We start from the raw sequence: 136,753 nt of genomic DNA, 5'->3' as shown, positions 1-136,753 counted from the left end.
GATCGGTATATATCATATCAGAGCCTTTCTGATATGCCCCTACAGGGGAACAGGGGGTGTTGTCGGTGAGTGGTTCACGGTGTAGACCGTCTCCTCTGAATTAGATTAAAAAATATATATATCTCCATGCATTGATATTTTGAACCTGGCTCGCACCCCACTAAAGCCTTGGCCCTTAGGTGTGAGCAAGAAAAACTGAACCAAAACCAAACAAAAATTTCAGTTAATTGAACCGGTTAGTTTATTTTTGGTTAACCAATATAGAAAACTGGTGGTTAATCGAACCAACCGGTATACATATATTTTTATATATTTTATATATATTTATATATATATATATATATTTTTTTTTTCTATATATTATAAATTAATAAATATATATTATATACATAATACATTATTTATTATTTAAAATATAATATTCTATATATATATTTCTAGTTTTTTATTATATATTTATATATTTTTATAATATATATTGTAAATTAAAAAAAAAAACCTAAAAAATGACAAGCCGAACCAATCAACTGGTTAACCGATTGGCTTCGATTACCAGTTTTCCAAGAATTAGACATACTAGTCCGGTTTCAAAATTAGGCCCGCAGTTTAATTAACCAAACCATAAGCACCCCTATTGGCCCTTGGGAGTGTGTTTGGGGTGAGAGACGCATGATCACCTTGGGAAATCATGAGTAAAAGTAGGGTTCAAATCTTTTACCCATAATTTATTCCCACATCCCTACCCACGAGTAATTACAACTGTACATTGAGAATATCTCTCTTATCATTCATGGGAGATATTTGGTAGTGTTTCATGGATATGGATGTGGGAATAATTTGTGGATAGCGTAAAGAGTGATATATCTGGTGTCCATGTGAATACAAGTTACATTCAGAGTGACTTCCTAGAAGGTGGTCTAAGGGTTTCGTAGTAGTGCCCCGGACATGTTTCCATGGAGGAGAAATCAATTGGATTTGTCTACCAAGTATTTGTTAATATGAAGAAGATTCTAGAATATATATATATATATATATATATATATATATAAGCATCTTAGTTCCCCGGTTCTATTATAAATAGGAACCAGCGCCCTAAAGAAGGGATTTCTCCCCTTTTTAGTTATTCTTGATCCTTATCCAGTTTATGTATTCTTGAATTTCTAGTTTAATAATATATTGTCATTTGATTATTTAATATCATATTTCATAAATCATATATTTTTTACACTTCAAAGTTTATTTTTTCTTTATAAACCATTATTTTGATGGTTTTAAACATAGATATTATTTTTTGAAATAAAACCAACTTATTTTTGTCTTTCAAAACAAAATTAGAGTTCAAAAACGTATTTTTATTTTTCTTGATAGAATGATTTCAAAAAAGATGAAAACAAAAAATTCATGTTGTAGAATGCCTCCTTAGATTTTTCTTTTTCTCGAGGGTAAATTGTAGATTAGTACTACTTTGGGTCTAGTCTTACTTTAATATCCAAACTTCAAAACATGCCACTGTAGTTCTTGCACTCTCAAAAACTGTCAATTTATTACTTGCCATTAGTAGCCCATTAGTTATTTGTATCACATGATGATATGTGTGACTTAAATGTTTTAAAAAATATGTCAAAACTAACTTTTTAATAATTTTGAAACCATTTTACCTTGATTGTCTTCTTCGGTGACGGTAAGAATTACTCATCTCCTCTGATAATGATGGTGGTTCAAATCCTTCTTCCCCGGCAACGGTTTTTTGTGCAGCTTATCTGGTGGGAATCACTAGTTCTTTGAAAAATAGGTTAGGGCATAAAATGATGTCCTAACAATGTCCGAGAGTTCAAATATTATAGTGGCACATTTTGAAATATCGGATACTAAAATGATGCTAGCTCCAAAGTACAGGGCACTAAGAGACAGTTTACCCTTTTCTAAATCTTATTTCTCAAGAATTTCTCTTAACTTTTATTTCACAGAAAAAAAAAGAAAAGAAAAAAACATTGACTTTTGGATTTCAGCACTCTGTCCCTGCCGTAATTAAAAAATGTTTCTTTAAATATTTCTAAAACCACCGTGGTTTAATGAGACCATTTTGCGTTTTTAACAAAGCCTTACTCTCAAATATCTCTTTTAACTTTCCTTTAACAGAAGTTCATCTTAAGAAGGCCTTTAAAATGATCGGTTGATCAATGCTTAAAGGAGAGTTTGTTATTTAGAATGGTCATTTTCATCGTTGATAATTCAACGATTAAGGTATTGAATATACTCCTGATACAGGGCGTATCCTGTCCATATTCATGATTATGGATACAAAATACGCTACGACTGGATACGTATCTTGCAAGTCATGTGTATCAGTATGATACGCCTCCGTATTGGGTCACATCCACCGATATGAAGGTGTATCTGTCTAGTTTGATAAAAGTATACATTGAGTACTTTTGGATTGTTTTTCATTTTTAATACAAGTTGAAAAAAGTATAACAAAAACTAAAATAAATAATTTAAGATTTAATTTTCTCAAAAAATTTAATAAAAATTATAAATTATAAAAATAATATAATTCATCTACCTTAGATGATTTATATATTTTATTTTACACAAAATTATATGTTAAAATTGAAAACGTAGTTATTATTTGAAAAAATAGAGTTATTATATAAAAATACTAAATAAATAAATTTTCCCAACAAAGTTAATGGAAAACAGAAAATTATAATTATAAAAACTGAAACAAATAATTTAAGATTTAATTTTCTCAAAAAATTTAATAAAAACTGAAAACTAAATATAATTTATTTTATCTACCTTAAATGATTTAATTGTTTTATTTTACAATTATGTGTAAAATAAAAACATTATATGCTAAAAATGAAAATATATTTATTATTTAAAAAATTATTGTTATTGAAATAAAATATTAAATTAATAAATATTCCCAAAATTAATAAAAATTGAAAATTATAATTATAAAATTGAAAGAGTGATAATTATTGTACAATGTTTGAATGTTCTAGAGCCCTAGTATTGTTTATTGTAATATTTCTTTTCATAGATAATTCAGCTTTTGATTTAGTATGATTAATGTATTTATGTGATTTGCATGCATTTCACTAGCTTCTCCCAAGGTTCAAAGTTTGATACGTATCGTTCTGAGATCTCCCTGATACTCCCCTACAGAGGGTGTATCAAGGTTCTGACCGATTCAGGGGGTGGAAGAGCCTTAAACTGGTCCCCGTGAACCGGTTTTGAAAAAATATTAAAAAAAATAGTAAGAAAACAAAAAAAATATATATCGATATCACTCAATATTTTAAATCTTAACTTATCCAAATATTTCTATATCTTTCATTTGTATTCATGTATTTCCAAAACATATTCATATTGAATCTTGAATGGATAATTTTAATAATTTGAGGTCACAGTCAAACCCGTTTGGGGGACCAGGGGCAAAATGCAAGAACATAGAAGTTCTGAGTCTTTATGGTAAAATAAAGTTCGGGGGGCTAAGTGTTGCCATCCCGATCCCATGTACAAAATTTACCTTAAAAAATCGGGTCCTCATCCTCCATATAGTATTTCAGACTTTCAGTACGGCCACGTAACCACATATGAAACTTTGTGGTTATAGTGTTTTGAAAAACGCGATTCTTGCTAGAGAGAGAGAGAGAGAGAGGCAACTCCCAGCTTACAATTCCCAGAACACGAGCAACTGATAGAAACTCCAACACATGAACAGTGAAAGCCGCATAAATAATTAAATATGTAGCAAAGAAACATGTATGCAGTACAAATGAAGCGGAAAGAGTAAAAGGGAAACCGTGGAAGCCCAGATGAACAAAATTGAAATCCCAAAGATGGAAAGAAGAGACACAAATGAACACTCTGAACCAGATGTGGCCCATAACAAAAATCCATGCAATGGTCGCATGGATTCAGCATAGCCTCACTTCGTTTTCCAGAACCAGTTGGCAGCCAGGGCCATGACTGGGAGAAGAAGTGAAAGAGAGCTTCACCGGAAGACATTCACCAGATGAATTGTTGCCTTTATGCTTCTGAGCTCACTTGGCCTGTAAGGAGTGTATCTGATTTCTCTGCACGCCGTGTTTTAAGTCAGAACTACATGATCACACATGAACAATTTCGTTCATTTTCACCTTCTAATTCTTCATCTGATGCCACATCACTGCCATCAAATAAAGATTTCATTTCAGCAACAAGATGCACCAAAGAATCACAAACACATTCACTAGAATTTAACAAGGACGCATTATGGCAGCAGAATGAACATGCCCTGACTCAAAACTTGATTAAAATTCGTAAGTGAAGTAAGCGATCTTTGTCCTTGAATATTTCACCTTTGGGTTTTCTCATCTTTTCTTTCAAGCATGTGCTCCCCAAGGGAAGGGAAAATAGAGGCCATAATCAAAAAAAAATGAAAACACGAACAATAAAAAAAATCACAACAAGAACCCACTCCAGAGGAAAAGGAACAGTGCCCCAACAAAACTTGTTCCTAGTCCTACTCACTTCTCCCCTAAGAAGGCCATCTGTAAAGAATTAGCAGGCATTCGGAATCATCTGAACAAGATACACAAGAAGCCAAGGCTCTAGTAGCTTATAATGTAGTATCCAAGAGTCCAAGGCCCAACTGTAACATCTTGCAACTTGAACCCATCCAATAAACATCTGGGAAAGCATTTCCACCTTGACTCGTTCAAACCCCAGAGAGTATACCAAACCTATGGCCCAATCCCAAATTAGAGACGCAGGATATCTAGCTGAAAGCCAAGGACCTCCCATTTCTCCATTCAATCATCCAATGGTTGTTCGGTAATCCCCTTCTAGAACTAGATTCTTGAGTCCAAATGTCCTTGCCAGCCAATAAAATGATTTTGTCACCTATTGTCATATTTTCATTTTATTTGTTTTGAGTTGCTGATGTAGGTCAAGAAGATTAAGAAAAAGAAACTAAGGGGAGAAACAAAGATAACAGAATTTGCTATGGGAGGAAAAGGAGTGGTTGATTCGCCAACCTATGCCCCAACCCCAAATTAGAGACGCAAGATATCTAGCTGAAAGCCAAGGCCCTCCCATTTCTCCATTCAATCATCCAATGGTTGTTCGGGAATTCCCTTCTAGAAGCAGATTCTTGAGTCCAATTCCCAAATGTCCTTGCCATCCAATAAAATTATTGTCATATTACCAGCACATGTCTAGCAACAGGGACATGATATCCATTTAGGAGAGTCTACAAAATACTGGTGAAGTGACGATCAACTGTGGACACAGGGATCTCATGAGTAAACCTCCAAAATAGGAAAAAATTCCTACTTTGGTAACAAACTGATGGAGGATAGTTTAAGAAGCCACCCTGAATTCTAAGCCAGAGACCACAAAAAGAAAATAATAAGATAAAGAAAGATAAAAAGATTATATATATTGAATTACAACTAGAGCAGAATGAGAAAAACGAGAGGTACATCTGGAGTTTTGTGTGATAGGAAAATACCACATAATTAAAAGGAAATTTCTATAAAACAGTTGTAAGGCCAGCTATGTCATATGGAGCTGAATGTTGGGCAATCAAGAAATAGCATACCCAAAAAATGAATGTGAAAGAATATATATATATATATATATATATATATATATATATATGAGATGGATGAATGGTAAAATTAAAAAGGGTAGGATCAGAAATGAAGTCATTTTGTAGGAACTTAGGGTCCGTTTGGTTCACGGGTATAGGGATCAGGAATTGGAATCAGAATGTCCTAGGGATGTCAATGGGTCGGGTTAGGGTCAAGTATATTCGGTTTAGGGTTTGATTCTTCAACCCGAGTCGGGTTCAGGTTTTGGTGGACCCATCACAGAGTATTCTTGTAATTTTTTGACTTCTAACTCTATAGCCTTAAAGCTTAAGATTTATTTACATATTGACTTTGGTTTTCTTCTTGTTTTAAATGGGAAAAATGACACCTTAAAATCTATAAAACAATTTCCTAACTTAAATTAATGGGTTTTATGTCTTCAAAACATACAATTGAAATGTTACTAGTTTGGTCGGGTTAGTGTCGGGTAAGAGCCTATAGGGCCGGGTCGGGTTTGGGAATCACACATTTTAAAGTCGGGCCAGGTCAAGTTTGGGATGAGGCACTGGAGGGTTGAGGCAAACCCGTGCCGAACCCGACCCATTGACATCCCTACTGATTCCAGCTGTTTGGTTGGAAGGAATTGGAATCCCATTCCCATTCCTAGTGGAATGGCATTCGCCATTTGAGGGAATGGCCATTCCCTCCCCCTCCCTTGGGAATGAGAATCCATTCCAGTTGATTTTGATTCCTGTCTGAACCAAATGGACAAGAGGAATAGACCATTCCGATTCCAATTCCAATTGCAAACCAAATAGACCCTCAGGAGTAACTCTGAGAATCCCCTATTTGCTAATGTTGTTCATTCATTCACCTTAATAAAGGGTTCAACGATGATATGGAAAAGATATGATATCCGAAAAACATCCGACTAATTAACAGGAATCATAAACGTGGTAGCGAATCATGTGTTATTAAAAAAATTCATGGGTGGGTTTTGATTGGTCAAAACTCTTTCCATACCATATCTTTCCTACATCATAGATTTTCCCCTTAATAAAATATCTTCTTAAAAGGCAATTAAAAACATAAAATCATTATTTTTTTTGTGAGAATTAAGAATTCAAGACCCTAACAAGGACTTGTTTGGGCTTGCCTCGAGGGGCATGGCACAAAGGCGACTCATAGAATCAGGAATGTAATATGTTTTACATCACATTAGCTACTTGAAGTAATGCAATTGAGGAAAAAAAGAGATTGCGGACTTTACATGTTTGAAAATGTTTTATAAGTTTGATTTTATTTTTAAATTTTCACTTAAATATGATTTACATGTTATGTTTATGTACTTTAATTTTAGGTAATAGGTTTTTAAACCATTAATTTTAAAATTTAAGTTAATATTTCTTATTAATATTATGTTTAATATTTGTTTTTGCATTTTGGCTTTTTTTTAATCTTCTGACTTTTTTTATTTTAGCAATTTTTCTGTATTTTTGCACCTTGCTTCAAAAAGGCACGTGCCTTGCCTTGCGCCTCAGGCGCAAATTGCCCCTTGCGCTTTTAAAACATTGCCTTTGTCCAACACTTATGGGAGTTTTTTCTATGATCTTTTTGGTTTAGATGGATCCCTCCCCAAGAGGTAGCAAACATTTTTGGGCCCAATTTCCCAAGGCAGCCAAAGAAAAGAGGAAGATTGATGTGGAAAGTTACTAAGGCTGCAACTATTTTGGTGGTTTGGGAGGAGAAAAACTGTGAAGGAGGTAATAGAGACAATAAAAGTGAAGGTAGCACTCTGGATTAAAACTTTAGATTGCTTTCAAGATTTCATAGCGACTGAGATTCAAAGGGCTTGGAAGGAGATAGTGTTTTCCTCTAGAGTCAAAGACCAAATAAAAATGGAATTGAAACCTCCACAAGGACCAATTGGTGTGGCCAACTCTATAAAAGCTGATTTGTTAGCTTTACTACAAGGTCTCAATCTAGCTAAGCAATTGGGCTTCAATCAATTGAAGGTGGAAGGGGATTCAGAAGTAATCGTTTCTTGGGCAAGATCTAATAGAAAGGTGCCTAGTGCTTTCGTCAATGCACCTCGCCCAAACACCACCTTTTAGCAACTAGGCACCCACCTAGGCAACTAAGCACCCACCTAAGCGACAAAAATGACAAGGCAGGTGCCTTTTATAATATCATTTATATTGTTGTATCTTATTAATGCATGTGTTAATACATTTTACTATATGCTATATATATATCAATTATACTTTGTTCTAATGCTTTACTATTGAACTTTAAAAGATCAAAGGGTTTTGAGGAGAACAAAAGAAAGAGAGAAATAAAAGAGGAAAGAAAGAATAGAATTATAAAGAGGTTCTTTTTTTCTATTCTTTTTTTTTTGATAAATGAGAGTAATTTTATTGAAAGAGAATCAGAAATACACGCAGCCTAGGACGAGGCAGAGATGTTACCTCCCCCAAGGACTGAATCATAAGCACTAAAACATGCTCAAACCTGAGAAACAAATTACAAATTAGCCCAAAACAGATCACCCCTTGCTTGGCCAGAGAATCAGCCATTACATTTGCTGGTCTACTAACCCACTGGAACCCAACAGTCATATTTCTTGTCATCCATTTAACTTTCTTTACCAGATCCCTGTAGCCCCAACAAACTGTGTCTGGGCTATTCAGCCAGCCCACTACTACCTTGGAGTCTCCTTCTATAACAAATTGCTCACTCCTAATTGACTAGCCATCTGTATACCTTGTACCGCTGCTAGTAGCTCTGCCCTTACAGAATCACCTTCACCCACTGGTCCTGAGAAAAGAGACAACATATTGCTGTCTTTGTCTCTTAGAATCCCTCCAATTCCGGATGGCCCTGGGTTACCTTGGCAGCTACCATCGACGTTCAATTTTACCACTCCATTTGGTGGGGGTTTCCATTCAACTTGTAATCTGTTCTTGGTGGAGACTGTAGAAGCCACTGCTTCCCAATTTCTCCTTAAGTCATCAAAGGAGAAATCTGCCAACAATTGTGAAGATTTCAGCCATGAAATTGTCTTTGTCAATATACATTCCTTGACCTCAGCAAGACTTCTTTCCTTTTCTTGAAATATTCTAGCATTTCTCTCCTCCCATAAGATCCACAAGGTGGCAGCTCTGATACATTTCCTCATTATCTTCCCCCTTTTTGTCAATCTCCCAGGAGCATCTGGAGTGAACAGCAGCTTTACTTCAGAGGGCAAGTTCCACCTGCACCCAAATAAAGAAACAACCCAATTCCAAATATTGGCAGCAAAGGAGCACGATATCAGCAAATGGTTACAGTCCTCACCCTTCACTTTACACATAAAGCACCAATTTGGGGACAGACACAAAAGAAAGGTTTATTCTTTTGCAAGTTTTCCACAGTATTGATCTTACCATAATAGGCTTCCCAACAGAACACTGCTACTTTGGGGGGTATTGGCCTTGACCAAACCTCTTTAACAGGGAAGATTTAAGAGGAAGGGTTAAAGCAAAGGGCTTTAAAGAAAGATGCGCAAGTGAAAGAGCCAAACGGGTTTAGAGCCCAGACTCTTTTGTCCGGGTTGGTGGGGTCCAGGCACACCAAATCTAGAAGCAACTAGAAGCAACAACAGCTCTGAGACACAATGAAACTCTTCATCCCTTAACCCTCTCCCGAACCCAAAATCCCAATTTAAAGCCGGGGGCGGGAAGGAACCAAGAAATGGGTTTCTTTTTAAAGAGGGAGATGGAATAGAGAGAAGGGAAACAGTCTTTTAGGGGTTGAGTGCTCACCCAAGTATCTCCCCAAAAAAGAATAGAGTTTCCAAAACAAGCATCGTACCTTACAAACCTGAGGAATTTAGGGAGAATGCCAGAGATAGCCTTCCAAGGTGTTGTGAGCAAAGCCCTTCGTGATACCCCCGCATCCCAACCTGATTTAGAACAGCCATGAATACTTTTCACAACTTCATGCCACAACCTCTCCCCCTCCAAGGGCCACCTCCAAAGCCACTTACCTAAAAGAGCCTCATTCTTACTCACCACATTCCCTAAGCCTAGTCCTTTTTTGCTCCGACTCACCACCTCCCACCTAATCAAAGTGATCTTTTTTTCTCTTCACTAGGTTCCTCTTGGCAATAAATCCGATTGAAATAGGAGGAAGTAGAGAAGAGAAGGGAAGAAGAGAGAAGAGAAGAGGAAAGAGAGGAAGAAGAAAAGGTTTGGAGCAATGGAACAATGCTGGTGGCGCCAGCTTCTATTTTATTATATAGGGCGACAAAAATAAGACGGGAAAAGACTTTTGTGCCCTTGTTGTAAGTGAAGTATAATAACAGGAAAAAAAACTTTAACTAGCCAAACAGACCCTAACAAAAATAACTAAATCATTTCAACACTCCTCAAGTTGGGGCATAGATGTCAATCATGCCCAACTTGTCACACAAATCATTGTGCCACACATGATGAAGTCCTTTGGTGAAGATATTTGCAAGTTGTTCTTCTTAACTGACATATGGAGTACACACTTCTCCATTTACAAGTTTCTCTCTAATAAAATACTTGTCCACTTCAATGTGTTTCGTTCTATCATGCAGGACTGGATTAGCAGCAATATTGATGGCAACTTTATTGTCATAGTAGAGTGACATAGGGTTGCTCACTACAAAATCCGGTTCACCTAACAGATTTCTTATCCACATGATTTCAGCAATCCCATGAAACCGCTCTATATTCTGCTTCAACACTAGATCTAGCCACCACACTTTGTTTTTTTACTTCTCCATGTGACCAGGTTTCCTCCTACAAAGGCACAATACCCATTGGTAGACTTTCGGTCATCAACTGCCCCTGCCCCATTCAACATCAGTATATACTTCCACCTTTAAGTGTCCATGTTTCTAGAACAACAAGCCAGCTCCAGGAAATTTCTTGAGGATCTAAGGATCCTCTCTGCAACTTCAAAGTGAGCTGTCCTAGGATTGTGCATGAACTGGCTAAGGACACCCACTGCATAAGCAATACCAGGTCTGGTCATAGACAAATACAAGAGTCTCCCTACAAGTCTCTAGAACTTCTTCACATCTTTCAAAAACTCTCCCTAACTATCTCCCAGCTGATAATTAGATTCAATTGGTGAGTCAATTGGTTTTACCCCCAATTTGCTTGTATCTTCTAGTAGATCTAGTACATATTTCCGTTGGGAAATAAAGATGTCCTTGTGAGAGTGGGAAACTTTAATTCCAAGGAAATAACGTAAGGGGCCTAGATCTTTCACCTCAAATTGAGTGGCTAAGAATTTTTTTAGTCTCTGTACTTCAGCCTCCCAATCTCCTGTGATCACCATGTCATTCACATACACAATTAGAGCTGCAATTTTTCCTTCACCTTTTTTCACAAATAGAGTGTGATCTGACTGGCATTGTTTGAACCCCATCTGCTGAATTGCTAAGTGGAACTTACTAAACCAAGCCCAAGGTGATTGTTTCAACCCATATAAAGATTTTTTTAACTTGCACACTTTTTGTTCACTGCCTTTAGCACAAAAACCTGGAGGTTGGTTCATATACACTCCCTCTTCCAATTCACCATTCAAGAAAGCATTTTTTATGTCTAATTGGTGAAGTTCCCAGTCAAGATTTGTTGCCAATGAAAGAAGAATCCTGATAGAGTTCATCTTGGCTACTGGAGCAAACGTCTCTGCATAGTCCACTCCATATACCTGTGTAAAACCTCTTGCTACCAATCTAGCCTTATACTTTTCAACAGTTCCATCAGCCTTGTGTTTCACTGTGAACATCCACTTACAACCCACTGGTTCCTTCCCTTCAAGAAGATCCACCAACTCCCCAAGTGCCATTTTTGTATAGTGCATCAATTTCTTCCTGCATTGCATATGTCCATTCAAGTTTGGATAAAGCTTCTGCCACATTCTTAGGAATGGGGACACAATCCATAGAAGAGAGGAATGCACGGAATGAAGATGAAATGTGATCATAGGACACAAAATTAGAGATAGGATGATTAGTAGTACAAGATCTAACACCCTTTCTCTTAGCAATAGGAACATCAAGATCATTAATGACAGGGGAATCAACATTGAGAGGAACAGGCATATCAATAGGAGCAAGTGTACCTAGCTGATGAGATGGATCTACCTCTGGCGAATCCGATGATGTTGGTTGCATAGTGTCAGGTTCCATGACTCTTGAATTCTGCTGGCTTTTATGGTGGCGATGAAATAAATAGAATGGAGGAGGATCGGGTAAAGGAGGTAGTTGAGTTTGAGACACCTGTTTCTCCTCAACCCTACTCTCCCCCTGAGGAGAAACCAAGAAGGTTGATTCTTAAAGAATGATACATTGATGGAGACATAATACTTGCGAGAGGTAGGATCACAGCAACGATACCCCTTTTGAGATAAAGGGTAACTAAGAAAAACACAAGGAATAGCCCAAGGATCAAGCTTACCTTGAGTAGGGGACAAGTTATGGACAAAGCAACGACACCCAAAAACACGCATTGGAATGGTGGACAACGGAACTGTAGGAAACAAAAGCTGATGTGGGGCCTTATATTCTAGTAACCGAGATGGCATACGGTTGATGATGTATCTAACACGCAAAACTACACCTATCCAAAAACATTTTGGCACATTCATATAAATTAATAAGCCACGAGCTACTTTGAGAAGGTGACGGTTCTTTCGTTTAGCAACACTGTTTTGTTGGGGTGTCCTAGCACAAGAGCTTCGTTGAAGTGACCCACTTGAAGCAAAAAACTTCGTGAGATCACTATGGAAGTATTCCTTCGCATTGTCTGACTGGAAGATATGGATTTTAGTTTGGAACTGAATGAACACCATGCGCTGAAAATCTTTCACAATTTTTAGCACCTCATCTCTAGATCGCATAAGGTAAACCCAAGTGTATCTAGAGTAATCATCAATCAAGGTAATGAAGTACTTATATCCAGCCTCAGTAGGTAGAGTAACAGGGCCCCAAACATCAGAATAAACAATATGAAATGGAAATTCAGATCTTTTATTTCTCAAAGGAAAAGAACTTCTACAATGTTTACTCAATTGACATATCTGACACTGAAACTGACTCACTGACAAGGACTCAAACAACTTTGGGAACATAATTTTTAATGACTCAAAAGAATGGTAACCAAGACAACTGTGCCATAAATAGGCTTGACTCTCACTGAACAAACTCATGGACTCTGTAGCCACAAGACCAACTTTATTCTCCAACACGTAGAGACCATCCACCATGCTTCCTCTACCAATCGTCTTCCTCGAGGCCAAATCTTGAAACACACATGAAGACGGAAAGAAAGTGACTAAACAATTCAACGAGTGAGTAATACTACTAATGGACAGCAAAATTATAGGTAATTTCGGAACATGCAGTACATTAGAAAGGGTAAGGCTGAGTGGGAGAGGTATGGTACCTTGGTCAGCTATGGTAGAGAAAGAACCATCAACTGGTCTCACCTTATCTCTCCTAGAGAGCAGGTTATATGTCTGAAATAAATTTGACTTACCAGTCATGTGGTTTGAGGCTCCGGAGTTAATAACCCAAGGAGAATCAGTGGTATGAGATGACACATGAAAGGCAGTGACGGCATTACCTGATGTAGACACGAAAGAGATAGAGGGAGTAGGACCATAATCCATCTGGCAGAGAGTCCTAACATACAATTCCAAATGGTCACGAAAGGAGTTGATAATTTCTTCCTTAGGGTTAGAACTGGGATGCCTCTCCTAAGTTACCAATGTACTAGTTTCTTGAGATGCCATATTAGTTGAGTTATACTTTTTCTGATTCTATTGACTTGGTTTCTTGCCCTGATCAAGTGTTGACTTCTTACCCAAACCCTGTGCCCATTTAGGTTTTCCATGGAGATCCCAACATGTATCTCTGGTGTGCCTTGTCTTCTAGCAATAAGTGCACCAAAGTTTACTCTTATCATTTGTTCTCTTCTGAGAGTCACCTTTCTTAAAAGCACCTCCGACATGGGGAAATTCATATCCATTCTCCCACTCACTCCATTGTGGCTCCCTGAAATCTCTAAAGTAGCATAATTCTCAGACGACGTGGTAAAAGAGTTTTTTTTATCTAAACTCTCAACTTAGGATCCCTCCTTATATCGACAAAAGCTCCACACACAACAATTCAGTTATGGACTTAATCTGAGCACAAAAAACAGCACCAATTTCCAAAAAAGAACTTTGACGAGACTAATTTTCAGATCTGCATGAAGAACAATCCCACCTACTGGTTTTCCAGTAAGTTCCACAACATTAATCAATAAGAGAGATCCTAACACACATGAAATCAGACTAACGAGCAGAGAAAACAGGTCATCTATGACCTATAGTCACCTTTTCACAGGTACAAGATCACACGATCCAACAAATAAAAGAGGTATAACCCTCACAAAAGTCTACCGACATTTAGTGGTTTGGATTCATTTGTTCTCCACTTGTTACACGACCAAGGAAAGAAATAAAAGAAGAAAGAAACCTTTAGGGTTGTACCAGTTGCAGATCTGATTTGATCCGCCCAAATTCAATCCTCTATTCCGCCCAGATTCAGCAACTTGAAGAGAAAACTTGGTCGCCTAGATTCAACAAACTGGCTTTGTTACCATCTTAGCAATAAATACGATTGAAATATGAGGAAGTAGAGAAGAGAAGGGAAGAAGAGAGAAGACAAGAAGAAAGAAAGGAAGAAGAAAAGGTTTGGAGCAATGGAACAGTGTTGGCGGCGCCAACTTCTATTTTATTATATAGGGTGACAGAAATAAGAAGGGAAAATACTTATGTGCCTCTGCTGTAAGTGAAGTACAATAACGGGAAATAAAAAAAAAAAAAAAGCTTTAACTAGCCAATCATACCCTAACACAAAAACTAAATTATTTCAACAGTTCCCATAAGAAGTGCCTCATCAGTTTCTTCAACCTTTCTGCCTCCCTTTTAGGAATTCTAAAGACTGCCAGGAAGTATAAAGGCAAGTTGGCTAAAGTTGCTTTAATCAAAGTAACTCTACCACCCACGGAGATGTAGTTCCTCTTCCAAGCTGCCAATCTTTTTCAAAATTTTCAACCACTGGATTTCAGAACCTACTTTCCTTTGGGTTTGCACCTAGAGGAAGTCCTAGGTAGGATAGAGGCCACTGAGAGCAAGTGCGATCTAACAAGGCTTCTATAGACTCCACCTCCTCTCTATTCAAATTAACCCCCACAACACAACTCTTCTCAAAATTTACCTTCAAATTCGAGGTCCTCTCAAGGTGAATTATTAAGTCCTTCAGATTCCTTACTTTTGTCAAATCATAATGTTTGCAAAAGATTATTATGTCATCTACAAATTGGAGATGGGTTACTGACACTTTGTCTCTACCTATTCTCCACCCTCTTAGAAATCCGGCTCTATCCACTTCTAAAAGGAGTCTGTTAAAAGCATCGGCGACTAAGGTGAAAAAGAAAGGTGACATGGGATCACCTTGTCTCGGACCCTTACTAGCTAGGAAAAAATCGGTAACTACCCCGTTGACTAGGATGGAATAATGGCAACTAGAGAGGCAACCATTTATCCATTTGCACCACTTATCCCCAAAAACCCACACTTCCTTAGCACGAGTGATAAGAATCTCCAATCCACTAAGTCATAGTCATAGGCCTTTTCAAGGTCAAGTTTACAAAACATAACCTTTACGCCCCGGTCTCCTCATCTCCTCCACACATTCATTTGCTATTAGAATCTGATCTACAATTTGTCTCCCCTGAACAAAAGCTCATTGCACTTGGCTAATAAGACAAGGAAGCACCTGTTTTATCCTCAAAGATAAGACTTTTGCCACAATCTTGTAAACACTAGTCACCAAACTGATAGGTCTAAAGTCCTTTGAATGCTTGGCCTCTTTCTTTTTCGGAATTAAGGCTAGAAAAGTAGCATTAATTCCCCGACTCATCACTTGATTATTCTCAAATTCCTTGAAGACCTCAAATAAATCTTCTTTTACTATGTCCCAACAATCTTGAAAGAAAGCCATTGTAAACCCATCTGGCCCTTCAGCTTTAGATCTGTCCATGGAAAAGACAACTTTTCGAATTTCTTCCTCCTCAAAATTCCTTTCCAGCCAGCTTCTACTCTCTTCTAGAAGCCTCTGCCAGGTCACATCTTCCAACTCCACTCTAGGACTTAGGGGTCTCCTCAAGATGGATTTGAAATGGTCAACAAAAAAAGTAGCTATCCTCTCTTGGGTATCAAAGACTGTTCCATCCACTTCCAGTTTGGAAACTAGGTTTTTTATTCTCCTTCCATTGGCGAAGTCATGAAAAAATTTAGTGTTCCCATCTCCTTCCTTAATCCACTTACATCTAGACTTCTGCCTCTAAGAAATTTCTTCTCTCAAAATAATTTCATTTAACTCACTTTTCAGATTCCATCTCCAATCTCTATCCTAAGGTCTTAAGGCTCTTTGGGATTCCTTCATATCCAGCTCCTCTATTTGGGTCAACAGAGAGGATTTAAATTCTTCTATTCTTCCAAAATGCTCCCTATTCCAATCCTTCACGTATGCTCTCAATCTTTTTAGTTTTTTATGGAATCTTACCCCTTTCCACTTCACCCCCCTTAGATCTTCTCTCCACCATTACTCAACCTTCTTCACGAAGTCCGGGTGAGTCGACCACATGTTCTCTAATTAAATAAATTAGAAACTCTATCCATGTCTTTTTCTATTTTAATTTCTATTTTGAATATTTATCATATAAAGTTAATAACCATCTTTTTTTTAAGCAAGTGATGTATTGAATTGTATTAAAGTAAAAAGTAACAGCCCATGTACAATGAGAGTCTGTACAATGGGAATATACAGTGTCAACAAAAGAAAGGTCCAGCTTGCAAAAAAGAGTAAAGCTGGACACCCCCGAATGCCCTTTGTACACTTAACCAAGAACACAAAAAGCCTATAACCTTGTTTTTCACTGAAACTACATCAGAAAAAAAATGTTATAAAAAATTGAACTGTTCCTTTCCTTCAAGAGGGCCCGAATCATAGCCGAACTCCACAGCTGGGAGGAGAAGCTGCAATGAATGGTTGAAGGTTTCAGGAACTTCATTGCATAGAGGGCATAGGATGTTTGGTAGGAGCATCCCCCTTCTGAGCAGCCAACCAGCGGTAAGCCATGTACCCAAAACAGCAGTCCAAACCAGAAAGGAAACCTTAGAAGGGGCATGAGAATTCCAGATCTATTAAACACCCAAAACAGCAGTCATAACCTTCTTTATCTGTAATTAATATGAAATTGCTCTGTTGAATACTTATTATAGTAGTATTATTTTTTAAAATAACGAAATTAATAAATGTAAAAGATTTTTATCTTTTAGATGTGATGATTTGCCACATTTTTAGAGGAAATTTCATGTTCTTAATAAAGAAAATTGTTATTTTTTCAATTAATATACATGCCAGATCGTATATAAAACTAGGGAAGTAGCCAAAAGATTTTATATTATAAAATTTTTATCGCCTAGGCAACTAGCAACTAGGCGCCCCAACGTCACCCAGAATCGCCTAGATGCCTTGAAAACTGACACATCAAAAGTGAAAAGTCTTTAACCCTTCAAAAAGAGAAAAAAAAAACTGTCCAATTAATGCATGTTTGGGGCAATGGTTTATTCATGGAGTGTATAACATCTCAGCATCCAGACAGATTAGCATATCTTCCATGTACTATATGCCCTAGGCTGAACAATATTTCCAGAAAATATTTCAGGTTTGTTTCCCTTTACCCTTTTATATCAAATATCAATTACAAGGTTAAGATCCCCCTCCCCCCCCCCCCCCCCCCCGAAAAAAACCTCCCCAACACACAAACAAAAGGCTATGTATGCAATAATGCAAAATAAATGAACAAGTCAAACCATAAAATAAAGATTACAAGAAACAAATAATAAAGTCAGAAACACATAAACACATACAAGAAGAACCAAATCCAGATTCCAAAATGAACATAGAAACTCTACAGAAAAAGGAGCACAGTATTTAAAAGAAGAATAATGGCAAAAATCAACTAAGCTTCCAAGAACATGAACTGACAGTTACCAACAGAGAATAAAAAAATGCACAAGTAAAACTAGAATACATCGAAGAAATACTAAATCCTGAATGAACATGGACTAGAGTTTGGGTGGGGACATAGGTATAGCAGGTAAGGGTGGCAGTAATCAATTGAGCTCTGAAGAATGATTTGGTGTTGCTGCAGAGAAAAAAGGATTTGACCCACAACTTCTTAGATCTTGTAAGAACAAAGGAACCTGGTAATTATAAGCGTTTCTACACAAAATCTTAGTACACAAAAATTGGTATATGTAAATATTTTCAAGCCAACCTTCCAGTGAATCAAGTTACAGGCTTGGAATATTTTTAACTGAAGTGAGTAATTAATAGGAAACTTTATATACATTCTTAGACTAAAGAAAAAATAGAACTACAATAGAATCATGTAAAAATAATCATTTCAAGATCCTGAGAGGATAAGAACATGCACAGAACATGAAATAAAAGAAATAAATAGGGAAAAAACATAATAATCTAATCTTTGGGCACAATGACAAGCAAAAGCATATACCAAAATCACATAATGCATCAGACAGAAAACAGTTCTCAAAATAGTCTTGGTTCAGATTCAAAGAACCAATACCTGAGTTCAAATTCCCGGATCTCAACAAGCTCTTTGCCACATGTGTCTGTCCACTGTACTTTCCTCCTTTCAGTACAACCAGGAACTTCTTTATCAGTTTCACCTAGTGTTGCATGTTCACCACTAGGTACCATAGCACAATTGGAAGGCTTTTTCAAGCTACTCTTGAGGTAGACTTTCGTTGTGTTCTTATCTTCAACGTGATAGGTAATGCAATCCTCATCCTTACCAGAAACAGCATGCGGCACCGACAATACATCCTGTTGTTGTGCAGGACCAACTTTCAGAGGATAAGGGTTGTCAATTCCTGCGGATGGACGACGGAAGCACACAAAGGAAGCACATCCGCAGGAAACTTGGTTCTTCTGTGAAGCCAGCTGGAAGTCAGTGTCAGCTTCTTGCTCCACTAACTGGTACTGATTCCACGGTGAAACTCTCATGGGTCTTTCTTCGTTTTTTTTACCCAATAGAAGAAGGGTCAAGCCCTTGCTATATCCAGAAGCTGAAGAAGAGAAGAACCCTCCTCCCTCGACTGCTAATAACATCAGTTCTGCTCATCTGTGCACCAACAGAGATTTTCCATGCAGCTATCTCTTTCTCCTACAACCTGGGCCACCATTCCTTCACCAAACCATAATCCACGGCCAGGACCCCTGTCAGAAAGAACAGGAAAAAAGGAATTTATTTGGTGATGACATGATGTTGTTAGGTAACCAAAATTGCCATTCCTTGTATTTCTCCACGAAGTGATCCAAAATTGAGTCTCCTAAATACAAAGTATAAAACAAAATCCATATCATGAATGAACAGGCGGCCAAAACCAAATGAAGACGTGGGGGGAAGGTCCTTTCTTTAACTCTGAAACAAATTGTAATTGTTAAAAAATGAGCACAAAAAATTGCCAGAATACAACTATCATAGCAAAATAAAAGTTGAAAAACTGACATCCTAGCACAAGCAACTGCCTTAAATTTTGAAATATCGGGAAATCTTTATTGAGGATTAAGATAAAGAGAAAATACTAGGACTGGCATCTTGTATGTTAAACCACAAATTATCAAAAGACTCGCCAAGGGATATTTTTCCAGTAATTCTGTATTTATTTTTCTTTTAACGTCTATTCTGATCGATGTCTTATATATGATTCACTCAACTAAACCATGTCATGAAGCATAGAGGGGGGAATTGTTTAAAAAGCAGAATAAAAAAATTAAAAAAAAATCAGAAGATAATAATCGCATAAGGTTGTTCAAAACCGGGAAAAGATGTCTCTTGGAGCATACCCTTACAACATAACATACCAGATTAACCGTGAAGGTCGTTTCCTGCAAACCAATCGATTAATCCCGAAAGGAAAAAGAGAGAACATAAGTACAACCCACACCACAAAAAAAAAATATATAAATTGAACACAACTCCACGAGGAATACAGAGAGAGAGAGAGAGAGAGAGAGAGAGAGAGAGAGAGAGAGAGAAAGTTAAACAATTATAAAGAAAAAAAAATTAGAACACTTTTTGACTATTCGATAAACCCGTAAAATCACAGCAAGGATTAGCCTATTTCTGCAGAAACCAGCTAAAACTAATCCCCATTTTAAAAACAAACAGAAACAAAATACTATTTCTAGCGAACTCGTAACGAGAGCAATTGAAGATTCTTTACTTCTTTACCAAAATAACATATATAGATCTAAATAAGACAACTTTCAGCTGAAACAAAGCATATTTGCTAACACGCGCTACTTCCAGCAAGAACAACTACAGCAACAAAAAAAAAAAAAAAGAGTTTTAACTTTTAAGTTCTGAGGAAACCTACAGACCATTTATTCGCATTCAAGACGAACTCAAATTTGAACACCAAAAGAAGAAAAAGCCAATTAGTAAAATTCAGTGATTCACAGAGCTTCATAAACCAGGACCCGATATTCGCAAAACTTTTTAAAAGTTCGAATACAAGAACAGCTGAAAAATCTGTACCTGAGAAAGACTATCAGATCTGAGAGTGATCTCTGGCTATTTAACGGTCGATCACATGCCGAAGAACCGGCGGCTCCGGTATTTCCGATCGTCTGTTGGAGAGAGAGAGATGGACGAAAGGAGAAAGAAGAGGAAAAGGGAAAAAATAGTAAATAATAAAGAGGTAGGCTTTTATAAGAGAGTGGAAGGAGAACAGGATAAGTATATACCATATGGTATATTAATAAAGTGAAAGACAACGACTCGACGGCCACGGCCCTCTCAATTCCCTTTCAGGCCTTTCTCCAAAGAGAGAGAAAGTGAGAAAACAGGAAGAAGAGAATTCCAAAGCGGAAAGAGAAAGCTTGCTTTTGTTTGCTTGGCTTGCTTCTGCTTTTTCACTTTTCTTTGTTTCTAGGTTAAAATAATTAAAGGGTTGCCCACAGCCAAAAGGGCAAAAGGCAAAAAGTTGTGACTGCATGGGTGGCCACCCTTTGAGAATTGAGACAGATGACAACCACTGGATTAGAACAAGATAGTGGAGCCCACTGGCTGAATGCTCCAAATTGATGGTTGGTTGTTTGTTTCCCACTTTCCCTTGATAGAGAGCCTATGCTCTTCAGGGATGGTACAGTATAAACATGACACGTGGCTCACCGAGACAATGATGGGACTTGGACTACCTCCACAGCCACAGGTGGACCCCACCACCAAATTAAAAGTCTTGAGGTTGTGGGTGAGGACATGAGGGGGCCAAACCTAGCATGTTGGATGAATATGGTGAACTGATGAGGATTTACACTCAGACCGACTGACACTTAACCAGAAAATTTTTGTCTACGGATGTGGAAGGCTTTAAACCAGACCAGAGCCAGACCAGTCATTTTGACTAGAGGAGGACTATCAGGTGGACCCTTTCCACGGTTTAAAAACCACAGAAAGTGTTTGTGTTTTTTAGAAAACTATTAATTACTCATTGGTTTAAAACAAATTTACGACTGAACCAAAATATGTCTACATTCTTCTTTTCACGTACATGTATGTGTGAGCCAAAATATTATCCTTTCGTGTCTATGGCTCAGTTATAATGCAAAATATAAAGTTTTGCATTCTACATATTTGCAATTGTACTCCTTTTCAAAAGATGGAGCAACTTGCTTAAACTTGAGCCAAACAGACTTGATTCACCCGGTTGGCATAGCCACTTCCTTCGTTTAGCTTACTTATTATCATAGTTGCATCGATGAAAACTTTAGGGTTCATTTGTTTTATAGTCTAAATCAGAATGGTCCGTTCCCATAGTTTTTTGGAAAACAGAAATGGAAATGAGAATTGGAATTAACAGAAATGGGATTTTACTCCCAAGGGAAGAACATGGAAGGGCCATTCCAATAGAAATGGGAATGAGATTCTGATTTTGCTTAACCAAACAGTTGGAAGCAGAATAGCCCATTTCAACTCTGATTCCAAACCCCTATTCCCACGAACCAAACAAGGCCTTAATTCTTTGGATTTTGAATGAATGATCCATTTTTTAAGGCCAATAATATTGCTTTTGCATTCAACTTTGATTGGCTGTCATTTCTTTTTTTTTTTTTTGAAATAGCCCTTAGGCATCATATTTCATTCAATCAAGAAATTGATACAAAAAAAAATGCCAAAAAGGCCAATCATAAAAACTAGAAACAATTTATTAAGAGAACAAAATATAAAAATGGGTGAAGGAGAATATAAAGAACTTCTGCAACTGAATAAAGGTGAATAAAAATCACCAACAAAAGTAGACAAGCACATCTCCAATCCATTACAAATGGCGAACGAATTTGACAATAGAGAATTCCAAAAGACTGCCTTTGTCGAAGAAACACGAACTAACTCAATCAAAGACAACAATTGTGAAGCTACATCCACCAGTAACGATCGCCCAATAAAAAGTCCAAGGGAAGAACCCCATGTCAAAACACATATAGGAGAAAAATGGGGGAAAGGAGAACCCAGATGGGAGAAACCAGAGAACAAAGCCTCGAGAAAACTCGAGAGTAAGCCTCTTGAGAGAGAGAAAGAGAGAGAACCCAAAGGGAGCCACCCCAAAGAAAACCCTAACAATCGCCTCCTTTCGAAAACCCTACTGCTTTCAAATTGTGATTGGCTGTCATTCAGTGCATGGTTCACCTACTGTTGTAATGAACTTATTGTTTTGATTTAGGATAACAAAGCCATGCAAAATCATATGGAGAGTTAGTACTGATCTCAAAGTGTTAATTAAAGTGTAGATTGCCAGCTTGAGTGTAGATCATGCTCGATGCTAAACTCCAAATTTCTATTTATGCGCTACAAGACTTGTTGCACCTAAGGTTGCTTCTAATCAAAGACTGCAATGTTTTGTTCTTACCACAAACAATATAGCGTTGTGACTAGATTTGCCAACAAGGATTCCTTCATTTAGCTCATTCCACCATGTTTGTATAACACTTATAGTTGAGTTTCCATGAAGTTGATCTGGATTTAACCCCACCTCCCCCCTTAGCAGAAGTGCATTGAAGAAGAAGATGGAAACTATTATCCTCATAACTCCCACACATTGGACATTTGGTGTCTTGCAAAGCTTCCGTAGAACTGGATTCTATGAACCCTGATTTTTCAAATTTTACTCCAAATCTTGTCCATACACGAGCTCGATGGTAAGGCTCCTCGAAAGGTTTTATGGGCTGACTTCATTGTAAACTTACAATTTCTTGTCCTCTTCCACATCACCTTATCCCTTACCATTGTTGGATCAAGATTAATGTGATAAATTAAATTCCTCTCATCTACCTCAAAAAGAGCATGTAATGAATCTTCTTGCCATTGCCTAATAGAATCAAGGAGGTCATTAACTTTGAGCAGGTCCTTGTTAACAATTCCAATTTGCATGCCTTTTGGGGTACCACCCACCACACCATGGGTTGGGGTGTAACTTGCTAACAATTCCAATTTTACATGAGCTAGGCTTAAATTTTCGGTATTCAGGTTGGGCCTAAGCCCAAAAGTTTAGGCTTTTAAAATTTTGGGGTTGGCTTTGAGCCTAGCCCTTAGGAAGCTTAAACTCGGCCCGACCTATATGTGTGTGTGTGTGTGTGTGTGTGCGTATGTGTGTGTGCATAGATGCTACATGTATATCAATTTTTAGTGCAGACTAATTGACCAATCCAAGTACATCAAATTTTAGTTTGGATTGGACTTGGACTAATAGTTCAGGCTTGACCTTGGGCTCGGGCTTTAGGCCCAATTCTTAGGATTGGCCTGGATTAAGATAAAAGCCAGCCCAACCTGCTCAACTTGCACACCTAACCATGGGTCGTGGAAGGCTGAAACATCTCTCCCTTAATTTCAAAAGTTGCTTCCACCAAATAGAAGCAGCACCCTGTGCTTTGGCTTGCCAAATGCATTGCTTGTGATGGTATTTAGCCTTTATTACTGATGCCCAAAGGCAGTCTCTCTCATGCAGTAGTCTCCAAACCTATTTAGGAAAAGAGAGAAAGGTTTGTTTACTTAAAATTATAAATTCCTAGTCCTCCTTGATCTTTTGGTCATGTCACTTTGTCATAGGGCACTACACTAGTTGCACTCTTCTTAATTCATGCCTCTAGAAAATTTTTTTGCCACTCGCACTAGTTCCACCATCTTAGATTGAGGTAATACCATTTTCATTTGGTAGGTAGATATAGCTTGCATAACTGCTTTGACTAAAGTAAGCCTCCCTGATTGAGACGAGAGCAAAGCCCACCAACCCTCCATACATTAGGCTGAGCAAATACATACAAAATACAAGGTTTTGCACTCTAAGAATTTGTATTTGTACACCTTCTAAATTGAGCCTAATAAACAACTGCCTTAATATTTGTCACCCGAGCTCATTAACTTCATTCCTAGAGCATACCTTAAGCATCTTTGATATCTTCTACGAACATTTGTATTAAATAACATGCTAGACTTTTGGTAGTTAATCTATTGATTTGACCACTCCTCAAATGTATCCATTCTCGCAATTTTCTCAATTGATTTATATTTTCTCTACTGAAAACAAGGCAATCATCTACAAATAAGAGAAAGATCTTTTTGTTGTAATCTTCTCTTAATTGAAAATTTACCATGTTTCTAACCATTTAATAGAATTGGGTAAGATGTCGAAGAAATATATTGATAAATCATGTCACAGCAAGCAAAAAGGAAATTCATTTTCCTCATTGCAATCACCAAAAATGACCAACCCATCTAGTCAAAGGCCTTAGACATGTCTACCTTAATGGTAGTCCATCCCTTTTTACCTTTTTACTTTTTCTTCATATAATTTTTATCTCATTGGAAAGTATTATGTTATGAGTTATTTGTCGACCACACAACCAATTTGATTAGGAGGAATTAGTTTACCCATTAGAGGTCTTAGTCCACTTGCTAAGACTTTTGCAATTATTTTGTACAATACATTACACAAATTGATGGGCCTATGTTGAAATACTTTTTGAGGTTGGGGTGATTTAGGAATGAAAATGAGATTTGTTTCATTGATTCTTGCCAAGGATATATTAGATGTGAAAAATTCTCTAAAAACTACATAGACATTTGTAGGGGTGGATTTGAGCCAAGCCAAATACTTGGCTATTTGAGCTTGGCTTGTAGAAATAGTGTTAGTCTTGAGCTCGACTTGGTTCAAAAGCTCGCAAGTTCGAGCTCAGCTTGGCTCAAGCTTGATTGCAAGTCAAGCTTTTTTCTAAAAAACAAAAGTTATACATATAAAAATAATTTTTTATTTTACATACAGAAAAAATTAAAAATTATAAAAGTTATTTACTATTATACATAAAAATGTTACATATAATAAAAATTATTATATATGTATCTATGTATATAATAAGAACTATTTATTTATTACACTAGGCTCGATTAGACTCACAAGCCTCACGAGTTGAGCTTCACTCAGTTTGAGTTTAGCTCGATTAGCAAACGAGCCTATATATCAAGCTCGAACTCTGCTCGAAGCTCGATTTAAACTGAGCCGAGCCAAGCACGAATAGCTCGTGAAAAGCTCGGCTCATGGCCATCCATGGACATTTGAACTAACCACATGCTAGTATTTTTTTATAAAAGAGACTAATAAAGCCATCCTTGTGCTTCATAGGGATTCATCTAAAACATAGCTAGCTTCACCTCCTCCATTGTAGGGCATAAAAGCAAGGTTTCAACCTCATCATTATTGAGTATAGGTAGATCCACACCATTAAGATTGCAGGGACCTTCTTCATGCTTCTCATTAACTTTTAAGAATTCTTTTTCTAGTTCTTTGACAATAACATCTTCATATGTAATTTCTTGGCCTTCCTCTCACTTGAGCCATTCTATGGAATTCCTTATTCTTCAAATCTTAGTTCGATCAACTATTAAAAAATTGTGTTTTTGCCTCCTTGAAGAATCCATAACCTACGTGATTTCAGCCACCATAGTTGCTCCCTCCACAACCAATCATTATACTCATCCTCTAGTTTTTGAATTCTCGCCTTTGTTGCTTGTTCTTCTTCCTCTTGCTTTTTAGTGTATTAAGCTCTGACTCTATTTCTTGTACCCTTCTATTAATATCACCAAACAATACTTGTTTATTCCATCTACTTAACCATTTTTTTCACAGCTCGAAACTTTTGTATTATACGATTGTTTGTATGTTCAACCACATTTGATTCCCATGTATTTGACATCAGCCGGTGACATTCTTCACTTTCAGTCCAAAATGGGTGAAAATGGTATCTATTCTTCCTGTGCTTGTAGCTGGATTAGTATCCAACATAATTGGGCAATGATCAAAGATTATTGAGATGAAATGCACCGATTTTGGTTTGGTGAACATTTGCATCCATTCAAGATTTGAGATGGTTTTATCTAGTCTTTCCTTGACATTCTGTATACCTTGTTGCTTGTTAGACCATGTAAATAAATGGTGACCCTTGAAATGTTAACCAGTCTTTCCAACATCCAATAGTTCTCTATTTTGAATAAAATGTTAAGAGTTATAGACCCTTTAGACTTGAATTGTCTATGTCCTTTATAGTCTAGTTTGCTATCAAGGGCATTATAGTCCCCTATAATTAATTACCCATGGATGGTTTATGGGATTGCCATTCTTCTTGGTGGACCATATAAAAGAGTCAACTCCCATTCAAGCTTCGGTCCTCTAATGGAACAATTATTGAGTGTGGATGCTTTAATTTTATGGCCAACCTTTTAGCACTGCTTTTCATTCAATTTGGTTTCCATGAGGAACAAGAATTATGGCTTGTGCCTCTTTCATAATTGTTTTAATTCAATGAATTTTCTCTTACCCCACACCCTCTAATATTCCAAGAAAGATATCTCATGATGCAAGTGTTAGATAGGCAAAAGTAGTTGATTCAATCATATTGAGTTAATGCCTATAAGTTTCTATGGACATGCGAACTTATCATCGACCAGGAGTTCGGCATTCCATAAGCAATCTTGTAGGCCTTTTCACAAGCATGTTACATGCATAATAGTGATACAGTCTTTTTGTCCAACACTTAGTGCTCGGTATCGAACTTGGTAGAATGGTAGTTAGTTTAAATAGAAAACTTCAGGAGCCGATCGATTACAGGTTGGGTGCCAGTTACTATAAATCTTCAAGAAAACTACAGGTTGGACGTTGGATGTTGGAGAAACTATAGGATGGACGCCGGTTGTAGGAAAGCTTCGTTTGGGGAGAAGCATTAGTTTGCACTGACTGAATCCGGTTTTGAAGCGTTAATGGATCCAACCCGTTCTTACTAAAAATCCAACCCTTTTCAGTCGATTGCAGCACAACATTTGTTAGTTGTTACCTTGCACCCACTAAAGTCCTTTTATCTTCAAATTCTGCCCAACTACTTCTATAATTGCTTTTGCATATCCAATGACCTTCCTTATTTATTTATTTATTTTTTATAAGCAAAGGATCCATTAGAAACATCAAAATCAAGCATACAAAATTAGACCTCTGTTACAAAAGTATGAGTGATTTCTCTGGGGCAGAGGTCTAGAAACCAAAAGCTTAGTTCTATTTACATTTGCCCTTATGGCTATAGCATGGGCAAGGCTAACATCCTTCCTGTTTATTACATACATTAATTTTAAATCATCAAAAAAAGTAAGGAGATACTTAATGTGCCCCAGCAGAGCCTATTCGTTCCATCTAATGTTTCCAGTGGTTCCTTTGAGTTTCAACAAAACATCATTTGCATCCGATATAAGAGTAGCTTCACTGATTCCCGACAAAATGAGTCTTCCTAGGCCTTTGATGACTGCCCATATTTCAGTTTATGTGGCGCTAATGGCATGGCATCGTTGTCTTTCTGCAATGCAAACATTGTGTGTGTAAGACAATAAGTACAAACCTGTAGAAGCTGAGCAAGTATTTAAATTCCAAAATTCGTCAACTATAGCTAGCGAGTGTGAGTTGAAGGAGAACTGATGGGTACAGAGAGAGAAGAGTAATCACTAACACACTAGGTGTCAATCCACTGGTATTCCCCTGTATTGGGAACATACTTGTCCGCCAGCCTTCTGACTTCTACGGGACCTGGAGATTTGCCTTTGAAAATCACCTCATTTCTGTGATCCCAAAGTGCTCACAAAATGGCTAATATTCTAGCCATGGAAAAGCTCTTGAGATCTCTTAATCCAGGATTTCTTTCCAACCACCAACTTGAGAAGTCTATCGACCCGGATGCAATAAAAGCATCTGGGTTGAAACCAGTTTAGGCAACTAGCCAAACCGCCCTTGCTAGTGGATATTTGAAGAAAATGTGTGCTTGTGTTTCAGGTGTACTACCACAGAAGGTACAGTTCACGTTTCCTGAGCGTCACAAATTCCAAATTGATTGTTTCGTCTTTAACTTATTCAACAAAACCTTCCATCCAAAGAGTTGACACCTGAACGACGCTTTTGTTGCCCACAGTCTAGACCACCGAACATTTTCCTCTAAGGAACCTTCTACATCCTCACAAGATAATCTCCTATATGCTGAACAAGCTGTGTACAAGCCATCTTTTGATTTTTTCCACATCATTCTATCGATTTGTTGATGTGGGTTAAGAGGATTGTTGGAGACTGCCTCTGCTGAGGAGGCTTCAAAGACTTGATGTAGGAGTTGAAGATTCCAAGTTCCCCGAGCTGTGATGAAGCCCTTGACCATCCAAACTCTTCAGGTGGGCGATTGGTGTGATTGGACCTGTGGTTTGTTGGTGGGGAGCTAGGGAATCCAGGGGTCAGTTACTAGGTTAATTTTAGCCCCATCTCCAACCTTTCAACAGAGATGAAGAGATATCTGGTCTCTCATTCTTAAGATATTTCTCCACCAACAAGAATGGGATTTTTTAGCTTTGGCTTCAAAGAAGCTCTTCGATCCCAACTACTTTAGATGTAATTGTTCCTTCCAGAGCTCATCGCCCGCAATTAAGAAACTCCATAGCTGTTTTGCAAAGAGAGCTTTATTCATCGGTTCAGCCAGTCTGAGACCTAATCTACTTACTATTTTCGACCTACTAATTCTGCTCCAGCAAATATTGTGCTCCCCTTGCTTATCCTTGTTGCCTTGCCACCAGAAGTTTCTCTGAAGTTGATCTAGTTTGTTCAGGACTTTCTTTGGAAATAAATTTGTGAGCATCTGATAGGTTGGAATACTTTGAGTTATTGTCTTTAGCATGATGGTTCTGCCTACTGGAGAAAGTACCTTTGCCTTCCAAGTATCAAGTTGATTTTCAACTTTGGTAAGAATCTCCTTATATGGTTTGGTCTTGCTCCTTTCTTCATCCATCCATGAACCCAAATATTTGACATTTGGTTGCATCAACTTCATACCCATCAAATTGCAAAGAATCTTTTGATGGGATCTATGAGTGTTCTTGCTGAAAATGATGTCAGACTTGTGGAAATTTATCTGTTGTCCTGCCATCTGCTCAAATTTGAGGAGGGCTAATTTGATTGCGAAGAGAGAGTCTGGTGTAGCTCGACTGATGAGAAGGCAGTCATCAGCAAACAGGAGGTGCGAGAGGGGCTTGGTGTTGGGAGCAAGTTTGATACCTGGAGCCGACTCTCCAACTCCTCTTTTTCCAGCAATTTAGTAAGGACCTAGAGTATGAGAGTAGCTAAAGTTGCAAGTTGTTGCTCAAAATTTGGTAGAGCCTCCCAGTTTGACCACCAGTCTGTACCTTTTAGATTGTCCTTAGGTTCTAGATTTGCAAAAGAATCATCTACTTCCCGAAGGAGCTGACTTGGTGTCACATAACAGCCCCAATCCGAGCAATGGGCCTGACTTAGTTGAAATTGAAGTTGTAAGTTAGTAGGAAAGTGCCCTCCACTGACTTGTAGTTTGCTTGACTTTGGATGTGATCTTTGAGGGAGATTTCGCTCTTGAAAGGATGACCTCTTCTTTTCTCCCCTATAGCCAAATTAATCAAACTTAGGCCCCTAGAGAGAGTAGAATAAACACCTACTTTATCTTCTGATTTATCTGACAGGGCTGTATTGAGATTACCTCCATCCTGAGGGTCAGATTTACTCTTTTTGCGATTTCCACTATAGATTGATTCACTCTACTTCCCTTTCGAGTTGGATGACTCTCTCTTGTCATCCTCACCACTCTGCAACTTCTAAACTTTGGCTTTCTCTTTAGAGGAATGCTTGAGATGTTGAGGTGCACCTTGCAAAAGTATCTATTTTTTCTCCACCCCACTTTCTTCCTCCGAATTTTTGTTTGAGCTATAGTCTCGTCGAACCAGCACCAATTGCTTGTAGGGAGAATATCCTTTGCGTCGGGTACTTGAGTGGCTTATCAGGGCTTAAACTCCACCCTAAACCATTCACCTAGAGAATCAAACCCGTGATCCTCTAACTCATTTGTAATCTGCTCAAGAGAAGCTTCCGGTGAAATTTGCCTACATTTCTTCCAAGAGTGACCGACCAGGCCACAGTAGACATAGAGTTTAGTTAACCCCCCATAGGTGAAGCGGACCCAGATCAATTCCGCTCCATTGTTAAGGACTAAGCCTTTGAAAAGGTGTTTTCGAAGATCTACCTCAAGCTTTAGTTGAACTATTTTGCCTCTAGTGGGAGTACCATTTTTAATCTCCTCATTTTCGGCAAGGACCTTATCGGCCGCTGAAGCAAGTAGTTTGCAATTGTGATCTGAGATGAAACAACGAGGGATATGCATTTGCACTCAAATGTTTTGGTGCTAGATTTTTACCTTTCCCCCAGTCTAGAATCCTTCCAATCTTCTAAAAGTATCCAATTAGAGCGAATGAACCAAGGTCCACCCTCTAGAGCCCTTTGCATGTCTTCTTTACTATCAAAAAGCAAATTCTCAACTATCAATATCTTCATGGCCCACCTAAACTGGGTTCGTTGGAGCCCATAAGCTCTTGACAAACGCATTGGTGTCCTCTTTCGTAACTTGAATCTTGGAAAAGATACATCCTCTGAGTGTTCTTTCGATGAGATCTTCAGCTTCCACAACCGGTTCCACTAAAATCTCCACAAAAGATCTTGCTACCTTTGCATGTTTGGCAAGATCTTCTCCAAGCTTCGATATTTGTTTTGCTATCAGGGTGTCGATTACTTGATGTTCTTCTTCACTTGCTCTATCTCATTCCATTAGAGTAGGTTGGGGAAGGACAAACTGGGAAACTGGGAGTTATACCATATTGAGAAACAACTTAGCAACGAAGAGACTTGAATTCTCATTGTTTGGTAAGGCATGACCTTCCTTATTGATCGTTACTACCATTGAAGAGAGATCCAAGAAATTAAAAAAGCATACAAAAAAAGAACAACAAAAAATGTTGGAATAACAAGTAGGGATGCTCATAAAAAAAAACCAGAAATTGAACCCAAAAATATGGCTAATAGAATCGATTGGTTTTTTATTTTGGCTGTGTTTGGTTGCAATGCAATTTTATTTGCAATAGTACAAATGTATGGGATTGCAAATGAAAAAAATGTAAATTCTCATTTAATTTTGTTTTGGGTTTTACTTTATTCTGTTTCATGTATTAATTGACTGCATTTGTAATACAATCAAACAAAATAAGTTAAAATTTGAAACAAAAATAGGTTAGAATTTACACTGCCACAGTTTCGCATCAGTGCAAATTTATTTGCATTGCAATCAAACACAACCAAAAGAGCTGAGTCGTCTTCAAAACTTAAACGAGCTGAGTTAGGCTACAACTAGGATCAAAAGAAGGCAAAATTAGTAAATAAGTCAGAGGGGACTGATGAGGCTTTCAACTTATTAGATAAATCAGATAATAAGGTGCAAATTAAGGAGATTAGTAAGGGAGAATTAGTATTGGAGATGATCCCAAAAGTAAATCCAAAAGGCGAATCAGGGGGAAAATTAGTATTGGAGATGATGCCTCGGTTGACAAGTCTTAATATTAGTAAGGGAGGTTCTTCTATCAAAAGTTGTAATACCTCAGAGCAAACCAAGAGTGGACTTTTAAAGGGCTTTAAAGAGATTAGTCCATTTCTAGCTAAAGTTGAAGCCACCATAAGGCAACTTGAACCTCTTGACAAGCTTGAAGACACTAATTGGTGGAAACATTGGGAAACCCTACCAAACTCAAAGCAGCATCTTGCCGCCATTGTAACTCTTCTGCTCCAGGTATTTGAAATACTCTATATTGTGTACTATTCTTTGTTAATAACAATTTATTACATTTCCTTTTATCTCTACTATTGTTATTCTATATCACCCTCAAATATGAAAATTCTTGCATGGAATGTTTGGAGGGAGGGGGGAAAAGAAACTTAAAAGTCGATAAAAAAATTTACAAATACCCATAATCCTAGCTTTCTCTTCCTTAATGAGACCAAATTATAGCAAGAAGCTGCCACCAAGTTATGTAAACGTCTAAAATACTTTAATTTCAAAATAATGGAAGCTTCAAGTCGAAGGGGGGTCTTATTTGTTGCTAAAAGAATGGATTGGTAGTAGAAGTTGTTGAGCCAAATAAAAGAATAATTGAATTGAAAATTTCTCATGGGCCTAGGGGAAAGAGTTGGACTCTCATTTTTCTTTATGGACATCCAAGTAGAGGGGATAGAGCTACCTTCTGGAGCTCTTTTTTTCCCAAACAAAAGGCTATCTCATGAATCAGGCTTGGGTAATGATAGGAGATGTAAATGATATCATAAATCCCACAGATTATGAAGGAATCAACAACTTACCACATACATCGATCCCTCTGAAAGAAGTAATAAACTATTTCTCTCTCTCAAAAATAGGAAGCTCTGGACCCTATTTCACTTGGACCAATAAACAACAAGCATAAACTAGTTAAAGAAAGGCTGCACAGAGCTTTCGCAAATCTAGATTGGTTAGACACTTTCTCGGAAGCTCAAGTTCAACTCTCCCAACATTCAATTCGAATCACTCATCGATCATACTTGACACGAGTTTCTCGCCATCCTTGGTAAGAAAAGCATTTCATTTTCTTCCCATGTGGGCTGATCATGTAGCCTGTGAAAAACTGATACAAGAAAATTGGCAAGTTGAGGTAAATGGCTTTCTAGCATACAAGATTGTTTATAAACTAAGGAAATTTAAAGACAACCTAAAGCTCTAGAATCATAATGTTTTTGGAAAAATTAGTAAATATGTAAAGGAGTTAAAGGAAAAAATAAATTCTTTGCACCAATTCCACTCCAACTTTATGGATCATGCAAAAAATTAGAGACTTGGAAAAGCAGTATAACTTTTGGCTGGCCTATGAAGAGAAGCTGTGGAGACTAAAATCTCGAGAACTCTGGTTACATGAGGGTGACAGAAACACAAAATTATTTCACATCTAAACAAAGCAAAGGAGAAGATGGAGCAATATTGAATGGCTGCGACAAGTTAACAAGAATTGGATTTTAAAAAAGTAGCAAATAGCGCAAGCTTTCAAAAATCATATTCTAAATATGTGGACAGGAAGAGGAGTTTAATCCGAGCCAACTAGAAGACTTATCTCTCCTAGTCTTTCTAAGGAAGACAAAAGTATGCTTCTATAGACTCCAAATGAGAAAGAGGTGCAAGTGGCTCTCTTTGAAATGAACCCTCACAAAGAATTTGGACCAGATAGCTTCACCCCCTTTTTTTTCTAGAAGTATTGGCACATCCTTGGTGCAGGCCTCACAAGTGTAATCAAGAGTTTTTTCCAACATGAAAGACTTTTAAAATGTTTGAATCATTCTTTTATTGTGTTTGTCCCAAAGAAGAACGGAGTTGAGTCAACTAAACATTATAGGCCCATTAGCCTTTGCAATGTCATTTACCAGCTCATTGCTAAAGTGCTTGCAAACAGGTTAAAACCCTATTACCTAAACTCATCTCTCATAATCAAGTTGCCTTTATAAAAGGTCAACACATTACTAACAACATCATTCTAGCTAAAGAAATAATGCACAAGTTAAGAAATCAAAAAGGAAAAAAATAGATGGCCAATGCTCGAAATTGATATGGCAAAAGCTTTTAATCGTATGGGGTGGTGTTTTGTTATAAAAATACTTAGATGAATGGGCTTCCCAGAGAAATGGTGTAATTTGATAAAGCAATGCATCACAACAATCTCTTCTTCTTTAAAATTGAATGGTGGCTCATTTGATTACTTCCATACTAAAAGGGGACTGAGGCAAGGTGATCCTCTGTCCCCGTACCTTTTCATTATTGAAATGCAGGTACTCTCAAATCTAATTCAAAAGGAGTCCATTGGAAGACTCGAGGGAATTAATTTGGCAAGAAACTCAAATCCCTTATCTCTTTTTCTTTTTTTTTGCTAATGACTGCTTGTTAGCTTGTCAAGCTACTACAAATTCTTTACTTGCAGTTAAACCAGCCTCACTTCACTTTGAAAAGATAGTTGGGCAGAAGATCAATTACAACAAATCTAGCATCTTGTTCAGTAAGAACACTCATCGGACTCACCAAAAGCTTTTGCGTAAACTTATGGATATGAAAATAATGCAGTCGAATAGTAAATACTTGGGAGCTTGGATTCATGAAGGAAGAGAAAAAAGTAAACCTTACAAGGAAGTAATCACAAAAATTGAAAATAAATTGGCCAACTAGAAAGCCAAAGTCCTATCTCAAGACAGTAGAACTACTATGCTCTAAGTAGTAGTGCAAAGCATTCCATCATACCTCATGTTAACAAATCTCCTCCCAAAGAAAGTCCATGAGTTAGATAGATTGCAAAGAAATTTTTGGTGGTAAGGTGAGAGTGACAAGACTACTATTCATAATATCCTATGGAATAAAATTTTTCGACCTAAGGATAGAGGTGGTTTGGGCCTAAGGCTAACAGAGCCTTTGAATAAATCTCTATTTGCAAAGAAACTTTTGGAAGTTAGTTAGAGGAGGTGATGAACTCTGGGTGAAACAGATAAGTGCAATATACTTAAAAAGTTACAGTTTGTTTGAATGTAATGTGAAGTCCTCACACTCATGGTGGTGGAAGTGCACATCGAAAATAAAGGATGAGATTACTTCTCAGTTATGTTGGAAAGTTGGGAATGGAGAGAAAATCGATGCAACCTTCGATCCATGGATACCTTGGTTACCCCAAAACAAACCTGAGGTAAAAAACTCATCAAGTGAGCAAAAAATGAAGAGTGAAGGAACTTATTATAGCTCAGGGGCAACGGAACACTCCTCTCTTGCATCAACTTTTTGAGGAAATCTCAATGAATGCAATTCTAAACACTACAATTCCTTCTCAAAGAAGAGAATATGCTATCCTTTGGAAGCATACAAAAAATGGATTATACACAATACGTTCAGCCTATAGGATCTTCAACCAAGAGGATGGTCAAGGAAGAACAAGGAGTTCAATCATATGGTCAAAAATTTGGTCCACAAAAGCCCCTTATAGATGCCAACTATTTGGATGGATGTTACTGCTAAATGTGCTAAATGCAGTAAAGACAAAACATGCAATATGGAGCCTAAGGCACAATGGAGATACTAGTTGTACCTTTTGTAATGACTTCCCCGAAACCCAATGACATCTTTTTATGGAATGCAGTTTGGCAAGAGCCACTTGATTAGAGGCTTAGTTAGGCTTAAGTCCAGAGGAGTTTATCTCCTCAGGCTCCAAGGATTTCCTTCATTGGTGGTCAACAAGATACCAAGGGTCAAAGGAAATGAAAAACTTTGTCATGTCCAAGATATTAGCCATCTTGCGCAGCATTTGGGATCATAGGAATGAAGTAATATTCAAAGGGAAAGACCCAAACCCTCTGAATATTGCTTTGATAGCTAACCAATATGTATCCTATGCTGACGGATCATTCATCTCTCCTCTTGCTGGTTTTCTTACACCACTCATTTTCTAGTTGTAGTGGATGAACCTTGGGATATTAGCACACACTTGGCCTTTACATGTCTCTATTTGTTGTCTTACTCCCAAAATGTTTGCATTGCAGAAGGAGAACCATGCCAAGCAACTAACTCCATAGAAGTTGAACTTTGGGCAATCATCCATGGTCTGAGAAGGCTACTCATTATGGGTATTCAAAAGGTAGTCCTCATTTCTGATGCGAAAGGAATTTTGGAGAAGCTAAAAGGAAGCACTTAAAACACTAGATGGAATGAACAAGCTCTATTGGATCATGCACAACATCTTCTTACTCTTTTTGTTAACATAGATATACTAAATGTAAATAGGAAGGATGTAAGTATTTCTCATCGACTAGCTAAGAAAGTGGTTGTAACAAGAGCTAAGGTTTCTACTTCTAACATACCCCCCTATCTTCTTATTAGACTTTTTTGTAAAAGGGGGTTACTTTTGTATCCTTGATGCTTTTAGTGAATCCTTTTTTACCTATAAAAAAACCAATATATGTTTTTAATATAAGAGAGAGAGGAAGAGGGAGAATCTATGATACCAAAAAGACATGAAATCTTAAAAGATTTGATCAATCACAAAACTCCATGAATTTATGAATACCACCTGGTTGATCACCTCTTTTAATGGCCCTTTTCATTATAAATAACATTAAATTTATCATAGTAATTAGGGTTGATCTAGTCTTGTTGTGGAAAAGATAAATCATTTTTAATTAAAACTAAAGAAGTTACCTACAACTTCTATACTTTCAAGCAGTGAATAGAACAAAAAATAAAGAAAAAAAATCTATCAAATAGGATAACTTTTTTGTTTTCACAAGGATGTCCTCCATCTATTAAAACTGGAAAATTGGGAATGAGATTTGCCCCAAATGCTAAGGTGTTATATGTAAACACCTAGTTTATTTGAGATAATAGGATGAAGATCTTTTCCAACCAAACCATATAAATTGTGGACCTAATGTAGGAGATCTACTAGGCAAACGAAAGTTGATTGTATACTTCTAGCCATCAAGTATAAATTGATTGTTTTCCATCAGACAAAATCCTTGTTTCTTCTTACCAAAAAAGGAAACAAAAAAACCCCTTCTTTCTTGACCATTTGAAAAAAAAAAATCGAATACTGTAGATGGTTAATTGATCCAATTGGGTTGGTTTTGGTGTAAGAAAAAGTCCTGAATATATTAACTACAAATTATACAAGTTGGATTAGCAAAATGTTCATGTATCTTATTGGTTTTTCTTTTTCAATTGAATCCTATTTTTATCCATGTGGCATGGACCGCTGAATCATTTCCTAGAAAAAAAAGGCTGCGTTTGGTTGCAATGCAAATAAATTTGCACTGATGTAAAACCATGGCAGTGCAAATGATTTGAGTATAAATTCTGACCTTTTTTGTTTCAAATTTTAGTTTATTTTGTTTGATTTCAGTACAAATGAAGTAAATTAAGGCATGAAGCAGAATAAAGTAAAAAAAAAAATTAAACAAGAATTTGCACCTTTTACATTTGCACTTCCATGCATTTGTATTAGTGCAAATAAAATTGCACTACAACCAAACACAGCCTAAACGATCTTAAAAGTTTTGTGTTTAATTTTCTGCTTCATGACCTATGATTTGGCAAAATTTTAGTATCGGCTGCTAATTTGAGGCAACTCTTGTCTTTTATTCAGATTCTTGTTTTTCAGTTAATTAGCTAATAAGAACAACTAAGAAATGAAGAAGAATCCATCAATCCATATAAAAATAGGGTTCTACTAGATGCTCAAAACTCTCTCTCTCTCTCTCTCTCTCTCTCTCTCTGATTGCATTGCACGTGATTGGCTAAAAGCAATCCCAATAAAGGACTCCGGATCTCCTGCCCACAAGAATTCTATCCACCCTACCCATAAAACACTCTCGATGTATTGAAAATATTTACCCGTGCATAATAACATACAAGAGGATGAGATGTTCCCCATGTTACATGGATAGGTGTGGGTAGAGTTGTGGGTAGGAAATCCGGACTCCCAAGAAAGTGATAGGGAGACAGTTAGAAAGCAGCAGTGCAAATATAGTTTGGCCACAACTCTAATGCAGCTAAACATACCGGTTTGAAAAAACATCAGATTGAATAAAAATCTGTTGAAGAGCAATGTTTAAAAAAAAAAACTGACCTGGTGTTTTTACCTTTGGATCATGGATCATTAGTTCAACTTTTGGACAGGTCAGCCCATGATACATCAGCATACAATGCATGCATGCATGCATGTATTATTTTATGTCTAATTTATTTTTTATTTCAATTTTTAAATTTTATTTATAAAAAATGTTAAAATCAGGATTTGAAGTTAAAAGGGGTTTTCTGCCAAAAAAATAGAAGGGCAAAGGATCTTGCAATGTATAGATCTCAAAAAATTACCTAAAATTGATATAACGATCATCCCATTCGAACAACCAAGCCCAAAGTTACAACCTCTAGAAGTTTAAATACATTTTGACCAAGTCAACAATTTTGTCAAACCCTAAGTTTTAAGAAAACGAAACCCACATTCATGACCGGATGACAGTTCAAATGGTTCAACCATCTAAATCAACAGTGGGTTAAAAACACTTAACAAGAAATCACAAGGAGATGTTCACATGCCATCATACCTGAGAAGGAATAAAGAACAAAGCTGTGAGCTCAAAATAATGAGCATGTGGATCAAATCTGACTTTAGTTAAAGTGTAGCGCCTAAAAGAAGTAGCTAAGTTGGCAACTTTGAATCTCTTCAACTTACTTTTGACAATTGATTAGAGAGCCAACAAGGTTCAAGTTGCAAGCATAATTTAGGTTGAAGCAGATACAATTCCGGTTCGGGTTAACTTCTTACTTGTTATATTACCAAAAAAAGAAAAGAAAAGAAAAGAAAAACCCTAAGTGGCCCAATCGACTTAAACCGTGAAACATGTGTGACCCATCAATCAATGGGTTATCAAGGTTTTTGTAATATTTTATTTTTGATTATTCATTTTTATAATAAAGACATTGATTCAGATGGCTGAAACTCGACCCATTGACCCAGAAGAAAAAGACAAGAACAAAAGTAATCATCTAAGGCCCCGTTTGGTTTGCATGAATAGGGGTTTGGAATCGGCCGTGAAATGGAAATCCAATTCCCATTCCTGTTGGAATGGTATTCCCCCATTTGAGGGAATGGTCATTTCCTGTCTCTCTTTTGAGAAAAAATTTTCATTCCTGTTGATTCTAATTCTCATTTTCTATTCCTGTTTGAGCCAAACAGACTATAGGAATAGGTCATTTCACGCAATTTAAATTCTGATTCCAATTACAAACCAAATGGACCCTAAATTGTTTTTTCCCTAAAGGCAAAATAAACTAAAATCAAACACCAGTGACAACATTAGTAATGATAAATAACGAGGCATAGGACAAACACTCTAAAAGGAATTAATTAAAGGCCAAAAACATGTAGAGGGAAGTTTCTAGGCAAAGATTAGAAGATTCATGGTTTAATAAAACATCCTACATTTGATCAATGATATTTTTTTAGCAATTTTAGTAATTGGGGTTTGGGATAGGATTCAAACAATAATTTCATTAATTGGTTGACACGGATCTTATTCTTTATTCTTTGCTATTCTTACAGGTATTAAAACGGTGAAAATAGACGAGATCTCCTTAAAGCAAAAATGGAGTCTGAAAATCATGCATACAGGTTGGATTATCTATTAGGAATGAATTTGTCGATGTTCATTGTGGGTTTCATCTGTTCTCAATACTGGCGTGTTCATTCGTGATAGTTAGCCCAGTCCGGTTGCATGATTTTGTCTCTAGCTCATTCAGACAGGCAAATATGATCTATACATTCTGAGAATATGGCTTACACAGGCTCAATTTGGAATGAATACAAATACAAATATGTATAGTACAAAAACATACAAAATACATAGTTGTGTACTATACATATATGTATTTGTACACCTTCCAAACTGAGTAATAGGGAGTATCTCCCCAAAAATTTAAGATACAAATGTAGATAATATTCTCAGTATATAGATGGATGTTGTGTTCAAAGAGCATGTACATGAATTTTTCCATGAGGAGAGATCAAGAATGCCCCACAAAGTGGACATTAAAAGTCATACAAAAATGCAATCCATCACATAGAAATAGGGCTGCAAGTCATGCTAGGTTAGGTCGGATTGAGGCCAACCCTAGTCCAACCCTAAGTTCTAAACCCCTAACACTAACCCAAACCCAACCCGACCTACCAAAACCTAACCCTAACTAAATTCCTTCAACCATAACCCAATCCAACCCAATGAGTTGGACTCAGGTTGGGCCCAACCTAACCTTCTTCCCATCCCTTAAAATCTCATACAAACTTCTTAATCTTGTATCTTAACTTTCACTACATATATTGGTTCTTTAAGTACAAAATAAAAAAAAAAAAGTATTTGAAATGACTGTAGTTTATTATGAGTTATGATTTTAAATAGATCTTTTATAGGCAGCAAGCTATGGGTGGCAAACAATAGAGAGGAGATAAATAATAAAATATTCAAAAAACATAAAATATGTTATTAAAGGTTTTATTATTTCTAATTGGGATTAAGTGAAGTGGATTTCTTAAAATAAATAAATGATAGTATGTGGTAGGGGCTATACAACTGTCATGCATCTAAATAAATCAATGTATCGATATATCATATATGTAACATATGTTTATATATTATATGTACTATAGAGTTGGGTTCAGGTTGGGTTGGATTGCCCGAGGGATCAACCCTAACCAACCCAAAGTAAAGTCAGGTTCATAAATTTCAACCCTAACCCTAACCCAAACATCAACCTGAGCCAACTCGACTTTTTTGGGTTGGATTAGGGTTGGGTTTGGGCCAACTCGGCCCAAGTTGCAGTCTTACATAAAAATTCATATTAAGACAAGAGGGACGAAATGATCTTAATTACAGCCATGTCATCATCATCTAAGCCTTATCCCAATTATACGGGGTAAGATACATGAATCCTCTTTTACCATTCTATTTTGTTTAATGTTATATTCGTTAAATTTTGAATACTTAAATTATTTATTTAAAACTTCAATCCATGCCTTTTTTTAAGCCTTTTAACCCCTGCAATAATAAGAGAACTTTGGCTCCTATTAAATCCTAAATACATTCACCTTTTCATAGTGAACTAGCGGGGACCCATGCGATGCACGGGATTTGTTAAGCGAAAGCTAAATAATAAAAAGGGTCATTTACTAAAATATCCCTTATAGTTTCATGGGTTTACTAAAATCTACCATATAGTTAGCATTTTACTAAAACACCACTTATAATTTGCAATGGATTTAATCAATCTTCCATTATATGACATTGGAAAATGACACCTAGTGTTCATTTAAATAAATCTAATAAAAAATAAAAATAAAAATACCATTTTTGCCCTTAATAACACGGGCAACCACTTTATTGGCTATATTTGGTCAATTTTGTTTTCTGTACAAAAAAGTGTTAAGGGTATTTTTGGAATAAAAAAGCATAAGCCTAATGGCAAAGCAAATACTACTTAATGAAATGTTGATTAAGTAAATAAGTTGTAAAATATATGGGATGTTTTAGTAAAATGAAAACTATAAGGTAGGTTTAAGTAAATATGTAAAACTATAAGGTGTATTCTAGTAAATGACCCTAATAGAAACACATAAGAGTATACAATTGTTTTATGTTTTCAACTTTTTAAATAATTAATAATTATTCATATTTTATATACTACTTTTAATAAACTTTTCATAATACAAAAATAACGATAATTAATTTCAATTAGGTTTATTCATCAAACTGATGAAATTGACCAACCCAATCAACTCGACTCGAGTTGGTCGATTTTCTAGTATTTTAGGTCAACTTTGGTTAAAAAATTTCCCAATTCGACCAAGTTGGATCATTTTTACTTTGTCCATTTATAAACCAATCAAAATCGAACAACCTAACCATGGATATATATTAATATTTAATTTTTTAAATATAATTTTTAATATGGAAAAGTGGGAAATTTCTCATATTTCTTAGTCCAAAATGTTTTATATCATAAATCTAATTTTTTAATTTATTTTTTAATAATTAAACTATAATTTTTTAAATTAAATTAATTTTTTTGTTTTAAATCTTTTGAACCGGCTGACCAAACCAAAAAATCGACCCAAACTAATACAATTTGAGTGGGTCGGTTTTCACAAAAGGTCAGTTGGTTTTAGTTGACCAACTCCCCAACCTCACTAGGTCAATTTGGTTGGCCAAATAGCCTACGATCGAACCGAACCAACTCATGAACACTCATAATTTCAACTAAATTAATAGCCTCATCTCTAATAAATAACAATAGTTTAATCTCCAATAATTATTAAAAATTTATAGCAAAAAATACACAATTATTGAAAATATATTTATAATGAAAAAATACAATTATTACAATATTTACAAAAATACAGTAAGTACTAAAAATATATTAACTTAGTCAATAAATAGTATAATCTCAACTAGCAGTTTAATCGCTAACAAATATTAATCAATAAGTTATAACAAAAATACAATAAATACAATAAGTATAATAAATTAAATTAAAAAATTTCAACAATAGTAGTTTAATCTCCAATAATTATTGAAAGTTTTCTGTTAAATAACAAAATAAAATAAATTTATACATAATCATTGAAAATACATTTATCACATAAAACAATAAATAATTACTGAAATACAATAAATATTAGTTTTAGTATATATAATTTTATAATAAATACAGATTAAGAGTTTAACATTTTTATTAATAAATATTAAGTTTTTTGAAAGTTATTTTCTCGAATTATTACTTGATATAAGTGAAATTAGTTATTTACAATATTATGTAAAAATATAAATTTATTATTAATTTCAATATTATGTTATAATTATTTTTCTACTTTTCAAAATTTTTTAAAATTTAGTACATAATTTCTTTATTTTAACTATTCAAAATCTAGTTATGTTAAATATTTAGTTATTTAAATACTTAAATAATATGTAAAATATTTAAATATTAATTATTTATTGAATTTAATTATACATAAAATCATAATTTATACTATTATTACATAATTTCATTATTAATTTTGTAATATAGTAAATTATTATTAATTTCAATATTATGTTTTAAGTATTTTTCTATTTTGAAGAATTATTTTAAATTTATTACATAATTTCGTTATTTTAACTATTTAAAATGTAGTTATGATAAATATTTAGTTATTTAAATAATATATAAAATATTTAAAACTTTTTGTTATTTGAATTTTATGTATTTAAAGGTATTACATATTATTAAATATTTGTAAAACATTTGAATTGATAATTTGGCAAAGTATAATTTAAATTGTTAGTACATAATTTGTGATATATTTTGTAAAAAAATATTTTTTTTTTATTTTTAATAATTATTTTGATGTTATTATATAATTTTGTTAGAATACTTAAATAATTCTTAAATTTTTTAATCCAAACTTTCTTTAGATAGATATAGATAAAAAGTAGGGGAGAGGATAAATAGAAATTATAGATAATTTAGAAGAGAAAGTCTCACTAAATTAGAGATAATTTAGAAGATATTTAGGAATTAGAAATAATTTTGGATTGGGGGAGTTAGTTTAGGAGAATTTTTAGGAGAAGAGATTATTTAGGTTATTGGGAAAGTGCATCTCATTAGTTGTTTCAAAAATAACATGGAATAAAAAATAAATAAATAATTCAAAAAAAGAAGAAAATTTCTTGACCACTTTGTTTTTAATAGATAGATAGATATAGATTTAAAGTCACATCATCGCCAAAAAAAACAAGAAAGGTGTGAATTCATCATCCATTGATCTTAAAGTGATTGTACTTATAATTTAAAAAGACCAAAAGTTTTTTCTTAAATAATTTATACACAGCTTGCATGTAACATGCAATAATCATCCCACGTGAGAAGATATTAGACAGAATTGGGACGGGTGTATGAAATGTACCAGCAAGGTTAAACACACAGATGGAGAGAGAGATATAAATCATATTCATTTCATTAATGCATGAATCAAATTAATGGTGCATTTATTAATATTGGCTGTACTATTAAATTCACATTTCAATCAATTATATTAAAGATTACTGGTTGTACTTTTTACAAAGTGTACTTTCATATTTAACCAAAGTATATATTTTAGGGAGAAAAACGTAAAACCATTATATTATATTTGTATTGGTTTTAGGTTTTTAGTTTTTATCATAAATAACTAATTTTTTTAAAGTTCAAACAAAACACAAATAAAATATATCAACATTTAATATATAGGGTAGGATTAATTAATAATTACTTCAAAATATAGGATCGATTTGGTTTGGTTTGGTTTGGCTTCGATTTTCATACATAAAAACTGAAACCAAACCAAGTTGTCAGTTTGTTTTTTTCATACAAACCAAAACCGGCCAATGATTTTAAAAAACTGACCAACTCAGGTTGGGTCGTACTGGTTTGGTCGGTTTGACATTTAACGTGAACACCCTACCATCCCATCCCTGCCCCATTCATGGTGGATCCCTGTGGGAATTAGAGAAATGAGGAAAATTGATAACACTAATTAAGTTTAATTTGTTGGTTAATGTGAATATGAGCTTGGTTAAATCCCATAAGAAGTGTTTGATATAATAAAAAAAAATAAGATCCCGTTTGGTTCGTGGGAATAGGGGTTTGGAATCAGAATCAGAATGAATCAATCTAATTCCAACTGTTTGATTGGGCAAAATTGGAATCCCATTCCCATTCCTAATAGAATAGCATTCTCCCATTTGAGGGAATGGCCATTCTCTCCTCACTTGGGAATGAAATATCATTCCAGCTAATTTCAATTCATTTTCCAATTCCTGTTTGGACCAAACTGACTATGAGAATAGACCATTCCCAATCCTATTCCAGATGATTTTGATTCCAAATAATAAATAACATTAACACACATTATGTATATATCAATCCTTTTCTCCTTTCCGGGATAACTTTTATTGTTGGGCCAACAGTGCTGTTGAGAGCACTTTTGGGCTGGACACGTTCACCAATTCACGCCCATATCTATTTTTATAATCAAAAGGAAATAGGGGCAATTACTATTTTACCCCAATCTCATGACATCTTGGCATTCTTCGCAAGAATGTTCACAACAGCCTATGCCCCCAACAGCCAAAGTTTTTCCTTTCCTTACTCTTAAAAAACTTCTAGATGTATTAATTCCGCATTAAGGCTCTCAAACTTAACGTTTTTTCTCTTTCACTTTACTTCATTTCCTTTTCTGTCCTCACCCAAGTGCTGGCCACGTAGCTAGTTTTATTAGAAAAAATGAGACTTAACACACCGTTCTAGGTACCCTGATTTTTGTTTTATCAAAAATAGATGACTTTCGTTTCATTTTCATTTTAAGCAATGAAGACCCATATGTTGTCTGTTGTTGCGTTCTGAGACCCACCAATGTACACAGCATGTCGGCTGATAATCATTTTTATTTGGTGAAAGAAATATTTCATTAAACCAGCAAACAAAGAACGAAAAAAATCAGAAGAACCAGAGACAACGAAGACTGACTGACAAACCCAACACAGCAAACAAAACAAAGGAAAACTACAGAAAACCAGAAAATAAATCAGAAGAACAACCTAGCTAACTGACTCAGAACACAAAAGATCCAAGTTAGTACTCTTCATGAGGTTTAAAAGTATATAGATACAATTTTAACCAATTCAACAATGTGCTCGACTGAAAGACCGAGTCATGGAATCAGAATAGGACGGAGGAATGCAGCAGTTATAAACTCACCCCATTTTGGAACTCTCTGAGCAATACAGAGCTTGTACAGCCCTAAGAACCTCCCAGGTCATGTCTTACAGCTGAGCTGAGTTGCAATATTACCTGAGAACGCAGGAGTGGTACATAGGATTATAGAGCCAAGCAAGCCATGTGGTTTGCTTTTAGACTTTTTGATGTTAGGTTTGAAGGATGTCAGAGGGGAACAGAAGTAAAGCCAACAGAGCTCCATGTGAAGATTGTCGAGTACAGACGTTAGTGGGTCTTCCCACTTGAAACCCAATTAATCGTTATAGTTGTTGGGCTGCGGTGGAGCTGCTGATGATGAAGGATTTTTATGAAGCGTGTAACAAGGGAGATCAGATTTTAGTTGCAAATTTGCAATATTGATGATATCTGACTATCAGTTGTCTCTTGGGTTGGTCCTGATTAAGCCTGGTAATTAAGCTTTTAAAAGACTGATGGTTCAGGTTATGCGGTTGGGTGTCGGAGGCAAGGGGTATTTATGTATACATGTATATACTATTAAATGTGTATGTACATTTGTACGTGACAGTATATCCAAGACAAAATTATTTATAATTCATTTATCCAAAAATTAATTAAGGTAATTTGAAAGTTCATGGATAAAATTCTCTAAGACCCATATCTGGTTCCAACACCCTAGCAGTTTCTGAACGGTTATATATATATATATATATATATATATATATTACCCGTTGTATGCTTAGACAAAAGGGATAGAAAATGTATAATGAAAATTCCAGAAAGAAGGTGCATTTGCTCGTTTATAGGTAATCTAGATATAAATGTAGAAGTTACAAAAAAATGGAAAAAACTAGAACCCGTTAGCATCAACTTGTGCAATCCTAACAGCCTTGTAGTAAGTAGAGGCTCTCAAAATAATGTGGGGCCCAACTTTGTCCTGGTCAACCAGTGCCAGGCTGCTAGCTAGTGTTAGAGATCGGGATATCACTTATCAGTGGGTTAGGTTAAGTGGTCCAATCCTATTTGGCCAGGTTTAGTCTGGTCTTGATATATCGGATTTCGGGTTGAGGTTACTCATCCTTACCAAATACGACTGGTTGTCTGTTTGAGACATAATGGCGTTGAAGAAGAGAACTGCAAGTATAGGCACTGCAACTTATTAAGATAAACGGTACTGTTCAATGAGGCTATGCCTGGTTTGAAGGGAAAGGTAAGAATACCATACCAGGTTTGTACAGATTTCCTTACCTTTCCCTACTTTTTCCTTCAAACCAAACACACCATGAGTGTTCAGGGGAACGAATCAAATGTGGTTCAGTGATACTATTCCAATTCAGGTTGGGTCTGGTCCAGGTTGAGCCAAAATTGCACCAAACCAGACCCATTAACATCCCCATTCCCCAGTCACAGAAGTGAACAGCATGTCCATGGATGCCTTGGGTTAATCAAAAAAGGACAAAACGTATTCTATATTTCCATTAACCCGTCTATTTGCACAAACGTCCCTCCTTGTGCTTTTGTAAGTTGAGTAACCGACCGAATCAGACTATGAACCTAGCCACACTAGTCAGCCTGCCTTTGGCATCCTTACAGCCTTCAAAGTTAAAAAAGCAATCCATTACATCTACCTAGCTTGATTTATATATTAATTTATTAACAAGAGCATGTTTATATATACATATATATATATACATATGAATATAACAGCATTTGTAAATATATTTGTATTTGTAATCTTTCCAAACGGAAACTACCAAATATGATGACAGATATCCTCAATTCCATTGGTGCCAGCATCTTCCGTAACTTGAGTCTCTTCGAAGAATCCTCAGTCTCTTGAGTCTCCACGAGTCGAAGAATATGCGTCTGTACTCTATAGAGCATTGAAGACCATCTTCCCTACCATCATTTTTGATAATTTCATCCCAATTCCCAATAGGCTGAGCCAACATGCAGTAGGGAATAAGGATTGAAGCCATCACCATGTATTGGACGGTGGCATAAAACGCAAAGCCAACCCCAAAAGCTTAGGAGGTTTGGTTTGATAGAAAAATTAGAGGGAAAACAGAAAATAGAGACATTTACACATGACCAGTGAGATCTGGAAAACGGATGAAGATGGTGGCAGGGAACCAAATTCTTCTGACGCTTTGTTCAGAAAGGAGACAAATAAAAAAAGAGATCCATTGCATAAAGCCCGTAGGGCCGTGTCATAAATTGGCATGTACCATTGCATATAGAATCTGGATGGAATCTTTACTCTGCCAAGTGCTAAATGAAACAATGCCTAGGTATGCTCACGAGAAACACTTGTACATCATACCTTGCAAAGGGCGTCGTCTGAACTGAGAAGATAAAGAGTCCAGTAGCTACTCTCTGGAAATGCAAAGTAGAGAAAGCCAGCCAGATAATGAGCGCAAGCAAAACACAGCAGATGTACAATATCAACAATGCCATTTGAATCATGACAATAATAAATTGAAGACAAAATAGGTACAAGACATCCTACAATAAAAGCCACATCAGAGAAATTACTAAACACTGTGAAGAGGGCCTACAATCAAATGTTCAGAATTAATTCAACATTAGCACTTTATATTTTTTATGTATGGAACACCAAATCAGAAGATTGGAGGGTCTCCAGTCCCAACAAACCAGTCGACGGTTTTGGCACCCAGCCACCCATCACATTGTGTTCTCCCGCATGAGATCGCACAACTAATTACCTACTTTTCTGCTCTGCCAACCCCAAACCAAAACACGAGCATCACAAGCTTATTTTCCACAGGTAACAATCTTCTCACATCATTCTTCTTCCACATGGAGTTGCAGCAACAAACAGGGACTGAATGGCAGCTCTGTTTTAAGACTTCGACCCACAGAATAAAGTCAGCCTGTAATGCAAATAATTAGTAAGAGGATTCTTGACCAGGACTATCTGCATGCATGTCCATGGAGGAATCATTGGAGAAAGGAGAATTTGAATCCCTGTTATGATGATGAGCAAAGCTGGCTTCGGCATTACGAGCTCCATTTCCAGGTGGTATGATGCTATTTGGATGATAACTTCCCTGGGCCAAATGATAATGTTGAAGGCTCCGGCGAACAGGACTTGAAAGAGCATTTGAGAAGACTGAGTTCTTAGATTGATGTTCAGAGTTGATAGACCGAGGGGCCTGCCCAACCAGGGCCGGCCCAAATGATCCAGAAGAGACTTGGGCGCATGGTGGGTTCATGAAGTGCATCGTGGGTTGAGTGTGTTGATTTTGGAATGGCAACCTCGGGGACATTGGAGGCTCCTCTCCCCCATAATCAATTTCATTCTGCAAAATGTACATTCTAATCAGAGTTAGCTCCAAAAATTGTTATAAAAGCGACCATATGCAAGGGAAAAAAACATTAATGCAATCACTATTTATTTATTCAATTCATGTATTAGCTTAGCTTGATCTAGTTTTGAATGGCGAGTGGATTGGCTCCCTGCCATCATGGCTTGTTGATTCCTTGAGGAAGGATAGAGATTGGTTCTTGTTTTCTGTTAGTGGGTTGGATCGCCTTGCCCTTTGTTCTGGGGTTGGTCCATTGATTAGGGAACGGGGGTCTGTTTGTTTAGGATTGCATTTTTTGTTTGTCTGTTTGTCTCGGTGATTTGAGTCTTTTCTGGCTGTTCGATGTGTTATAGCCAATGTTCAGAGAACCAGACCGGGCATAGAACCAGAGAAGGGAGAGGTTAACGGGTCAGATGTTCGACCGGAGTCGAACTGTGATGACATGGCATATACATATATATACTATGGGTCATATAAATACTATATAATATATTTTATAACTTTAATGTACTTAAATATGGTGGATGGATGGTAAGCTTCTAATTTTTAAAACAAATGGCTAGGTTTCAAGCCTTTTAACTTGCATTTTCTTTAAAAATACGTGTATAATAATGTAATATGTATAATAAGTAGTCATTAATTAGCACAAGTAAAGAGGTGGATTAGTGGTAATTAAGTAATCTATGAAAATAAGATGTCTTGAGTTCAAATCTTGTTAACAACATTCTAAAATTTCACTTATGTATGGACCCCGGCAGTTTCATGAAACTGAGACCGATTCACTGGTTTTCCAGTTCAACCGGCCCGGTCGGTCGGTTTTCAACAAGTTTTGAGCAAGTCCAGTTATTGGGGTATAACCAAACCGGTCAGAGCTCCAGTCGCAAATCGATTGGCCAATCCGGTCCGGTTTTCTATACACTAGTTGTAGTTTGTCTGCCTTTAAATGAAAATTTCTTCTATACTAGAAAAAAGTATTGTTATAATAAGACACTCTTTGTCAAATAGAGTATCATCATATTAGAACAAAATCATTTTTTTATTTTGTTATGGATATTTAACAAGGGTCTAACAAGTGATGCAAAAACAAAGTAAAAAGACCAAGATCAAAACGATCAGTATGAATGAAAAGCTCGAAGTACAATCTCAGCCATGAGTTTCAATTCCAGTTATTGTAAAATGGTAAAAATAAAAGCCTATAGAGGTTGAACCATGGTTTAAAATGTCCCTAATTTCCCTAATATGTTCACGACATATTTCCATTTCCATGTGTAGTGCGACATGAAATTTTACTAGAATCGACAAATTCACCAGTGAACACTACCAATACTGTGTGGAGTCCAAGAGATAGTATTATAACACAAGTTGGTGACAACAATGTAAATATGTGAAGTAACATTTTTTTTGATAGATATGTGAAGTAACAATGTTATTGTCCGCCTAACTTACATGATTATCTATCACTTTGAGCTATCTCAATATTCATTTCAAACACGAAGTCAAAATATTAGTTTTTTGTGTGTAATAGATTATTTGGTTGATCTATTGTTTATCAATAACAAGTAACTTTCATTAATCATTAAGAAATTTAAGTATAACAGGGGAGATAAACTATCTTAACTCCCCCCAAAGAGGCTGGGGCCCAAAAAAAAAAAAAAAACAAAAAAGATTAAATTAAAAATGAGCCCAAAACAAAGAATCCCTAAGCACCCTTTGCTTGGCTAATCCATCTACAAATGAGTTAGCAGATCTCTTCACCCAGTTGTACTTTTTCCTTTCATTGTTGTAACTCCACATTCCAGCCTTGTCCTCTTCTAACCAACCTACTACCACCTTGAATCACCTTCAATTACAAGCCTCCTTATGTTCATTTCTTTTGCTCTTTGGATTCCTTCCAATGCCATAGAAATCTCAGACCTGAGATTTGGTTGATCTATTACAACCATTTACATTTTCTATGAGTTAAAATTTTTCTTTAAGTCATTCTATCATGAAGCTCTGAATCTTAAGGTTTACATGGGCCGCTTTAGAACGCATTCTTTTGTCTATAACCTTGGTTTCTTAGCATTGTTTAATGATTTGGAACAAGAAAATAATTTAAAAAGGTATGCCTATGCTTCTTTTATCATTTCATAAAATATCATTCTATATTTTGCATATTTTACAATGTTTCCCCTTGGGGGGCTATTCAAGCATCCAACAGACCTTCGAAGGGATCAACCAGCATTGTTTTTCAGGAATGAAGAAGCAAGTGCAAAATCCATGGCCAAATGCTCAATGTGCCAACAATACAAGGCCAGCACCCAAGCCTTAACAGGCCTACTTCAACCTCTTCCAATTTCCAATCAAGCGAGGGAAGATATCACTATGGACTTCATCACCAACCTACCCAATTCAGCCGATAAGACGGTTATTATGGTAATTGTTGATCACCGCACCAAGCATGCACATTTTGCGGCCGTCTCTCACCCATACACAGAAGTACTAGTGGCAAAAGTTTATTGTTCAGGAGATGACCCAGTTACATGGAACTCCTTCCTCCATTATTACCGATAGGGACACGGCCTTAAAATTTTGTGTCTAGACCAAATACTTCAAGGTGCAAGGCACCAAGCTCGGGCACTCGACCAGCTATCACCTATAGAGAGATGGATAGTCCGAGGTGGTGAACAGGTGCTTGGAATCATATCTTCGATGTTTCACAGGTGAAAGGCCCAAAAATGGGCTCACTAGCTATAATTCCACTCACCACATCTCAACAAGGACTACCCATGCAAGGCTTTATACAGGCGCAACTCACCAGCCCTGATTCGATATGAATCAGGCTCCACAACAGTTGCAGAAGTGAAAGAAAGGCTAATCAACTGAGATTAGGTACTAAAATCACTCAAGGAGCACTTGAGTTGGGCCCAACAACAAATGAAGGCCCATTATAACTGTAGGCATAGGCAAGTCACTTACCAAGTTGGAGACATGGTCTACCTCAAGCTACAACCCTACAAGCAGCTTTCAGTGGCCCACCGCAAATGGCCCAAGTTTGCTCCTACATTTTTTGGCCCATTTCCAGAACATTGAGTGTATCAGGCCTATGGCCTATCACACCACCCTACCTTTCTCGGCCAAGTTACACCCCATTTCCCATGTATCTCTATTGAAATGATGCATTAGGATAACACTCATGTTGTCTCAAACTTAATCGGAGTTCACTAATGAAGGGGTACTCCAACTAGAGCCCCTACAGGTCTTGGACTACCGCTAGGTCAAGACCAGGAAGAAGGTGATCAAGGAGATACTCGTTGCCTGGAAAAATCTACCACCGGAAGATGCTACTTGGGAAGTTCATTCATCCTTTGTGACCCAATACCCATCCTTCAACCTTGAGGATAAGGTTGTTTTCAATGGGGCACAAACTGATAAGGCCCAAGCCCATAGCACAGTTGGAAGGCAAGAGCCCATATACAACTCATTCCCAGGACTATGGCTTGGGTATACCATCCAGCAACTCCTTAGGCGCAGTACATCCCCCACAAAATATCTATACACAAGAAAGCCACATCAGCCAACTCTTCTAGAAGCACACCCTACTGCATGATCTTGTACTGATGGCTATATAGCACTTTTATCAAGAAAGGAGCATGAGAATTAGGTCATTCATTCCACTTATTCCTTCCCCTCCCCTCTCATTCCATTTCAGAAGGTAGGATCTCCCTCAAAGAGGTCCCTGAGGTGAGCAGTAACTCACCACAACGTCAGTTAAATAACAGATATCAACCATAGGAATAAGCTCTTCGCTCATAAAAGAGAACTGTAGCCAACCTTCCAAAGCCAACAGCTTTCAGTTTGTTTCTTTAAAATAAATCCTTCTCCACAATGTTGCATCATGCATACCAGGTCAGTTTCATGGCCGAATGTGTATGGATCACCTCAGCTCCTCGTATTTTTTCAGCCATTTAACAGGAGGATTTTGAAGCCACTTGAGGTGGTGTATGACCTTACAACAAAGTCTCCTCACCAATTTTCACTCGGGGCTTCTCCATCCCCTGCACGCATACACACACACACCACTCTGCAAAAATCACAAGTGCAGGTTTGGGTTTGCTCATGAACGGGATCCACTCTAGTATAATGAATTTACATGCCCCGCACAACAAAGCAGGAGAAACTCTCACAGAAACAAAACCTACAATTTTTAGATTAACCAACGATAGCTATTATTTTGTCTTTGGGGTGATTCCTCTTCCTTTTGCCTATTTTGATATATTATTCACACCATTTATTGAAAAATGTTAAAGGACCCGTTAGAATCTTCAGAAACAAAAAATAGATGGAACAACCAATCAAAAACAAGTTAGATCCAGTAACTTACCACATGTCATACAACTAATGCAAGCTATTCAATTACAAGAGTCCCATGATGAAGCATTCTAACTCAATTTGATATTAGTTCTCTACAAGGCCCTTGGCTCCTAAAACATTTATATGTGCTTCCAAAAAAAATCCTTAGTTCTCCATTGTAAGTGCCAGATAATTGCAAATCCCATGGTCCATAGGTAATATCATGACACCATCTCCATAAAAGTCAGAACTAAACTTAGAGCATCCTTCTGCTAAAAAATAGGCAAGGGAAAACCACACTAAAAGTGCCTTATGAGCAAGTAAAATCCTCCAAAATATAACATGTTCTGTACTCTTTAAAATAGAAATGTCATAAGAGTCCCATGGTATGTTCTTAACACCATAGTGATGCCTAGGCGAGCACGTAGGCAACAAGGCGCCCTTGGAGGCTTGCCTCACTTAATCACCAAGCAGTTCTGTACACTGTGTTATAAAATAATTTTATATTCTTAATAAAATAGGCATTATTAAACTTTGAGGTGCTGCCTGGACTAAAGGTGGACCTAGAGAAAAGCCTACTGATAGGAGTTGGGAACACATAAGTAGGGAGGAAATGGAACAATTTGCAGGGGTGTTGGAATGCAAAGTAGAGAGCTTCCTTTTATGCATCTAGGGCTATCAGTGGGATCGAAGACAGCAGCAATTAGCATTTGGAGGCCATTAATAGAGAAATTGTAGAGAGGAGATTGGAAAGATGGAGGGCTAAGTACCTATCTTTGGGTGGGAGAATCACACTTATAAAGAGTGTTTTGTCTAGTTTACCAACTTACTATCTTTCCTTGCCAAGAGTACACCTAATGAAGGGGCTATGAAGATTGAGAAAATTCAAAGAGATATTCTATGGGAAGGGGTAGGGGGAGACAAAAAATTTCACTTGGTCAAGTGGGAAAAGGTGTGCAACCCAAAGGAGGGGGAGGTTTGGGGCTGAGAAGGGTAAAATTAATAAACAAAGCACTTCTAGGGAAATGGTTGTGGAGGTTTGGGCAAGGGAGAGAGAGGGTGGTGGTGGTTGGAAAATATGGTGTGATCAGATTTGGGTAGGAATCAAGGGATGTAAGAAGCTCCTATGGGGTGAGTATTTGGAAAGGAATCATGAGCTTCAACAAAGAGTTCAGAAATTTGGTCAAGTTTAAAGTAGGGGAAGGCTCTAGAGTGAGGTTTTGGGAAGATGAGTGGCTTGAGATAGGGAAGCTAAGTGAGGTTTGCCCAAGATTATACAAGTTGACAGAACAAGTTTCAATAAACTGTGCTATGAGTGGAGAGGGAAACAATTGATTCGGAATCCAAAATTCATAAGGCCTCTTTTGGACCAAGAAGTAGAAGAGTGCAGTATGCTTCTGGAAAAATTAGAGGGGGCCAGCATTACTAGATCTACATTCTACAGAAGATGGCTTTTGGTGGAAAGAATGTAAGAAAGGCAGATTCACTGTTAAGTCATTCTACAAGGCATTAGTAAGAGAAGGAATGGGTTCAGACCAGATAAAAGGAGTGTGGGGTAACCCAGTTCCCAAAGGGTAGAAGCCTTCGCCTGGCTGGTGGCACATGACAGCATCCTCACCTCTGATCACCTGAAATCTAGGGGATTGCATCTGGCCAGCTGGTGTTATTTATGCAATCAGGAGGAAGAAACAGTCTCCATTTGTTCTTCTCCTTTCTATTTGGGATGAGGGTCTTCCAACCAATGAGTCCAGCAGAGGAGATCTTCTCCATATGGCCAAAGCTCAGAGGCAGTAAGAAAGCTAGGATTATTTGGAGATGTGTTCCTTTTTGCAGTTTGTTGGTCTATCTGGAAGGAGATGAACAGAAGGGCTTTTGAGAACAGGTCAAAAAGCATTGAATACATGGTAGCTGCAGTGAGCAATCTGATTTCAGACTGGGCCCTCAGACTTCCAGATTTTGATCAAGTATCCAAAGCTGATTTGTTGGAAAGATTCTGGAATACCCTTGATTTACAGCTTGTAATGAAGAACCCTGTTCAAATTGAATTCTATAATGTATTTGGTGTGTCAACTTGACAACCAAAAGTGTTGTGATGCAATTCCTTTTTCTCGTTTTAATGAAATTTCTTCCTGATTCTTTAAAAAAAAAAACTAAACTAAACTATGTTAGGTTTAATCAACACAAGCATTGCTAAATGCTGTATTGAACCCACAAAGACTTCAGCCCCTATAACAAAAATAGGGGTTCAGCCCCTATGTTCTTTGAATTTTCTTTTCTTTCTTCTTTTTCTTCAAATGAATATGTTGATTTTCTATACTTAAGCATGAAGTTTATACTTTTCTTATGAAATTATGGATAATTATTAAGGAAATATGATTATGGAACCTAGGGGACTACCATAGGATATATGTTTTTTACTTAAAAAATCCATCACCTAGGTGACTAGGCGCCCGCTGTTGCCTAGCCTTGCCTTGGCACCTTGAAAACTTTGCTTAATACCATAAAACCAGCTCTATAAAAGCCGCAAAACTGAACCTAGAACATTCTTAGGATAGAAAATAAACAAGCCAAATATGGTAGTCTACAAAAATAGAATAGTGCCTTGCTACACAAGCATCTTTATCAGCTTTAGTTCCTTCAAATTCAGAATGTCATACATTCTTTCCACCCTACCCCACCATGTACATTATATATTCTCCTCTCCCACCTCCCCATGAAGAAGAAAATAATGAAGGGAACATGATAAGATCCATATGATGGTTAAGTGTCGGTGCTTGATGAACATAACCCTCATATTCATGAGAGAGAAAATCTATACACCCTTTTCTGATCCCGGATGCAAATTCAAAACCACCTCTGATGCAGAACAAACTAAAATACCCCTCCAAACCCAGCATGTCATATATTGATTGAGAACCCTTTTAGAAAACATAGGTCCACAAGGCACAACTCCATATATACCAAAGGAAGACAATATTTTCATAATAACCTAATATAGCCTAAGGCAAGCCCGGTGAGAGCAACAGTCAGGAGCCTTTTGAATGCAAATAGAAGCTTAATACAAAATTTAAATGACATATTCAACAATTCAATTATGAAGAGTTTTTTAACGAGTATAAACAGATGTAAAATGCAATAATAATAATAACAACAACAACAACACAGGGAAAACATGAAGGCACAGAATCATGTATTATGTCCAAAGAGGCAGACAAGAAATATATCATGATTAACATGTTAAGGTCAAGATATAGAACACAAAGCCACAAAAGAACCATGATGGTTGAGAAGGGTCATCTAAAAAACCTGCAGGTAAGCTAGTATATCAGTTGTCATCACTCTAGACCCTTCCTCTTGTTGTCTCAAGATCCATTGGTAAAGTTTCTCCTGCATAAGAAAAAAGGATCAGGATGGAATTAATGCAATTATCAAGGAGAACGGAAAGAAAGGCTGGTGAGAATCCAAAACACCAGAGAAAAAATCTATGTTTCTCATTGACCATCCCAAATAGGAATCAGACATGGTTGGAATAGTTGATGACAAACAACTATTGACTCTTTATACACGAGTATTCTACGAGAACGTATACACCAGGCTAGAATCAACCACAAACAAAAGAATAACTAAAGAAAAGGCAGGAACACATGGAATCTCATTTAGTTCATAATCAACAAAACTATCAATAAGACTAAGGCATACAAGTGGAAGCAAATTGAGGTTATACACTGGACATATATGAAACTGCAATATAAATAAGATCAACATATAGAAGTAAGCATCAATTGAGATTGTGCTAACAAGCTCAACAATATACATAAAAAATCTAAACATCCTTTAAAAAACTTCCCAACAATATAGGCTTAGCTACATGAAGTCATGAACCCTGTTTCACCATTCCATTCTACCAAGGGCTATATCCATGGTTAAATGGTTAAATTATCATCTGAAGCCATGGTCTATCTGAAACATAACCAATCATCATCTTCAGGTATCAGGTGAACCGCCAACCAGTCTAAGATATGGGACCAATGGTCAGCACAAATAATTCTAATCCTCTCTCCGATCCACTTCATTTCTTAAAAATCTCCTTATTAACTTCTCAAGTCCTGTTGCAGTAAATATAAGGATGGTAAATAGGCATGTAAACTAGTAAGAAGAAATGATGGAAAGGGTAGACCACATTCAAGTGATGCCTCACAACATCAATATCCCAATTCCCACATTGTCCTTAATCTGCATCAACACCAAGGTGGACCTATGCATTGGGGCAAAAGGGAGCAATATAACCCAAAAAAGCAGCAAGTTCCTCAACTTAAAGAATTGCACTAACAAATCAAATTTCACTTTTCTGACGAGTTGAACCTTAAACCTGAAACTTGAGTCATAGGTTGACAGGTGTCATGTACTTGTGAACTAATCTTAGCAGGGTCGGTTGTGGGTATTGTCCTGTAATCCGAGGTCTTGTTTTTGTTGGTCACTTTGTACCTTGTCCACCTTGTGATTATATACCAACTTGTTACAGGTAAAAACTGTTTACCTCTTAGCCAATTTTTGTCATTTAAATACTTTCATTTACTATTGGAAATCCAAATCCTTCCAACAAGACCTTTTCTTCAACCCTTTTGAAAATTTGCTTGAGATTCAAAATGGTTAACAAAATCAAAGGTGAACTTGACCTTCTGAAATCAGCCCAAGAAGAACCAGACTGGGAAAAAAAAAGCAAGGCACAACAAGACCTTCATTTACCAGATATAATTTATACTGAACCTAGGCTCCTCATCTGTGCATTTTATGCCAGTAGAGTGATGATATAGTCAACTGTCTCTTGCATGTAGAGCTATATGAAGTTGGCTATTCATATTTCCCCATTCCAAAATTCCATTTTGTTCAGTGCGGAATTTGCTATATTTTTATAATTATTTTGAACTTCTGTGTCCAATCAGAAGAGAAAATTTAGGACAAGAGGAGATCCAAAGGCTCTTGGGTACACCAATATTGTATCAAAGAAGCAAAATTTTTGGCAGCAAGAGACCATTTCATTCAATTGGATTTGGAGATCAACGAATACATCAACAGGCAGAACTTCATTGTAATGAAGCTCAGCAATCAATCCTTCCAAAAATTAAAAAGAAAATTGGAAAGTAGAAGTGGGAAGGAACAAATATAACTCTTTGACATGATGACATCCACCATGAACTCATTCAACTTGGTTCCTAGACTAAACCAAATTTTCAATAATGATCTTGCAAAAGGATGCTTCACGGAGTAAATTATTCTAAGTTATCAAATTAAAAGGTTATGGAGAAATTACTGGAGATGGAGTGGTTAAATCAAGTATATTGGTTGAACAAGGCAAAACATTTAAGATGGACAGATAGATCCAGTTTTCAGCCCATCTCAGACAAGGAACTGGCCAATAAATGGATTGGTTCCAAGTCAATTACAATTCTCCATCCAGCCTAGACCAACAGCTGTCAAATGAGTAAACTCCTCAGATTTTTTTTTATTTTAAGAAAAGCACTCCATAAGTTCTAGAGTAACAGCTTACATGCAACGAAAGTGCATATTCTTCAGTGACACGGTATCCTTGGACACCTGATACCTTTCTCAACCTTACCAACATCTTTCCCTTCCAACATAAAGATCATATGTCCCTCCAAAATTCCATTTTGGTGAATTTACACAACAAATGGAAATCAGTTCCAATTTCACTTACAAGAGAACTCATCTGTACATAAACCAATATTAATTATCAACTCACTTTCACGCTACTGGGAGAGAAAGGATAAGAAACAGAAATTGATACCAGACACGAGTAATAAAAAGAAAAAAAAAAAAGAAACATCTGCCTGTGGCCCTGTGCAATAAAATCAACCAATCATGAAATCAGAGAACACAACCATCAACTGAAACAATTAGAAAGGCCCCTACAATCGGAGTTACTTGTGGATAGCCCACAAGAATAGATAAGATAGAAACCAGCTTAACACCCAAAACAATAAATAAAAAAATCGATGGAAGAAATTAGTATCCAGATGAAGTAAATCACTGCAAACCCATAACGGGTGACAATAGAAACGCCAAGGCAACACAATTCATAACCCCCAAAACAACCAAAGCCCATCAGATCAAACCCCATAAATAATTGCAAAGAAACGGGAGGCAGGGTTAGAAAAGAACCAGCCCATGTCGTTCTCCCGCTTGGAATACGATTTTCTGATGATTCATAGCCTGCGTATAAAGCTGCGACAGCGAATTCGCGGCGCTGCAGAAAGTGGTGTACATGGTCCGATCGACCTCGTCCAGGCGCGTAGCATCAGACTTCCTCTTCTTCCCCATGGAAATCCTCCTTCACAGTTCCTTTCTTTGCCCCTCTCTGTCGGCAAAAACCCTAGAAAACCTATAACAAAAGTCTAAGAAAGAAAGTTTGTTCTCTCCAACTCCGTTGTTGCAGAACCTCCAAGGAAGCGATGGGGTTTCTATTTTTATGGGCAACTTACAGAGGGTTATGACAGGATAACTATCCTACGCATCCCCCAACCCAACATACAAAAAATATATTTATATTTATCTTCTTTTTTCAGTAGCCAAAAATCACCGGGTTTCATCGTGGGAGAAGATCTGGCACTCTGCGCATGGCTCCTATAAACTTGAGACCAGTACATCACCCCCTTGGATATGGGAGACCCACCTTGAGAGGCGTAATGTTCTATATTGATAGTATATGATTCGCTTGTAAGTGTTGGTTGAATTCTCGTTAGAATCGGAAATACCCAGGCCCACATGGATGTTGGGGCCCATATGCAGTGCTGTTGTGAAAGCTCAACCAAGCAAAATGTCGGCCCAGGTCCATGCCCCGTCAGAATTCAGGCGTCAGTATATAAGTCATGTAAAATGATTTGCATGGCCTTCCCTTTCAATAGCAGTCCTCCATAAAATAATGACTTTTGGGGAAATTATTTACTTTCCTTTCTTTTACCTGTAACCAAACAGAGAAATACAATTTATCTGGTGCTTCGCTTGATTTGGAAACAAGAACGGACCTACATCTGGAAAATGATTTGCATGCCCGCTTTTAAAACATTCTTATGGCCATTTTATTTGCAACCAAACAAGATAAAATAAGCATTTTTCAGGAAATCATTTGTTTATTTACTTGTTATCGAGGCGAGGGCGACCCATAGAGACCTGGCAATCGGGTCGGATTGAGGCATCTTCGGGTCCTTTTGGTCAGAATGACAGAGGCTAGAGGCAGACCCAGTATTCATGTTGGGGGACCCACGGGTCTGATGGGACCATAGTTCAACTGCCTATGTCAATTGGTCTCTAGTCAACAGTTTTATGAAAAATATGGATTTAACTTTCTGGCTCAATTAGTTTGAATGGTTCAGCCATTTTGGTTGACGCCGGTTTGGAAATAGGTAATTCGATTGTGCCAAGGTTTTGAAAATCAAACCAGACCATATGATTGGATCGGTTGACCCAGAAACCATTTAGGCAACCGGTTTTATTTCACCCTAAAATTATTATTGGACCAAAAAACGTTGACTTGATTAGTGACTCATTGACCCAAGTGGCCAAACTATCAACCCATACAACAATTTTTTTGCCATTTTTATTTTAATTTTTAAATCATTTTAATCAAAATGGGTCGTTTGTTCGAACCAAATGATCAAATTACTAACTCGAACACTAGTGACCAAAGTGGTTCCAATTTCGATTTTGGGCCTAGGCTTTTTGTTAAGGCCCGGCCTGGCTCATATGTTTATAAATAATATATATATATATATGTTATTTAAAAATATTTGATAATTGATGTTTTATATATTAAATATAGATTAATAGAGATTTATATGAGATGTTTTATATATTAAATAGAGATTACTAATGAAATATATAAATTACTAAACCCTAATCTTCTCAGCTCTCTCTCTCTCTCTCTCTCACACACACACACCAAAAGACGAATTTTCTAGTGATGAAGACTCCATTGATGAAGATAAACTTGAAGTTTAGAGTGGTTGCAAGTTTTTGGTAAAATTGAAACTATTTTCAATATTTTATTATTTATTTATTTACATTCATTTAATTTTTTTCTTAGTTTGTTAATATCTTTTTTATTTCACTTTTTATTTGTAGGAGTTGAATGGAAGATGAAGCCCCTTATAGAGATGTTTAAAGTTGTTTTGTGGATATTACATGACAATGGATGGTTATTTTTTGATAGATATTATAGGTTCTAGGTTGACTTTTTGTTGATAAAGGAATTGGTTTGTTAAAATTATCATTTTTAGCATACTAATGACCAATTGAAACTTATAAGTTACAAGGTATAATTTTTTAATTTCTTTTATGTTAAAAACTTTTATCTTGATCTTAAATTTAAAGTTTCTTACATGTTACTATAGTCTCCACAACAATAAGTGAAAAAAAAAAAAACATATTTATTTAATTTTGGAACAGAAATACAATAATTAGGCCTGGAATCTTAATATGGCCCAACCTGGGCCTATGTAGGGCCGAGGCCAGGCTTATATTTTTAGGCCCAAAATACGGGCCAGACCGAGCACGGGCCTAGCCTAAACTAGTTGTTATGAAGGCAAAGCCCGGCCAGACCCAACCCAAGCCCGACCCATGATCACCCTACTTATGGGTCAAGCCAACCCATTTTATTTTTTTGGGTCGGATAGATAAACCCATATTTATAGTTGGCTCGCTAGATAGGAGACTCACGTACAAAAGTTGATGGATTGAAATTGAGGTTAGGGTTAGATAGGGTTGAAAATGTAAACTCAACTTATTTTTAGTTGGGCTTTGGATCCTCATCTTTATTCTTTTTTATTTTATAATCATTAGATGATCTCAATAGGGACTTAAGATTGGTTTAAAACTTAAAAAAAAAGTGTATATCAATGTATCTAAAATTCTAAATATATCTAAATACATTGATACATATATAATATACCCGACATAGGGCACAGCATATCAATGTTTTAATCCTTGATCAGAGGGGATGCCAAATGACCATCTCAAGTACTCTAAATCACTATGAATTTGTTATTGTACATATAATAATGCTAAAGTTTGTGAACTTTCATTCACTAGTCTTTCACTCGATTTGGAAGGAGTACAAATATAAGGATCCGTTTGGTTCATAGTCGGAATCAGAATCGAAATCGAAATCTTTCGGAATCAGAATCGGAATAAGAAATGGGAATGGGAATCAAAATCAGTAGGAATGGGATTTCATTCCCAACGGAGAGGCGGGAAATGGCCATTCCCTCAAATGGGGGAATGTCATTTCAGCAGAAATAGGAATGAGATTCCGTTTCTGCCCAATCAAACAGATGGAGTTAAAATAGTTCATTATGATTCCGATTCCAAACCCCTATTACTGCAAACCAAATAGGGCATAAATTTGTAGAGTGTAAAACCTTGAATTTTGTATGTATTTATACTGTACATATTTATATTTGTACTCCTTTCAAACTGAGCTATAAAAACAAAAAAAAAAAAACAAAAAAGAAGAAAAAACTGAGCTAACTTGATTCCCATCTAACCTAAGTGATTGGGCTGAATTAGGTTTAGGAACGAGGTTCAACAGCAAAGATAAAAGAAATTAATTCAAAATAAAAATATATGTAAAGTGGTGTCGACCTCACTATAGGCCTGAAATCATATCTTACTTCACCAGTGGGTCTCTTTTTCTAGACAAGGTGGGTGATTGATTAAATTAAAAACCAAACTTAGCCTAGTATCCAAAATCAAATAAAAATAATAAGCCAAGGCTTGTACTGAATATAATGTCATGACTCATGAGCGAACGTCTCACCAACTCCCTTTGTTAGGCTCTTTTGACTTTTGTGGTCGAACTTATAAAGTTTAGCCATGTCAGCAACAACAACATTTGCCAATGCCAAAAGTTGGAGTCCATATTCCCCATGTGTTTTGCCCCTCTTAATGCTTCTTATTCCAAATTTCTTTGAACTCTAGGGAGCCATTTGACAACTGTTGAAATAACTTAATTGAATGATTTAATTGTTTTGTTTTTCAATGGATAAAATAGTACTATAATAAAATATTTAATAGTAGTAATGAAGACCAATAAAGGGTTTTAATTTTGCATTGTTATATTTTTAATGGTTTCCTTTAAAAGGTGCTCACACATGTGAGCTCCGTGCTGAGAGAATCCCTATTCGCCTCCCCTCTTTCCTCTTTCTATTATATATAGAACTACAAACTAATAAGTTCCTGTTCCTGTTTGGAAATGCTTATTTTTAAACATTTATGGGAAAAAATGCTTACATGCATTTGGTAAATAAGTTAAAATAAATGCCTTTGAAGAAATAAGCCTGTTGTGAATGAATTCAAATTTTTGATTTTTTTCAAGCACTTTTTGAAAAATATTTTTAAGCCATTTTGGCCTAACATGTAATATTCAAAATACTTTTTACTACCCTATTTGGAAGAAATGCTTTTTCACCAAACATAAGCATATATTTATCCAACAACCACTCCCAACCAACGACTAAGCCACTCAATTTAGTCCTCTCAAACTATTACTAAATAGTTGTAGTTATGTATATATAAAACATAGGGAATGAGTTTTAAAGTGTCAAATCTCTTACATGCGTCGGGATGACATATTGACCTATTCAAAAGAGAAACAAATGACAACAAGACAAATAAAACAAAGCATTGGTCAAGTACAAATGCCAAGAGATATTTTAGAAAATTTGTTTAACTATTAAATCCATATTACTAAGAATTACCTAACATTATCTCAAACCTCAAAAGAAATTTCACGAGTAAGGCTACGTTTGGGAGTGCTTATATTAAAAACAAGTGTTTATTCGGATATGCACTTATTGCATTTGGCACCCAGCTTTTTTTAAGTGTTTATTTTAAAAAATAAGTATTTATTTCATATTGGGCATTTAGTGGTCTTTTTCTCTGATAAGCACTTAAATAAGCAATTGTGACTCTTTTGTCCCTCGTTTTCTATACTATAAAATTTGTTTTGTTTTAAAAAAATATTTTTGCTGATTCCAAAAATAGCTATTGTTTTTTGAAACAAAACCAACTTATTTTTGCATTTCAAAACAAAAACAGAGTTCAAGATCATGTTTTTATTTTTTATTAATGTTTTCAAAAATAAATAAAAAGGAAACATTCATTTTGTAGAATACCCCTTAGGGAGCGTTCTTTTTTTTCCGGATTTTGAGAGGGGAAGAGTTGGTGAATGGGATTTTGGTTTCTATTGACCAAGAATTCCATGTTTTTTTTTTTTTTTCAGATTTATGTGGGGGACCAGGGAAAGTTTATTTTCCCAAGATAAGTGACACCCATCTCACAGGTGGGTAAATAACTTTCCCACTTAGGGGGAAGTTGTCAACACTTGAATGGGACAAAAATGTCCTTTTTAATAATGATTTTTTATGGCTAAAATGGCAATTGCTTTATTTACGTGAAAAATAAAAGAACATGGGTAAATGCACTTACCCGGATAAGTATTTCCTAGGAAAAAACTTACCCAGGTAAGTGCATTTACTTGGGTAAGTAACTTAAAGCAATCGGGGCTTGAGTGTCCATATAACTTATTGGTTACATTGTTTCAAGATTCCTTTTTGGCATTTAAAACGAGCAAGAGGAACTAGCATGTAGGAGAATTTGCCAAACGCAATGGGTAGATAGAAGGTTGTGGACCCAATGATAATGCCTTAACACCAACCATAAATGCTAAGTGAGAGATTTAGCGGTTGTCAAGAAAACTTTGGCCACTGGGGATGTTTCTTGGCACTGTTTTCAGAACCAGATTGGATTGGATGGTCGGACTGAAAAATCGGGATGATCAGTTCCGTTTTCCTCCAAAACCGTTTATCCCCCTAAAACCGTTGATTTTGGTCAACAAACCGTTGAACCGGCCGATTAACCATTCGAATGGTTTTTGATCGCTTTCCAATTTTTTACTTTTTTCGTCAGAACAGGTTGGCCGTTCAGGTCGAACAGTCGGACCGTTCAAATCGGTAACCGGAGCCCTAACCGGTTCGATCACCGGTTCAATTTTAAAAACCATGTTTTCTTGGGCATGTAGGGGTGGCAATCTGACCCGGCCCTAAAAAAAATGATCAAGTTTCAATATGACAACTTATTGGAGAGAGATGGTTGTAACTCCTCTTAGCAAGGTTCATGACTAGACCTGTTCATGGGCTAGGCTTTGCCTCTATATTAACAGAATATGCTCAGGCCCGAGCCCAACCCTCTTATAAAGCCCAAAGTTTAGGTCTGAGCTTGGGCCCTGCCAGAAATTTGGAAAAAAGATTTTTTTCCTTTTTAATTCAATTAAAGACTATTTTATTTTTATTAAAAGATCTTAAGACCTAAAAAATAATGAAAGATCTCATTATTACTTAAAAAAATAAAAAATATTATATATATATATATATATATATATTTTATTATATAATACATTATCAAATCGGACTTTTTTAAAAAAGATCGAGACCTGAGTCTATGGGCCTGAAATCCTATCAAACCCGATTTCTATCAGACTGGGCCATCGGGCTACCCCGCCCATGAATAAATCTAGTCATGACCCGGTTGAAATATCGGCCATTGGACGAGACATGTAAGGATCAATCATGCCCGGCAGATCTTTACTTGTCAATATAAATAAAGAATTTAGTTACGGATCCTGTGCGAGATGGTTGTAATTCCTCACTCCTCAGTCCTCATTGTCATTTGGTGAAGCTATAATAAAAATATTTCACACATACTGCATTATTTTGGGCCAGGGTTCGGGAACATTTTGCCCGGCCCAAGTTGCTGTCCCAGAAACAGAAATCAATTTTTAACTTCTTGATTCGGTGCTTCGAGAGAATACAATAGAACGTGTTTTATTCAATCCCAGTAGCCCAATCCTCTGATAGAATCATTACAGTTCGTTGATTATGGACTTAAGACGTAGAGTAGATGATGTACTTGAGATTTGAGATTTTCGTTGAGAAGTCAAATTCGGTAAGTCGGGCGACTCGATTTTCCATAAATTTTCCAACGGTCTGCTGGCAGTTTCCCTCCATTTTCAAGACCAAGAAACCCTTTCCTTCTTCCTCTGTTCCCTCTGGAAAATCTCTCTCTCTCTCTAACTTGCAATAATGGCAGGTTCTTGCTCGCATTGGTGGCATGCTCCAATCTATGCCACCATCTCTGTAATTCTCGCTGTTACAGCAATCTCCACATCTTATCACCCTGACACCAAAGCCCAAATCCCACACTCTGTGGGATCAGATTCACTCAACATGCACAAACTATCTCTGAGTTTGAACGCCTCTCGAGCTCTTCGAAGGGAGGGATTCAATTTCATGGCTACCATTCTTCTGATTTCCCCTGAAGAAGTTCTCCCATCTTCAGAATCCACCATCTTCGCCATCCAAGATCACGATATCTCCAACGTCTCTCTTCCTCCATGGCTGATGAAAGATCTTCTCCATTATCACACGTCACCGTCGAAGCTTTCCCTCGAAGACCTTTCTAAGAAACCTCAGGGCAGATGCATTCCGACCCTTCTTCCTGGAAAGAACTTGGCCATCACGAAGATTGACGGACAAGAAAGGAAGGTCGAAATCAATCACGTCTTGATCTCTCATCCGGATATCTTCGTTGAAGGCCCCTACTCGATTCATGGAATTCCTGGGCCTTTCACTTCGTTCGATCCGCGTGAAATCGAGCCCGACTGGGATGTCATCCGATCACCCATCTGTGATTCCAACGGCAGTCTAGTTGCGGATGCATCAGAAGCGAGAAACAGGGTGCCATGGAGTCGAATCCTCAGATTGCTGAGCTCAAATGGGTTTATTTCTTTTGCGGTTGGATTGCATGGGGTTCTTGATGGGATTCTGCGAGACAATGTGGATTTGAGTTCTGTGACAATCTTTGCTCCACCCGATTTGGCTTATGTTGGATCGCCATCACCGTTGCTGGAGACGATTGTGAGGCTCCACATACTGCCTCAGAGATATACATACAGAGAATTGTCTCTACTGCCGGAGAAAGCGTCTCTCAAGACGCTGCTACCTGATGAAGATCTACAGATAACGTCTGAAGTTAGCTTTACAGGAACTGTGTCCATTAATGGGATCAAAATCACAACGCCTGATTTTATCTCATCACAGGAGTTCATGATCCATGTGATTTCTCGAGCTCTCGAGAAGGTGAAGCTTTCGACCATATCCAGGTAGATCAGCTTCAGATTCAATTCAAGGATCAGTTTTAGCGTAATGGATTCTCGGCATTGTTCTATCACTGATTCCTTTTCGCTCTTGTGAGTTGTATGTTGTATATATAGTTGTATCTCACCTGATCCTGTGTGAATTGCGACTTCTCTCCTGTCTCCACCTTTTGTTTTTTGTTCTCTCTTTTTCTCCTCTTTCAATGTATTGGCAACCGTCTGTGGGTTAAGTTTTGTTTGGCTCATTTCTCTTTTAAGAAATGGAGCTTGGCCTCAAAAGGGGCTACATATAGTTCTGATTCAAAGTAAGAATGCATAGAATATGTAATTCCTATTCTAAATTTTGGAGTTGGAGCATGCAATCAAATAAAGATGTCTTGATCTAATTCAACTAAAGCATAATTTTGTGTGCTAATTTCAGCAGTGACCCACAGGGCTCACAACATGTTTACAATCCTTGAATTCTCAACTTTTGGATTTGAATCTGATTGTATATATTAATTGTGAAGTGTGATATGAAATTAGGTGTATTCCAATTTGAAGGTTGATGGCTCTATGCATGATACCTTTTGTTAAAATTTTCTATTAACCACAAATAGACTGTTAATTTGGATTGATAATTGGGTAGACTAACCATGATTTGTTACATCCTTGTTTAGATAGGGGTATGGAATGGTCTATTTTGATTCTAGCCATTTTGATTGAGTGAAAATGGGATTCCGATTACTATTCTTGGCAGAATGGCACTTCCCTACTATGTGAGGGAATCGGCATTCCAGCTTCCCCTTGGGAATTGTGGGAATCTCATTCGTCAGCCATTAAAAAAGACAAGTGACTTCGCACCCCCCACCCCAATCCTATTTTTCGTTACTCGATGCCAATCTTTCTTGGGAGTTGTGTATATCTTATGGATGCTGATTCCGATTCTTGCTTAAGTCAAACAGTCGGGGAATAGGAGATTCTGATTCCGGTTCTAGTTCCAATTTCACGACATTTTGATTCCAATTCTAACTTTTGTATATATTATTTATACATTCTATCTATCTATCTATATAAAACAACCAAACTGAAACCACAAATCACAATTTAGCAAAATAGGAAACCAAATCAAACCATTTTTAGATATAAACCAAACTAAACCAGAAATTTGACTTGATTCAATTTGGTTTTGAACAATAAACACCCCTAATATTTAGATTGATGATATTCGACGGATGCTTGACTTTTCTTGAGGCCCGCGGTAGTAAATTAGAATCTCCTTTGGTCCAAAATGTGAGTTTATCTTGTTGTTGGAGCTTATGTTTTACTTGTTTATTTGTTCAAGCTTCCATCCATCTATATCTATAAATGCATAGTGTCCTCATATCCATAATTCCGTATGTCTTGATTAGGGGTGAGCAAAAAAAACTGAAAAATCGAATTGACTGAAAAAATTGATCGAAACTGAACCGAAAAATTGGTTAACCAAATCGGTCGGTTCAGTTTTCGTTCGATATTCTTAAAAAACTCAAAAATTTTGGTTCAGTTTCGGTTAACCTTATAAAAAAAAAAGCGATGGTTAACCGAATTGATTGATATATATTATATATTATATTTTTATTTTTATTTTTTAAAATCAAATAAACTTGGGCGCACGCTTGTGGCATGTCCACCTTTTCAGTTTTCCCCTTTCCCAGTTTCCCCTTCTTCGAAAATCAAAACCTAAACCATTAAACCTAATAGCCTATTAGGTTTCCCCTTTCCTAGTTTCTCAGTATCCCAGTCTCCCCTTTCTCACTCTCTTAGTCTTGTCTCTTTGTCTTCCCCAATCCCCAGTTTTTCCTCCAGCGCCAGTTGTCCCCAAATTTTCCCTATGTCTCTTTCTCTCTCTAAGTCTATGTTGCCTGCCATCTTAGTCTCTACCACACCAACCATCAAGCAAATAAGCATGCAACAACACTGCAACATCGGTCATCGCCTCGCCAACAAGCACCAAGCCAACTTAGCCAATACTAGCTACAACAACCAAGCAAGACGTCGGTCGCTGCCTCAACTCCACCAGGACCGCCTCCTCCCAGGTTCTATCTCTGTCTCTCTCATCTCTCATCTTCGAAGCTCCACCACTTTTCATGCTTTCACTTTAGGCGACAACAACCACCAACTAGTTCGACACTAGCAAATCATTGGCCACCACTTTGCCCTTGTCGGCTCGCTCCTTTGCCATGCTTGTTCAAGTATTTTTCCCCTTTATTTCTTAATTTTGAGTGAAAAAAAAAAGAAAAAGAAAAACCGAACAACAGTTAACTGGTTACATCGGTTTGGTTTCAGTTCATATTTAAAAAATCGATCAAGTCGATTCGGTTAAAAAAAAAAACCCATGGTTTGGTTAACTGAATCGTGAGCACCCCAAGTCTTGATGGACCTGAATTCGAGAGCGTCACATATCACCATACATCATTTCCATGGAAAAAAAAAGTTAACAGTCTAAGTCTAACAGTTTGGACCGGTATTTTCAAAACTAGACTGGATTGGATGATTGGACCGAAAAACCAAGAATCGGTCACTTGATCAATTTTATTTCACCCAAAACCATCTTTTGGCCAAAAACCGTTGATTTCGTCAATAAATTACTGACTTGAGTGGTCGAACCATTGATCAGGCAGAATAGTTTCCTGTTCGGTGCGATTTTAAAAACCTTGGTTTGGTAGATCGCGAGACAATACAACTTCTTGTAAGCTTTCAATATTCTTATATTTGAGTTTGATTCCAAATCTATTTTTATTTCAAGCTAGGCATGTGAACTTTCAAGCCGAGCATTTAATTGGTTAAAATAAATTCAAATAATTTATCCAACTTACCTTAAGATTCAAAGTCAATTAACATTGAGTTCAAATTGAATCTGATTGAAGCATCTAATTTAATTTAAATGCACAAGAAGTATTGGTTTTATTATAATTTTAACTTGTAAATGCACAAGGGGTATTGTCCAATGTAAATGTTTTTATTATTAAAACAAAAATAATTGCCACATCAATAAATTTATATTGCTTTTGTTTTTGAATTGACAAACACCCCAAAACAACTTAAGCCCTGCTGAGGGGGGACCATGAAATAAGAAAAAAAATTCCACAATCCCAATGCAAAGAACAATATAAATAAATATTTAAGTTAAATATGTCCAACCAAAATATGATTTCGGTATAAGCCCACATGGTTTCAAATTCTCTTTATACGCCTTCCAAAACAACACAAATTCTCTTTATACGGCCAAAGTTTTCTCATTTCTATCTGGTAACCGGTAAGGTGTCTATCTGCCAAAACTAAACCTAACCCGTGAAGAAAAATGTTAACATTTTGATAATGTAATTATTCAAAGTTTTCTCATATAAGGTTGTGTTTGACTAGTTTTTTCGCGCCAAACTTTTATAGTTTTTTGGTCTTTCTGTATCAAATATAACCTCTAAATTTAAATCCGCTATCCCGAATCATTTACCAAACGGTCTTTGACTTTAAAAGATAAGACTCCAAAAAGCTTATTAAGCTACTTTAAAATCTTTTTAAATAAATTTTCCAAACAGTACCTTAATTTTTTAGAATATGTTTTCTGGGGGCGTATTCCCCTATTGTTATAAGTTTAACCCTTTCATTCCTGCTATTCCGATCCGAACTATCCACACCTCATGTTATAAATGTTAGTTGGATTATGGAATCCAGCTGCATCCTATTTCATTGGATCGATTCTATCATTAAAAATGAAATCCGATAAAAAAACCCGAATCCGATAGGATTGAATACTGTGAATCACCGAGTCAATCATGTTTCTATTATTTCGCTCATGGAAATTAACAAAAAAAAAATCCATTACAGGTACGAATCATCGTCACAATAAGATAACCAAATAAAAAAAAAAAAAGAAAGGAAGGAGCCAAGGAGCAGGTATCTATCTTCAAATGATGGGCCGGCCCATTTGCCCAACCATGAAAAAGAGAGAGGAAATTAAAAAATTGTGAGGCGAGGCGAAGCGAGGCTAAGGAGGGCAGAAGGGCCTACCAGGGTTGGCTCTGTGGCTTGGAATGGTGAAGTGCCTTAACCTTCCTTCCTGTTCCCTCATGTACCCTTCACACAGAAAAGCCTTAGAGAATTTGTCCTCCACCACCCTATCCACGTCATGCACAAACACATCCGTCTCTCCCTCCTCCCTGTTCCTAGCCATCAACCCCGCTGTGTAGATAGCATTCATCCTCCCCGGCGCATCATCGATATATCCCGTCGGCGCATCCACCATGATCAAATCCCACTCTGTCTCGAAAATCTCATCTGGGATACCCTTCAACGCGAGCCTGCACTTGGAAAATCTTGGGTCACCCACCGCCGTGCAGTCTTCTCCTTGCCCCACCTCCATCAGTTCATCTGCTTCTCTCACCTTGGTATCATACACTACATGGTACGATTCTAAGCCGGAGAACCGCTGCTTGATTTGCTCGATCCATGCCCTGTCTTCTTCCAGGAAAACTGTGCGACCGCCATGGTTGAGCGCGCTCCACATGAGGCTGTCGTGGCCCAGGCCGAAGACCAAGAATTTGCAGGGAGATTTCTTCTCTAGGACTCGGGATGTGACGGAGATCTCTCTCAGGGTTTGCTGCGGGGTGATGTTTGAGGTGGAGTAGTGTATGAGAGCCTGGGCTAGTGAGGCTGGGATGTTGGCGCAGGTTGGTGTGGAGGGAGGAGGCGGGCATGAGGAGGTTGATGATGATGAGAGCTCTTCCTTCGAGAAGGATTCCGGCTGTGCTGTGGGAGGTTGTTGGTTGGACGAAGATGAGGATCTTAGTACATAAAGGAGGAGAAAAACAATGAAGAAACCAATCAGGAGGAGCTTAACATTGAAAGGCGACTGGGTTTTGGACCTCATCTTGAATATATATTTCAGTTTGATGAAGAAGAAGAAGAAGAAGAAGAAGAAGAAGAAGAAGAAGAAGAAGAAGAAGAAGAAGAAGAAAAAAGCTGGAGATTAATTGAGAAATTGGTTCAGGAGATTGGGTCTCCTGAGTTTTGGACTTAAGGGGTGGAAGTGGCTTTATATTTTGAGTGGATCAAAACTGGTGAGGTAATAGAAGGTGGCTTTAGGAAGAAGAAAGCAGAGTTGGTAGTGGTGGTTGCTATGGCTTTGTTTTATTGGATTCTTGTGGTTGAAGCAAGTGAGATTGGATGATTGATGATGACAGCAAAGCTACTGACGCTTTAGGTGAAGAAGCAGGGCATAATCTGGTTGGTCTACGTGTTTGTTGGAACGACAGTGTATTTTTATATTCGCAGTTGCAGTTGCAGAGTAGCTTTCATGGAGACACATAACAAGGAGTCCCAGTTTCCTGTAACCACGGTTGCAGGTGTCACATGTAAAGTTAACCACCAACTAAAGAACCCGCCCAACTCATGCATCAATGATTCAGTGTATTATCAGCGGGGCCTACTTAATTAGCAGCTAAAGTAGATCGTAGGTTCATGATTGGTTTTCACAGATTATTAATCTGTCCTAGATCAAGTTTTATCACAACCCACCATCGAATATGTCCCATTTCACCATAATTTTTTTACATTATTATTCTGAGCTATTTTAACAAGATTTTCAAATAGATGAAAAAAATCCTAAATATCGATGGCCCGATCTTGATAATTAGTCTAGAGAAAAAATAGTAAAATTCTATTTGAAATCTTTGAAAATTCCCAAAATGATTTTCGAATCAGATGGCCCTGATGAAGCTGATTTTGGTGTGGATCCTCTTTTTGGTGGGACACATCAAGTGTGATGTTCTTTGAAGGAAAAGCTCTTCACACATGAGCGCCTTACAGACATATCCACCGTGCATCGGAAACATTTTACGTAAAAAATAATTATTAAATACGAAAGATATTCTCAATACATGTTAGGATGTGCGTGTAAGACGCCTGAGAGAGGCAGCAGGTGTGACGATTCTCTTTGAACATCCGCCACGTCGAAAATCATGAAAACTTTATATGGCAATTAATGATCTTAATGATGAGATTCACATAAGTTCTACCATTTTTCAAATTTTTTTTAATGATTGATTATGCCAAGTGTAAGACGCCTGAGAGGCGGCAGGTGTGACGACTCTCTTTGAACATCCACCACGTCGAAAATCATGAAAACCTTATATGGCAATTAATGATCTTGATGATGCAGATTCACATATGTTCTACCATTTTTCAAAATTTTTTTAATGATTGATTATGCCAAGTGGCCGGACGAAAGTCCAACTGAAGGACTAAACCAATTACTGTCGGAGATGCTAAAATCAACCAGGGGTTGAACCGTCCTATTCATTCAATAATCAGGCATAACCCACGTAGCAACTACGAGTCCATGATCTTAATTATTTTAAAATTTTAGATATTTTATATTAAAATTTTAGGTTAGGTTTTTATCTCATTTTTATAGATTTTTATTCGATTTATCATATTTTAAGAATGACCCACATCATTTATTATTTCATTTGAGACCATAATTTATGTTTGTATGAAAATTTTGATTTTGATTTTTTATTTCATTTAACAATTTATGCTTTTTTTTTTAACTTATGTACTAGGCATGGCAAAATACTAAGTACATGGCAACTATTATTTTATATGTGATTCGTTACTTGTATGGTAAGTTTGATTTGAGTATTTTAGGGGGGTGGAGATATTTTAAGAAGTATTAGATAATTGAGTATTTTGTGAGAGTATAGAATTATAGATGATGAGGGCGGATTTGGTCATCCAGTGAAATTGTGGCACCTTGTCACGGGGCTAATCGATGAGGCCCCGTGCGGCGTTTGATGGGGTCGAGAAAGCCTTTACACGCTTATGAGCTCACTCGACTACTTACCTCCCTAACATTAAGAAGCATCAAAAAGGTGAAAAAGCATACTACAATATTACAATAGTGCCATTGACAATCTCCCATACAAAAGTACATGCATAGCCCACCCATTACACACTTGGACACTGGAGTGGCTGTTATAGGCACGATGGATGGCACTTGATGGTGCGACAGAGAGAACACTTGTTACAGTCTCCCCCACTCAATTCAGTCTTCGTTCTCGAAGACTAGTTTTTTACTTGAGGCTCCGATCTACTGTTGATGAAGGAAGGTTCTTCAGCTGCTCCACGAAGTTTATCTTTTCCAAGGCCCGGGCATGATGATGGGTGGAAGTCTTCAATGTGTTCTGGATGGCGGGAAAACCTATGGCTAGTCTCTACGGTAAGTCCTTGCCTGGCTACTTCTAGGTAGGATTTTGGTTGCTCTAGCTTGGTGTTTGGAAGGTTTGTGGCTAGGGCTTGGTCAAAATGATATTTTGGATTGTTAGGGTGTTGGTGTAAAGGTGGTCCCTAAATGGCTTGGGTGGCACTCGCTCTCCCCATTGGTTGTGGTAGTAGATGTGGGCTAGGTTTGACACGGCCTTGGGTTTTCTGTTGGGCCCATCAGTTGCAGGCGCTTGCGAAGTCGCTTTCGTTGATGTGGTTGGCGTTGAAGCTGATGCTGATGCCGATGTTGGTGCTGACTTGGGCGTTGGCGCTGGAAATGGAACTGTCTTGGGGGTGACTTCTTCCTGGTGACGACTTCCCAACTAGTTCCAGTGTCGAGGTGAGGTACTTGATAGGGGTTTTTCCTTGCTGGCGTGGTGTTGTCTTCATGGTTGCTGGTTTCTTGGTACAATTGTAAGGCTGAAAGTTGTTTCTCAAGTATCTGCACGACTGATGAGACAGGAACCATGCAAGGGGAGTGTTCGTCTAGAATAAGCAAGCTGTTGAAGTGTGGCACAAGTGTTGCTTCCGCCTGCTTGAAGAACTCCACTCCAAGAACAACATGAAAATCATCCAAGGGAGCCACAGATAGATTGATGGGTCCTTTCCATGGTCCAACTCGAAGTTCTACTCCATGGGCCGTGCCGTCTACTGCTTTGGCCCCGGAGTTGACAACCTTGACCCACCCCGTTTGTTTAGTGGTGGCCAAGCCGAGTCGCTTGGCCTCTACAAGCGAAATGAAGTTGTGGGTGGCCCCAGTGTCCACCAAGGCTTGGGTCGGCCTCCCGCCGAGGGTGATATCTACATAACTCAGCCCCTTGTGGGCTTTGGTGGGCCGCTTGGATGTGGCCTCTTTCTTGACCATGGCGTTGATGAGTTGGAGGGCGCCTACTCTTGGCGCCGCGATGGGTTTCTCCTCATCACTCTATTCACTATCACTGAGTTTGGCGATGAGGGCAGTTATTTTCTTTCGGGTTGGACAGTCACTCGTCCAATGCTTCCCGTTGCAAAGGTAACAAGGTGCAGGAGGAGGTCTCCTAGTGGCTTCGTGGCCCTGATGGCTTGGGCTTGTCCGCAGGCACTGGCTTCTCCTTTGTAGAGGTTGATTGTTCATCACCCCCACTCAAAGTCATGGTACGTGGGCTGAATGGTGTTTGCACATCTTCCTTAGGTGTTCTCAAATCAACAATCTGCTCAACTACGACCATGGCGGTGGCGAGGTCCTCAACCCCGTGTCGTTGGAGTTTGAGCTCGGCCCATGGCTTGAGACCATCCATAAAATTGAACAGAAGATCCTTGTCTGACATGTCAGTGATCTCTAGCGTCAAGGCCAAAAACTCCTTGACATAGTCATGTAGTGATTCTTGATGTTTGAGATTCTTCATTCTCCGGCGCGCCAGGTACTCAACATTTTTTGGGTAGAACTGCCGCTTGATCTCACGCTTGAATCCAACCCAGGTGTCGATAGTGCGATTTCCACGTTCAATGTCTTGGCAACACCTATGCCACCATAACATTGCGATATCAGTCAAATACATAGCAACTGTATGCACCTGAGTTTGGTTGTCAATGATGCCAGTGGCAGAGAAATATTGCTCCAATTGCCACAAGAAATTGTCAAGCTCCCTAGCATCCCGAGCACCCGAGTAAGGTGTTGGCTCTCGGATCTTGATGTTCATGGAAGCTAGGGTGGAGGGAGTGTTAGGTGCGTTGGCCACTGCCCTCTTTAGGAGAGTCATTTCATCTCTCATCTCATCCAATTGCGCTTGAAATCTATCTAGCAAGCCCTGTAGGTTGCCTTGGGAAGGCCCAACTCCTGAATTCTGTATGGTGGTGTGCATGCCTCTGAAGGCGCCATTGAAACGTCCTTCTAGTTCCACTACTGCTTTCTCAACTGTCTCTAGGTTGAGGTGGAGTTCATCAACCCGATCTCGGGTTTCTCCCATTGTCACCTCACAACGTAGGAGGTGCATGTCCGCAGTAGCTAGTTGGTCGACTGATTTGTCGTGCTTGCTAGCTTTAGTTGTACGGCCCTTTGGGGCTTGTGACTTGGTAGGTTCGTCAAGTGGATCTTCATCAGTGTCGTGGGCTTGAGGCCGCCCACGTGGTGTGTCATCGGCAATGACACGGTTGCTCTTCATTGTGTTGATGTAGGGACAAAGACAAGGTCCAAAGTGTGTGTAGGAGCTCCTGCTCTGATACCAACTGTCACGGGGCTAATCGATGAGGCCCCGTGCGGTGCTCGATGGGGTCGAGAAAGCCTTTACACACTTATGAGCTCACTTGACTACCTACCTCCCCTCAAAGAGTACGTTAAGCTTTTGGGGGAGTGACATTAAGAAACATCAAAAAAGTGAAAAAGCATACTACAATATTATAATAGTGCCATTGGCAATCTCCCATACAAAAGTACATGCATAGCCCACCCATGACACACACTTGGACACTGGAGTGGCTGTTATAGGCACGATGGATGGCACTTGATGGCGAAGCAGAGAGAACACTTGTTACAACCTGGCACCTTATGCAAACCAAGTGCAGCCTTTTGACAATTGGGCAGCTCGGGAAGATAGGGCAGCTTAGCAGAGCTTGCCACATCTTGTCACTTACAGACAGCTTGACATGGCTTGCCACTAGACCTGTTCATGGGCCGGGGTCGGCCGAGATTTTACTATTCATTAACAGAAATATGTTAGGCTCGAGCCCAAGCCCAGCCCGACCAACGAGCCTACAAATTGGGCCCGAGCCCGGCCCTAATAAAAAGCCCGAAGCCCAACCAAGTAAAAAAATTAGAAAACTTCCCTATTCAATAATCAATATAAGTTTGAATTTATTTACATTAAAAAAATATATAAATTCAAAATTTATTTATATTAAAAAATATATATAAAGAAGGGAAAGAGGATGCGGAGAAGAAGAATTTGGTTGGAAAAAGAAGGGAAAGAGGTGAAAAAAAGAGGGGTATTCAACTAGGTTTTCTAGGTTTATTTATAGGTTGGGCTGTGCCGGGCTCGGGCCGGGCTATTTTGGCAAATCCCGAGCCCAGATCGAATTTATTACGGGTCGGGCTTTTTGGCCCGTAGTTAAGCCCGCGGGTCTATATACTTGTTCAAGCCCATCCGGGGACCGGACCAGGCCGGGTCGGTCCGTTGGGCCACCCGACCCATGAACAGGTCTACTTGCCACAGGCAGCTCGACAGAGCTTGCCACAAGCAACTCGGCATAGCTCAGGGAGCTTGGTATAGCTAGGGGCAGCTCGGCATAGGCAGCTCGCCACTTCGCAGGCAGCCTGGCGTCTTACGAAGAGCTCGCCACTTAGGGGCAGCTCAACACTTACAGGTAGCTCGACACTTAGGGGCAGCTCGGCGTATCGCAAGAAGATCTCCTGCCTAACAACCATACCTGATAGATCCGGAGACCTGCACCCACGTCTTTCGCTAGGCGGCGCCATGCCTGCCAGTCCTGGGAGCTGTCCCTTGACTAGCAGAGCCGTACTCTGCAGCAGCCGCCTGCACCCGCCACCTCAGCTCTGGCAGTAACGGCTGCAGCAGAGAGACAGAGGCAGTTACGCCTGACTTGATAAAGGCTGTTACACCTGATTTGATAGGACACCACTATATAAGGACTCCGACCCCGAAAGACAAGGGAGAGAGAAGGAAAAAATGGAGTTCTCGCAGGTTCCTTAGCTCCCGCCGCCTACAAAGAGGAGGAAAAGATGGAGTTCTCGCAAGTCCCTCAGCTCCCGCCGTCTACAAAGGAGAGGAGATCACCTCATGCAGAGGGCAGTTGGGTTGCGCTACACCAGGGAGCTCCACCATCCTCTTTAGTTACAGGCCGCCTAGGAGCAGGTCAAATGACGAATTCACCAAGGTAGCTCACCACTAGGGAGCTCCACCATCCTCTCCTGGGAGTAGGTCAAATGACGAGGCACTTAGCAAAAAAAAATTGATACATCACAAAAAATGATACGTGTCCAGAACCGGTTACATCAATTGGCACCGTCTGTGGGAACATGCTACAAAAAGTTAAGTTCTCACCCTACAAAAGCTAAGTCCTCTTCTCTTAGAAAGCTAAGTCCTCACTTTTTAGAAATTGAAGCTCTCGCTTTATAGTTTACATTTTTTATGAACTCAAAGACTATGTAGGGAGTTAAAAGACTAAGTTTACTTTCAATTAAGTTAAAGCCTCATCAATCCTCTTCGCAAGGTCCCCCCTACAAAGATGAGCTCTTCGTGGCTTCCACGGGAGTTGGCGGCTAACAAACTACATAGGTGCCCTTACTAGTCGAGCCTTCCAAGGCTCCCGTGTGAGCTGGCGACCTAAAGTTAGTAGTGCTGCCCCTGAATGTCGAGCTCCTAGTAACTTCTTGTAGGAGTGGGTGACCGACATTACAAAGTTGATACAGTGCAATCATTGCTCTAAGGCACCCACTTGATCAGCTCGGCACCTTACAGGTAGCTCAACACCTAGTCAGCTCGGCACGTTACAGGTAGCTCGACATCTCGCAGGCAGCTCAACACCTGGTCAGTTCGGCACCTCACAGGTAGCTCAGCACCTGGTCAGCCTGACACCTCACAGGTAGCCCGACATCTGGTCAGTTCGGCACCTCACAAGCAAAGCCTATGGGCCACATTATTGCTTAAGACCCGGTCGCCTCTTCGGTATGGGCAAAGTAAAAAAAGAGTGGACTACGAGTCACTCCCAAAAGCCTACGAGCCACATTACCACTTAAGACTCAGTCGCCTCTTCGACACGGGCAAAGTCAAAGAAGAGTGGACTCAAGTTGCTCCCAAAGCCTACGGGCCACATTACTGCTTAAGACCCAGTCGCCTCTTTGGCATGGGCAAAGTCAAGAAGAGTGGACTACAAGTCGCTCCCAAAGCCTACGGGCCACACTATTGTTAAATACCCAGTCGCTTCCTCAGCATGAGCAAAATCAGCAAAAGTGAACTATAAGTTGCCCCCAGAGCCTAAGGGCTACACTACTGAAATAGCGGAGACCTCCTCACCTTACAGGCAGCTTGCCACATACAGGCAGCTCCCAAAGCCTAAGGAATTGGATCAACACTTACTAGCTCGTCGACTTATGGGCCAAAAGAAGAAATCTACTCCCTTCGCTGAGTTATTCTCAGCTCGGGAGCGGGGGGCAAATGATGAGGGCGGATTTGACCCTCCAGTGAATTTGTGACACCTTGCACCTCATGCAAACCAAGTGCAGCCTCTTGACAACTGGGCAGCTCAGGAATCTCAAGCAGCTCGGCAGAGCTTGCCACAACTTGCCACTTATAGACAGCTCGGCATGGCTCGCCACAGGCAGCTTGGCATGGCTTGCCACAGGCAGCTCGGCATAGGCAGCTCGCCACAAGCAGCTCGGCATAGGCAGCTCGCCACAGGCAGCTGGGCACTCTGCAAGCATCCTGGTGTCTTACGAAGAGCTCGCCACTTAGGGGCAGCTCAGCACTTACAGGTAGCTCGACACTTAGGGGCAACTCGGCGTATCGCAGGAAGATTTCTGCCTGACAACCGTACCTGATAGATCCGGAGACCTGCGCCCACGTCTCTCGCTAGGAGGCGCCGTGCCTGCCAGTCATGAGAGTTGTCCCTTGAATGGCAGAGCCATACTCTGCAGCAGTCGCCTGCACCCACCACCTCAGCTCTGGCAGTAACGACTGCAGCAAAGAGACAGAAGCGGTTACGCCTGACTTGATAGAGGGCCAATTAAAATTCAATGACCTTATGGTGTACAAGTTAAACCTAAATGAATCAACTTATGTGGACCTATAAATTGTTAGATTAAAGTAATAAATTTTTATTGAATTAAGGGTCAAGTTGGCTTATCAAAAAAGTGGGTCAAGTTGAACTGAATGACCCGTATAGTTTAAAGGTTAGACATAATGGGTCAGTTTATGTGGACTTGTAGATTGTATGGGTTGTTTAAAAGATACCTATTTTGCATATAAAAAAACTTTAGTGACCTATGTCAATTAATTTCAATTAACCGATGAGTGTGAGACAATTTGGTCGAGTTTATGATAGTTTTAATGGGTCACACCATGTATTTTTCTTATTGGGTTGATTTTGTATCTATTTTAAGATTTTGAATGAAGGGGGAAGTAAATATTTGAACCGTGTATTTGTGGCAGATCTTTTAATGTGTCCCACCATGTATGCTTCTTAATTCTTATTAGGTGAATATACAACTATTAATTTAAATATTTTGAAAGAGTGATTTGAAATTTGAATTTTATTTAAAAATATAACTAATTATTTCCTTTAATATATATATATAAAGATGTATTTCTCTGTTCCTTTGTATAATGATAGGTTCCTTGGTTTCTTTGTTTTAATGTATTTTGAGAGTTTGTGTCCTGTGAACCTATGGATTCACAGGATGCGTAAACCCACCAATCAGAAAAGGCCACGTCATTGGGCAAGTAAAATGTAACATTACATTACTTTGGCCGTCAATACAAAAAGGCAAAAAAAAAAAAGTTCACTTGTACACATTTCGAACTCCCTCCCTCCACTTTTTCATTCCCCTCTACCGATCCTAGAACAACAGCATTCGAACCGATAACCAGACCCTTGACCGATTCGTTTTTAAAAACCATAGATATCATCTGCCATCTTGTCACGAGTGACTCCTTTGCCGCGCCATCAAGCACCTATCAAGAGCCATTAGAGTGCCAACCGCGTGCCTTCAAGGTGTCAGCATGTGTGTCATGGGTGGGCTACGCATGTATTTTGTAAGGGGGGGACCGCCAATGGCGTTATTGTAAATATATAGTATGAATTTTCATTTTTTTGATGTTTCTTAATATCACTCCCCCAAAAGCTTAACGTACTCTTTTAGGGGAGATAGGTAGTCGAGTGAGTTCATAAACGTGTAAAGGTTAAGCACGAGATCCGCTCGACACTGTAGTGTGTGCTTGTGCTTACCATTGATTAATGCAATACAAGTTATCTTTTGTCTAATCTGTGTGCATTCTTGTTACATGGTGTGTGTTGTTGCTTGCTTTCGTAGGCTTTCTTGACCCCATCGAATGCCGCACGGGGCCTCGTTGATTAACCCCATGACAGTTGGTATCAGAGCAGGTTGCTCCTCAACGCTCGTGACCCTTGCATAGCAACACTAGTGGTGGCACAATGAAGCACAACAAGGAACTCACTGACGAGATTAGGCATGACCTTGCCCATGCAAGGGAGACTGATGAGTCTCTAGGCGATGAAGCCGCTGCAGAGAAGGCCCCAAGGGGTCGTACATCCAAGACAAGCAAGCCTAACAAGTCAGTTGACATGCTTGCTGCCTTCGACACACGCATCCTTCACTGTGAAGTGACTGTTGGGGAGATGCGTGACCGAGTAGAAGAAATCCACTTGAATGTGAAACAATTGAGAGCTCCATGGTGGAGTTAGAAGCCCGTTTAAATGGCATTATGAATGAGGTCTAAGACGTCCTGAATAGAACCCTCAAGGAAGTCATTGGAACAAAATCCCGACAAGAAGGGAGCTCATCTCGATCCGACATCCAAGACCAGGTGGATGAGATGAAAGCTGAATGGATGGCCATAAAAGTAGCCATGGCCTCTCCTTCCGACATCCAGACTCAAGTGGATGAACTAAGAGGAGACATGTCGCTCCTCAAGAGACTGGTGGCCAGCACTCCAAGCCCCTCCACAACACTGGCCCCTGCTCGTGTGAAGATTCGGGAGCCCACACCTTATGCCGGCTCCCGAGATGCTAGAGAACTTGACAACTTCTTGTGGCAGATGGAACAATATTTATATGCCGCTGGCATTGATGATGACCTAACGCAAATTCGTACAGTGATCATGTATTTGACTGACGTTGCTATGCTATTGTGGCGCAGGCGATGCCAAGACATTGAACGGGGTACGTGCACCATTGAGACATGGGTTGATTTCAAACGAGAACTAAAGCGGCAATTCTACCCAGAGAACGTGGAGTACCTGGCGCGGAAGAAGTTGAAAGCACTCCAACATGGAGATCACGGACATGTCCGACAAGGATCTACTGTTCAACTTCATGGACGGACTGAAGCCATGGGCCGAACTAGAACTCCAACGCCGCAATGTATAGGACCTCGCCATGGCAATGGCAGTGGCGGAGCAACTCAATGAGACCAGCTTGTTAGATGAAGAAGCTCCAAAGCCAAAAAGCCCGCGTTCCCCTAATTTGAGTGGGGGAGCAAGTCGCTCACGCCCTCCGTACGACAACTCCAGCTTCAACAAGCCAGCAAGACAAGACTACGGGAAGAGGCCACAAGGAGAGCAAGGCCCTCAACACCATTACAAGCCCAGAACCGCTGGGTCCCCAATTTCTTGCTTCCTTTGTGGGTGAAATCACTTGGTCCGCAACTGCCCAACCAAGAAGAAGATCAATGCCCTTGTCACCAAGCTTAGTGATGACGAGCAAAGTGATGAGGAAAAGCCTGTGCAGGCGCCAAGAGTGGGCGCCCTTCAACTCTTCAACGCCATGGTGAAGAAAGAGGCCAGTCATGGAAGGCCAAAGAGAGTCCAAAGGGGGCTGAAGTATGTAGACATCCTCCTCGGCGGGAAGCCGACTCAAGCCCTTGTTGATACAGGGGCCTCCCACAACTTCATTTCAGTTGACGAGGCCAAGCGACTCAAGCTGAACACTGTGAAAGAGACAGGGTGGATCAAGGCCGTGAACTCCGGGGCAAAGGCGATTGAAGACACGGCTCGTGGGGTTGACCTCCAAGTTGGGCCGTGGACAAACAAGATTAATCTTTCAGTTGTACCCCTGGATGACTTCCGAGTTGTCTTGGGAATGGATTTCATGAGACAAGCAGAAGCCGCGCTCCTGCCTCACATCAACTCTCTGTGCATCTTGGACGAGCGCTCCCCTTGCATGGTACCAGTTGTGACTTCTACCCGGGTTCATGGGAAGCAAGTTTCTGCACTACAACTTTTTGATGGAGAAGCCTTGTTCAGCGCCAACATGAAGGAAGCAGAGAAGTTCCCCACTCCACAAGCTGAAGAAGCCGCACCTCGAGCCAACAACTACAACAACAGTAGGAAATAGTAGGCCATCCAGCCGACTACACCTCTCCAGCAACAGAGTTCGTGCGCGTCGACAACCATCAAGCAAAGCAGAAGACCCAAGGCCGTGTCCAAAGTTCAACATCGCCTATTACCACAACCACAGGGGAAAGCGAGTGCCACCCAAGCTGCCTAGGGACCACTTTCGCACCATCCCTCAGACTGAATCATATAGTAGCCTTGTGAGTCACCATTGGGGAAAAATTCATGGGAACCAACACCCCAACAATCCAAACCATCATTTTGACCCTTACTTGGCCCAAACCTACCCGATAACCAAGTCGAATAAGCCATTAACATACCATGAGGCCGCTAGGAAAGGACTTAGCCCTAGGAAACCCCAACAGAATAGGCCAACCCAACCATTCTACAAGACTATACACCTCGGCCTTGGACGACAGCAGGTTCGGGAGTAGCAGAAGAACCTTCCTTCCGCAGTAGTGATTCTAAGGAACCAGCCGAAGCCGATCTCCGAGGATGTTGATCGAATTGAGTGGGGGAGAATGTCACGAGTGACTCTTTTGCCGCACCATCAAGCACCTACCAAGAGCCATCAGAGTGCCAACCACGTGCCTTCAAGGTGTCAGCATGTGTGTCATGGGTGGGCTACGCATGTATTTTGTAAGGGGGGACTGCCAATGGCGTTATTGTAAATACATAGTATGAATTTTCATTCTTTTAATGTTTCTTAATGCCACTCCCCCAAAAGCTTAACGTACTCTTTGAGGGGAGGTAGGTAGTCGAGTGAGTTCATAAACGTGTAAAGGTTAAGCACGAGATTCCCTCGACACTATACTGTGTGCTTGTGCTTACTATTGATTAATGCAATACAAGTTATTTTTTGTCTAATCTGTGTGCATTCTTGTTGCCTGGTGTGTGTTGTTGCTTGCTTTCGTAGACTTTTTCGATCCCATCGAACACCACACGGGGCCTCGCTGATTAACCCTGTGACAATCCGGCATCCGTTCTCAAGCCCTTCTTATTTGTTCAGTGGAATAGGGCCGGTGTGAGTTGCGGTTTTTCAACCTATTGAAAATAGGAAGGAAAAAATAACATTAACTTTGTAATAACAAGAGGAAGAAGAGGAAATGGAAGAAGAAAGGCCTGAACTTGCCGTTGGTGGCTTCCGTGTTTACAGATGCCGGTGTGGAGTGAGGACGTCGGTGGATGCCGTTATGCCAAGTTTGGTGGAAGAAAATGAAAAAAATGGAGGCAGGAGTTCGAAAGACCCATGTACTATGGGTTTGTGATAAAGACCCTGTATTTTGTTTTGTTATAAAACCCCTCCGTACTATGACCGTGAAACAAAGACTTCCTTCCGTTTAAAAAATGAGAAATTTGCCGTTACAATAGTTTTTATCCCTATACTACCCTTATAAGACAACTTTAACCTATTTCCGTCTTTTATACGTTTTCTCACCTTATTTCTCCCTTACGATCGTCATCATGTCATAAGAACTCATCTTTCCTCCCGGCGGCCACCAACACCAGACTGAACACCCCGCCGAACACCAGCGCCTGGCTAACCATCGACAATGCCGAGTTCCTCATACTCGTCGGGAGCAACTCCAGTGTGTATATCAGCAACGCGTTGAACATCGTGCACACGCTAAATAAGCTCACCAGCTCCACTGCCACCTGCAATTCCTACCGTGACTCACCCACCACCACGCACATTAACTGCAAATCCCACTTATAGTCGTGAGCACCAGCAGCCAACTTCTCCTGTTCACTTTTCTGATAAGAAAGAACGTCAGCAATCACGACGGCAGGTCTGATAAGGCGTTGAAGGTGAACGCTCAAGTAGAGACTGAAGGCCAGGTTTCTGACCCCCAAAGGCATCCCGTAGTACACCATTCCGATGCCAAAACCGACGGTCATCACTGCCATTAACCGTCGAAAGGCCCATTTTTTCTCGACCAATGCCTTGATAGCAGAGTAGAGACTACCGGCAAACGTCTCCGGTACAATGGACATGCCGGAGAAGCTCACGCTTAACCTGAAGCTACTTTGATTCCTCGTGGTTGTGGTTATTAATGTATTGATTGCTTCGTCTTTGCGTCCTTTCACCAGGAGCCATCTCGGTGAATCGCGCATTGCAAAGTGGATGATTATACAGTAAAAGATGGCTGGCACGGACATCCATAGATAGAGGGTCCGCCATGAAGACTCTCGGTTGATGTAAGCCATGGCCGGTAACGACAAGAAAACGAATATGAATAAGAAGAATCCGATGATACCCACCTTGCCTCGCATCGTTTTCCGACTAATACAAAAATAATTGGCCTTGAAAATCAGTACCAAACAGACTCAAAGCCGATTATTCTAAAATCAGTTTACATGGCATAAATGATGCCAAACAAGTGAAACAACAAATTTTGATGATTTTCAAAAATCACCGATTCCAGAAAAACACCAATTTCTAGATAATCGATGAAAGGAAATCATCATCGATGCCAAACATCACCTAAATTTTGAAAAGGAAAAATAAATAGAAACTGAAATAATGACAAATCGAAATAAAAATTTTTTGTTCAATTTTCAATTATTTCAATTTATATTAATATGTACTATACGATATATATATATATATATAATATTATATATTATAATATATGATATTATATTATATTATATTATATATTCTTTTGCTATTGCAGGAGTACCAAAAAATGTAATTTGTAAGACTCTTTGATTAGCTACCGAAAAAGAACGGAAAACATATCATCATAATTTCTGATGCTCTCGGCTTTAGAAGGGAGATAGGAATCGATTCCTTGGGTCTCGAGTAAATTGATTGATATGATTAATTGGCCCCAACAGAGTATGCTGTTTAGAGAGTTATTGGGCTTAGCAGTTCACCTATTCATGTCCATGTTTTTATGTTTGGTCAAAATAAATTTGGGGGCAATTACTAATTTATTCACTCTCATGGTAATGTGGCATTTCTCAAAATACTCTCAATATTATAGATATTTAATCAAATTAAATCAGGTCACATGTGAATTTTATTCTATTATATTGAATCTCAAATTTGAATGAATGTTAATATTACACCTATAAGTGACACCAATTAAATTAAAGAATATGACAGATACATCTGTTTATCAAAATCTTATAGGGTTTGGGAGGGGTTTGATTCGATACCTTAAGAGGTAGGGATAAACTATACTCTCCTATAAGATATAGGACAGATTTGGGTTTTGACTATGATTGAATTAGGAAAGTATATTTTAATGTTATGTTTATGCCTTGAATTCTTTGTGGTGACTTGCTTCATAATTCACTCCGAATTAATTTGAGAAAAATCCGAAGGTAAATATTCATAGTGGTTTGTGGTGGATGTGTAGGGCATGGGCCGGCCTGATCCATATTCATTTTATAGGTCCAAACCGAATACGAAGAGTTATATATTTTCGGTGTTTCTCTCTTGTAAACATAGTCTAAGTCTTGTGAGAGACAAGTGAGGTTTTGGCTGTATTTTGGGGCTTAAGGTTTTCTCTGTGAGAGCATAACTTTGTATTTATTCTCCATTTCCATCTTCATAGTGGATTTTTGTTCCTCCTTCGTCTGTGGGCGTACGCTACAAGCCGAACCACATAAACCTGTGTGTTTTCTGTGTTTGTTTCTTTTTATCTCTATTTTTACTTTCAGTTTGGGTGCCATTCGAAAATGTTTTCTTGGGTTTTTCCGTAACATTTAATTGGGTCCAATTTGTGGGTTCCATCAACTCAAACTAAGGAAGGGATTGGTAAGTATAATTTATCCCCATTGTCAAGGAAGGTTTTCGGAGAGGTCAAAGTTTAGAGGAGGTTAAAGTAATTGTTAAAAACCTCAATGGAGGTTTAAGTAGTTTATCAAAAAAGGATAAACTACATAGAGCATAGAGGTGAGCAAATGGATAGGTTTTATTCGGAATTGAATGGAACCGGCCCAACCCAATTTGTTAATGTGTAGGTCTAATTTCAAATTATTGGTATTGATCCCCACCTAGGATGGTTCTAGGAGCTAGGGATTTACCCTACTTGAACTAATTTAGAGGCCTAGCCTTGGTGGAATTGGTATTAGAATCAAACATAAATACCATAAGGATGTGAAAATTTAAACCTAAGCATTCATAGTTACAAAGGCCATATATATATATATATATATATATTTTTGAATAAAAACCCTAAACAGGCAAAAACCATTAAGCAATGCTCAGATATTGTATAGATACAATTCAAGAGAAAACAAAACCGTGATAAAGGCCAAATAGACATCTATGGCAAAATCTATTAAGTAAACCAAATCACTAAACCAAAATAGATGGTAATACTGAGCACCGGGAGAAAATAACTCGTGGAGTCTCTGCAAAGGGCATTCAAGTTTGAAAACGCTAGAAAAATCTTAACTAAGCGAATATCTCTCGCAAACTGAACATAAAAGAAAACCAGCCTTTAAAACAGATGGGTTCAAAGATGAGCCATTGCTTCCACTAAATAGTTTTGAAATGCCAAGATGGGCGCTAGACGAGCCTGATTTCATCAATGCTGACCCATGAAAATCTCGGTCACCCACCAAAGTTGCGAAGACCCAAAGACCACCGTTGATCTTTTGAAGATCAACCATCGAAAATCCCGGCATCACAATTTATCTGAAAAACATGGGAAGTGCAACCGTAATTAACTACCCAAACGACTCTCATCGGCAATGACAGCAAGTGATTCCGGCTGGTTCTCATCGGCAAGCAAATCACTGTGTTTCCCTTTGTCCACAGATAATGGAATTGTGTCTCAGTGGAGGATGTTGTATCAATGTTATATCCCCAAACAGTACAACTTTTCACAGGATCATTGCAACTGGGATTGGAAGGGCCACAAGATTATCGAAAAATGCATCAACTGGTTCATTAATTTCAGGCCCATTTGGTGTGTCTTTTAGCTGTTTATAAGCCGTAAAGACTGATTTTTGGCATATTTTCGTTTGGCATGAGGAAGATCTAGTCGTCAAAAGATGAAATGTTGAAAAAATGTGAAAAGTCTATTTTGGGCTGACTTCAGAAACTCCAAATGAAGCTTCTAACTTCTTTTGCATCTTAATCTCACAGAAAAGACATGTATCTGACAATCATGATTCGAGCTGTTTAGATATTCATGCAAAAGCTCAACAAATCTTTTGTATGTCAGAACTATCACAAAATCTTCATGAGCCATTCATCTTCTAGATTGGCAATCCAAAAATTTCCTTACTTACCATTAGTGTGTCTCAATCATCACGATCGAAAGAAAACTCCATGAATGCTTTTGAGCATTAACATAAACCCCAGAGATGTGAGAGTAGTTTGATTTTCTTTTTCATTTTAATATTTCAGTATGTATGTATGTATTTGATTTCTGCATGCAAGGTTCCCTCTCGCATATACGAATTTTCCTCTCACATCTTCCTATGTGAGTCTTATCTTCTTTTTCTTGTTTTCAATCTTAGGTAGGAAATAGTTTTGAAAAGAAAGTTGGAGTGAATATATCTTTCTTGACTACTGAGGCCAATGTTTTTGGAGTTTTTTCTCTACTACAGTATGTGTTGGGTCCAACTATTGTTGGGCTGTTAGGGGGATGGTTGCAGGCCCAGGGCGGGGAGTTTTCATTGCTGTCCAATTTTCACTAAGATGATGTTTGGCATCAATGCTGATTTTTAAAAAAATGGCACCACATTATAGCCACATGGGATAAAGAAAAATCAGTGATTTTCTATATGTTTGGTCGGTAAACTTTTGTTATTTTTAGAAAATTGATGGAAAAACAATTCCTAAAATCGGCCTATATTGAGAGATCACCATTTTTTGTGATTCCAATTTTTGGAGGATGACATGGCACCTGACATGCCTCCAAGAAAATGATGATTCAAAAGAAAAATAATCACTCTTAAGAATCAGTACCAAACAAACTACTTAAATGGCATAAATGATACCAAACAACAATTTTTGATGTTTTTTCAAAAAATCGGTGATTTTTAGATAATCGGAAAGGAGAAATCATCATGGATGCCAAACATCACCTAACAGTGGAATGGATGTCTTCTCTGTCCAAGTCATTTCCAGATCTGACTCTCCACATCAGCCATGGTTGTTCATTGGTGTGGGCAAAGCTACATGTAGTTCAGGGGAGCCACTAAAGTTAAAAAAACCATGTAACTATATGTATCATTTCAGTCTATTTTTCCATGTTGACCCCAGTAAGGTTAAATTAAAAATATAAGAGGGTGGGGTTAATTTGGAAATTTTATTTAGACTATTAGACCAACTGATTTTTTAGACTAATTGAGTTATGACCCAGGTAGTTGAAAATGTAAAAAAAAAAAATAATAATAATAATACTTTTCAGAATTTTAAAATGCTAAAGGAATGTAAGGAATAAATGGTATTTTGATCGTTACATAGCAACTAAAATACAAGTAAAAGAATGCAGGGAAAAGAGAAAACCCCAAATTGTGTTTTCCCTCTGCAAGTAGTGTCATTTTCTAAGTTATTGTATGACCCAGTAGAACTTATTGTTTGTCATTTAGACTATTAGACTATACCACTATTTGTTGGAAATACTTCTTTTCTATGGTTGCTATAGAACTTATTGTTTGTCATTTTAGGCCTTCTTGGCAACAAATATGGTGGCATCTTTGAAAAAGCTTTTTGATTTGTAAGGAATATCACTACAATGGTGAACATGAGGGTTTTCATTGTGTGAATTGGCATTGGAAATGTTGCATTTTTCCAGTGACCACCCCCAGCGTCACAACATTTGGGGTTCATTCTTTTTTTTTTTTGGATTTTGAGAGGGAGCAAAATTGGTCAATAAGATTTTGGTTCCCATTGACCAAGAAACCCATGCTCTTTTTTTTAGATTTATGTGGGGTTCATATTAATTTTATTTTCCTTGGGTATCATTTATCCGAGTTTAAGTGATACCCATCCAACTTTCCCACGCCAACACTTGGATGGGTCAAAATTGCCCCTTTTAATAATGGCTTTTTATGGGTAGAATGGTCAACCTTGTGTGATTGATGTTGAACTTCTCGCCATCTTGACAAATGACTTTGATGTGGTTTCGTTGGATTTAATTTTTGATAAGTCTTTAGTGATTTTAATTGGAGCACATATTCTAGAGAGTAAGCACTATTTTTGATAAGTCTTTGTGGTCTTTATTGGATTCAATAGTTTTATGGAATGGTGGGGTCTATTGATTAAGGCTAAGTTCGGAAAGAACACAAATGCAAATATGTAAATCGCAAAACCTTGTATTTTGTATTATTTTGTATGTACTCTACATAGTGGCAAAGCCAAATATATTGGTGGTGGTCCTTGGCCTCCTAAACTTTTTGTTTATAGTTACTAAGTAGAGATAAGGTAAAAAATGTAACAAAGTGGGTGGGTGTGGGTCCTTCCCCTCCCCCCCCCCCACCCCACCCCACCCCACCACACACACACACAAATTTGAAGATCACTCTCTAATGCTCCTCCAACTCTTAAAATTGAAAAGTTTTGTTTATTTTTTCTTTAAAAAAATCTGTAATAGACCTATATTTTTTCACCCCATTTCCCTACACACCCTACCTCTTCTACTCCTTATCTTATTTTTTCTTGTTTAACTTGGCCCCTCCAAGAGAAAATTCTTGGCTTTGCCACTGGCCGTACATGTTTGTACTTGTACTCTTTCCAAACTAAGCCTAAGTGTCATTTGTTTGTTTACATGCTTTTTTAATTTGTGTTTGTTTTAGTAGTTTTTTTTTCTAGGATCTATGTTTGGTCTTACATTGCTATGGAATCTTCTTTGGCTATGCCATCTATGTTGGAGGTTTTTGACCTTTAGTCCATGGTGTTTGTTTGACTCTTTGATGATGCTTGTAGAGGCCTTGCTCGATGACACTTTTGTTGCTTAGTTTATCTCGTTTGTTTCTATTTTCTTAGTCTGAGTTTGGAAGGAGTACAAATGCAAGTATGTAGAGTGCAAAACCTTATATTTTGTATTATTTTGTATGTATTTAAGTTGTACATATTTGCATTTGTACTCCTTCCAAACTGAGCCTTAGTGTTGTTGTTAAATACTTAAATCTGCTGGTTTTTCTAGATGGTGTGTGTCTGTGTAGTTTGTTGGTATGTGTTGTTGAGTTTTTATTGTTTAGTAATTTGAGCATTTTCAATTAAAATTAGCTTTAGGCTTCAAAAATAAACATAAAAGATAATATTTACAAACTTTAGGTTATAATAATAAATTTTGAACAACATATTAATATACTATGATAATTTATATATTAAATTATTCAAATCAATAAAGATAATATATGCTTTGAACTATTATTATTATTATTATTATTATTATTATTATTATTATAATGAACATGTTCCATTTGTTTTGGATAAAGAAAGAATATGTTTCATGAGTAGACTCTAGAATCAACCTTAGAGCTGCCCAGTCAAAACTGACCATCATAAGGTAGGTTTTGAGTTTTGCCTTGGAACTCAATTGACTAGACACATGCTCATAGAGCCATTACTTTGGGGGTAGTGACACTTGGCCCCTAAACTTTGTTTTGGAATTTTCATCGACACCCCACAAAGCATGCGCCTCTACAACACATCCCAACCGTGTATTGGGAACATTTCCAAATGATAAGTACAGGAGATGTGTATGTGGGGTGCCAATGTAAACTCTTTGTTTTGAAATGAGGACCCCTTTGAAGCATTGGGTTCCAATACTTTGCCCCCACCATTAACATATTGTCAATTAAAATCATGGAATATTTTTTAAACACTTCTAAACCCCAAATTACCCTTATTTTTTAAGGGTAAATTGCTAAAACCTCCCCTAAAGTTTTTTACTGTTGCTGAAACCTCTATTGATGTTTGGTTATTGAAATCACCTCCCCTAAATTTTCTGATACAGTTGCAATTATACCCCCTTTGCTAGAATCCTTAAATAAGAGACATGAAAGTGTCCAAAATACCCATGCAATTACTATTTAAGCAAGTTTCTACAAAAAAAAAAGAAAAAATACAAACTTTATAAACAACAAAAAATAGAGAATTTAAAGATGAAACTTTGCACTTGGACGATTGATATAAAGGAAAAATTTTGAAAATAAATAAATTAAAAAAAAGATTGAACGGGTTTGGGCTAGCAATTCACATGAAGAGAAAAACGAGAAAATAAACATTATTGGACATTTTCATGCCTTTTTTTATAGTATTCCAACAAACAAGATCTACTTGCAACTATGTCAAAGAGTTTAGGGTAGGTGACTGCAATTATCAACTTTCAGGGGGTTTCAGCAATTTACCTTTTTTAATAACCATTTTACTGTTTTTCAATTTTGGGTTAATTTTTCTAAAATCCTAACTCTCACATGTTTCTATCAACTTTCTTTCACCAAAATTCCTCTTGAAAATACCTTGGTTCATCAATTTGTGTTTTAGAATGATTGTTTGCATCATTTTGATATTTTTTGTTGTGATCCATAGAATTACAAATTGGTAATTTAAGGTTGTACTTGATATGCTTTCCATTTATTTGATAAACGGTGCCATGTCATTGCAAATTCAGCATTTGTCCCATTATAGTGATTATACATATAAATATTGATAAAAGTTGGTATTGATTTATGTGCATGTTAACTATTGGAGAAAGCTTAGTTTTAACACTTACCCCAACTATTAAACATTTATTTTAAGTGCCTAATTGTGAAGAAATCCCAAAAAAAATTTAGCAACCACTTTTTCGTGGTTTTAAAAACAAATCAAGAACAAACGTTTATTAAGTGAAGCCATGCCAAACATATACTTTCTCCGTTTAATAATTTTAGTTTCACATCACCCTTGTTAGAAGGTTCACAATCATAATTTTTAGCAGCAAAATACCGATATGCGCTTACATTAGGAACTCCTGAAAAAGCATCTGTGTCAGTTGTGACTCTAAGTCACAACCTTCATGAGTCATGACCCATTCATAAAAAGCCAAAGCAAATGAGTCATTCATTTCAACTGTTATCAAACAGTCCCTATGTCGTACTCTTCTTGAGACGTTCATTCATTCATTATCAATGTCTATGCGATTTAAGCTTCATGGATTAGTTTCAGATTCATTGGTTCTCTGCATGATTCTTGCACTATTCCCGGATCTTTTGGTGAGTTGTATCTCCCCTGATTCTTAGTGACTTCTGCACCGTCTTTTTTTTTTTTTTTCTTTTTACCTTCTTTTAATATAAAAACCTTCAGCGTTCTAAGCTCGTTGGGTTTTCTCAAGAACTTCTTTTTCGGGTTTGTCCTTAGAAACGTTTTTGCACTCTTTAGATAAAAAATTAAGGTTGTTCTTGCGAGGTTTCTTAGAATTTAATTGTAAAAATATTCAATCTTCCAATATTTTCCTAATTGTATGCTGAAAAAGAAAAAAGAAATGGCAGAAGAGGTGTTTTGCTTTTTAGGATCTTCAATTGTAGTTGCTGCAGTTTTTTTGGGAAAATTATTAATTCTACCATTTTGAGATGATGGTGTTATAGCCATGCTTTACTTTTGTTATTTCCAGCTTGTGTTTTTTCTTGCTTTGAAAGTCTCGGGATCATGGTAGTGAGCTAATCTGGTTTATGAATTATGGTCATCGAATTTCATGCCACAGTAATGGATTTCTGGAGCTTTCTCCTAGTGGTTTAATAATGCAGCCTCCACTATGCCCTAAATCTGAAAAGCCGGAACTAAAGTTCTTGAAGAAAATGATGCACAGGCGTAGTGCCTGTTGTGGTCTGTCAACGAGAGAAATCTACTCCATAGGTCATAGAAAAGTGATTTCAGCCATTCGTTAAGTGTTCTCTGTATCTGAATGCTAATAATGAATTGTTGTCAGGAGGATGCCTAAAACCTGGAATATCTTGTCTATGTCTATCCAGAATCAATCTATCAATGTTTATGAACAACCTGAAGTGCTACGAACCAAGAAAACATTATTGCATTCACACAGGAGAATGCACTAGACTCAATGCTGTTTTTGCCTACATTCATAAGTGAACCTCTGAAATTTCACTTCTGAATTCAACAAAAACAATCCTAGTGCAAATGCTAGTCTTTTGTCACTGAATTAGGTTTCTCTATACTTTCCTAATTTGACCACAGTCAGTTGTTAGATTAGGGGAAGAAGAAGAAGAAGAAGAAGAAGAAGAAGAGGAAGAAGAAGAAGAAGAGGAAGAAGAAGAAGAAGAGAAAGGGTTTGTTCAAATGTGGTGTCTTAGTTACTGTTCACACCCATGAAACATAATATTTGTAATATGAGAACAGATTACAATAGAGCCCTTATTTGGATCTTTCCCAACTTGCCTAAATTACTATCAAACTTTGGCTTGTGATCTCCCTTGGTGAGATAATTAGCAAGTTGGTCTTCTGATCTCATGAAGGGTAGCCAAATCTTTGCACTGGCTACCTTCTCTTTGATGAAATGTTCGTCTACTTTAATATGCTTTGTGTGGTCATGTTGCACAAGGTTATGAACAATGTCTATAGTTGCTTGCTCGTCACAATAGAGTCTCATTGAATTATCTGCTTGAATTCCCATCTTTGTCAGTAAGGACTTTGACCAAAGCAACTCAGACACACCATGAGTCATTGCCCTGTATTTTTCCATTGCACTAGAACAAGCAACAATCGATTGTTTCTTGCTTCTCTATGAAACCACATTGCTTCCCACTAAAGTACAATAGCTAGAGGTAGATCTCCTATCATCAACAGATCTTGCCTAGTCAGTGTACAACATTCCTTTGTTAGGGCATCCCTTTAAAAATACAAGATTCCGTTGATAGCTTGCATGTGAGAAGTCCTTGGCTCATGTATATATTGGCTTACCATGCCAGCTACATAGGATATGTCAAGTCTAGTCAAGTAGAGGTACAAGAGCCAACCAACCAATCTTTGATAGACCCCTTTGTCTGGGAGAACATCTCCATCAATGGCAATCAACTTATGCTTAGGATCAATTGGGGTCTCATTAGGCTTGCACCCCAATTTCCCAACCTCGTGGAGTAAGTCCAGAACATATTTTCACTGAGAAATGAAAATCCGTTTCTTTGATCTTGAAACTTCACTACCAAGAAAATATTTGAGATTACCAAGTTCCTTAATTTCAAATTCAAAAGCAAGGAAGGATTTCAACTAAATGATTCCAGAAATGTCATCCCCATTAACAACAATATCATCAACATATACAATCAACATAGTCACACGTCCATTTACTCTTCTTATAAATAGAGCTTGATTAACCTAAGGTTGTGAAAAACCTATCTTCAAAACAACACTTTTAAATTTGCAAACTAGGCTCTAGGAGACTGTTTGAATCCATACAAAGCCTTCTTTAAACGACAAACTTTCCCTTCACTATTAGGGAAGTTCACCCCTAGAGGCAATTCCATATAAACTTCTTGTGGGTCTCCATTAAGGAAGGCATTCTTCACATCCATTTGATATAGAGGCAAAGAGTAGTGGGTGGTCAGAGACATTTTAGCAATAAGAGTAAATGTCTCCTGATAGTCTATGCCATAGGTTTGAGTATATCCCTTGGTCACCAAACGAGCCTTATATCTCTCAATTGAACCATCAACCTTGTGTTTAACGACACCCACTTGCACCCAATAGGAATATTGTCCTTGGGAAGGGAAACAATCTCCCAAGTTTCGTTCTCTTTGAGAGCTTTCATTTCTTGGTTCATAGCCTTTTTCCATTGAGATAACTGCACAGCCTTTACAACATTATGAGGAATGGGAACAAAAGAAGTAGTAGAAATATAGGCACAATAGGAGAGTGAGAGAGCACCATAGGAAACATTGTTAGTAATGGGGTAATTGGTGGTGCATTTCCATTTTCCTTTATGGATGGAAATAGGGGATATCAAGATTAAAATTTAAGACATTGGGTTCAATAATGGAGGAGTTAGGTTCAAGATTACCTAAATCCGGGAGTTCAAATTGTGGTGGACACTCAACATCAAGAGTTGCCCTTTGACTACGCTTGATAAAAAAATTGTTGCCAGGATTGAGGCCGATACGTAGGAGGAGGAGGAGAAAAAGGAATATTGCCACTACATGTAGGAGAAGTAGATGAATAGTAGAGACTAAGACAGGAATAGGAAAGCAAAAGGGAGTCTGATCTTCACTAATACTCACCCCTGAAGAGAAGGATGAGATGGTTGGATGAAAGACAAAGATTCAAGGAGGAAATGACATCCTTAGATACATATTTGTTATGTTTGTTCCTTGAATTCTTTGTTGCGACCCGCTTCATGACCCCACTCTGAATTAAATTGAGAAAAACCCGAAGGCAAAATTTCATAGTGGTTTGTGGTGGAAGCGTAGTATGGACCCGATCCACATTCAGCTTATGGGTCTGACCCGAATACAAAGAGTTATGTATTTGGGTTTTTTTCTCTTATATACTAGTCTCTGGATTGAGAGATAAGTCAAGTGTTTTGGGTGTATTTGGAGTTTAGGGTTTTTCCTGTGAGTGAGGTTGTGTGTGCACAACTCTGTACTCTTCACCATTGTTGATTTCATAATGGATTTCTGCTCCTCCTTCACTCGTGGACATAGTCTATAAGCCGAATCACGTAAATCTGTGCTCTCTCTCTCTCTACTTCTCTTTATCTCTATTTTTCTTTTGTTTTTGGTTGCCATTTGAATATGTGTTTCTGGGTTTTGCACAACAATACCTTCTTCTATAATGGGGATTGAAGCATTTATATCCCTTACAATAAGAGAATAATTAAGGAAGATACACCTGATGGACTTAAGATCAAACTTATGTCTAGAAGGACTCATATCATGGACAAAGCAGGTATAGCCAAAAGACCTTGAGGGGTAAATTAAGCATTGGTTCATTAGAGAGAAGTAGTTAGCGAGGAGATTGGAGATTGGGTGTTCTTGATGGAAGCTGATTGATAAGATGCACTGTTGTCTCAACATCTTCTCCCCAAAAGTGAGTGTGAATATGCTTTTGGAACAATAGTCCTTGCACCATAAATGTTTTTCAAAAGCTAATTCATAAGCTTTGATGAATAGTTTTCTTCTCTTCAAGGAACACCCATATATGTTTTTCAAAGTTCTCCTTAGCTCTTTTATCAAACTATGTCTCCACCATATTTAGAAAATTTTGAACAATTTTAGGTATTTCATCTTTATTCTTCATCAAATACAACCGCGTGTATTGAGAATAGTCATAAATGAAAAGAAGGAAATACTTGTATCCATCCATGCAAGGAGTGGTATATAGGCTCTAGACATCAATATGAATCAAATAAAAGGCAACTTCTATTACTTGCAAAATATGTGGTTCTACATTGCTTTGACAAATGATAGACTTCACACTAAAAATTTAATTTTGACACGAGGAATTAGATGTGAAGGAATCCCAAAGAGTCATAAACTCTCAAGATAGAGATCGGAGATGGAAACTGAAAAGAGAGTTAGATGAAGTCATTTTGAGAGAAGAAGTTTCTTGGAGACAGAAGTCTAGATGTAGGTGGCTCAAGGAAGGAGATGGGAACACTAAATTTTTTCATGAACTAGCCAATGGAAGGAGAAGGAAAAACCTAGTGTCCAAACTGGAAGTGGATGGATTAGTCCTTGATTCCCAAGAGAGGATAGCCAATTGTTTTGTTGACCATTTCAAATCCATATTAAGGAAGCCCCTAGGTCCTAGTGTGGAGTTGGAAGGTGTGCCCTGGCAGAGGCTTCCAGAAGAGAGTAGAAGCTAGCTGGAAAGGAATTTTGAGGAGGAAGAAATAAGAAAGGCTGTCTTCTCCATAAACAGATCTAAAGCACCAGGGCTGGACGGTTTCACAATGGCTTTCTTTCAAGATTACTGGGACATAATCAAGGAAGACTTGATTGAGGTCTTCAAGGAATTCGATGATAATTCAGTGATTAGTCGTGGAGTTAACACTACTTTTTTACCCTTAATTCCCAAGAAGAAAGAGGCCAAGCATCCAAAGGACTTTCAACCTATTAGTTTAGTGACTAGTGTATACAAGATTGTGGCTAAGGTCTTATCTTTGAGGATTAAAAAGGTGCTTCCTTGTCTTATCAACCAAGCCCAAGGAGCTTTTGTTAAGGGGAGACAAATAGTAGATCAGATCCTAATAGCAAATGAATGTGTGGAGGAGATGAGGAGATTGGGTTGTAAAGGTTATGTTTGTAAACTAGAATTTGAAAAGGTTTATGACCTAGTGGATTGGGGATTTTTATTACTCGTGCTAAGGAAGTATGGGTTTGGGGATAGATCGTGCAAAGGGATAAACGGTTGCCTTTCCTCTTTCCATTACTCCATCCTAGTCAATGGGGTAGTTAACGGTTTCTTCCCAGCTAGCAGGGGTTTGAGACAAGGTGACCCCATGTCACCTTTCCTATTCACTTTAGTTGCTGATGCTTTTAGTAGACTTCTCTCAGAAGTGGATAGGGCCAGATCCTTAAGAGGGTGGAGAATAGGTAGAGATAGAGTTTCAGTAACCCATCTTCAATTTGCAGACGACATAATAATCTTTTGTGAAGGTTGTGATCTAATGGAGGCAAGAAATCTGAAGGATTTGATAGTTCACTTTGAGAGGGCCTCAAATTTGAAGATAAATTTTGAGAAAAGTTGTGTTGTGGGAATAAATTTGAGTAGAGAGGAGATGGAGTTTATAGCAGCCTTGTTAGATTGCACTTGGTCTCAGTGGCCTCTATCCTACCTAAGACTTCCCTTAGGCGCAAATCCAAAGGAAAGTAGGTTCTAGAACCCGATGGTGGAAAAGTTCGAAAAAAGATTGACAACTTGGAAGAGAAACTATATTTCCATAGGGGGTAGAGTTACTTTGATTAAAGCAACTCTAGCCAACTTGCCTTTATACTTCCTGTCAGTCTTTAGAATTCCTAAAAGGGAGGCAAAGAGGTTGGAAAAACTGATGAGGGACTTCTTATGGGAACCTGGGGAAGAGAAAACGGATCACTTGATTAGGTGGGAGGTGGTGAGTAGAAGCAAAAATGAAGGAGGCTTGGGCTTAGGGAATGTGGTGAGTAAGAATGAAGCTCTTTTAGGTAAGTGGATTTGGAGGTGGCCCTTGGAGAGGGAGAGGTTGTGGCATGAAGTAGTGAAGAGTATCCATGGCTGTTCTGAATCAGGTTGGGACGCGGAGGTATCCCAAAGGGCTTCGCTCACAACACCTTGGAAGGCTATTTATGGCATTCTCCCAAAGTTCCTCAGATTTGTAAGGTATGATGCTTGTTTTGGAAACTCCATTCTTTTTTGGGAAGATATTTGGGTGGGTACTCAACCCCTAAAAGACCGCTTTCCTTCTCTCTATTCCATCTCCCTCTTTAGAAAGAAACCATCCCCCCCGGTTCGCCCTTTGGATTTAAACTGGAATTTTGGGTTTCAAAGAGGGTTAAGGGATGAAGAACTTCTTTGTGTTTCAAAGCTTTTTGTTGCTTCTAGACTCAGTGTGCCTGGACCCCCCTAACCTGGACAACAGGGTTTGGTCTCTAACCTTGGTTGGCTCCTTCACTTGTGCTTCTTTCTTTAAAGTCCTCTGCTCCAATCCCTCCTCTCGGGTGTTCCCTGTTAAAGAGGTCTGGTCAAGGCCAATTCCTCCTAAAATAGCAATGTTTTGTTGGGTAGCCTACCTGGGTAAGATCAATACGGTGGAAAACTTGCAAAAGAAGAAACCTTACTTGTGTTTGTCCCCAAATTGGTGCTTCTTGTGTAAAGTGAAGGGTGAGGACTGTAACCATTTACTGATATCGTGCTCTTTTGCTGCCAATATTTGGAACTGGGTTTTTGCACTATTTGGGTGCAGGTGGAACTTGCCCTCCAAAGTAAAGCTACTGTTCATTCCGGCTGCCTTTGGGAGATTGACAAAAAGAGGGAAGCTAATGTGGAAATGTATCAGAGCCGCTATCTTGTGGACTTTATGGGAGGAGAGAAATGCTAGAATATTTCAAGAAAAGGAAAGAAGTCTTGCTGAAATTAAGGAATGCATAATGACAAGGACAGTCTCACGGCTAAAATCTTCACACTTGTTGGCAGATTACTCGTTTGATGACTTAAGGAGAAACTGGGCAGCAGTGGCTTCTACAGTATCCACAAAGTACAAATCACAAGCTGAATGGGAATCCCCACCGGATGGAGTGGTAAAACTGAATTTTGATGGTAGCTGCCAAGGTAACCCAGGGCCATCTGGAATAGGAGGGATTCTGAGAGACAAAGATAGCAACATGTTGTCTTTATTTTCAGGACCAGTGGGCGTTGGTGATTCTGTAAGGGCAGAGATACTAGCAGCGGTACAAGGTATACAGATGGCCAGTCAACTTGGAGTGAATAATTTGATAGTAGAAGGGGATTCCAAGGTAGTAGTGGGCTGGTTGACAAGTCCAGAGACAGCTTGTTGGGGGGCCTACAGGGATCTGTTAAAGAAAGGTAAATTGCTGACAAGGAATATGTCAGTCAGGTTTCAGTGGGTCAGCAGATTAGCAAATACAATGGCTGATTCTTTGGCCAAGCAAGGGGTGTCAAGGGGAGATCTGTTTTGGGCCACTTTGTAACTGTGTTTCAGGCTTGTGTTTGTTTAGTGTTTATGACTCAGTCCTAGGGGGAGGTAACACCTCGTGCCTCTTCCTAGGCTGAATGTACTACTATTTTTTGAATTAATAAAACTACTCTCATTTATCAAAAAAAAAAAAAAAATTAAGTTTGACACTGAACTAAACTTTGGAAACACAAGTTTCATGGAACCAAAAGACATATAGTCAAGACGACAATGCCACAACTCTAAAAGACTCAAATTTTCATTAAGATAGGACTTGGTTTGACACAACAACCCTTGTTCAAATGTGTGATAAAAAAGATAGACTCCATCATCCTCATGTCCACTTCTAATCATCATCCTTGTGCTCAGGTCTTAGAAGAGACAATGAGTAGGAAAGAGGTCACATAACAATTATGAGATTTTGTAAGAGAACTAACAAAATAGATTTTTATGTAATTGGGGTGCATGAAGGATATAATCTAGGGTAAGGTTGTTGGTAATCTTGACTTCACTTAGACATGAAATTGGAGTTTGAGATCCATCATCCACCATAATCTTACCCTTCCCTAGAGCTAACGTATATGAGGTGAAGGATGAAGACATACTAGTCATGCAGGCACTAGCCTTGGAATCTATAATCCAAGAGTTATTAGAGGAGGAACAAGCAAGTATAGTACCTGTCTTAGAAAAGGCACTATAATGATTTTCAGAACCAGTAGATGTAGATGTCCCATTCTTTTTTAGGTGTAACAAGAGACTCTGGATTTTATCTATCCCATTAGAGGAGTCCATAGGAGAAGGTAAAGTAGAAATAGGTTGAACATCATTGCCAATAGTGGCCAAAGGGCATTATCTTTCCTCTCTATCTTGAACTTGAGTTTCAAATGAGGATTTAGTTTCCAACATTTGTCCTTGGTATGCCTAGGCCTTTTGTAGTATTTACATACCACATCTTTAAGCTTCTCGTTGACATTGTGCTTGCTAGTGCTCTGCTTGGGTTTAGATGGCATAAAGGTTGAGTGCTCAATCACTGGAGGCTGCATCATAGTAGCTCTCCTACTCTCTTCCCCCTGTATTAGGGAGTAGACGACTGAAAGAGAGACAATGTCTGCACTAAGAGTGTGTTGCCTTGTGAAGTCAAACTCAAGATTGAAACTATCTAGGAAATTAATGACTCTATTCTCCTCAATATACCTGTGGTATTTTTTACCATCTTTAGGGTCCTTCCATTCTATATCTTTCAGCTGATCTATTTCTTCCTATAGTGACTATAAACAAGAAAAAATAAATACATGGCCACTGATTTGTCCCCTTGACACATTCAACAAACTTCTCTTTGAAGCTGATAAACTCTAGCTGTATTCTTAGTCTGGGAGTAGGTGGCAATAATTCTATCCCAAATATCTTTAGCAGTTAATAGGAACATATAGTTATGGGCAATGTGATGTTGCATTGAGCAGGCCAATCGTGATATTATCAACGAGTTTTTAAAGGCTTCAACTTCACTTCTTTTCCTATAATGAATTCTAGCTTACCTCTAAGTTTGATTGATTAGAACCACTTCAATGAGTTTGTCCCATCAAGTTTCATTGTGGTTATCATACTATTGGAGGTGTCTACAGTTCCAGGAAGCACACTGTAAGTAACTAGCACATCCTTGGACTGCTCCATACCTCTCGACAGCCAAAAGAAGACACCCCAACAGCAAACCAACACCCAACAGACCCAAAAGAGGAGGTCAAGAACGGTTGGAAACCAAAAATTGGGCAAAACTTTGCTCGCGACAAAATAGAGGGAGAGAACACTCCCAAAAATTTTCTAAGGTTTAGAAAAACACAAGTCCTCTTTCCATCAATCTAGAAACTTAAAACAAGCCAAAGAGAGAAAGCTTCATGCAGTTAACTTCTTCAAGATTACAGAGGAAGGGTCACCATTGAATCTAGAATTTTAGCTGATTATTGCTTGGAAAAATCGCAACAATTCATAGAAGCTTCAAATGATTACAAGAGTCATACCAAAATGTCTCTAAAATCAGGGTGCATCAACCTATCAGATTCAAGAGTTTCTGCCACCACCTGTATGGACTGTTGATGTCATCCGATGATGATCTGATGTCAGCAGGTTTACCCTAGAGTTTGCGTCAGCAGCAAAAGTCTTCCCATGACCAAGAGTTGCTCTGATGCCAAATTTTTAGATTAGGGGAAGAAGAAGAGAAAGAAGAGAAGGGTTTGTTTGAATGCGGTGTGTTTGTTATTGTTCACATCTATGATACTATAGTATTTGTAATATGAGAACAAATTACAATAGAGCCCTTATTTGGGTGCCTAAATACAAAAGAAGACAAAGACTAAAATTCCCTTGCATTACAATAGATTCTCAACACAATCAAATTTCATATATAGTTGCCCTCAGATCATGCATTGGACCCTATACGGTAATTTTGGGGAGATAGATGTCTTTCATTTCAAGGAATTTGTTACAAAACAAAATAGGGTCCAATTCAGGATACAGATAATAAGAACTAGGGTTGGGCTGTGATGAGAAGATAACCATGTTGTAAGCCTTCTGAAGCCATATGCAAGGTTCATTAAGGTATCTATTATCCAGTTAAAGTAGGGAAAGGGGCTATTCTGTGGTTTTTGGGAGATTGTTGGCATAGAGGAATATCTGGTGCCAAATCGAAGGGAGGAATTGGTTTCTGGTTGTTATACTAGTGTACAAGATGGTTTAACAATGCTCCCAAGGTTCAGGAGAAAATGCATGAATGGAAAGTGGTCATGGTCAGTGGACTGCCAACTAGATTTGGTGAGGTTAGATCTTTGATTGGAGGAAGATGAAGGAGCTAGCATTCTTGTGGGACTTCCACTGAGCTTTTTGTTTTGGTGCATTGTTAGCTTTTTGGAATTTGTGTTTGTGGAATGGTGGTGCATCCACAAGATGTGTTGGATATCTTTGCTTATTTGATTGTGTTAGCCCATCCCATAAGATATGTTTGATATCTTTGCTTCTCATCTGACAAAAACCATTACCTTATGTTGGTCTCAACTTTCTTGTGTCTTGGGAGGGGTGGACTGGATATGGTCCTAACGTTTGACATTTTTTTTTTTTTGCACAAAATGTCCACTCTCAGACTCGAAATTGTGTTATCAAACTTGACAGCCTGAGATTTTAGGGTTATCATCTGACAGTTGATTCCAAAAACGAAGAGTAGAAATTGACGTGGCAGTGCCCTAAAGCAGCAATCCTTTGAAGCATTTGGAATGAAGTGATAGAATCTCTGATGACAAAAGTAGGATGTCACCCTTAGTGCCCTAAAGCAACAAATAGTGGCAATTAATGTGGTAGTGCCCTAAAGCAGCAATCCTTTGAAGCATTTGGAATGAAGTGATAGAACCTCAGGTGACAAAAGTATGATGTAACCCTTAGTGAGACCATGACAATAAGGATTACATACTGGGTAATGACAAGAAAGTAAAGGAATCTTGATGGATTCTATACTTGGTGGTTGGGCAACAGTGGCAAACTATGCTACTAGAAGACGGTGGAATTAAAGTGGAAGAGACTGGAAAGAGGTAAAATGAAACTCAACTTTGATTGGTCTGGAGTTGATGGAGCAATAAAAAATCAGAATGGGGAACTAATACTGAGCTATAGGTGTCTGGTAGGAAAAGGCAATTCATTGGGGGTTGAAGCATTAACACTGCTACAAGGGCTCAAGTTGAGCCTTGCATCTGCTTGGGAAGAGCTGTCATTGGATGGGTTTGGTCAGGAGAAGCTTTTAGGATCTTAAGGAAGTTGATAAGGGAAGTCAAAATGCTGTATCCAATATCATTCAATTGGATGCCTAGGTCTGCAGACAGTTTAACAGGTAACCTTGTTTGGAATGAAGGGCAGAAGCTTGCAAATGTTTTCTTTCATTTTGGTAAGCCTTGGCCTATTTGTATTTTTAACCTTTTATTCTTAGGTTTGGGATTAAAGGTCATTTCACTCCTTTATTTAAATCTTTACTCTTGCTGATAAAAAATGGTGCTGCATCCAAGGTGTGAGCTCCGGAAAACTCATGGCTGGCCCAATAGAGTCACCACTCATTTTTGTTTAAGTGGAAATGGGTCCTCTTTGCAGGTTAAACAATTCAGATTTTCAGACAAGTAGGGACTCGACTCTTTCACCGGCCTACAAACAGAAATTCAAGGGTTTCTTTGGATAAGGAGAGGGAAGGAGTTAGGCACCCTTCTCCTTAGTTGCAAACACAACCCAATTTGAGGTCTATCTAAGCTTCTAAAAGGAAACTAAATTCACTTAGCTAACAAACAAAACTAGAGCACAAGAAAGGGCTGAAGGACTACAAAGTTCATGGAAAATGATTTCTTAAAAATGTCAACTATGGCTTAATGGGGATTTTTTTGGTGAGTGGGTACTGAATTCTCCAAACCCCTTAGGCCCTTACCTCTCTCCCTTAAGCACCATAGTTGACAAGGCTAAATGAATCCTTCCATGAACCTTAAATTCCTTTAATATTACAACTACAATAAGCAAGAAAATAATTTAGAAATCAAAGTAAATTACTAAAAATCAAGCTAAAACATTGACAATATGAATCGAGAGGCCTATGTCTCAAGCGTAACCTTGACAAACAATTTTCAGCAGCTAAGACGGACTCTGGAATGCACATTTTGGTTGATTTTCGTTGGTGTTTCGATTTCAAATGTTCTAAGATGCTAGGAAATGAATATATTTCAGAGCATTTTAGACTTGGCTATGTGTTAGGAACGAGATTAGGAGATTTGGACACCTTTCAAAACCCTAGGACTACCATTTACATGGGATTTGGATCTATTTTCACTCAAGGCCGAGTTTCTTTGAATCGTGGATGCTTTGTTCCTTTTTTCTCCTTTTTCCCCTTCAACAAGGTGTTATTTATTAGAGGATAAAAGGCAGACAAGGTCTGCAACTTCTTCTCCATCCATCCAAGGCTTCATAGGGCTCTCTCCATGTGTGAAATCTAAAAGATTTTGCTTGTAGAAGCTTCCTATCATCAATTTTTGGTGGTTCCCCATGAAAGATTGAAGAGATTTTGGGGTTTCTGGCCCCAATGAGGTGTTTTTCGTATCTGATCTTGAAAGGTTTGAATTAGGCATGCTAATGGCAAAAAAACGTAAACTAGAGTTGGCCATAATGGTTTTTATGTCACTTCCTAGGTCCAAGAAGGGTTACTTTGGGGTTTTGGGTTTATTTGGCCTATTAGGAGCATCCTGATTGGTCCAAATGGTCAGAGGGGCTTAATTGAAGGGCTAACATCAGCCACCACCTCCTTAAAACCCTAGATCAAGGCCAACTAAGGGCGATCTAATCTGGTTCACTAACACAAAATCTTTTCAATTTAACGATCAAATGGAGGAGTTAGTTTGTGAAATTCGGCGTACTATGGTCTTTTGGGTCTCTGAATATGGTGGTGAGGTCCGATTTAAATCTATGGCTTGTCGTGCTCTAATCAATGAGATTTGCTGAAATAGAATCCTACCTTGATGGTGGATCAAATGAGAGAATCTTGAGATGAAATTTGGTGGGTAGGCATTATTAAATGCCCTAAGTTTGATGGAAAAGATGGATATTTGATCAGAGGTGTGGGTTGAAAAATTTAGTTCAGATTAAAGTTGCATCTTACGATTCATCAACCAATGAGAAGGCTTGAAACAAAATCTTGCTAGTTTTGGAAGGAAATAGGGGAATTTAAGGCTGAAATTGAACGAGTGGGTTGATTTTTTTGTGTTTTGGAATTACTAAGAGGGGTTTGGTCATCAGGATTGTAACTCTTGGTGCGGTTTAATCTTAAATGTTGAATTGGAATATTTGTCAATGGGATGGTCAATCAAAGAGATTTTGAGTTGAAATTTAGTGTGTGAGAGTAAATTAAGGTATTGAATAATGTGAGGAGTTTAGCTATGGTGCAGGACACGTAGGTCTTAGTTGTTTCAATCTTGTCCAATTTAGGGCCGTTGAAATGAGATCTTATCGGTTTCTATGGTTGATTGCTGGGATTTTGGGATGAGATTTGGTGGTTGACATATCTCAATGATTTTAGAATGTTGGGAGCAAGTACAAAGACGTAGGGCGAAGGAGCCAATAAAAAATTGGGTGCTGAGACAAGGTACTTTTCCCCTTTTGGATGATGGGGTTGGATAAATTCTTAATGGTGGATAAACTAGTAAATTGAAAAGATTATGGCCAATAATTGTATTTTGTATATAGAATATGGTGAAAATGCAAATCCTCTTTTCTTTTGATTTGGATCTACGCCATTTTTTTTCTTTGATTTTATTTGAGGATCTGGTTGGTTATTCCATACAATCTCACCAATCGTCTTTTGGTTTTGGATATGGATGCTTTTAAATGGAAGGGAGTGGTTTTATGGTTCATGGCTCCTTTATCCATATCTTGAATTGACTTAAAATAGAAAATTATTTTATGCTTTTGAGAACAAGGAAAGCTTAAAGTAGTGGTGACACGCAATACCAAAGCATCCTAGTCTTTAAAGGCTAATTTGGTTTGTACTTGAGATGCCATGCTTAGAGGATATTGCTTGGTGTAAGGGTAAAATCTTAGAATAAGCATGAGAACCTGAGTTTGAGTATGAGAGTGGCCACTTTGTGACAAAAAGCTAAAGCTTTGGTCCATATCTAGTTTATCCCTTCCAAAACCCTAGATAGTTGGGACTAACATTGGGTAATGGCCCTTTTACTTGGGTGCCATAATGGTACGGACTAGCCTTTTTCTGCTACAAGTTTAAATAGATTGTTCTTGTTCTTTTCTCTAAAGAGATTTCATATAAGGTGCATAGTTTTCAAGGCGCTGAATCGAGGCTAGGCAACAAACTTGTTGCCTAGTTGCCAGGCAGTCACCTAGGTGTTGGTTTTTTATTTATTTTTTAAATAAAAACCATGAATCTAGGGTAATTACTTAGGTTCCATAGCAAGCAACAACCATCTTTCACCATTAATTGTCTATAGTTTTCATAAAAAAAAAAATGTATTAACTTCATTTAAAACATAGAAAATCAACATACTCATGAAAAATGGAAGAAAGAAAAAGAAATTTCAGAAAATAGAGTAGCTAAGCTTCTATTTTTGTCCTAGGAAAAAGAAGAAAGATGAAACTTTAAGTTTTTCCATGCTTATTAGTTTGGGTTTTGAAGTCTTTGAAGGGTCAAGACAATATACATCTGGTTTGAACCCTAACAAATAAGAAAAATAGTAAAAAGAAATTAATAGTTTAATTCAAACTGAATAATTTAGTTTAATAATGTCTGTTTTATTTCTTATAATCTCAGAAATTTAAGAATATTAAAGTATCCAAGAGCACTGTATAAAAAATATCTTGGTGATTAAGTAAGGCGACCCTCCATGAGTGCCTTGTCACCCAAGTGTCACTCTACATGTTAAGGTACCTTGGTATTATTTAATTGTCATAGTTGGGTAGTATGTCCTAGAGGTAGTCTTTATTTTATATGATATTGGGTTGTTCTTGTATCATTTGGTGTAGCAATAGCAAACATGCTTTCACTAGTTTATTCGGTTTTTCATTTGAACAACATGTTTTTGTTTTATTGGACGGTCGGTTGTAAGACATTTTGTGACTATGTGAGCTCAGTAAAACCAAATAACCCAAGAATGCACTCCCTGGGTGATTTGGTATATCCTTTGCTTTATAGTATTGTCTGGGTTTTTTAGAGGCCACAAGAAAGTTCTATAATTATGTGAACTCATCACTCTACATGTTAGCTACCTTCGTATTTCTTGATATTCCTAGTAAGGTAGTGGATTCTAGTCTCTATTTCATCATCTGATAAAGGATAGTTTGTGTATCACTTGGGGTAGAAACAACAAGCATGCATTCATTGGGTAATTTTGTCTTTCATTTTATTAATAGAATATGGATATCTATATTTTATTGGAGGGTTCCAAAAAAGTGTTGTGGCGCAAATTTGATTATTAACATGTTTGTGACTTATTGGAGGGTCACAAGAAAGTGTTATGAGCACGTGAACTCATCAAAATCAAGTCATCCATGTGTGCACTCACTAGGTGGTTTGGTTTTTCTTTCGATTATAGTATGTTACTATTTTATTGGAAGGTCGCAAGAAAGTATGGTGACTGTGTGAGCACATCAACAACAAATGTTAGGCTACCTTGACATTTCTTGATTGTTATAGTAGGGCAGTAGACCTTAGAGGTAGTCTCTTTTTTCATATGTTAGTGGGTTATTTTTGTATCATTTAGATTCATTGGGTAATTTGACTTTTCATTTGATTGTTAACATATCTATGTTTTATTGTAGGGTTGCAAGAAAGTGTTGTGACCATGTGAATTCATTGAAACCAAATCACTTAGGCATGCACTCATTCAATGATTTGGTTTTTCATTTGATTGATAGCATGCTTGTATTTCATTGGAGGATCGCATGAAAGCTTATGGTCGTGTGAATTCATTGTTCAACATGTTAGGCCACCTTGGTATTTCTAAATTGTCATAGTAAGGTAGCAGACCTTAGAGGCAATCTCCATTTTTTCATATGTTAGCAGGTCGTTAGTGTGTCGTTTGGGGTAGCAAGAGAAGGATGCACTCATGGGATATTTTGTTCTTTCATTTGATTAATAGTGTGCGGTGTGCCTGTGTTTTATTAGAGGGTTGCAAGTAAGTGTTATGACCATGTGAACATATTGAAACCAAATCTCCTAGGCAAGCACTCATTGGGTGGTGTGACATTTCATTTGGTTGATAGCATGTTGTGTTTTATTAGAGGGTCAAAAGAAAGTGTTGCGACCATGCGAAATCATTGCTCCACATGTTAATCTATCTTGGTATTTCTTGATTGTCAAAGTAAGGTAGTGAACTCTAGAGGCATAGTTTTTAAGGTGTTGAGGTGAGGCCTAGGTGATGGTTTTTTTTTTTTTTTTTTTCTGAATAAAAACCACGAATCCCAGGGTAATATCTTAGGTTCCATAGAAAGCAATAACCATCTTTTGCTATTAATTGTCTATAATCTTCATAAAAAAATGTATAGGCTTCATTTGAAATATAGAAAATCAACATATTTATGAAAAAATGGAAGAACGAAAAGAAATTTCATACAGTAGAGGAGCTGAGCCTCTATTTTTGTCCTAGGGAAAGAAGAAAAGAAAAGGATGTGAAAGAAGAAGAAGATGATAATGATTGATGAAAATAATCGATATTTGTTGATTGGATAAAATTTTGAGTTCTTCCATGCTTATCAGTTCATGTTCTGAAGTCTTTGAGTGTTAAAGGCAGTATACATGTTGATTGAACCCTAACAAATGAGAAAAATAATAAAAAACGAAACTAGTACTTTAACTTAAACTGAATGGTTTAGTTTACTATATGTCTTTTATTATTATAGACCCAAAAAGTTAAGAATATAAGGATATGCAAGAGCACTGTAAAAAAATGTCTTGGCGATTTAGCAAGGCAACCTTCTATGAGCGCTTTATCGCCTAGGCTTCACCTTGGCAACCATAATAATGAATTAGTTTCTTCCTAATGAAAATGGCTGATGTTCTATGAAGTGATTGCAAATCTGGGTGTCATCATATTAAGATAAGGAGTCTGCTTTATTAGTTATGTACTTTTTATTACAAAGTGTACAAGATTTCTGAGCAACCCACTTAGTAGGCCAGCTGAGGCTGCTTAACCCTCTTATGTTTTAGCTGTTTTGTATTGTTGAAATAGTTCTGAAGACCTGAAATTTGCTAAATTTGGGTTTAAAAGAGCTGGTTGATTTATTCTATGCAGGAAATTAATTGCTAAAGGTTGGGGAAATGTTCAAAGGTGGACAACTGGGTTTTCTAGGGACTGCATTTGGTATATGATAGAAGTTGAAGAATTCAGGGCTGTAAAAAAAACTTGATGATGATAATTAAGCAAAAAAAAAAAAGGAATGCAATAGGAAGATGGAAGAGAGCAGGTGATGCAGAAATTAGGATGGCAATGAAGAAAGAAAATAAGAGAAATAAGAGATAGAATGGACAGAAGGCGTGAGAATAAATAAGTAGAGGTAATAGAGAAGTAGATTAACAGAAAAGAAATCAATAGAAAGAGAAGAAATACATACCTGGAGAAACTTCCAACAGAAATAATGTAGAAACAAATTTTGTTAGATCCAATCTCGTTGAGGGGATCAATTACAAAGATATACATGTGCTAGGGTGGGATACCTAGCCGTTTTGGATCTTGACTAATGGATCTGCTTAACAACTTGCACCTTTTACTGGGAATGTATTAAACTGGATTTGCAAGACCTTAACCAATTGCTACTTAAACTACTTCTAAGGTTCGAAATAAATTTATTTCATCTAAACAGACTCAAAGGACATCTTATGTGATAGGAGAATACCACATAGGCTGAAAGGAAAATTTTATAAAACTGTTACAAGGCCAACAGTATTGTATGGAGCAGTTTTGGGCAGTCAAGAAACAACATATGCATAAAATTAGTTTCAGAAATTTGGCTGTTGAGGGATGAGCGGGAAGTATAAAGGATAGCATTGGAAATGAATTTGTTTGAAGGAGCCTAGGCGTGTGCATTGTATACCATCTATAACACCAAGAAGAAGTGTTCTACTAATCTGCTACAAGTTGAAGGTGCTAAAAGAGCTAAGGGAAGATGGGTTGAAGTACCAAGACATGATTTATGGGCCCATGATTTACCAATGGATATGGTGCCTAACAAAATGGAATGGCAGAGCACAATTCATGTAGCCAACTCCTTATAGTTGGGACAAGGATTAGATGATGATGAATTGATGATGACGACGACGACAATGACGATGATAATGATAATAGCCTAAATAGAAAATTAACACCAAAGAGACAAAAGAAGCCCAAACTAACAATTAAGTCATTCTTATCAGTGGCTGCTCCAATGGATCACCTCAAAGTCTCTCCTAAGATCCTTTTCTGAATTTTCTGGCTTTGGAACTATGACATTGATTTCAGATTTGAATCAGTCCTCTAAATCTGATATTAATTTCTGATCACAGCAACAAAAAAAAAAAGGAAGAAAGAAAGAGAGAAACAGAAGAAGAGAAGATTCAATGGTTCCCTCTCTCCCCTCACTAATCTTTTCTTAATTTGATCTAATCAAGATTAATTACATGTCTTCCCTTAAGTGGGCGGCCAGCTCAGCAATAACTTAAAGGAAATTAAAAAGAAGTTAACAGGCCCATAAAGAAAAGACCCATTAACACATAAAAAATAAAGAGAACACCACTTAACAGAAAACAAGCACTAAGGCCCATTTGGCCCAGTCTCTCTACAATTTCCTTGCCTGAAAATTCTTCTATTTCTCTTTTAGGACAAGATTTTAGATAAGGATCAACTTTATCATACAATTAAGTTGCTGCTGCATCCATGTAGCATTTTGGCATGTATTCTTGTTCCAGTATCCATGTTCAGGTCTCTAGTTAGTTGTGCTTGTCAAAGTTCTTATTCTGTACTGTATTTTAATTTTTGAATTCACATGGAGAGACAGCCATATCAAAATTATTTTAATAATCATATGAGGATTAAATTTGTATTTTTTTTTTTTTGTGGGGGGGGGGGAGTCCTAATGCCAAGAAAATCCAGTTATGAACTTAGATGTTGAGAGTAACTGTTCCTTAATCTCCCTGGGAATGTATTTAAAGTGAAATGTATCTATTGAGCAGCAGCACCAAGTCTAGCAGGCCTGTCAGCTAGCATATTCTTCTCTTTGTGAATATGACAAAACTCAACAACCAATGGTAGTAAGAGCATCTTCCACTATAGCATATCATCTGTAGTGGCTTTAGTGAGACTATGTGACCATTCTGATATCTATGAGCATGGGAGATTCACATTCAAATGTTGGATTACCTTCACTGACCAAGGAACCAAATTCTGTATACCATCTTACATTAACTCTACTTTATAACCATGCTTCTAGAATTTCCATATCTGTGATTAAAAAAGAGGTGGTTTTCTCCTACCCAACCTCTCTTCATTTGATTTCGATTACAAAAGGTGGTTTTCTTGTAGTTGAAAAAATCGCATATCGTAGTTAGGACATTTGATCTTAACATCCAACTCAAGAAATAGAAATGCAGTTCTGCTTTGCTCAATCAACCATTCAATCTTCCTTATCCATGTCAAGACCTTATTTGGTACAAAACCTGGGGAATGCCAAGTTTGTTGAGACCTCTTGTGATTTCCTTCCACAACTCGTTAGTTATTAAGATTGTAGTTATCCTCATTAAAAAAGTGGTTAGCTGGATTTTTCTTAGAAGCTTTTGTCAAATCATGGACGGTGGTGATCCTCAGAAGTTGGGAATGATTAACATAGAATGTTGAAAAATAACTCATCAATTCCCAAAATTTCTCAACTAGAAACTTTTTGCTGAATTGATGGTTGACTGTTTCATCTTCATGGTTGTACCTTGATACCAGGTGAGTCCTGTAAGTCTTCATGTTCATATCAGAAGGTAATTTTCCTTCCAATGTCTTCCACATGAAGTTGAAGATTTTCAGTGGCAGCTTTCATCTTAATGTTGATCTCTACCACCACCACTGACTGGCTGACCCACCCAAAAAAATGAAGAAAAAATTGCTGGACAGAGATGGTGAACGTATAGCTTCTTACTTCATACTGTACATATAATATGCATTTTTTTACAATTTACAGATACCTACTTGAATAAGATACGCAGGTTTTTCCAATAGTGTAATTGTCATAACTGATAACAGTGGATAACTATTTAGCATCACAATGACACTTGTTACAGATGCTTTGAATTTGGTTATATGCTATGCGGTATCCTGGTAGGCGCCTACTAATTGATGGTACTTATAAATGACATTATTGCATTTGTAACCATTATACATGGGACATGGACCTTAAAGGTTTTCAGAGTGTTTGACGTCTCTGATATGACAGATTTTCCAACAAATATAAAAAACTGGGTTGTAAATATTGTGTCTTTATTGGATTCTTAATTGTTTAAAAGTGCATCAAATAATTATATGATCTGTTGTGCAGCCCTTTACTTTTATGCTCATTTTATTACTTAATAATTTACAGAATGTTCCAACTTGTTATCCTATGTTTATTAGTTCGGATTACATGGAAAATAAGAGGTTATGGGTAGACCTATTCACGGGCCGGGCTTCAGGTTCAATTTTACACTGCCTCAGGCTGGGATTTCAGTCTGGGTCCATTAGAATTTTGGCAAAAGCCAAGCCCGATCCCAGCCCATGAACAGGTCCGGTTATGGGTTCAAGTCTTGTCACTTGTTTTGCGTATCAAAAATAGTTGGGATTACATGGTGATGTAATTGTTATCCTATGTTGCATTGACTTTCTGTAATTTGTATGCAGTTCCACTAGTTGAACTTCACATCATGCTTCGTGTGTGCCTTCAACTAATGAGTGCCTCTGTAAGCACCATGGAGCTGGTATTGGGTATTGTATACATGTAGCCTACCCTTTCCTGTATCTCTGGACTTTGTACTTGAGGCAGCCATTTAGGACAATTGGCAGACCATTTCTGTGAATTTCAGCCATCCTGTTCCATTCCACTGAAATAGGACCAATGTCAATGTATTCATGTATTCATTTGCACTGTAAGATTTGAAACTGTGTCCTTCCAAGTTCCAGACATATGCAGCATATACTTGTTTTATCTTGGGTCACTTCCTCTCAGAAGGATAAGATGGTCTATATGTGTGTGTGTAATTATGTATGTATTAGGGAAAAAAAAAAAGATAAGATCTCAGGCTAACAAGCATGAGGATGTAGGCTTGCTTCTAAGAGTGGCCACTTTGTGGAAAAAAAAAACCAAAGTTTAGGTCCATATCCAGTCTACCACACCCAAGACCCCAGATAGCAGGGACCATCATGGTTAAAGGCCTTTTAGCGTTCAATGCATAGTTATAGCTGTAATCTCAGGAATCTGATGCACAAATAGTCTTGGGAATCGGATGCTTTATTATCAGAATTGATTCAACTCAACAGGGAAAATCTACAGTTAGCACAAGAAATTAGAAATCCGCTTCCCTAGATTTCAGAACAGTTAGATTTGCCTACTATTTTGTCTTCACCTGATTACTTTCTTTTGTTCTTGAAAATCTTCCAGGAAAATGGTTATCGTTGCATAGGGTGTTGATCCCCCCAACCAAAAAATTGAGTCCTATTTCATAAATACAAGTTCGACAAATTTATTTCCTTACAGTTTCAAGCTGTTCGTCCCTTTTTCATCCTTTCTTCCTCTTCAATGTTGGCTAGGAATGCCAGGAGAGGGAGCACTGACTTTGGGTACAATTATCATGACTCACGATCCATGTATAGTGGGGAAACAGTCAATATATCAATATGGGTAGCAGTATGCTAGATTCTTATAAATGCAGCTGATGGTCACAGAAACTCAGAAGAGAACGGTTAACACTGCTACATATGTAGCTGGACTTCTTTCATTGAATCTCTTTCTAGTCTCTGCAGCTTCTGTGAATTGCCAGTCGCTAGTTGCCACTCATTGTCGTCCTGCCTGAGGAAGCCAGACAGACAGTAATTGATGCAAAGATGCTGAAATATTACTCAAATGTGACAATGGAGTTAATGCCAATGAAGTTCAGTACACTGGTGCACTTGTCAAACAGTGAGTCCATCTTGTGGGCCGCCTCTCAGATTTTGCCACTGCTTCAAATAATTCATCAGTTTGTTTTAACCACTGGGATATTTCAGAGCTCTTGTATGGTCATTAAGGTCACTGTCATCACCCTATAAAAGGCCCATTGGCCATTGGTTATGTAACTTATCTGTGTGGCTTCTGAGTATCTCTGATCAATGTGGGTTTTCCGTCACGTCCAGCATAAGTACTATATGCTTGTTGGTTTCACTTCTCATAAATTAGCATTGCCAACAGTAGAAATTTCTCATGAGAGATGCTCATGAGCAAGGTGAAGGTCACGGCCTTTAGTTTCCCAAACTCTGCAATGGAGGATGCCATTTTGCATTCATAGGTTGAAACTTGAAACCTCATTCATGACATGTGGCCCTAGTAAGTAGTAGCTGTAAAAAGAAACTACAGAGATCTGGGAAAGGCTCAAAAGTCAAAACAAATGTTTGCAAACAGTAACCAGAGAATTTCCACCAAAAATAAAAGGAAGGGAAAGAAAAGAAAAAGGGTCCAAATATACGCTTTTTGACTTTCTTTTGATGGAACAATATGAAATATCAAGAATTTTGAGAATCTTAAACATTTCAAAAGTGAAAAGTGAAAGTTGTGCTCAAAACCCTACAAGATTTCCATTGAACTTGAGCAGGAGCAGAACTTTTAAATTCTATAATTTCATTTCAAGCCGAATTCACGTACGAACTCGGTTTTGGGTTCCATTTTGCAATATTTCGGATTTGGTTTTGACTTTCTTTTGATGGACCATTTTGAAAGATAAAGAAATTTCGAGAATCTTGAACATTTCAAAAGTGAAAGTTGTGCTCAAAACCATTACAAGATTTTTATTGAACTTGAGCAGAACTTTCGAAGTCTATGATTTCATTTCAAGCCGAATTCATGTACGATCTTGTTTTGGGGTTCCATTTTGCAATAATTCAGATTTGGTGGGCCAGACTGGTTCATGCCTAGTTGCAAACGAATTCAGCTCTCATTCACCCATTTACTTTTGTCGGGTTTTCTTCCATTTGATGGGGAAAAGAATATTAAAAAAAAAAAAAAAAACTGATCAGTTGGGTCACCTTCTCCTGCATTAAGAGTATGAATTTGAGAGTTGCATCAAATATTCAAGCCACCTTTATCGGTTGGGCCACACTCCTATTTGGTGTAGTTCTCTCCTTGATGGCTGTATTCTGCTTTCTTCTGGGTCACTCAGAATCAGAGCTGGAATTGGGAAAGCAGACGTGTGACTTCCAACCAAGCCATTTTCTCAAGTCTCATATTGGAATAATGCTTGTTGAAGAATGAGGATCTAATGCCAGAGACAGAGGGTGCTTGACGTTTCCCTTCTATATTCTCGGTGCCTCTCTGTAGCCCCAGAAAATGATGTTGAGATGATGGAACCTATTTGCTTTAACTATCTTAGTTTCTCTACTGTAGTCTCACCAGTGAGAGATGAAGGCTCTGAGCTCAGAACAAGCAGAGGTGTTGGGGCAATCACTTGTGTAAATTTGGATAATCAAGGTGTCAACTAAGATTTGGGACCCATTACCCAATTGCCAACAAATATTCTGCAACACTACCTTTCTAGGATCAGGTGGGTTTTTGGCATGAATGCTGTTTCTTCGAAAAATGGTACCACATCAGTGCCACGTTTGAAGTTGGTTTTTTTTTTTCCCAGAAAATGCCTGTTGTTTGGTTAGTCGTTTTTCCAAAAAAAAAAAAACATTTTCTCAGGCCATGCCTTCGAAATCGGAAAAGGTGTGGTCTGAGAAAAATGCTTTTTTACCGTGTTCCCATTTTTTCTACTGTTGCTAGCAACAGTATGCTGACATGGCATTGAAAACGCCTATGTCAGTAACAGCAATGGTACTGAATAGGAAGCTTGAAAAGAAAAATAACATTTTCTAAGAAAACAGTATGTCTATACAACACTGTTTTCTGAGAAAACACCTCTCAGAAAACGACATTAATTCCAAACAGCACCTAGGAATTAACTTCTTGCTTCATTACCTAGTTGTTATTTGGGCTGGGCTAGGCCCAACCCATGTCTGTCTTTGTTGAGACTGGGGGAGCCCGGTCCGGTGTAACAAAATAATTAAAATCAAGGATCCAGACTGTTCTACATAAAAATTAAGTATGAGCAGTAAAATAAAATATTAAAGTTCATGGTTCAAAGAACAGCTTGGTGTGGATTGTCAGACCATTCATTTGATGTAATGGGTCAAGGGAAAACAATAAATTGTTATGTGCCAAATGAAATTTCTAAATTTTTGGAAAATTAGGGATAGGCCTAATTGAAATTTCTAAATTTCAATGCAGACTTATAAACATTCAAAATGTCAAAACCCCCTATTCTATACATCAATGCCCACCCGTAAATTAACACCAATTTCAAGCTGATACCTACCCCAACTGTACTTTAGGCCTAAAAATTCAGACCCTGGGCTGAACTGTCATTCTCCCTTAAATTTTTTGCCCTTAACTCAATCTGGATTTAATCTGAGTCAATTGGTAACAGGGTGGCCTAGTTGCTTTTTTTGATAATTTTCCTTGACTTGTGCCTTTAGTTTAGGCTATGGATATGGGTGGTTCAGGATTGATAAAAAGGCCCAGCAAACTGTACAGAAATATGATGCCTTGTTAGGTTATCTATGATTGGCACCTCATTATTTCAGGCTAAAAGGCCCTCACTCATACCCCCTTCTAAGCATTGCATCCAGCTATACATTGACAATATTTCCCTATCAATTTAACATACAAGGTGGTTGGCAATTGACAATCAAAACCATCACCCCTGACCCAATTACGGGCATACCAACGCGTTACAATCCTCACCATCCCATGAAAGTTTTTCTTGGACTATGATATCGGAAAGACATCAAAGCTAACTTGTAACCAATCAGATGGTATTGTTGGGACCGTATCGGGTAGACACAGCTTTGTGAGCACAGCTGTCCTAAAAATTTGCTTCGAATATTTTTGGGTATAAGCTGAGGGTATTCGTGGAAAAGGCTTAAATACCTCCCCAAAAGAAAGCCCAAAAAAGCAAACTGAAAGTTGCAATGAGTAGAGGGTTAGGATGAAACGGATGGTTCATCAGATCATGTGGACCCACTTGAAGATTCAGATGAGGATCATAGCTTTAAATTCTAAAAGTGACACGTGACAAAGCGGAACCGATTTATTCGAATTCTTTTTGAAACACAACATCGTTGTTTATTATTTTAATCATACTTTCTTCATACAAAAAATAAATACTTTTGTTAAGAGTCTAACCTCTATTTCTAAACGAACACGACTCTCTCTGAACCTGATTTTACTTGGGTTCACACTTCACACTTCACACTTCGCATTCTTCATTCTTCCTTCCTTCCTCCGTCCGCTTTGTACCTGGACGAAATGACAACACCAAAAATAGTGCGGGACCCGATAGAGTCCCACTGACCCTCTCAATGAAAGCAAACCATTAATGCTGTGAGTTGTAATTACTCTTATCCTCTGCATTCCCTTTCTTAATTCTTATCCTCTCTCCTCCTCTCCTGTAAAAAACAGAAGAATCAAATCGAACTTGAACCAAAAAAATTGGTTAATCAAATCAGTTGGTTCGGTTTTGATTAACCAACCGGCTGATTCGATTTATAAAAAAGGTTTACGATTTAATTAACTGAACCATGAGCACCCTTACCTCCTCGTAGTCTCTCTAGGACTCCGTTTGTCAGAACTCAAATTTGATAATACTGAGGGTAATCTGAATTCCATCTGTTTATGATTTGGATTCAATATAGATCCACCTTTATCCAAACATAGGCCTAAGTTTTATACAAGTAATACAATATTAAAATAATTCTGTGTTAATTTATTAATACTATTTATGGAGTCTAGCTATTATATATTAATGAATATTTGTAATGCGTTAAATCAAAATTTTAATTAATTATGTTTATCAAAAAGGAAAAAAAAAAATAATCGCATTAAACTAAAGTTAATTATGTTTACCAACAAGTAGGGGAGTCAATTGGACTGGATTTGACCGAGCCAGTCCAATGTGAGTGAATTCATTACAAATGAACCAGGTCTAATCCAATCCAATAGAATATTTTGGACCATTTTGGATCGGTCCAATTCAATGTCTAAACCGTCCAATCTGTTCAAATTTGTTTTAATTTATATTGGTTCCAAACCCAACCTGGTCCATTAACACCTATATTCTTATCTTATAATGGACCATATATTGATTCAATCCAACCCAATCCAATATAAATTCATTACGGATGGATCGGATCCAATCTGATTCAATAAATACTTTGAACCATTAAATCTAAATTAGTTCGATGAAATATTTCTTATTGTTCCGTCCAATTCTTTTCAAATTAATTTTGATTTAAACGGGATCCAACACAAAATAACCGATACATTGACACCCTACCAACAAGGCTTCAACAATATTAAAAATATCAACTGCAATGTATCATTTAATCACACAACCTTACATTTATGGTTGACTGGTTGTAATTTGAATTCAATTTCAATCAATACGTAAATCTATTGAAAAAGATGGGATTTGAATTCAGATATAAATTAATAAAATTCACATCTACCTATATCCGACGATGGATATAATTCGATCCATTTCCAGCCCTATCTCGATTTGAACCTACTGCCAAGCCCAAATAAAAATGGTCTTTCAAATCTAGTCAATTGTCCCTCCGGCAGCTAGAGGATGGGGAGGCACCGATAATAAATTAATCAGACGGTTAATACGCATCTGAGATGACCTTGTCTTGTATGGACCCCAGCCAATAGTTTCGACTCTGTAGTTATAAGGCACGTGGCAAGTTTATAAGAAACCAAGAAAAGGACCCAAAGCAAGGAAACATCCTGACTCCCGAGTCCAGAGGGCTAGAGGAAGAACGGCATTGCAATATGCAAAACACACGTCTCGTTCCGCTGTTGCGTGTAACTGCCTCACGTTTTAAGAAATGAGGAGGTGGGGCCCACGGGTCCTGTTCTCTGATATCTCTTTCCCTCTTTCCAATAATTGTGCGAGCGTGTGGATGCACGTGTGATGTTCCTTTTTCCTGCTTTCATTCTTTTCCCCCCTCCCCCTCCCCTTTTATGACGTTGATTACAACGTGCGTGCGTGTGCATGTTAGCGTAAAGAAGATCCCCACTCCCTCGTGTAATCTTTTTCCGCTAATAACAATTTTGGTTTTTGGTGGGGGGGGAGGGTGGGTGGGGCCCACCCAACTCAAGGGAAGGGGAGTGAGTTGGTGGTAGAGCCAAGCGTTAACAGTGACAGCTTGGAAAGGCTGTCGGTGCCCTAAATGGTCAAAGCGAATGATTTTGCCAATCAGCTTACTCTACGTGTAAGACCCCGCCACGTCATTGGATTGGACAAATTTAAAGCACGTGCCGATTGCAGTTTGCGGAATTTTCTTTGTTTGATTTTTGATTTTTCGATTGTCTATTGCCTACGGCATCATATCTCCCCTCCCCCCAAATTTTCAGTGCCATTTGTTTACTTGGAAACTGATGGGAGGTGGGATCGAGGCTTTTGGGAAGTGGATAATAATATCCGCGTGGGCCCACGCTAATAAGATCGTCAGCAATAACACCAACTCTGGTACCCTCAGACAATCTCTGAGCGTGGAGACTGCAGATGGTCAGGAATGGTTATTGCTGTTTCAAACCGGTTAAGGCCCGAGCCGAATATATATGGTTAATAATTATAAGACAACCTCCTTTTTCTTCCTGTAATTTTTATTGCATTTTATAAATTTCATATATAATATATAAGTAATAGGGGTGCAAGTCGGGCGGGATTGGGTCGGATTTATGGTCAATTCGAGTCCAGTTTATATTATAATTTGATGCATTTGTATTGAGTTTGACCTAAAAATATGCTTGGGTTGGTCAATGAATCCGTTTTAAAATATATATATATATATATGCATTTATGTATTATATGTATGTATATAGGTAAATATGAATATATGTATAAATGTGTATAGTTGGTTTTGGGTCGGGTTTGGTGTACCTAAGGGTTAGGCCTAGACCCGACCTGAAAAAAAAAAACTCGGTTTCTTGGGCTTGAGCATAACCTGAAGATCAAAAGTCTAAACCTAGCCTATGTAAAATTTCGGGTTGGGTTGATTCAGGTTCAGGCTAGCCCTACCCAAGCTGCACCCCTAGTAATTTTGCTTAAAAAATTAAAATATTTTTAATTTTATTAGGGCCATTTATTAGAGCACCCTTATAGATTCATGGATTTATTTAAGCCCATTTTATGGTTTTTGTTTTACTAAAACACCCTTGTAATTTGCAACCTATTTACTTAATCACCCTTTAATTAAGAATTGTTTGTCTTGCCATCCAAAAATAGTTGCATGATTACTTAAAGTTCGTAGAAAATTTTCAAGGGCACAAGTCCATAGTTGTTTATTTTAAAAGCATCCATAACACTTCTTAGTACCAAAAAACAAAATTGATTAAATAAAGCCAAAAAGGGTTATTGAGGGTGTATCATATCTATATCCATGCCTACAAGCACGAGGTACACTACAAGTCTATGTGTATCTTGTTAATCATCCATATTGACATGATATGCCAATGTATTGGTGTGTATCACGCTGCATAGGTCGATACGGTCTGATAAGCACCGATAAGGAGGTGTATCAAACCCTAATTTGATGACATATTCAAACCTTGCTTCAAGATTTAATTTTCCCCAAACCATTAATAAAAGCTAAAAATTCAATAGAATTAGTTTATTTTATTTACCTTAAATGATTCATATGTTTTGTTTTACATATAAATTATATGATAAAAATAGAAAGGTATCTATTATTTGAAGAAATAACTGCATAGGTGGATACAGTCTAATAAGCACAAATACGGAGGCATACCAAACCCTGATTTGGTGACATATTTAAACCTTGCTTTAAGATTTAATTTTCCACAAAAAAATAATAAAAGCTAAATATTAAATAGAATTAATTTATTTTATTTACCTTAAACGATTTATATATTTTGTTTTACATATAAATTATATGTTAAAATAAAAAAATATATCTATTATTTGAAAAAATAGAATTGATATTTATATAAACATTCTAAATAAATAAATTTTCAAAAAAAAAATAAAAACTATAATTATAAAATTTGGAATAGAGTGATAATTATTGTATTTATATGTACATCTTTCAGAGTTCCAATATTGTTGAGTGTAATGTTTCTCTTCATATAACGTATTAAAGTGTACATTTCTCATGCATTATACCTTATTCATAGTTAATTCAGTTTTAGATTTAATATTATTAATATATTTATGTGATTTTTATGCATTTCCTAGTATATCCAAATATCTTTATATCATTTATTTATATATATATATATATATATATATATATATATATATATATATATATATATATATATATATATATATATATATATATATATATATATATATATATATATTTGCATATGTATCCGAGTTGTCAAATACAATACTTGATGCCAATACTTTTGATCCTTGAAACAATGTGGTTGCTCATGTCTTCTAGGGGTAAAAAAAGATGTAATTTTCATTTTTATTTTCTTTTGATTAAACTTATTCAAATGGGCATTAAGGTCAAAAATGTCATTTTCACTTTCATCTAAGAGAATGTCCATTAATTAAATAAATAAATAAATAAATTGCAAATTATAGACATGTTTTAGCAAATATATGAAACTATTGGACGTGCTTTAATAATTATCATGGATGTCATATAACTCAAGTATTATCATGTCTTATCCGGTTAATAATTGGTGTCCACTCGTAGAACTGCTTAAAATAATTGGTTCAGGGATAGTCCACCATGTCCCAAACCAACCTGACCTATTGACAACTGTATTTTACCCCATTTAGAAGAGGATCAAATGCAAGGAAAATAAAGTATCATGCCTTAATTTGGAGGTATTAGAAAGAAAACCTTTTGATACGGCTGTAATATATGATGCAACGGTCATTTCACCCACCAGTCAAAAGGTGACACATGGAATGGCCAAATGGCAAATTAGGAAAAAAACCGAGGAGGGGGAGCCCAAATGGAAAGGTTCAACTGATGAGGGTGCTTGACCAAAGCTAATATTTCACTTCACTAACTTTTCTTGGTGAAGCTTTGCCTTTCCCTCTATTCTCTTCCTTTATATCTGACTTGAGTGTAGAAGATTTCTCCTCGATGATTAACTCTGGGTCTTTCAGTCTTCAACAAGATATAAGATACCTTATAAGTACGATTTATTTATATAATTATATGTGGATTCAAATGAGGTTTGAATCGAATTTGGATTACAACCAGATATTAATAAACGAAAAGTGATCAAATTATTATATATTATTAATAAAATGAACTAAAAATGATTATTATATTAATCATTAATAAAATAATATTGATAAAAACACAACATTCAAACGACTTTACTAATAAATAAAATATAAAATTTAAGTATAAGCATATGCAATTAAATGGAATCAAATTGGATGGGGTGGATCCATATTCGATCCATTTATGATCACCCTTAACCGGATCAAACTCAAATTCAGATAAAGGGCCTTGCTTTGTCAATTTTAAACTCTGTTCATCTGTTGGACCTCCAAACATTTATTTATTATTTCTTTTTTTATTTGAAAAGTGAGGGGTATTTTAGTCTTTTAGCTAAATTACATCTGGCAATCGTCAGTCGTCTTCCTTGCTTATCGATCGGACCGAACTGCATAACGACAAATCGCGCATCAAATGACGAAAACATCCTCCCTAAAATTACCGGATCCCTCTCCACAAGACCACGACACCATAACACGAAATAGGAAAATACTGTTCAGCAAACTGACGCAACAAATGCCCATCGTAAAAAAAACTGACGCAACAAATGAAAAGGAGAATCTCCTTTGCTGTCCTTAATGACCATGCTACCCTAAAAAATTTCGGAACGTATTAAGGGAAGAACATGGGCATATCTGTAATTTTCAATAGCAACATTCACCTTTCGTATTTAATAGAGGATGAAAGGTACATCAGTCACGGACAGACAAAGGGTCCACCATGGCATCAATCACTAATCGTTAAAATGTCATTTAACGGCCCAGATCAATGGTCAATGGGCCACACGTACAGTCAACTATAGTACAATGACTACCACTAAAATTAGCTCCATTTTTAATCAGATCTTAGTTAACTAATTAAATATTCTCATCGAGATCGACCCATCCTTAATCACGCACGCCAAAATCTAGAGAGAGGAAGAGAGGAGAGAGAGGGAGAGAGAGAGAGAGAGGGAAGGAGAGGTCACATGGCATGTGAGCAACAGCTGTGCTCAGTGTTCTCTTCCCTCACCCTCTCCATCCCCGATAAATAACCCCTCTCCTTCCTTACTCTCGTCTTTTGACTCTCTCGAGCGCCTTCTGGGCTCTCTTTCTCTCTCTCTAGCTCTTTCTCTCTAAGGTCGCTAATGGCGGAACTGAAACCCTAGAAAAGCTGAGAAACTACTATGATGAGAAGTCTGTGTATATTCCAGTTTCAGTCAATGGAGTTGCAGAAGCTTTTGTACTTGGTTGCAGTCATCTCTGTCGCTTTTCTCGCCGGGAGAGGCTCGCCGGCGGCCATTAATAGTGGTCTGAAAGATACCCAACTGCTGCTTTCGTTCAAAGGTACGCTTTTAAATCCAAACTTACTCCAAAATTGGCAGTGGAATCAGAATCCTTGCGGTTTCAGCGGAGTTACATGTAAGGACTCCAGAGTTTCAGCTCTCGATCTTAGTTCTATCCCGTTAGCCTCCGATTTTAAGTCTGTTGCTTCGACTCTCTTGAGCTTGGAGCGTTTGGAGTCGTTGGTGCTGAAGCGTACGAATCTTACCGGGAACCTCTCGTCGGCTTCGGGTTCTCGGTGTAGTGAGATGTTGAGCGAGCTGGATCTGGCAGAGAACGGTTTGTCTGGTTCCGTTTCGGACATTTCGCGTTTGTCTTCGTGTTCGAGCTTGAAATCTCTGAACCTCTCGAGGAATTCGTTGGGTCCTTTGGATGGAGGGAAGGATTCCGGTGGTCCACGGATCAGTTTCCAGTCGCTTGATCTCTCCTTTAATCGTATTTCTGGTCAAAACGTTGTCTCATGGCTATTGTCCGGTGGTTGTGCCGAGCTCAAGTACTTGTCTTTGGAGGCAAACAAAATCGCCGGGAATATTCCGGTATCCGAGTGCCGGAGTTTGCAGTATCTCGACCTCTCCACCAACAATTTCTCGGGGTCTGTACCCTCTTTCGGCACCTGTGTAGCTTTGCAGCATCTGGATCTCTCCGATAATAAATTTTCCGGCGACATCGGTGTTGGGCTGTCTGGGTGTCAGCAACTGAACTTCTTGAATCTATCCAGCAACCAGTTTTCGGGAAAAATCCCATCTTTCCCCGACGGAAGTTTGCAATATCTTCACCTCTCCACTAACGCCCTCGAGGGAGGGATACCTCTGCATCTGGCCGACCTTTGTCCAACTCTTATCGAACTTGATCTTTCCTCGAACCACTTGATTGGTATGGTTCCTAACACTTTGGCTTCTTGTTCTTTATTGGAAACCATTAATCTCTCCAACAACAACTTATCTGGTGAATTCCCAATCGAGACCCTGTTCAAGATGACTAGTTTGAAGCAGCTTATTCTATCTTACAATAATTTTGTTGGTGCTTTGCCGGATTCGTTGTCAACGCTTACGAATTTGGACTTGTTCGACCTAAGCTCTAATAATCTTTCTGAGCCAATTCCTCCGGGACTGTGCCAAGGTCCCAATAAGAGCATAAAGGAGCTGTATCTTCAGAACAATCTCTTAACAGGCACTATTCCTTCAACTCTCAGTAACTGTTCTCAGCTGGTTTCTCTCGATCTTAGCTTCAATTACCTCACCGGGGTCATCCCTACAAGTTTGGGTTCCCTGTCTCAGCTCCGTGACCTGATAATGTGGATGAATCAGCTCGAGGGTGAGATACCACAGGAGCTTATGTACATCCAAACGCTTGAAAACCTGATCCTGGACAATAATGGATTAACTGGTACTATTCCTTCTGGTTTAAGCAACTGTACTTCTCTGAATTGGATCTCGTTGTCGAGCAATCAATTGAGTGGTGAAATCCCGGCGTGGATTGGCCAGTTGAGTAATTTAGCAATCCTGAAACTTGGAAACAACTCGTTCTCTGGTAGCATCCCTCCAGAACTTGGGGACTGTAAGAGCTTGATATGGTTGGATCTCAATGACAACAAGTTGACTGGAACCATTCCCTCTACCTTGGCTAAGCAAACTGGCAACATTGCTGTAGGGTTGATTACGGGAAAGAGGTATGTGTATCTGAAGAATGATGGAAGCAGTCAGTGCCGTGGCGCTGGAAACCTCCTCGAATATGCTGGGATCCGCCAGGATGGGTTGAATAGAATCCCCACCAGGCAGTCGTGCAACTTTACCAGAATCTACTTCGGCAGTACCCAGTACACGTTCAACAACAATGGCTCCATAATATTTCTTGATCTATCCTACAATATGTTGGAGGGTAGTATTCCAAAGGAGATTGGGGACATATATTATCTCTATGTATTGAATCTGGGTCACAACAATCTCTCTGGCCCCATCCCTACAGAGCTGGGAAACTTAAAGAATGTTGGGATTCTTGATCTTTCTCACAATAGTCTCAATGGGTCAATCCCTCCATCCTTATCTGGCCTTACTCTGCTTTCTGAGATTGATCTGTCCAACAACAACCTCTCTGGACCCATTCCTGAATCAGGTCAGCTCGCGACTTTTCCACCTTGGAGATATCAGAACAATAGTCTGTGTGGCTATCCTCTTGATGTGCGCTGTGGAGAGAGTGACCCAAATGCATCATCTCAGCATCCAAAGTCTCACCGCAGGCAAGCCTCACTTGCCGGGAGTGTGGCAATGGGCTTATTGTTCTCCCTCTTCTGCACCTTTGCTTTGATTATTGTTGCCATTGAGATCAAGAAGAGGAGGAAGAACAGGGAAATGACACTGGACGGCTACATCGACAGCCGATCTCACTCAGGAACTGCAAATACCAGCTGGAGGTTAACGGGTGCTCGGGAAGCATTAAGCATAAATCTTGCTACCTTTGAGAAGCCCCTTCGGAAGCTTACATTTGCCGATCTTCTTGAAGCCACAAATGGATTTCACAATGACAGCCTCATTGGCTCAGGTGGTTTTGGAGATGTGTACAAAGCCCAACTCAAGGATGGAACAGTTGTGGCCATCAAGAAACTAATCCATGTTAGTGGACAAGGGGACCGAGAATTCATGGCTGAAATGGAGACTATTGGCAAGATCAAGCACCGGAACCTTGTCCCCCTCCTGGGTTACTGCAAGGTCGGGGAAGAACGGCTATTGGTTTATGAATACATGAAGTTTGGCAGCCTAGAAGATGTCCTACATGATCGTAAGAAGGCTGGAATCAAGCTGAACTGGGCGGCAAGGAGGAAAATTGCCATTGGAGCTGCAAGGGGATTAGCTTTCCTTCACCACAATTGCATTCCTCATATAATTCACAGGGATATGAAATCAAGCAATGTCCTGCTTGATGAGAATTTGGAAGCTAGGGTGTCAGATTTTGGAATGGCAAGGCTGGTGAGTGCAATGGACACTCATCTGAGTGTCAGCACACTTGCAGGCACCCCTGGCTACGTTCCACCTGAATACTACCAAAGCTTTAGGTGCTCTACCAAAGGTGATGTTTATAGCTATGGAGTTGTCTTGCTGGAGTTGTTAACAGGTAAGCAGCCAACAGACTGTCCTGATTTTGGTGATAACAACCTAGTGGGGTGGGTCAAGCAGCATGCCAAGCTAAAAATAAGTGATGTTTTCGACCCTGAGCTCATTAAAGAGGACCCCAGCTTGGAGATGGAGCTGCTGCAACACTTAAAAATTGCATGTGCATGCTTGGATGATCGGGCATGGCGGCGACCCACAATGATACAAGTAATGGCATTGTTCAAAGAAATCCAGGCAGGTTCAGGCATCGACTCCTCTGCAACAATTGCCTCCGAGGATGCGAGCTTTGGTGCAGTTGGAGCCAACATGACCATAAAGGAAGGTTCTGAGCTAAGCAAGCCGTAAAGGAAGATCAAAAGTTTTTGGAGGAAAAGAAAAAGATTCTTTGAGAAGAAGGTGATAATTTTTGCCAGTCCTCTCATTTTTTTCCCATGGTTTTGCCACCTTGACTGGTACAAAATCCCCTTGGTGTATCTCTATCAATCAATGTATGTATTATATGTCTCTCTTTCTCTCCCAACATCTTGTTATTTACACATCAAAGGCTTTTTAACTTGTTATGTGTACATACTCGTACGTATTTTGACATAAAGTAGTCAAGGCTGGTTTTATTACTCGTACGTATTTTGACATATAGTCAAGGCTGGTTTTATTGCCATTTCCTTTCTGTGTTTCTTCTTCCCTACAACCCAAGTGAACCTTGTTTTCAAAGCTAATCCTTAACAAAAGGAGGGTGGTTGTTGATCTGTGACCTCAGTGATGGTGACCAAGTGGTGGGTTCCTTTAATTTGGAGCTTTCTTCAGGGTTTTGGCTTGTTTCTCTCCCTCGTGGTTGTGGGTTTCTCTCTCTTTCTGCATTTGATTTGAGTAGTACTGGATATATTATATAAATGTCAAACTCAAAGCTTCTCATTCACCAAAATTATTACTTACTTCTCACATTAATCCATCCTTTAACTTGATACAGACTCCACATCCTTAATTATGAACTCCATTTTTGTTTTATGCCACATATCAACAGACAGTGTACAAAAAGAAGCCAATAAAATAAAGATGTTTAGATCTGGTTTAGGTGTCCTGATAGCAACTAGCGAGTTCTTCAATTTGCGAGTCTTGATTAATATAATCAACAACTATTATATTTAATCAAGTTCAGACTGTACCCATCTTCATCTTGTCCCCTGTGGTATCTGGCCCATTTCCACACCGGCGCCGCCCTTTGATGGCTTACCAATGGGAGCTTCCAATCAATAATCGGATGGATGGCCCAGATTTGTCTAATTCGTGGGGTTTGACTTTGACCCATCAATCCTATGGTCTAAAATCTGTATACACATTGTGCTCCTATTTGCCAGTTAAGCCAACTCACAACCCATCCATTATGAGAAGGACCCTGACTGTCATTGTAATGGAATTTGATTAATTTACTGAAGCATGTCTTCGTTTGTCTCACTTGGTGAGACTAATCCAACCAAGCCCCATTTGTTTATATCCTTACAAGGACCAAAATCAACATCATGATGTGATGAAAAAACTTGAGAAAATAAACGGTGACGACGGGCTGTACATTCAGGACATCGATTATTTTATTAGAAGGGCGATTAATTATTAAACAGTAAACAGAGAAAATCAAACCCGAAAATTTAGAATTATGGGGTGAAGTTCATTCTCTTGTGAAGCAAGCAAACGAGGTTGGTGCACGAGCAAGTGCAGAGAGTACGCGTACGAAGGCCCAACCCAAAAGGGGTTTCGGCCTTTCGAGTTTGTGGCGGAGGCACACCCCAAGTATAGTTTTCGCAGACGCGCACAGAGGTGGGGGAGGTGACACATGGGCCTCTGCACTGCACGTCTTGGTTTCCGTCTCAACTCTCAAGGGCTGCCCTACAACGTCGTCTTCCGTAGTTAATCCACCGTCGTTTTTTGGACACCATAAATTGACTTCCAAGGAATTGGCCCCATCAATGGTGATTCCTTACGTCAATTGGTTTACAGCACTATATTTACTTCAGCCTGATTTGCTCTTGTTTATTCGTGTTTACCTATTATTTTCGCCCTTTTTATAGTTAAAATTTCTGTTTTGTTTTGTTGAAAATGAGGTTTTCAACTTTTCGTTGTAGAAGGGGCAACAGTAATATAGCTCAAATTAGCATTTTTGTCTCATACTTTTTTTTTCACCTATTTTTTGTTGAGATGAACTCAAGTTTTGTTCTTTCGTCTGCTTTCAACCTCTGATGTCTTGAAGCAATAGTTTTTACTTTTTAGACATTTTAGCTGTTTCTTTTAATTTTTCAAACTTATATCAGTCTTGACAACATTGTTATTATTTGTTTCTATAAGTGTCTTTTGTGCATTTTATTAGTTATTTATTATTAGTAATATATTATTAATATATTAGAACTTTATAAATAATAATATTAAAATAATTATTATTGCTAGTTATTAAAATAATGATTGATATCAATTTATTAATATTAATTATAATTAACATAAATATCCATTCTCATGATCAACTGTGGGGACAAAATTTTTAAGTTAAGGATATTCAGCATTAACATTCAGGTTTCAATTTAACATTCTTTGCATTCATATATTAGATTAAGCGAAAATAAATAAAAAAACTTCAAAGCACTCTTTTTTCAAGGTTTTTTTTTGGGCTTTTCAGACACTAAACCATACACCAATAGAAAATGACCTTAATATTTTATAAGAAGAGATATTGAATTCTCTAACCAATGTTTTAAAAACTAACCTAGTACTGGAATCGCTTTGGCCACCAGTTTCTGGGTCAGTGATTTAACTGTTTGGTTTGAATAGATAGTCTGTTTAAAATAAAAATGATTAAAAATTGATCAAAACCATTGTCCGGATTAAATGGATCAACGGTTTGACTGCCTGAACCAATGGATCACTGACGAAATCAACACTTTTTGGCCAAGGAATTGATTAAGGGTGAAACAATACCATTTGTTTAGACGGTTTTTGAATCAATGGTCCATCCGGGCCAACAACGGTTCCCAAACTCTTTGTCTAACAACTAATCATCATTCTGTCCTTGTGGGAATTCTTGTAATTTCATCTTTTGCACAGAACATGTTGTGTTGTGTTTTGAATTTCAGTTGTGATTGGCTTGTTGACCCGCTTTGAGTAAAGTTAGAGAAAAACTCAAGGGTAAATTTTAAAATGGTCTGTGGTGGAAGAAGAGTGAAACTGTACAGCAAATAATTCATTGTTCTCATTAATTGATCAGTGAACTAAACTCGGTTTGCATAAAAAAAATTCTAAATGCTTGCAGTTGTTGGAAATTAAGCGCAAAATTAGATTAGAAATCAATTATATTCTTTTCAGCTGGATATATAAAAACATGGATATCACATTTTCTGAAGATAACTAAGCATCAATAAATAACATAAAAAGGAGTTCATCATACCCACTGAGATTTAACAAAGCCAATTTCTCAAAAAATAAAAAAAAAATCAACAAAGCCAATTGAACTCAGTGTTCAGACATGAAAAGACTTCATTTTGAATGCCCAAGAATAACTAATTTGCACCATCACAATTTTACTAATTTGGCTGAAACTTTACATAGAGTACAATAATTTCAAATTTCATTCTCTTTGAGAATTGATATTAAGTAACTTCATCAAGTCTTGGAGAAACTGAAATCATGATTATACGTAAATTTTGTGAATTATAAAACTCATAAAATGCGTAAAATTGATATTCTTCGAATTGTATCTCATTCATGATTTTTTCTTTTGCATTTCTCATTTCAAGTGAGTCCCATAATTGTTAGAAATTGTCAATCATTTTTGCCTAGTGTTTTCGAACCGTCATTGATCCAAACAGTCGGTTCGTTTAGCCTGCGAATCATTTCGTTTCATCCCTAATATGTTCTTTAGTCAAAATTGTTGACTTAGTCAATGACCCATTGACCCAAGCAGTTGAACCGTCAACTCATTCAACCTGACAATAATTTTTGACTTTTTTTTTATTATTTTGAAACAGGTCATCTTTCAAACTGAACAGTTGAACTGCTAACCTAGAAACCGGAGGACAAGGCGATTCTGGTTCTGGGTTGGCTTTTAAAACATTATTTTTACCCGAAAGGAAAAAAGAAAATGGTCTATCATACACACAATATAAGGAGGTCAAATTTTTATAATGAAACATTTTCAAAATCAAGATAAATATGCTTTATTCTTTTACCTTATTTTCTTTGATCAAGTTTTGTTAGTAGAGTTAGCAGGGACACAGGGGGCCCGGTTAGTCAGTCAACAGAGATTAGTAGGGACAGAAGGGTGGGGACAGGGCAGGTTGCACATGAAGTCCACTGAGCTACCTCAGACCTCACAGAGCCTGCAGTTCTATCGGGTTGATCCCACCTCTCTGCTCTAATAAGAATGAAGCGGAATGACTCAGTCAGTGACACTTACCATGAAATTAAAAACAAAATGACCGAGTGGCCATGCATCTCATCAATTACTGGGTCTCTGCCATTCATGAATCGAACCATGATTTTATAAAGTAACTGCGAATCCACCTTTTACTGGGTTATTTCAGTACTTACAGCCAATGCAGCAAGTTAAATTTTAGACAAAACAGCATTGTATGTGGTTCATATTTGGTTAATTTCCTTATAAATGTTGTGCCTGGGATGCAGTCTGTCTCCCAGTTATGTGATGCCTTGGTGTGGTGCTTGGGCTGGACTGATAGGATTCCTATTACTGGATTTGTGATAATCTGTATACTCTCCTGGTTTTGTAGTTTGATAATTAAGTGGAGTTTGGTAAATCTTTTTGTGTGGTTTTTTGGATTTTGATAAAAATTGGTTTTTTTTTTTTTTTTTATATTTGATAATCTAAAGCTGATAAAAAAAAAATGCATGAAAGACCTGAAAAATGCCAAATTTCGAAAAGCTTTAAATGAAACTTTATTCTTAAAGTCCGATATGTTGAATCACTTGCCAAACTGCATCTAATTAGGTTTATTTGGGTTAGGAAACTTAATTGGATTTGAGTTGTTGTGGATTGTTAAGGGGGGTAACCCCACAAGTAGTTTTGAAGAAGCGTAATTGTTTGATGAGGCTTTGTTTTCCAGCAGCCCCCTTGTCCCTCTTAACCAACTGAGCAGTCCTTGTGTTGTTCTCCCTTGACTCGGATTTCAAGGTGGTTGCATGTATGGTGGCGAGTGTAATCAATGGACCCAAATGAAATTGGGCAGCATCCATCGTTTCATTGCTTCTTTACTTCTTTATTAGACATTAGATTGGCGAAGAAACCAAGCTAAAGTCCGATTTGGAACCCCATATTAATTTTGATCTCATTCTTCTCAGACAAATTCTAACCAAAACCCAGTAATGTAGTGGTCGATGAACATACACTGCATCACTCCGTACTTAACGAGTCCCCAAGGATAAAGATAGAGATACCATGTCTCTTGGTAAAGAAAGAGAGAGGCTTCCTAGGTCTACATTAATCTTCACATATATAAAAACTATTCTTTAAGCTAGTCAACAGTTTTGTACAACTTCAACCCTTTTCTCTTCACATAAAACTATTCTTTGAGACTAAATTAATATTTTAGATCTAACACATTAGCTTGGATCTAAGTGGAAACATTCTATAATGGATCCTCTGCATTGTGCATCCTGCATGTGTCTCCAATGTACTCTTACTGTACTTGCCCATAAACCTTACATAAAAACACTCCTAGTTTTTAGTTTTCATCTCTTTCTCTCTCTTTTCATCCTTTTTGAACCGCCATTGATTCAGACAATCGAACCATTTGGGCTAACAACCATTCAGACAATAAATTCCATTTCACCTTAAATTATTTTTTATTAAAAATTATTGACTTAATCAGCAACTCGTTGACCTGGGTGGTCAAACTAACTATCAACTTGAACAATAGTTTTTGGACTACTTTTTAATTTTCTTTTTTAAATTGTAATGAATCATTCATTTGGACCAGACAATCAAACCGGTCAAGACAGTTCCAATGATTTTGAATCGGTTTTTGAAACATTGATTCTTTCTAATAACAATAAAATGTAGGACTTATTTTTATTTTTGGGTCTAATTAATATTTTGCACAAAATAACAAGTACGAGAGATGATGAAACATAATCGGGAGATGTTATCAATACATTTACAAAGGTGGGGATTTGCTGTGGGCGCAGATGTGAACTCCCTCGGAATGGTCAATCATCCACAATCGGAGCCACAAATACCCACTAACATGCGCTGGGTGCATACCCCGCACTTGCTTTCGATAAATTCAATCAGAAAGTGGGTTCGTTGCATCATCTCTTTCAGCCAGATCATGTAGTTTGTACTATGCCCACGTACGACTCAGGAGCAAATTAACTCCAAGCGCCAGAACATCGTTCATGAAAACGATTGGACGATAGGACTCAAGCTCCTTTGCATGTGTGGCTTGCCCCATCCGTCTGATTATCTGACTTTTCATCCTTCGACGTCCGATTGGAATAACACCACTTTTTTTACATTACCTTTTGTAAAAACGTACACTTTTCACATCCACATCCCTGAAATGAACTTGTCACTGCAAAAAAAAAAAAAAAAAAATATATATATATATATATATATTATGGGGCATTTTGGTTATTTAAGAAAGTAATAGGAAGGGGGGGGGGCATTTTGTCGTGTTAAGGTACGGATGCAAAAGAATCTTTAGATAATGTGGGGAGCATAAATACAAAATACGGAAATACGGGCGCCAAAATAAAATATTCCAAAAAAACACCAGGGGCTCATATGCAAAAAACGGCTAACCGTTGATATCCAAACAAAACTTTTGTTAATCCAAGGTGAGAGCGTGGGCCTTATAAAGGGTGGATCCGAATAGAGTTTTCTACGAGCTATTTAAGTTTGGCTCGTTAAGAAAAAAAAGAAAAAATCGATTTGATTTAGTTTAAATCGAATTTGAGTCTAATATATAAATTTATTCATTGAATGGTGCTTGAGCAGTTGAGCTCATGAACCTTGTAGCTCATAAATTTAATTGAATTTATATTATATTTTTAATTTTTATATATGATTATAATAATAAATATTTTTTATTTTTATATGAAATGTAACTTATTATCGCATTTGAGCCAAACGGAATTCAAATATATGAGTTTTTGAGTGGAGTAGAATTCGAGTTCATATTCATGCTTTAACATCTCAAATTCGAATTTAAGTCACATATTTCATTTTTTTGTCCAATTAAACTCAAATAACCAGAACTCGAATCCATCTCTTAGACTTTCTTACCCACACCCCATGGTTCTCTGATTGTTAGGGCTTAATTAATCCTAACCGTCTAATGAAAGAGATGGAGAAGCTGATTGGGTGGTGAGGATCAGCAGAGCCACTGGACCAGTGGACCACCACCTACTCAAACAAAAGGAAATACAAACCAGGCGGTGTTTTGACTGAGCAGAGGAAGGCGACGAACGGTGAGGTACTACTACTGAGGTCCCCAGAGACCAATCCGAATCCACATATGCACAAACGCCAAACTGAACCGTTTGATGGGCATAACACATGGCAACAAGATTGCGACGTCCCACGTGTGAAATGGACTTGACAAGAAACCCAGAGCAGACAGGGCTTGGGCATGTATGGGGGCAAGAGGGGCACGCGGAATAATTGAGGGCTTAAACGGGAAGGTCAGCATCGTTGTTAGATCCAGCCCACGTGCACGAACCCAACCACTGGGCCCCCATCTGCCGGGCCTCCCATCCGATAAGGACGAAAACAACAGAGAAACAAAAGCGACGACGGCCCATTAAAAAATTATCCCAACTCCCAATCACAAGCCCATCGTTAATTAATTACTTTAATTAATCGTTTGAAAAACAAACCACGAACTTTATATTAAAAATTAGATTAGAATGGAACAGAGGAAGGGGGAGGGGGGACCG

At 37.9% G+C, this 136,753-nt stretch overlaps 5 protein-coding genes, 1 long non-coding RNA gene and 1 pseudogene across 8 annotated transcripts; 3 read left to right on the top strand and 4 right to left on the bottom strand.

Moving 5' to 3' along the window:
• Positions 1–7,952: 7,952 nt before the first annotated feature.
• On the bottom strand, positions 7,953–20,607 carry LOC148851527 (uncharacterized). 3 transcript variants are annotated; one of them, XM_088947041.1, is made up of 4 exons: positions 20,288–20,427; positions 19,612–19,635; positions 18,311–18,963; positions 7,957–8,839 (listed from the first exon to the last, which is right to left on the bottom strand). In XM_088947041.1, exons 3-4 carry the CDS (start codon positions 18,853–18,855, stop codon positions 8,305–8,307), a joined length of 1,080 nt encoding a protein of 359 aa, XP_088803167.1. In that variant the 5' UTR covers positions 18,856–18,963; positions 19,612–19,635; positions 20,288–20,427; the 3' UTR covers positions 7,957–8,304. The 3 variants fall into 3 exon arrangements, with proteins under 3 accessions (XP_088803165.1, XP_088803167.1, XP_088803166.1); XM_088947040.1 differs by having other exon boundaries at positions 7,960–8,839; positions 19,594–19,635; XM_088947039.1 differs by lacking the exon at positions 19,612–19,635 and having other exon boundaries at positions 7,953–8,839; positions 20,288–20,607.
• Positions 20,608–47,953: 27,346 nt separating this feature from the next.
• Positions 47,954–59,871, bottom strand: LOC148851526 (uncharacterized). The gene is made up of 3 exons (XM_088945005.1): positions 59,358–59,871; positions 56,484–56,564; positions 47,954–48,839 (listed from the first exon to the last, which is right to left on the bottom strand). Exons 1-3 carry the CDS (start codon positions 59,514–59,516, stop codon positions 48,426–48,428), a joined length of 654 nt encoding a protein of 217 aa, XP_088801131.1. The 5' UTR covers positions 59,517–59,871; the 3' UTR covers positions 47,954–48,425.
• Positions 59,872–66,278: 6,407 nt separating this feature from the next.
• Positions 66,279–67,745, top strand: FLA21 (FASCICLIN-like arabinogalactan protein 21 precursor). Its single transcript, XM_088947653.1, has one exon. The coding sequence runs from the start codon at positions 66,332–66,334 to the stop codon at positions 67,412–67,414; it is 1,083 nt and encodes a 360-aa protein (XP_088803779.1). The 5' UTR covers positions 66,279–66,331; the 3' UTR covers positions 67,415–67,745.
• Positions 67,746–71,170: 3,425 nt separating this feature from the next.
• LOC148851524 (glucuronoxylan 4-O-methyltransferase 1-like) lies at positions 71,171–72,493 on the bottom strand. The gene has a single exon (XM_088942533.1). It carries the CDS (start codon positions 72,290–72,292, stop codon positions 71,411–71,413), a length of 882 nt encoding a protein of 293 aa, XP_088798659.1. The 5' UTR covers positions 72,293–72,493; the 3' UTR covers positions 71,171–71,410.
• Positions 72,494–85,175: 12,682 nt separating this feature from the next.
• On the bottom strand, positions 85,176–86,024 carry LOC148851523 (organic cation/carnitine transporter 3 pseudogene; annotated as a pseudogene).
• Positions 86,025–93,626: 7,602 nt separating this feature from the next.
• LOC148851522 (uncharacterized) lies at positions 93,627–116,160 on the top strand. The gene is made up of 2 exons (XR_016099768.1): positions 93,627–93,920; positions 114,730–116,160. It is a non-coding gene; the product is annotated as an uncharacterized LOC148851522 (long non-coding RNA).
• Positions 116,161–125,260: 9,100 nt separating this feature from the next.
• LOC148851521 (systemin receptor SR160-like) lies at positions 125,261–129,435 on the top strand. Its single transcript, XM_088947502.1, has one exon. The coding sequence runs from the start codon at positions 125,558–125,560 to the stop codon at positions 129,164–129,166; it is 3,609 nt and encodes a 1,202-aa protein (XP_088803628.1). The 5' UTR covers positions 125,261–125,557; the 3' UTR covers positions 129,167–129,435.
• Positions 129,436–136,753: the final 7,318 nt, after the last annotated feature.

The sequence above is a fragment of the Nelumbo lutea genome, chromosome 5, assembly GCF_056320005.1.
Source record: "Nelumbo lutea isolate HS-2025 chromosome 5, American lotus-T2T, whole genome shotgun sequence".
Lineage (NCBI taxonomy): Eukaryota > Viridiplantae > Streptophyta > Magnoliopsida > Proteales > Nelumbonaceae > Nelumbo > Nelumbo lutea.
Note: the sequence above shows the minus strand (reverse complement) of the source record. Positions and strands in the feature narration are given on the sequence as shown.

Excerpts from the sequence above, each read along its gene's own strand:
- LOC148851521 (XM_088947502.1), top strand. The coding sequence starts at position 125,558 with ATGATGAGAAGTCTGTGTATATTCCAGTTTCAGTCAATGGAGTTGCAG.
- LOC148851527 (XM_088947039.1), bottom strand. The coding sequence starts at position 18,855 with ATGTTATTAGCAGTCGAGGGAGGAGGGTTCTTCTCTTCTTCAGCTTCT. Across the intron at positions 8,840-18,310 it reads ATCCGGGAATTTGAACTCAG|GTGGAACTTGCCCTCTGAAG; the intron begins GTATTGGTTCTT and ends ATTTGGGTGCAG.
- FLA21 (XM_088947653.1), top strand. The coding sequence starts at position 66,332 with ATGGCAGGTTCTTGCTCGCATTGGTGGCATGCTCCAATCTATGCCACC.
- LOC148851526 (XM_088945005.1), bottom strand. The coding sequence starts at position 59,516 with ATGGGGAAGAAGAGGAAGTCTGATGCTACGCGCCTGGACGAGGTCGAT. Across the intron at positions 56,565-59,357 it reads CGGGAGAACGACATGGGCTG|GAGAAACTTTACCAATGGAT; the intron begins GTTCTTTTCTAA and ends TTTCTTATGCAG. Across the intron at positions 48,840-56,483 it reads ATATACTAGCTTACCTGCAG|AATGAAATTGATTATGGGGG; the intron begins GTTTTTTAGATG and ends TACATTTTGCAG.
- LOC148851524 (XM_088942533.1), bottom strand. The coding sequence starts at position 72,292 with ATGAGGTCCAAAACCCAGTCGCCTTTCAATGTTAAGCTCCTCCTGATT.